This window comes from Esox lucius, chromosome 6 (assembly GCF_011004845.1).
Source record: "Esox lucius isolate fEsoLuc1 chromosome 6, fEsoLuc1.pri, whole genome shotgun sequence".
Taxonomy (NCBI): domain Eukaryota; kingdom Metazoa; phylum Chordata; class Actinopteri; order Esociformes; family Esocidae; genus Esox; species Esox lucius.
In genome coordinates, this window is record NC_047574.1 from 8,336,859 (window position 1) to 8,463,995 (window position 127,137).

Consider the following 127,137-nt stretch of genomic DNA (forward strand, 5'->3'; position numbering starts at 1 on the left):
CCCCACTACTTCTAGGACCAAAAATGTGGTGAAGCAATAGCCGGGATATCTGGGATTCTTGCTCCGTAAATGTTTCCTTCCAAAGGAAAATAAAACAAGGCAAAAATGTGGATTGTTGTATTTTTTCAAAGTGGTCACCACAAACCACAGTGATTAGTCAGTCTGAGACTATAAACCTGGGAACCCGGATCTGTGCATTTAACATAAACCATTACCATACATACCGCAGCTAGGCCAGGAAAAACATTAGACATACTGATTAAATCTTAGGCCTTTGTCTGCAATAATTACAGTCAGTAAAACGTTTTTGGGTCAAGCATCTTTCAGTTTGTTCCTATTGGAGTTGTATAAGCAGCTTGACGTCAGTCTTTTACTGTGGTGCTCCCAGAGTCCTTTCTGTTCCATACAGGCAATGGATGTCAGTCAGTCTGCTTCAGACACCTTGAAAGCAGCACTGAGATCACTGACATAGCTGGGACATTTAGTAGGGCATAGGCCCAGTTTAGCGGTCAGGAAAACACCACTGTAGGGAGTGGTCACCTTCAGGACTCATTAAACTAGCCTGGTTCTCCCAGTGCTACAATTCAGAGCAGCTCTCAGAGGTGTTTCCAGACGTCCTTGAATACAGGAAACTAAGTGCACAGAGATGTTATTAACATGGCAGAGGAAGCTAGTGATGAGTAAGAGGTGAATGTATTAATATATATAGAGAGGAATCTAGTGATAGTCATGGAGGAAACCAGTGATAGGGACATAAACAGTAATGGCGTGTAAATATGTGTATTCTTTTGTTCAGGTGGAGTTGGTGGTCTTTTGGCCATCTCACCATTGGGCAGGACAGCAGCCCAGTCAAAACAGTTCTCCGTCCGGGCAGCTCAATGTTGGAACCAGCTTCCCCTTAACGTCAAATCAAATCGAAATACAAATGCAAGGTTTGCAGAAAGGTTTATTATATTGAAACAAGGCCACAAACTGGTTAACACATTTTAGGTATCCCAACTGATATTCCAGCTAAAAAACCCTGACCAAAAAACCCCAGAGAACTGCAGTCTAACAATAGCTATAAAAACATCTGCATCTCTTACAAATGGACATACACAAGGTCAATCAACATTCTTTCCGTTCCATTTGTTCAGTCAAACATTTGTTGATATTGAGAAAGGCATTAAAAATATTCAAGAAAGAAATGTTTACAAAATAATAACATCTGATTTCTAAATGAATACTGACTTGTAGAACAAACTGCTGGCGAAGACAACCTCACAAACTTTTATACTGTGGTCTTCAGTCCGTCCTTTGAAATGTACTAAAGTGACTACGGTCTTTGCATAGTTTATTACTGCATCTATACAATCACAGGTTGGATTGGTCCCTTCAGAAAGCACAGGACGTTGTTTGCATCAACACCCACCTTCCCTTTATCAGACAATGAATGATAATATGACTGAACTCACAATGACAAAATCTGCAGTATTTTCATTTGCGTTATGAATACAACAGAATTCCTCTACCACCGTACCTAAGACAATACACAACAATTCAACATAATTTGTCAATACAAACTGGAGTATATACGAGACATGTAAACGTACCGGTAACAGTAAATAAGTGGTTTGCATATAAACGTAAGGCTTGTTCCGCCGGGCAATCATTTTCCACTAATATTTGGCAAACATAAGCTTCCGTTTGTGGAAGAAACTCTCGTTTGTGGTAAGCACTAGCTACCATTTGTGGTGATCAATAACATTGGGTTCTCCTCCAGAGACAACTATGATCATTCACAGTCTTAACAGCTACAACATGTCCATGTTTATAACAGATAGTTAGATGCTTCGTTATCTCATCACAAGGGATATCAATGAATGGAAGAAAAAAACTGTATCACCCAGGTTTGGTAAGGAAGTTCCAGACCATTCAAACAGGCATGAACCCTTCTTTGGAAGACTCTGTTAGTGTATGCCTTGACACCAGACCGACAGACAAGGCCTTTTCACGGGTCCCTTTAGGAAACAGGGGATTTACATCCCTCCCAACATTGATCTGACGGAGTCTCCATACACGTGTCTACAAAGAAACATAAACTTGTGTTCCTAAACTGAAATAAAACCAATGCTTACAGTTGATCTGATCAAACATGATGAAACATACATGTTAACTATAAATAAAGAATAATACATAAAGGAATCATGTAAAATATAGAATGCTGCAGAAATGCTAGGTGATCCAGCATTCAATCTAAACGATACATTTCTACCAGGCTTCGAACCCCCCGCTAAGTGCTATACAAGACCTGTATATTAGAGTTGGCCTCACAAGGAAGTAATCATCCACAGGCAGATCTACTATTCTTAAAAGTGCAAATAAAGTTTACATCAAAACGAATATTGCATTTAAATAGTGCTAAACATCTCTGTCTCTTGTACGAAGCATGCTACCTGTTTCGGTCAAAACCACCAACAAAAGCTCCTGTGCCGTCAAAATGATACCTCTGTGTCCTTCAGCGTCACTGGTGCATCACCGGTGAAGTAATATCACATTGGATTATCACATAGGGCTTAAACATCTCTTGCTGGCAGGCATTTGGTCCAGTTAGTACAGCTGGGAATGGGAGGGGCTTAGTCCTAATTTAATGGGAGGTGCTTTGTGCAGTAGAGGACTGGCTGTTTACAGAGAGGAAAACAGTGAAGTGGACCCATCCGCTCTGTCCTGGCCTCAGACAGACCAGTCTACCACCTGCCACTGACACTAGCAATGTCCCCGGTGAAACTGCGAGGCAGTCGCGTGCTGGTGATGTCCCCGGTAAATTGGCGAGGGAGGCGTCCGCTGGCGCCCCCATCCAGGAAGGAGGAGCGGATGCTGGGAGATTCAAACAGTTTCCTGCCGTTCTTATTAAGTTCTGAAAAAAAAACAGAGTCATCCTTATCCACTGAAATCTACAACATACAGGCGTTTTTGTATACAGAGTAGGACTAATGGAGACAGGAATGCAGCAGTCCAAAAACTCACTCTGAAGGAAATTATTTGAATGAGAAAATGGAAATAATGAAGACGGACATTTTAGAATGTTTACCTTGTTCCACAGAGTTCAGTTTTCCGAAAGAGTGAAACAAGCTCAGCACACTCAGAGCGAGACAATCTGACAGTTCTGTTAGCATGCTGCAATCATTTACACACAATGTTCCATTACGCCACACTGCCAGATAAATCCTTTCTCTGGCCAAAGAAAACATGGAATTAGACTCGCTCACTTTAAAATGGTTTCATGTGAGATGAGCCGTTCTATTTGTTCGGCTGCATTTTCTATGTCTAAGGAAGGAAAGAATTCTCATTAAGGTGGGTGCAGAGGGTTAAATAGGGTTAGAGTTGATGAGGTTTAGGGTTGACAAGGGTTAGTGTTGACGAGGAGTAGCGTTGATGAGAGTTAGTCTTGACAAGGGATTGGATCAAGGAGGTCTAGGGTTGGGGATGGTATGGGACAAAGAGGGACAGGGTTAATAATGTAAGAGTTAATGAGGTTTTGAGTCGAAAAAGGTTTGGGTTAATGGGTTGTAAGGTAAACTGAGGATAAACAGGGTTTTGTTTGATGAGGGTTAAGGTTACCACGGGGTGAATATGGTTTATAACAAATGTAGACTGAAAAAACAAAGCATCCAATCTCTTGATCAACTGTACAGCGACAGTTGACACCCCCTTTGGACTTTTTCATTTTGTTTTGTGTCACAACATGAAATAATTTGGTGGAGCCTCCATTTGCCACTATGGTACTGTCCCTTGGAACAGCTTGAGGGGAAGTAGAAACACTTGACAAATGGATCTTAAGAATCACATTTATAGCCTTGCTTTTTAATTATGGCACTTTATTTTATACATTTTATTTTTGCAATATTATTTTGTTATCTATTTTCCATTCTTTCTATTATAAAAAACATAATATTATTTGTTATGTAACAAATGTGCCGCATTTCCATAAAGAACTGTGCCACATAAATATTGTTTTATTGATTGACTGAATCAAAAAGTATTCAATAAGGAGTTTTTTCTGCTGATCAAAACGAAAAAATCCATAAGATAAAGTAAAAAAAAAAAAATCTGCAAATAATTCTGAATAAATAACAAATTAAAAACCAAAGATAATTGATCCTATAGGTTCTACCACCTCTAAAGACAAACTCTAAATCTCTGTTACAGTGATCACTATGTAACAATGCCTGTGATGACAGCTCCATCCAATAGAACCCTTTACGAAGTAAAGAGACAACATTCTCTTTACTTGCCCGGTTACTTAGTTTGACCGGTTGGCCAGCTCTAGACAAGAGTCTTGCAGGAACTGCACTCCTGGGAAGTTTAAATGTTGTATATACATTTTTATAACATTCCCAAGATCTCTGCCTTGACACAATTATATCTCGGATGTTTTTGGAGATTCCTTGGAGGTCATGGCTTTTACTGTGACACATACTGTGTGTGGGACATTATAGACAGCTGTGTGACCTTCTAAACCATTTGCAATCAATAAAATGTGCCACAAGTGGACTCAATCTACTTCTAGAGAAATCTCAATGATGATCAATGAACACCAGATGTATCGGAGCTCAATCTGGAGTGTCACGGGAAAGGGCTGGAATACAAGTAAATTAGATATTTCCATTTTTCCTTTTCAATGAATTTGCAAAATTTTCTATAAATATATTTTTGCATTGTTGCTTTGGGGTATTAATACTTTCCGAATGTTTTACATTATATATACCACCAGTACAATTCCCATGTATAAAACCCCTTCATCTTACCCAAAACAACATTTGCGTGCAATACAATTCTTCCACCACCAAAGTGTTCCCTATTGAAAGGAAATGGATAAGCCAGCCACATTGCAAAAGTAACCAGCCAGGCCACCCCTTTGTTGGAGGTGTATTTCTTTCTCAAACAAGCTCTATTTCCCCTGTAACCTGGACTGAGTTCCCAACGCAGGTGAGGTGTGTCATCGTCCCGGTCCATAGACGTCCCCTGTCTGCCGGAGTACATGGTACACTCTAATGCCTTGAATCAATTCAAAGTTCACATTGGATCAATCCAGAGATCACCTCCAATTCTGATTAAATTAGCTGGTTTTGTGTAGATAGACATAATCTTTTAACTAAAATGACTGAAAAATTTATGAATTCATTGTTTTGTCATTTGATTTGGGATATATTGTGTAGGCCTGCCGAGCCCAATATGATCAGGGTAATTAAGTAGGGAGCGAGATTACATTCTTATTTACAGTGTTACTGCCATTTACAGTGGGGAGAACAAGTACTTGATACACGCCCATTTTGCAGGTTTTTCCACTTACAAAGCATGTAGAGGTCTTTAATTTTTATCATAGGTACTCTTCAACTGTGAGTGACGTAATATAAAACAAAAACCCAGAAAATCACATTGTATGATTTTTAAGTAATTCATTTGCATTTTATTGCATGACATAAGTATTTGATACATCAGAAAAGCAGAACTTAATATTTGGTATAGAAACTTTTGTTTGCAATTACAGAGATCATACGTTTCCTGTTGTTCGTGATCATGTTTGCACACACTGCAGCAGGGATTTTGGCCCACTCCTCCATACAAACCTTCTCCAGATCCTTCAGGTTTTGGGGCTGTCGCTGGGCAATACGGACTTTCAGCTCCCTCCAAAGATTTTCTATTGGGTTCAGGTCTGGAGACTGGCTAGGCCACTCCAGGACCTTGAGATGTTTCTTACGGAGCCACTCCTTAGTTGCCCTGGCTGTGTGTTTCGGGTCGTTATCATGCTGGAAGACCCAGCCACGACCCATCTTCAATGCTCTTACTGAGGGAAGGATGTTTTTGGCCAAGATCTCGCGATACATGGCCCCATCCTCCCCTCCATACGCTGCAGTCGTCCTGTCCCATTTGCAGAAAAGCATCCCCAAAGAATAATGTTTCCACCTACATGCTTCACAGTTGGGATGGTGTTCTTGGTGTAGTACTCATCCTTCTTCTTCCTCCAAACACGGCGAGTGGAGTTTAGACCAAAAAGCTCTATTTCTGTCTCATCAGACCACATGACCTTCTCCCATTCCTCCTCTGGATCATCCAGATGGTCATTGGCAAACTTCAGACGGGCCTGGACATGCGCTGGCTTGAGCAGGGGGACCTTGCGTGCGCTGCAGGATTTTAATCCATTACGGCGTAGTGTGTTACTGATGGTTTTCTTTGAGACTGTGGTCCAAGCTCCCTTCAGGTCATTGACCAGGTCCTGCAGTGTAGTTCTGGGCTGATCCCTCACCTTCCTCATGATCATTGATGCCCCACGAGGTGAGATCTTGCATGGAGCCCCAGACCGAGGGAGACTGACCGTCATCTTGAACTTCTTCCATTTTCTAATAATGGCGCCTTCTCACCAAGCTGCTGGCCTATTGTCCTGTAGCCAATCCCAGCCTTGTGCAGGTCTACAATTTCATCTCTGATGTCCTTACACAGCTCTCTGGTCTTGGCCATTGTGGAGAGGTTGGAGTCAGTTTGACTGAGTGTGTGGACAGGTGTCTTTTATACAGGTAACGAGTTCAAACAGGTGCAGTTAATACAGGGAATGAGTGGAGAACAGGAGGGCTTCTTAGAGAAAAACTAACAGGTCTGTGAGAGCCGGAATTCTTACTGGTTGGTAGGTGATCAAATACTTATGTCATGCAATAAAATGCAAATTAATTATTTAAAAATCATACAATGTGATTTTCTGGATTTTGGTTTTAGATTCCGGTCTCTCACAGTTGAAGTGTGCCTATGATAAAAATTACAGACCTCTACATGCTTTGTAAGTAGGAAAACCTGCTTGTTCTCCCCACTGTATTGATTGGCACAATTGCCACATAGACAAAATGTAGTGGTCGCTTACTTCCATCGCTTACTCACTGCTGACTCTGTGAAAATGGGTATTGTTTATTTTAGCCGGAAAAAGGTACTGCTTCCGAGAAATACTGAACCAATGGAGTTTGTGCGCACACATGGCACAAGGTTTGCATGGATACACTCACAGTTTCCCCTCAAGTTAAAAAATAATGGAAAAATACCAACCTTGGTAAGAAGTGACACACGCAAGGTTCAGAGTATTTTTTGTGTTCACACCCATTCATAATAACAATGAGCGGGATTATTATATCTGGCTGTGGCCTCCAGGTGGAGTAGAACATAACATCTGCTGCGGCCTCGAAGTGAAGTAGAATTTTGTAATAGAGATGGACATTCTGCGTGTATTTGGTGAGCCGTCTTTTAAGGCTCCTTTGTTCACCTTAAGAGACGTCCCATTTGGCTCACAATATGTTCTCTGTTTAAACTGCTTACAAAATTGGACCAGGACAACATTTCCAATGTAAAACACCAATATCTAACATTAAGTGGGATGGTGTCTAATTATCAAGGGTGACGTTTGGGCCAAACAAACATTATAAACACACATCTCCAATCTGAGAAACCTACCAATTTAAACCATAACACACATAAAATGACACTAGACAACAAAGCAGATGTCTTCCTGTGGCCTTCTGACTGCGATCATGCCTATATTCGCGTTATTTTAGATTTAAGCCCTGCGTTTGATGCTATTGATCATGCTATGATGATCAATAGCATGATCAGGAGATTAGAAAGCTTGGTCAGCGTACTAGGATTGGTTCTGAAATGTCTCTAAGCACATCTTTCGGAAGAGGTATCAATTTGTTCAACTGGGCGATGACTGATTGTTATATCCCAAGGAGAATTTAGTGATCCTCGAGGTTCTGTGCTTGGATATCATCCATGGTCTCATTGCCACGCTGATGACACCCAGTTGTAAACAGTCAGGCCGCCTTGAGAAATGCATCACAGATGTTAAATATTGGATGACAACCAACACTTTGCTTTTAAATGTTCACAGGACAGAAATAATGCCACAAGAAAACATACACATTATCGGAAAGCTGTGGTGACACCGGCGGTTTCCTTCTCAAACCAAACACAGTTGTTAAAACCTTGGTGTTACCATCAAAGCCTGCTCAAATTTTACAGTACTTTAACTTTTAATGCCTGTGAATTATTGCACTGCTATTGCGCAAGAAATTAATATCCTGTAAGAAAAATATCTGTGCTTTGGGTCTTTCTCTTAAGCCTTTTAATGGAACTAGAATTACATAGAATTTAATCTTTCCCACTTCCACTTCCCACAACATTTCTTCTGATAACGATATTTCAAAGACTTCAAATCTAGTAACAATATGTACTTTGTTTAAAGGTGAACATTTGAACAAAGGCTTTCCCTTGCCACCAAACAAATATCAAAAAGCTTTGTAACTGTGGCCCAGAACGGTACTGGAAGAGGAAATACTTCAGTGAAACATATAATTCCTACAAATGGAAGTTCCATAACTGATGCCACCAGCATAGCACCATGCAACCAAGTGGGGATCGATTCTGAAGCTAAGCAGAGCCCCGGCCCTGGCCAGTCACTAGATGATTCTGAAGCTAAGCAGGAACTGCTGGAACTGGTGTTGGAGGGCCAGTAGGGGGCACTCTCCCCCATGGACTAAAGATAAAAATCTGTCCCTGAGCAAGACAGTTAATAACCCTGCAGTTCCCCAGAGGTGTTCAAATGGGGGTTAAATAGTAAGGGGGTTAAACCTACTGTCCTGACAACATTTCCAACTAAGTAAACGGGCAACAAATTATTATTATTATTATTTTTAATCAGAATAAAAAATGGGACCTACCTGAGATAGCAAGCAACATTTTCCTCCGTGCTCCAAACGTGGAGATGCCGAGTTCCTTCAGGTCCTGGTCTGTTAACGTCAGGAATGTCTGAAGGTCAATCTAAAAATACATGGAACTGGTCACTGCAGTGTAATGATAAAAAAGATATTGTATATTTTACTTCTGTATTAATACTAGATCAGTTACTGCAGTATAAATATTATGACTGTTACTACTGTATCTATACTGAGGCTGTTACTGCAGTATTAATAATAAGATTATTAATGCATTAATAACATGAAGGCTGTCAATGTAGTAGACTAGTTCCCATTACATGACCTCCTGGGTTAGTACCACTACATTACCTCCTGGGTTAGTACCACTACATTACCTCCTGGGTTAGTACCACTACATTACCTCCTGTGTTAGTAACACCACCTCCTGGGGATCTACAACTATATTACCTCTTGGAGTAGAACTGGTATACTACACACCTCTTGCTGCTGGAAGACATCTGTGTATTTCCCCAAGCCCATGGTGCTGAACAGTTCTGGCAGATCAGAAACTTTGAAGGAGGAGTTGAGGTTGAGTCCGTTACTTCCCGTCACCGACGAGAAACAGTCCATGTAGTTACTGCTGCTCAGGTAGTTTTCTGGGTAAACCGCCCAGCACAGATATCAGAACCACAGAGGATCCAGCTCACCAGTCTAGTTCTGATACTATATCAGGTCAGGGTTACGGATGCTCACCAGTTTTGTTCTGCTTCCTCTTTGGACTGATGGCTGATTGGTACTCTGTCTGTCCAGGTAGCCTGCCCCCATTCCTGTCCCTCCAGTTTTCAGATTCGCTGCCACTCCCGAGGGCTTCCCGACAGTTGGACAGCGACAGTGGGGAGTCCTGGACCACACCAAAAGAAGGCTTACATGACCGGACTCAGACCGGCTCAACCGAAACCTAACTTGCAGGTTGACAATGCGTGTCAGCAGAGCAGCAGGTGCCTGACTGCTGGTCAGTTGGTGCCACTTCTGGTCATGCCAGTGACAACAATGCCAGTGACAACAATGCCAGTGACAACAATGCCAGTGCAGTGTGATACCTCGTAAGTGGTGGACATGGAGGGTTTGTAGGGTACGTGGTTGGCTCGACGCAGCTCCTTGATGGTCTCTGCCGGCATGGACTTGGAGAACCCCAGCCCGCTCCATGTGTTGGTGGGGGTCCGCACCTCTGTCTCCACTGGCTTCTTCAACATGGCTGACGAGACGCCACATCAGAGACAGCAGGGAGGAGTATTAGCTCGCCAGTTCATTGGTGGCACGGCAATGACGTGATTACATGAAGATACTGATTTTGATTCTCAATGCTAGTCTTCTTATAACCATCATAAAATCACCCGTTAACCACTACAAGAAACATGCAGCGGCATTGGGGTTAAACTTTACTTTGAGAGTCCCAATGTCCACCTGTATATCTTGTGTACATAGTAACACTATCAATAAACGTTCAAACAAACTATCTGTTGATAAGCAAGTGCTTGCTAAGATTAGGGTTTGATTTAGATATGGGGTTAAGATAAAGGTTATGGTTAACGATCTACAATCCCAAATGTTACTGATGTTACTGATAGGTCATCTACTGGCAATCGTTGCCAGCCTGGTGAAGTGGCCCTGTTAATTTGTTAGACCTCTGATTATCACTGAAAATCATCTTTACCAATGAACCATTTTCGATTATCCTCATCCTAACTGTACATCAGATATAAAGAAAATCACACAATAAAACTTGTTAGTAACTGCGATGTTTGTGACAGCATTGCAGCTCGTGAGAACGAGATGTCACACCCAGCATATGCACATGTGGACCATGTACACTGTCCCGTAGTAGCTACGGGACAAAAACACAGACCAAGTTGCGTGGAAACAAGCTCACTACTCTGTTAACTTTCTGCACCTAAGTAATTTAGCTGAGTCAACCTTAAATGCAGCTGGATAGACTGCAATACATATGCCTCTTACCTTTGGTTGCCAGCAGCTTTTTCTGCTCGTAGTCAAAAACCTGTTGTGGAGACAGATGTTGGCCTTTCAGCAAATATCTGAATGTGCTGACATATGCAGCATTTACCATGAATGCTAATCTCCCTGAACATTTCCATTAAAAGCTGTAATGCTTATAACCTGCTCTCAGATTGAATCCAGGCCTTACAGTATGTATATTTTGGACAGTAGGTCAATGTTTACATTGTTGCAGAGCAGGTCAAAGAGTCCCTATAGTCTTCTTGTGAACTCTCACCAAGGACAAGCGAGGAATGAAAACGTGTCAACATTCCCTGATTCTGCCAGAAGCACTTGGGTTACACTAAAGCCTCATTCTAATCTCATGTTGCTAATCTCGTGTTGGTACGGCACCTGCATGCTGTCAAAAGCTTCCTCGGGGTCCATGTCCAGTCTGTTCTGCTGTGCAGCTATCTCAGCCCTCTCCCTCTCTGCTGCCCGCTCAGCCCTCTCACTGCCGGGGGCTCTCTTATCAGCCACAGGACCCTCCGACGCACTGGAGTCTGAGTCAGACAGCAGGCATTCAGAACTACAGGGGATAGGGAGGCAGAGACATACAGAGTCAGAACTACAGGGGATAGGGAGGCAGAGACATACAGAGTCAGAACTACAGGGGATAGGGAGGCAGAGACATACAGAGTCAGAACTACAGGGGATAGGGAGGCAGAGACATACAGAGTCAGAACTACAGGGGATAGGGAGGCAGAGACATACAGAGTCAGAACTACAGGGGATAGGGAGGCAGAGACATACAGAGTCAGAACTACAGGGGATAGAGAGGCAGAGACATACAGAGTCAGAACTACAAGGGATTGAGAGTCAGAGACAGACAGTCAGAACAACATTGGATAGAGAGTCGGAGACATACAGAGAGTCAGAACTACAGGGGATAGGGAGTCAGACACAGACAGAGTCAGAACTGTAGTGGATTGGGAGTCAGAGACAGACAGAGAGAGACAGAATGACTGGAGACAGATATTTAGAATGACAGGAAAGAGTCTGAGAGAGACCAAGTTAGAGAGAGACAGTGAGTCAGAAAAACAGGGTAGAGTGTCAGAGAGAAACACAAAGCATCAGAATGACAGAGAAAGTCAGAGAATCAAGTGAGACATCTACCGGTTTAAAAACTAGAAAAGCCTTGGGCAGACTAACTTTAGTTATACCTGCACTGTAATTAGTTATGTACACCTGTACTGTCAGGTATCCTATTTCGTTTTGTTAGTATATTAATACTTTAACGTAACTGTAGCATTAGCTACATACTAGTTTGTTCAGTTAGTAGGGGTGGGTATCGCCACAGATTTCCTGAATTGATTCGATTCTAATTCACAAGCTCCCGATTTGATTACATTTCCGATTCGATTCAATATCAATTAGGATAGGGATATTGCAGTTACAGTACCAATTTTGCTAGGATATAAGAGGTTCTCAGAGAACGTATGCTATAAATTATACAAGAAGCCACCCTAAAATATTTTTTTATAATGCACCAGGTTAATGTTTACATTAAGAAATGACCCCAGAAAAGTTACAATAAAACATGTTTTACTTAACATGACAGTCAAATGACGAATTGACAAATGACTTCGGATCAGACATTTTTGCAGACTGCATAGGCCTATCTGGGTGATATCTTGTAAAATGGTTATGTATATTTGTGGTATTTCCACAATATTTCATCCCCATTTTGCATATCTTACATGTGTAGGGCCTAACAAAATCTGTTTTGTTTTTTGGTCAACTTTTTTTTTTTTTTTCTGTGATTCTGTTTTATACACAAACAACAAAAAACAAATAAAAGAAAGACATTCTGAAGTTTATTTTAGTAAGTGCTTTCAGAAAAGGTACTAGTAAAATACAGTAAAACCTAAAATTCGTCAACTTTAAATTATTTTTAGGAGGAGATTTTAGGAGGAGGAGCAGGCAGAGCGAGCTCTTATTTTCAAATTTTTCAAACTGTTCTGAGTATTTCATACAATATATTCACTGCGGTACTGAATAGTTTTTAAGAATCACTTGTATATTACAGTGGGACAATATAATGTGCCTGGATTTATAACACAATCCCTTACCAAAGGTAATGCGCAGAAGATTAACAATAATCACATCAAAATATTATTTTTTAAATTGGTAATGTCCTCTACATTAACTTACTTAAGCTCCAACCATTTCTCAGTGTGCTCCACCTTATATTCTTTACCTGATTTAAAGTATTATTGAAAAGGTAATTTTGTTTAGTAAATATTTTTTATTTACTGAATCCACACTGTATATACACCGCAATATTTTTTATGAAGGCACAACAAGATAACAACGTCCTATTGTTGCTGCCGAATGTATAACGTTTCACCACCAACTTTAATCCAGAAGGCAAAATACGAAAATCGGAGGTCTGATTGTTGCTGCCGAACTGCAACCAATGTTGCCTGCATGACGCTAATCAAATGTAGCCGATTGTAGCAATTGAGTTGTGACTATTCTCAGCCTAGCATAGCATGTTCAACAAGATCTCGTTAACGGGGTTTAAGGTTCACGCATCCACTTGAAAAGGCATTTATTAAAAGATTGATTTTGAGAATTTTTGAATCGATATCAGATCACTCAAACAAATTTTTATTGGATTTTAACCCAGCCCTATCTGTTAGTATACCATACATTCATGTTAAAGCTAATAACACAGTACTGTATTCCACTACATCCACAGCAATAAATCAAGCTGTTGCCTACATACAGACTGACTTACAAGCATTAAAGATGTCCCTATTAAATCTTAAATTGATATATTGCAATATTCTCTAGAGCGCATAACTCGGATCTAAACCACTTTCAAATAACTGGTCAGGATAGTTCACAAATTGAACAAGTTCCCCATTATAAATATCTTGGCATTTGGATTGATGTTTCAAAAACACTCTAGTATTAAAAACACTTCACTGAGCAGAAAACACTTCTGTGGAGAAATAGAGCACTTTGATAGTAGAAAAAATAATAAAATCTAAGCTACTATTATGTCTGTGTTGGACTATGGGGATATAACCTCATAGGTTATATTCAAGTGTCCAAGCAACAGCTTGGACACTTGAACCATTAGATGCTGTTTTCAACAGTGCCCTTTCGATTTGTTATCTGGAGATAGTTATAGGATTCATCATTGCACCTTGCATGAAGAGATGGGATGGGCCTCTCGGTACGTAAGACAAGAGAAGCATTCTATTTCATTTATTAACCGGGCGATCCTGAGGAAACGTCCAGCATATCCTGAAGCTCTTATTAAGGTTAAGACACTTAATTATAGCACAAGGACACAGGACTGGTTAGTACGCAAAGGACAGCCTCTGAAACAGATTTCCAGGAGTGGAAAAAGATGCAACATGAGGTCAGGCTTAAATTCCTTGTACCCATGGATGAATTCAAAGCCTTGCAGGAAGAAATTATTATAATATTTTTTATGGCTTTTTTAGGTATATGATCATCCTGTGTATTGTGAATAAATTGTTATTGTACGGGAGAACATGTTCTTAATGGCTTGCCTGTTTATAAACAGTAAATTAAATTAGAAAATATATATTAGTATATTATAACACTTTTGTGTAACTGAAGCATTAGCTATGTAATACAGTTATGTTGTATGCTACAGTACATACTAGTTAGTATATTATAACTGTTGTATTATCTACACACTAGGCATGTTAATTAATATATTATTATATTAACTTTAGTGTATATGTAGTAATAACCACACATAGGTAAATATGTTACTATATACAACTCTTGTGTTACTGAAGTATTAGCTAAATACAAGTGTAACAGTATTTAGCTAATACTGTTACACAATTAGCTAATACTACATTTATACTAATAAATAGCTAATATTACTGGGTAACAGAAGTATTAGCTATATACAAGCTACTTTAGTGTGACTGTAGTTTTAGCTACATACTGTAGGTGTGAGTTCTTGGTGCCCTGCAGCAGCTCCAGGGCCTGCCTTTTCCCTGAGGCCGTCTTACAAGATGCTAACATCTGTTTCAGTTCAACACTGTTTCCTGACTGGGAGGGACTGCGCGGCATCCCCACCTCCACAAATGCATCAGAGCCTGAAACATAAACGCATGTGAAACACCAGCACAACATTCCAAACTGAATCACCACATCCAATCCTAAAAGAGAACATCAGAGCCTGAGATGGATCAGAGCTTGAAACACAAATCAGAGTTTTAAACACATTGTCAGAGTACTGATACAGGGATAACTTCAACACTAGGCTCTGGTACGCTAGGATCAATGTTAAGCTGACTCAGTGGCACTCAGATCTGCACTTATCCGAATTCAGCTTGAGCTTTGTTCGAATCCCCAGAACTGTAGCTAAATGTTACTATTGTAAGGCTGCGACTACTACCCCGGACAGGCCCGGAAATTACTCTACCTTGGTCAGGGCTGGTCTTGCTAGCAAGAGGGTCAGCAGGGCACTGTCCTCCAGCTTCCTGGACAGAGTCTCCATGTTTTGGATTCAGGACCTGGTCAGCCAGACAGCCTGCCGATGACATACTTCGGTAAACCGCCCCGCCGTGCTGGATAAAGAAATACAAACGCACATAAACACACACGCAACATAAACACAAATGAAAACCATCCGAAAGGATGTTGAAGTTCCCATTTAAATAACATATAGGCTGTATGGAGAGGTTGTTACCTTGAGGTGACCACTGAGAGCAGACACCTTACTGCAATCAGGAACACTGTTGAGTTTCCCCTTGGGGTCAATAGGAGCCAGACCAGGGGGTGGAGATGGCGTGTGGTGGGTGTAGAGGCCTGGTGGGGAGGGAGTGTGATTGGGGTACAGGCCAGGGGGAGAGGGTGTGTGATGGGGGCACATGCCTGGGGGAGAGGATGTGTGTTGGGGGTACAGGCCTGGGGGAGAGGGTGTGTGTTGGGGGTACAGGCCTGGGGGAGAAGGGGTGTGATGACGATACAGTCCAGGGGGAGAGGGGTTGTGTTGGGGGTACAGGCCTGGAACAGAGTGGGTGTGATGGTTGTAGCCCTGGACACCAGACAGAATGTTGGTCAAGGTGGCCTGGTCAGCTGGGTGGAGCATCCGCGTTGACAAGAACCCTGGGGAAAGAAAAAAGTTTGCGTCACATCAAGAAATAATCACATCAAGAGATAATTTGAACAAATGCATCTGGCACAAAATTCACTTTGAAACATTCCATAAAATGTCAGTGTAGGTTCCATAAGCAGTACTGGGAAAAAGAGCAAACTAAGGCTTCAATACATTTTTCCCCTTCTAATTACGTTTACAATATTACACTTAATACAAGCCTACTAATGGGTATATTTGCCTGTACTGGGTAGAGGAGAGGACCAGAGGGGAGTGCTGGGGTTTCCTGGGCGTAAGGGGCTGGAGGCTGGGTGTAGGGGGCTTGAGCCTGGGTGTAGGGGGCTTGAGCCTGGGTGTAGGGGGCTGTCCATGGCATTGTTGGAGTTGCTGAGAGCGTCGAGAAGAGAGCTGTGGGCTGAAGAACTGTTCATAGAATCAGCCGTTGGACCCAGGAGACCTAACGATGACAACAACATACTGTAATTTAAAATGCACACACACAATGTCAGTAATCAATAACTCACACAGACTGGGCTTTTCAGTAACAGTGATGCTCCTAAAAACTACTAAAAGCCCCACATACAATGTAAGTCAACCGGAATTTTAAAAACAAAAAGTATATATATATACATATACAGCTCCGGAAAATATTGAGAGACTACTGCACCTTTTTCGTTCCTTTCCAAAAAAGTTGAAAAGGAAGTGAGGAAAAGAAGCGTTCAATTTGCAGTGGTCTCTTAATTTCAACCCTTTGGTTTCTCACTCAAAACCTTCCTTTTCAACTTTTCTGGAAAGAAAAACATGCAGTGGTCTCTTAATTTTTTCTGGAGCTATATATATATATATATATACACTCACCTAAAGGATTAGTAGGAACATCATACTAATACTGTGTTTGACCCCCTTTCGCCTTCAGAACTGCCTTAATTCTACGGGGCATTGATTCAACAAGGTGCTGAAAGCATTCTTTAGAAATGTTGGCCCATATTGATAGGACAGCATCTTGCAGTTGATGGAGATTTGTGGGATGCACATCCAGGGCACAAAGCTCCTGTTCCACCACATCCCAAAGATGCTCTATTGGGTTGAGATCTGGTGACTGTGGGGGCCATTTCAGTACAGTGAACTCATTGTCATGTTCAAGAAACCAATTTGAAATAATTCGAGCTTTGTGACATGGTGCATTATCCTGCTGGAAGTAGCCATCAAAGGATGGGTACATGGTGGTCATAAAGGGATGGACATGGTCAGAAACAATGCTCAGGTAGGCCGTGGCATTTAAACGATGCCCAATTGGCACTAAGGGGCCTAAAGTGTGCCAAGAAAACATCCCCCACACCATTACACCACCACCACCAGCCTACACAGTGGTAACAAGGCATGATGGATCCATGTTCTCATTCTGTTTACGCCAAATTCTGACTCTACCATCTGAATGTCTCAACAGAAATCGAGACTCATCAGACCAGGCAACATTCTTCCAGTCTTCAACTGTCCAATTTTGGTGAGCTTGTGCAAATTGTAGCCTCTTTTTCCTATTTGTAGTGGAGATGAGTGCTACCTGGTGGGGTCTTCTGCTGTTGTAGCCCATCCGCCTCAAGGTTGTGCGTGTTGTGGCTTCACAAATGCTTTGCTGCATACCTCGGTTGCAACGAGTGGTTATTTCAGTCAAATTTGCTCTTCTATTAGCTTGAATCAGTCGGCCCATTCTCCTCTGACCTCTAGCATCAACAAGGCATTTTCGCCCACAGGACTGCCGCATACTGGATGTTTGTCACTTTTCACACCATTCTTTGTAAACCCTAGAAATGGTGGTGCGTGAAAATCCCAGTAACTGAGCAGATTGTGAAATACTCAGATCGGCCCGTCTGGCACCAACAACCATGCCACGCTCAAAATTGCTTAAGTCACCTTTCTTTCCCATTCTGACATTCAGTTTGGAGTTCAGGAGATTGTCTTGACCAGGACCACACCCCTAAATGCATTGAAGCAACTGCCATGTGATTGGTTGATTAGATAATTGCATTAATGAGAAATTGAACAGGTGTTCCTAATAATCCTTTAGGTGAGTGTATATATATACACACACACACACACACACTAGTTATTAACACTTGTTTTTATAAATTAGTTTTAATTAAACATTACTTAACATGGTAATGTCTTTGTTTCTAATTCAACGTTTTTTATTAACAAGGGAGTGAAATAAGAACCAATTGAATTTGTTAATGAAGACATGGCACAAGGCATACAATTATAATACCACAGTACCACATAATGTAAAAACAATGTCACACGAAATACAGAAAGAAATGGTGGAAACTGATCATCAAATGAAACTACACACAGTAAGGCAGAGAGATTTCCTGCCCAGTAGGCACACTGATCAGATGGAAGGTTGTTAATTAGAATGTTTTTAGCACCACAGCTCTTACCTAGACTGTTTAGACCCAACCCGGCTGATGCCATCATTTGGAAGCCCAGAGGGGGGCGGTGTGTGGCGGGGGGGCTGCTGCTACAAGAGGAGGGGGGTGACGATGGCACCCCACTGGTTTGCAGTCCCAACAGACACCTCCTGGCCTCGTACATGTTCCCAGCATTCCTCTCCACGCTCTTCACTATCACGGACTAGCAGGTTTGAGATGGATAGGCAGGGAGAGAGATAGTGAGGGAGACATAGAGAAGGGGGACAGAAAGGGAGAGATCGAAATATATATAGGGGAGAGAAGGAGACAGATATTACAACCCGGTATCCAGAAAATTTGGGACGCTGCGTAAAATGCAAAGAAACCAGAATGCAATGATGTGCAAATCATTTATCCACATATTTAATTGAAAATAATACAAAGACAACATCTCAAATGTTGAAACTGAGAAATGTATTGTTTTTGGGAAAATATATTTTGGATTTGATGCCTGCAACACGTTTAAAAATAGTTGGGACAGGGGCGTGTTTACCACTTGTCAGGTCCTGGCCATGAAGATGCCCCTAGCCATCTCTGTGCTGGTCTTAGGGCCATAGCCAGGACCTAGCAGAATCAATGCCCCTAGCCATATCTGTGCTGGTCTGGGGGCCAAAGTCAGGACCTGGCAGAATGGATGCCCCTAGCCATCTTTGTGCTGGTCTGGGGGCCATAGTCAGGACCTGGCAAAATGGATGCCTCTAGGAATGTCTGCGCTGCCGCTTACATTCTCGCCAATTAGAGGCAGCTGCAAAGCATTGGAAGACACAGCGTCATCCATGATTCCCAAAAATAATTTCACATTTTGACTCCTTAGACCACAGGACAGTGTTCCAATTTGCCTCAGTCCATCATAAATGAGCTCAGGCCCAGAGAAGGTGGTGGCATTTCTGGATATTGTTTATATCTGGTTTCTTCACTGCATGGTAGAGTTTTAACTTGCATTTGTGGATGCAGCTACACACTGTGTTCAAAGACAATGGTTTTCAGAAGTGTTCCTGAGGCCATGCAGTGATTTCCACTACAGAATTGTGTCTGTTTTTAATTCTGTGCTGCCTGAGGGCCTGAAATTCATGGCCATCTAATATTGGTTTTCGGCATGGTCCCTGGCGTACAGAGATTTCTCCAGATTCTATTAATCTTTTAATGATATTATGTGCTGTAGATGATGGGATCCCCAAACTCTTTGCAATTTTACACTGAGAAACGTTATTATTGTTGCACTTTTGCCTGCGCTTTCACAGAGTATCTTTATTTATGAAAGAAATCCTCTCTGGGATGTTCTTTTTAATACCCAATAATGTTTCTGACCTGTTACCAATCAACCTAATTAGTTGTGAGATGTTCCACCAGATTTTTTAGTTAGCATTACACAACTTTTTTGAAACGTGTTGCTGACATCCAATTCAAAGTGGGCATGTATTCTTCAAAACATAATAACATTTCTCAGTTTCAACATTTGATATGTTGTCTTTGTACTATTTTCTATTTAATATAGGGTTTAAATAATTTACATATCATTGCATTCTGTTTTCCTTTACATTTTACATAGCATCCCAACGTTTTTGGAAACGGGATTATAGTAGAAAGAATAATTGACACTATTGACAGTTTTGAAAACCATAGTGAGAGAGGATTCAACAAGATAGAGGGAGAACACACAGTGACCTAGTGGAGGGGAGACAGTGGCATAATGGGATAAATAGTGACATAGTGTCAGGGGATACAGTGACATAGTAGGAGAGGACACAGTGACATACTGGGAGAGGACACAGGGACATACTGGGAGAGGACACAGTGACATAGTGGGAGAGGACACAGGGACATACTGGGAGAGGACACAGTGACATAGTGGGAGAGGACACAGTGACATAGTGGGAGAGGACACAGGGACATACTGGGAAAGGACACAGTGACATACTGGGAAAGGACACAGGGACATAGTGGGAGAGGACACAGTGACATAGTGGGAGTGGACACAGTGACATAGTGGGAGAGGACACAATGACATACTGGGAGAGGACACAGTGACATAGTGGGAGTGGACACAGTGACATAGTGGGAGGGGACACAGTGACATACTGGGAGAGGACACAGTGACATAGTGGGAGAGGACACAGTGACATAGTAGGAGAGGACACAGTGACATAGTGGGAGAGGACACAATGACATACTGGGAGAGGACACAGGGACATAGTGGGAGAGGACACAATGACATACTGGGAGAGGACACAGGGACATAGTGGGAGAGGACACAGTGACATAGTGGGAGAGGACACAATGACATACTGGGAGAGGACACAGTGACATAGTGGGAGAGGACACAGGGACATACTGGGAGAGGACACTGGGACATAGTGGGAGAGGACACAGGGACATAGTGGGAGAGGACACAGGGACATACTGGGAGAGGACACAGGGACATACTGGGAGAGGACACAGGGACAAATTACGGCCAATAAGATATTGTTTTTATTCCTCTGCTTTTTTCTATCATTGGCATTAATATACCACCTAAAGGTAGAACCCGGGTTTGCAGGCCCAACAAGCGTGACAGTTCCATTATATTCCAGAAGAATCAGCAAAGAGAGAGGCCAACTCCAACAGAGGGATCAGGTGTCTGACTAGAGATTTATTACCAGATCCTGCTATTACATTAGAAAGGCAGTCATTCAGTAAATCACAGACTACTTTTAGGCTTATTAACATCCATTTAAAGGATGTGGAAAAGAAAACTGGATATGTTTCCACATCTTAACAGAGGCCACAGAGCCGATAGGAGTTCCATGATGGTCTTTAAAATTCCTTGGGGCACGCAACACAGGAAGGGTTAGTTTATACTGTGTGTGTGTGTGTGTTTGTGTGTGTGTGTGTGTGTGTGTGTACCTTGCTGGGCTGCCGAGGTTTGGGTTTGATGCTGATGAAAACATCAAGTTGATCCATCAGAGTGGTGATGTCATCAGGCTCCACCTCCACAGTCTCTGGGATGTCAAACATCAGGACCAGCGGGAGACAGCCCTGGTCACACACATTAAACCACATTAGACACACACACACACATTAAACCACATTAGACACATACACACACATTAAACCACATTAGACACACACACACATTAAACCACATTAGACACACATACACACAAACACACACACATTAAAACGTTCCCTTTTTTCTGTCACAACGCAGTGGACTGACTTTTTCTAAATCGGCAATTGCTCAACAGATCTTCGACAACCCTGTCATATGCTCTACCAACCATGCTCTACCAACCAATACTCTAACCAACCATGCTCTATCAACCATGCTCTACCAACCATGCTCTACCAATCAATGCTACACCAACCAATCCTCTACCAACCAATACTCTAACCAACCATGCTCTACCAACTAATACTCTACCAACCAATACTCTAACCAACCATGCTCTATCAACCAATGCTCTACCAACCAATACTCTACCAACCAATACTCAAACCAACCATGCTCTACCAACCAATGCTCTACCAACCAATGCTCTAACCAACCATGCTCTACCAACCAATGCTCTACCAACCATGCTCTACTGAACTGAACGGCACACTATCCCACATTACTCTAACCCTCTCTCACTCATCTGTCATTAAATCACTCTCGCCATCACTCTCTCCCCCTTTTGTTTTGTAACCATTATGTTAGGTTTAGGTTAGGGTGACAACCTTGATGTCGGGGTTAGTTTAGGGTTATTACCATGAGGTAGTGTCGAGCCAGGCAGACAGAGTCAACTGTTCCCTGGATGTAGACAGTGGTTTTCCTTAGAGGGTTGTTGGGTTCAGGGAAGTGGACCTGAGCTCCGGTCGTCTGCATAATCTGTTTGATGTTGCTGCCATTCCGGCCCATCATGAAGAGGTGGTGTTGGGGTGCAATGTCCAGCTGAGTGCTTACTGGGACGGCACTGGACAGGCTTCCCGTTAGGTGATCTAATAACACGGCTGTACCCCTCTGAAATACACACACACACACGCGTTAGCTTACCAATTACAGAGCATGACATAGGGGTCGAGTGGATTGGACCCAGCCCGACACGTGACCCACCCAGCCCGACACGTGACCCACCCAGCCCGACACGTGACCCACCCAGCCCGACACGTGACCCACCCAGCCCGACACGTGACCCACACGTGACCCACCCAGCCCGACACGTGACCCACCCAGCCCGACACGTGACCCACACGTGACCCACCCAGCCCGACACGTGACCCACCCAGCCCGACACGTGACCCACCCAGCCCGACAGGTGACCCACCCAGCCCGACACGTGACCCACCCAGCCCGACAGGTGACCCACCCAGCCCGACACGTGACCCACCCAGCCCGGGTGGCTTTCAGAAGGTCTTTCTGACTCTCAGCTCCAAGAGGAGGGGGCTCTCTGTTAGTGCAGTGGTTTGAGGATTTTTCTCCCCACCAACTTGGCTCTCACATACCAGGCATTCTGCTCAGCCCATGACCCCCCCCCCCCACCTCTGGCAGCTACTGGCAGGCAAGGTCCAAGGCCAATGGACTTGGGGGATCCAATCCGCTACAGGAGCAGGCTGCCGGGTTCAGGCACCAGGCCTGATTATCAGGCCCTAATCCCAGGCTGCCCAAAACCAACAGGCTTTTATCAACATGCAGGGCAAGGCTTTCTAAGGCCAGGGAGAATCCTGAGCCAGAAGGAGGTTACAGTAACTTTCAGGAAGTGATCTGATCAGGAAGTGTCAGAAGGCTTCTTAAATGGAAAGTTAAGAGAAGGCTTTTTAAATGGTGGATTGAGAGAAGGCTTCTTAAAGGCAGTTTCCAGAGAGGTTTCCTTAAAAGAAGGGGTTAAGAGAAGGCTTCGTAAAGGAAGCTTCCAGAGAAGTTTTCTTAAAGGGAGGGTTAGGAGAAGGCTTATTGAAGAGAGGGTTAGGATAAGGCTTCTTAAAGGGAGGGTTAAGAGAAGGGTTCTGAAAAGGAGTGCCTGAAAAAGGCTTCTCAAATGGAGGTTCTGGAGAAGGACCCAATGACAGACCAGGAAGTCAGTGACATTAGGTGACCTGTGAGCTGACCTTGACAGCAGCAATGTTGTTCTGGGAGCCTCTGACAACACCGGTGGCTCCGCCCCTGATTACCCCAGTGGCTGGGTATGGTCTGGAGCGTGGAGTCTGTTTGAAGGAAACAGAGATGTTGTAGGTCTGCGAGATGAGCTGAATGGCTGCAGAGCTGGGGTCAGGGGTCACCTGGAGCATCACTGGCAGATCAAACATCAGGACCAGTGGGAGAAGCTCCTGCAGAGAGATGGTAAAAGAGAGAGAAAGAAGAGAAAGAGACAGCTAAAGAGCAACAATGTAAGACAGAGAAACAGACACACTAAATAACATTACATTTCCATCCTTGCTGAACAGTACATGACCACAACCTTCTCTAGGACAAGAGGGTTTCTGAGGTTTATGGTGTTTATGAGCTCTGGAAGACTCCTTCTCTAAAGGAAGGTGCCAAACAACATAGATCAGCGTTTACGCTGACTTTGCTTCCATTAACACATGAAATACATTCTGAGCTCTTGTGGTGAGCATCTAGGCTTCCTGCCAGACAGACAGCTAACAGACACAAGCTAACAAACAGACAGACACACAGACTGACGGACAGGGACAGCTTAAGACAGCTTACAGTTAACACCCAAACGACAGACAGCTAGAAAGACAGGCAGAGAGACAGTTGAGACTATAAACCCCAGATGATTTAACATGGCTTATATAGTAAGTTTAAGGATAAGATATAAACAATACGCTGAACTCATAGCAGGAGGAAGGAATTAAATGTTTTCCATTAAGAATGCATGGCTAATTTTTAAACATGCTAATCGCAGTGTGTAATCTGGCATACCAAGCAGAGCAAAACAGGACAGAGCAGAACAGTGCTGAGCCCAACAGAACAGAATGGAACAGAGCACTGCAGAACAGAGCAGAGCCCAATAGAACAGAAAGGAACAGAGCACTGCAGAACAGAGCAGAGCCCAATAGAACAGAAAGGAACAGAGCACTGCAGAACAGAGCAGAGCCCAACAGAACAGAATGGAACAGAGCACTGCAGAACAGAGCAGAGCCCAATAGAACAGAAAGGAACAGAGCACTTAAGAACAGAGCACTGCAGAACAGAGCAGAGCCCAACAGAACAGAACACAATGCACCTAGAAGGTGTCTCCTCAATGGACCCATCCACAACATTTCCAGGTAACTGTGAATTAAGCTCATAGCACCCTCAAACTCAACTCTGGATTTTGAAGCCAGTTCCACCATGTTTTTTCAATGCAACCCTCCAGTCATCGGCCTATTAAATGCTGGGACACAAGGTGCATGCAATTAACTGGACCTTGTAGGGTAAGATCTGATCTGAACCAGAAAATGTCCATACCTTTATTGTCCATAACCCTTAACAGGGTAGTGTAAACAAAAAACAGGCCTCTTTGTGTATAACAGCTGTGGTACATGTATTGTTGAATCTGGAGTAAACCAACAGAACCAGAGTGTGCACTACATCAGATTAGAAGCCATTACCCTCTCAGTTCTCCTTCATTTGTCCAGCAGGGGGTAATATTATAGACACAAGACTAGGCTGGCTGACTGGAGGCTGGCTGGCTGGTTGGCTAGCTGATTGACCGAACAGCTGGCAGACTGGATGCTGATTGGATGGCTGACCGACCAACAGGCATTATAACTGACCGACTGGCTGACTGGCTTATTGACTAGTTGGAAGCAGACTGGCTGGCTGGAGGCTGACTGACTGGATGAACCTCTAGTTGGCATGAGAGTGGGAGAATAGAGAAAGGAAGAGGAAGGTAGAGGGGAGAGAGAGAGAGAAGAAGAGGAAGGTAGACGGGAGAGAGAGAGAGAGAGAGAGAAGAAGAGGAAGGTAGAGGGAGAGAGAGAGAGAGAGAGAGAAGAAGAGGAAGGTAGAGGGAGAGAGGAAGAGGAAGGTAGAGGGGAGAGAGAGAGAGAAGAAGAGGAAGGTAGAGGGGAGAGAGGAAGAGGAAGGTAGAGGGGAGAGAGGAAGAGGAAGGTAGAGGGGAGAGAGGGATGTTCATCCTCACTATGCTGGCTTACTGCATTTCATGAGGCCTCACAGACAGAGGAAATGGCTTTTCAAAGGTGCTCATTTCTTACTAATTGCTGCTAAAACAACTGTGAAACCCTGTGATTTCTGGTTTCTCCGGTAAAACAACATGAAAATTCCCACCCAGAGCACAGAGTGGAAGAAAGAGGTGAAGGGAGAGAGGGAGAGAGGCAAGGAGGGGAGGGAGGGGTGGGGAGGAGAGTGGGAGGGAGAGGATGGTGGAGGGGAGGGGGAGGAGAGGGAGGAGGATGGATAGCAAAGGGAGCCTGACAGGGTTAGATGGCGGAGGAGTCGGCCCAGCTGAGATGTTATTCTTGGTGTATAGGGCTCACATGCTCTTTCCATGACTATGGTTCAGGAAGTCAAACAGCAAAGTTTTGTCATATATACTGTATTTCAATGACCTTGCTGGTTATAGTGCTTCCAAACATAAATCTCTGTGGTGAAACATTATTTTCCAAAAATTTCCCACCTTATAAAAAATATTTTCATTTTTATTTTGCAGTAACGTTCTCTCCGTACATTAAAAACCTAACAAAAATATCCTCTATTTATGGCTCAGACATTTTGTTACCGATGCCCAAATACTGGGCTACTTGTGGGCCTCAGGCAATGAGTCTGTTTTTACTGTTACACACTGGTTTCTCAAGGAAAAGTCCAGAGGCTTCCCAATTAAACTCTGCCTTGATTAAGGAATGACCGCTGATACACATACCCATTAGCGTTTTATATAGTAGTTGCTGTGAGGACAAGCCCAGGGTCACCAAGGTTGCCAGAGCAACTAGAGTTCAGATGAGTTGATAAGAACTCTGGGGGATGAAACTGTGAGAAACCATCAGCAGGGATCCACAGCTGGGTTTAACACACACACACACAAACACAGAAGAAAGGGAGAAAAAGAAAGATAGAGAAAAAGAGACCAGTGGAGCACATAAAACTTTGACACAACCAAAATGTATCTCTTTAATATATACCCCTTGTCAATCATACTTTTTTTTCACATTGTTAAAAAAAAAAAATGTATGTGCTCTGGCAATGTTACAAAATGCATCCCATCCCAATAAAGAAACCGAATAGAGAGGACAGCGTGTGGAGAGTGGATGGGAAGGGAGGAGAGAGAGCTGTGATTGGACTAGCCCAGAGAGGGGGACAGAGAGTGCGGGAGGGACCTAGGGCAAGGCTCAGGGAGCAGGAGAAAAGGGGAGAAAAACAGAATGGAGTGCTAAAGCACATTTGTTTTGTTTTTGGGGAGAATCCCTGAGCCCATATTATTATGACTAATAATAATGTTCACTAAAAACTCCTGTTCAATATAAACTCATGTTCAATACAAACTCATGTTCAATACAAACTCATGTTCAATACAAACTCATGTTCACTATAAACTCATGTTCACTATAAACTCATGTTCACCATAAACTCATGTTCACTATAAACTAGGGGTGTAACGGAACGCACAAGCCATTGTACTCTATGTCTGGTTGCGGATTGAGGTTCATGATTCGGCACGCTTTCAGTACAGCGCAAAAATGCATTGTCAAAAGTTACTGGAAATATTGTTTTTTGTTTATTTGTCAAAAGACACCAGTTCAGGAAGGATATATACAATCATATGGTCAGGGGCACTGGGTAGAAAAATTCAACAATAAATGATTATCCTATTTTCTTTTTGTTTTGTTAATTTAGATCATATAATATGGTTGGTTAATATAGATCATGATGTGTCTGGTTAATATAGATCATGATATGTCTGGTTAATATAGATCATGATGTGTCTGGTTAATATAGATCATGATATGGCTGGTTATTTTAGATCATGATATGGCTGTTTAACATAGATCATTTTATAGAGGTGGTTAATAAAAGACAGTGCTTACCCTGATCTTTGCTCTGGATGACTCAACTCCTCCTGGCTGGCCAGCTATTGAAACCTGACAGCGAGATCACAAGAGAGATGAGGAGACAAAGCGAGAGCAGACAGAAACAGAGAAGGAAGACAAAGATTTATATTAGAGACTTACTATATTCATAATAAATAAAAAGACATTAGATCATGTAGTCAGAACATCCTCTCAGCAGATCTTAAACTTATAAGATAAATTAGCTACCACTACTATATATATTACTACAATTAATTATACTATTACTATGACTGCTTCTGTTACTGCTACTGTTACTACTAGTACTACAACTATTATTACTACTACAACTACTACAACTAGTTTAGTTACTACAGTTACTATTAATCTTGTTAATATTACTACTACTAACACACAGCCCTGCCCTTCTAATACTACTGCGACAACTTTTATATTAATACTACTACTGCTATCACTATTATATTGACTAATGACTAATGACTAAAACTACTGCTACTACAATTACTACTAATGTTACCGCTTCTACTTTGTGAATACTAAAAGTCACTACTTCAACTACTAGAACTACAACTATTACTACTGTTCCCCCTTCTACACTACAACTAATGTTACCAGTATTACTACAGTTACTACTACATCCATTCTATTAAAAATAATAATACTACTATCACTGGTACCACAAACACCATTCAATTAAAAATTATACTACTAGTACTGGTACCACAAACAAGCTACTATAAGTACTACAAACACACTACTACCGGTACTACTACTAAAATACTATATTGATATTACAAATACTACATTTATTACAATGGCAGTACCACCCTGTGGTACTAATATTTCAATGATATTTCAATGAATTCTAATTATAGACCAAGGAAAATATATAATTACTGCTCTGGGCAGGTCTACAGAATGCATTTTTGAGGAGATTAGAGTTGCCTGGTACCAGACGTTTCTTCACACTGTCTGGTGTACCTTTCAACAACTTACCCACGGCAAACAGTACAAGGTGTCTGGTAATAATGTGGGGTTATGGCAACCATGGTTGCTCAATTCAACATTCCTCCATTTCATCAAGTCATGAAACAGGAAACATATCTCATAACCAATTAGATCCTTCTCCCTCCTGCTTTACCACCTCTCCTCTCTCTCTGCCTTTCTCTCTCTCCTTCTTTCCTCATCCTCTCTCTTCTCTCCGCCTTCCTCTCCCTCCTCCTTTCTCTCCTTTTCCTACTCCTGCCTGCGTCTCCTGAAGATAAGATGTCTCTCTCCCCTTGATTTTTACTGACATTGCGTCACCGGTATTTTAACCCGAATAATTCGCAAACTGCACATAACACTCCCTCACATAGCTCTGCCATTGCTTCGGTCACATTGATTTGCAGCTGCTTTTGGGGCTCTTCTGCCTGCCAGTTGTAATGTGTCAGTCATAAGCAACCAGCTTCACGTGCTCGGTGGGGGAATACTTTGTTGATGTGTTGCTTGATCGGGCAGTTTTCTTTCCCCCGGTAACAGTGGTAAAAATGGTAAAATCCGGGCAGATTATTACGACAAGTTTTGTGATTGGTCAAAACCGAGCACTCTTAGGGGCCACTGAGTGGCGCAGGTATCAACTGGACGTTTGAAAAGTCGTCAGAGGAAATAAAAAGTCTGAGTAAAATAAAACCAATAGCAATGATACAGGGAGCTCTGGCATGATATGCCCTGGTTGACCCGACAGACCTGACAGACAGACAGACAGACAGACAGACCTGGTTGCTCTTCTCGGAGTGATTGGTGCGGTTGGAGTCGGGGAAGTGGATGTGACAGCCTGTCTCCTCCATCACCCGCTTGATGTTGTTGCCCCCCTTCCCAATGACGTGGGAGTGCTCTGTGTGGGACACGTCCATCTTCAGGGTGACTCGGTTACTCTGAGAGGGGGGGAGAGGGAGGAGAGGAAGGACAGAGAAGAGCGGAGAGAGAAAGGAGACAGGGGAAAAGAGGAAAGGGGAGAGAGCAGTGACACAGACCAGTGACAGAAGGAACAGCTTTGTGACAGTAGTAATATCTGAGTAACCATAAGGAACAGCAAAGTGACTGAAGTAACAGCCCATTGACTATAAGGAACAGCACAGTAACTCAAGTAACAGCCCATTGACTATAAGGAACAGTGCAGTGGTTTTAAGGGATAGCCCAGTGACTGAAGTAACAGCTCAGTGTCTATAAGGAACAGCACAGCGAGTCTCCTAAATATACACACTTATTGTTTGTCTAACTGGTTAGTCCTAAATGAAACAGTTGTAGGTTACTACAAAAATCTAATTTCTGACATACACCGATGAGCAAAAACATTACAACCACCTGCCTAATACGCTGTCAGTCCTCGGCGTGCCTCCAAAACGTTGTCGACCCACCGAGGCATGAACTCTGCGAGACCCCTGAAGGTGTCCTGTGGTATCTGACACCAAGACATTAGCAGCAGATCCTCCAAGTCCTGTAAGTTGCGAGGTGGAGCCGCCGAGGATCAGACTTGTTGGTCCAGCACATTGGGTGTCTGAGATCAAGGGAATTTGGAGGCCAGGGCAACACCTTGAACTCTTCATGATGTTCCTCAAACTATTCCCGAACAATGTGTACATTGCGGCAGGACGCAATATCTTTCTGAAAGTGGCCACTGCCATCAGGGAATACCATCGCCATGTAGGGGTGAACCAGGTGTGCAACAATGTTTAGGTAGGTGGCACATGTCAATTTGACATCCACAAGAATGTCCGGACCCAGGGTTTCCCAGCAGAACATTGCCCAGAGCATCACACTCCCTCCACCGGCTTGTCGTCTTCCCACAGTGCATCCTGGTAAACTGTGCGCACGTACATGGCCGTCCACTTGACATAAAAGAAAGCAGAACTTTTCGGACCAGATGGGATAGACTTTGCCCTCAACTCGCACAGCGATGAGCCTTGGGCACCCAACACCCTGTTGCCCCGTTTGTCGTTCATCCCTCCTCGGACCACTGTTGATAGGTACGCAGCACTGTTGACCGGGAGCACCCCATAAGCCTTGCCATTTCAGAGATGCTCCGACCCAGACGTCTGGCCATAAAAATTTGGCCCTTTGCCAAAGTCACTCAGGTTCTTTGCTCCTGCCTGTTTCTCCTGCATCCAACACATTGACTACTGTGGGAACTCTTATTTAGCCTAATGGTTAAAAATAACACTACGAGAACTGATTTTTCGCCTACCATCTAATCTCCCCAGACCTTGACGTGCCCTTGTTGGGAGATGATCAACGTTATTCGCTTCACCTGTGAGTGGTCATAATGTTTTTTTCTCATCAGCGTATATGAATTTATTGTGCATTCTGAAGTAATATCATTACCAATCAGTGTTGCACTCACTTTAGTGTCCAGGACAGACATTATCCTCTCTTTGGCCTCTTTCACATTGTCTCTCTTCCCACACACCTTGATGTGAGGATCTGGAGAAGAAAGAGAGGGAGAGAGGAAAAGAGAAATGAGGGAGAAGAATTAGGGAGAGGTCACCTTCGACCTTGAACCTGAAAAAATAGAACTCTTCTGATAAAACAGATGTATCCTAATACATCAGGAATCTCCAGATGCATCAGAACTACCGTCTCCCGATACATCAGACAACAGAACCATCCTGACACATCATACAACAGAACCATCCTGATACATCCGACATCTCCTGATACAGCAGAACCATCCTGATACATCAGACATCTCCTGATACAACAGAACCATCCTGATACATCAGACATCTCCTGATACAACAGAACCATCCTGATACATCAGACATCTCCTGATACAGCAGAACCATCCTGATACATCAGACATCTCCTGATACAACAGAACCATCCTGATACATCAGACATCTCCTGATACAACAGAACCATCCTGATACATCAGACATCTCCTGATACAACAGAACCATCCTGATACATCCGACATCTCCTGATACAGCAGAACCATCCTGATACATCAGACATCTCCTGATACAACAGAACCATCCTGATACATCAGACATCTCCTGATACAACAGAACCATCCTGATACATCAGACATCTCCTGATACAACAGAACCATCCTGATACATCCGACATCTCCTGATACAGCAGAACCATCCTGATACATCAGACATCTCCTGATACAACAGAACCATCCTGATACATCAGACATCTCCTGATACAACAGAACCATCCTGATACATCAGACATCTCCTGATACAACAGAACCATCCTGATACATCAGACATCTCCTGATACAACAGAACCATCCTGATACATCCGACATCTCCTGATACAGCAGAACCATCCTGATACATCAGACATCTCCTGATACAACAGAACCATCCTGATACATCAGACATCTCCTGATACAACAGAACCATCCTGATACATCAGACATCTCCTGATACAACAGAACCACCCTGATACATCAGACATCTCCTGATACAACAGAACCACCCTGATACATCAGACATCTCCTGATACAACAGAACCATCCTGATACATCAGACATCTCCTGATACAACAGAACCATCCTGATACATCAGACATCTCCTGATACAACAGAACCATCCTGATACATCAGACATCTCCTGATACAACAGAACCACCCTGATACATCAGACATCTCCTGATACAACAGAACCACCCTGATACATCAGACATCTCCTGATACAACAGAACCATCCTGATACATCAGACATCTCCTGATACAACAGAACCACCCTGATACATCAGACATTTCCTGATACAACAGCCCCATTTGTGTTATCTCCAATGCTCTTAAGGCTTGGGGGACATTATAATGACGGTTCTAGGTGCCAGGAGAGCGGGGAAAGGGGCAACACGGCCCAATGCTATAGGGAATATCTCTACCACATTGAGCTGTTCAACCAACAGCTTTGCAAAAGGAAGTTTCTCCTTGTGGCTTCTAGTGAACATTTTTCATCTGCCAGTTGCCAGAGCTGTCCACTTGGCCCCGACAGGGAGAGTAGCATTATTTAAATTACATGTAATGTGAGCATTCTTTGCGGTGTAACTCAGGCACTCCAGAGGTTTGTCTGTTTAAACTTTGGCGTCATGTGGGACTCTGCAGAAAAACAGAAATATCATAAAATGGAGGCCAAACCCATAACAGAGCCAGGCCACAGTGAGTATAATGGTGAAGGCCAAACCCATAACAGGGTTATGTTACCGCATAACAGGGCCAGTCCACAGCGGTAGGGAGGAAGCGTGATTACATCGAGATTAGGATTTCTCCATTTCCAGCTAGCACTTAATCCATCCTGTGCTCCTGACGGCCTCTCTTATTGGTGGCAAGTCACATGGCCAGCCTGGGTCAAGAGCTAGTAGCCCCTCTCATTGGTGAAGAGTCACAGCGCCATGCTGCAACAGAGCAAGGAGCCTCTCTGATTGGTGGAAATTCACAGGGCCATGCTGGAACAGAGCAAGGAGCCTCTCTGACTGGTGGAAATTCACAGGTCCATGCTGGAACAGATCAATAAGCTTCTTTGGAAGATGGTGGCTCTGGGAAGGTACCTACCTACTTTGCCAAAACATGTATATAATTGAAATATGTTTTCACATTTACTATTACTATTATTTTTGGAATATTTCTTTTTTTTTTTCTTTTTTTTTTTCTTCATTTTTGTGAGTGGAGTGAAAGTGTACCATTTTGCTGTTCAAGTGCAATTTCGATTGTTCTTAATGGCCGTATAGCTCCTTGAGTACATGACTCATTGTCGTAGCCTAATTAGAATTGACAATCCCAGAGATGAGGGCCTCATGTTGAATGAGGTCCATGTGTGGGTATGAGGGCCTGGCATGGGATGAGGCCCTCGTGTGCATTGTGTCATGATCCAAGGAGGTGGCAGGACACAGGCACAGAGGTGGTGGAACAAACAGGTACTTATTTCCAAAAAAGGCTTGACAACTGTAACGTGCAACAGTGACGGACAAAACAAACTAGGGCAGGAGGAACTTAGGGACATAATGACAAGTGCAGGCTGCGTACAAGAAGAACGGGAAAAAATGAACAGGAGAGGCTACATTCAGGAAGAAAGGCAAAAACCAAAACAGAACAAAAACAGAACACGAGGTTCAGGGCCTCATGTGGGATAACGGCCTTGTGTGGAGAAAGCAGAAACTCTCTGCATCCGCCAACATGTCAAATTAGTGTTATAATTTATAATGAGCTGCGTGATAGCTGTTCAGATTCCTTCAATACTTCCTGGTTACTGGAAATGATGCCGAAAACATTATTCACAAAGAAATTAAGGAACAGTATTTTATGCTAATGGTCACAGCATGGGTCTGGGGTTATGGATCCAGGATTAGGCTCTCATACTAACTGATTCAGCATGCAGGTGCTGGATATTATACTAAATCAGTGTAGTTAAGTATATCAATTCATTGGGTTTCAACACAATAGTGCCCAATTTGCCCCAAATTGACATGGTATAATCACTCCAGCATTTTTATTTTATTTAACTAGATGCATTCCATTGTCCTGGCATTCGATGAAAGTATCATAGGACAGAGCGTCTTGCACAATGAACAGAAGAAGGAACTTAGTGAATTGGTAACAGCCAAGCACATATTCTACACATTATGCTGTCACGAAACACTTGCAAAATGTATGCGCAGCAATCAAAACATGTGCTGAGCAACAACAATCACAGGAGAGAGAACCAGTTGTGGTGTTAATGGTAATGTAGATATTGATGAATCTGAGCTCAGTAATCCTAGTCGTGAGGAGATGCTGGGCTGCACTCTGGCTGCCCTCAACAAAAACAGGAAACTAAGATGTTTTTCTACGACATAGTTTGAATTGTTGCACAGCCATAAGCTGACGCACTGCAAACACTTTGGAACCACACACACCAGTGATTTTAGTATAATAACATTATATTACATTTAGGACCAATGAACAGGATTTATTAACTAAAAGCTTTTAAGTGTTATTGTTAGGACATTAAAGGGGCAGTTAGTGTCTTAAATGGGACGCTGTGTTTAGGGCTTTAAAGAGGAAGTTAGGTTTAGCTGGGACGGTCCAGCAGTATAAGTGCTGCAGAATGGTTCCAATTTCGGACCACTGTATTTCCCACACAGCCACTATCATTAAAGCTTTTACAGTATATATACACCAAACACCAAAATACATTTCATATTGTAGATTCTTCAAAGTAGCCACCCTCTGCCTTGATGACAGCTTTGCACACTCTTGGCATTCTCTCAACCAGCTTCATGAGTTAATCACCTGGAATGCTTTTCCAGCAGTCTAGAAGGAGTTCCCACATTGCTGAGCACTTTTTGGGTGCTTATATCCGAGAGCGTCTCATGCCTTACAGTACTGATGGACTGTCATTTCTCTTTGCTTATTTGAGCTGTTCTTGCCATAATAATAGATTAGATTCAACATTATTGTCATTGAACAGTACAAGTACAGTACAACGAAATGCAGTAAGCTTCTAACCAGAAGTACAAATACAGGTCAGCAAATGTACAAGTATTTACAATATAATACTTTACAAGTATTAAGTATATGTATTTTACAAGTGGAATGTGTGCACCCGTTCACTGCACCTGTTTGAACTTGTTACCTGTATAAAAAGACACCTGTCCACAGACTCAATCCAACAGACTCCAACCTCTCCACAATGGCCAAGACCAGAGAGCTGTGTAAGGATATCAGGGATAAAATTGTAGACCTGCAAAAGGCTGGGAATGGCTACAGGACAATAGGCAAGCAGCTTGGTGAGAAGGCAACAACTGTTGGCGCCATTATTAGAAAATGGAAAAAGTTCAAGATGATGGTCAATTTCCCTTGGCCTGGGGCTCCATGCAAGATCTCACCTCGTGGGGCATCAATGATCATGAGGAAGGTTAGGGATCAGCCCAGAACTACACGGCAGGACCTGGTCAATGACCTGAGGAGAGCTTGGACCACAGTCTCAAAGAAAACCATTAGTAACACACTACGCCGTCATGGATTTAAATCCTGCGGCGCACGCAAGGTCCCCCTGCTCAAGCCAGCGCATGTCCAGGCCCGTCTGTAGTTTGCCAATGACCATCTGGATGATCCAGAGGAGGAGTGGGAGAAGGTCATGGGGTCTGATGAGACAAAAATAGAGCTTTTTGGTTCTAAAGAAGAAGGATGAGTACAACCCCAAGAACACCATCCCAACCGTGAAGCATGTTTAGACCAAAAAGCGGTGGAAACATCATTCTTTGGGGATGCTTTTCTGCAAAGGGGACAGGACGACTGCACCGTATTGAGGGGAGGACGGATGGGGCCGTGTATCGTGAGATCTTGTCCAACAATCTCCTTCCCTCAGTAAGAGCGTTGAAGATGGGTCGTGGCTGGGTCTTCCAGCATGACAACGACCCGAAACACACAGCCAGGGCAACTAAGGAGTGGCTCCGTAAGAAGCATCTCAAGGTCCTGGAGTGGCCTAGCCAGGGGCCTAGCCTGAACCCAATAGAAAATCTTTGGAGGGAGCTGAAAGTCCGTGTTGCCCAGCGACAGCCCGAAACCTGAAAGATCTGAAGAAGGTCTGTATGGAGGAGTGGGCCAAAATCCCTGCTGCAGTGTGTGCAAGCCTGGTCAAGAACTACAGGAAACGTATGATCTCTGTAATTGCAAACAAAGGTTTCTGTACCAAATATTAAGTTCTGCTTTTCTGATGTATCAAATACTTATGTCATGCAATAAAATGCAAATTAATTACTTAAAAATCATACAATGTGATTTTTCTGGGATTTTGTTTTATATTCCGTCACTCACAGTTGAAGAGTACCTATGATAAAAATTACAGACCTCTACATGCTTTGTAAGTGGGAAAACCTGCAAAATCGGCCGTGTATCAAGTACTTGTTCTCCCCACTGTACCTGTAACCATTGAACACTTCCGTTATCAGGCTTTGCAAGGCAATGTCAGAGTATCAGAGTAGTACAAGGGTGTAGTGCACAGGTGTCAAACCGGTTCCACAAAGGGCCGAGTGTCTGCAGGTTTTTGGTTTTTCCTATAAATTGGTTCCTAGTTCATACCTACACAACCAGGTGGGGGTAGAAACTAACCAATCAGTAACCTAATTAACCAATCAAGTACAAGGAGAGAGCAAAAACCTGCAGACACTCGGCCCTCCGTGGAACCAGTTTGACACCTCTGGTGTAGTGCAACAAGGCCCCTGAGATGTGGGGGGTATGGTGATGGGTCACAGAGTTCACAGGGTTTTCTGGGTCACAGAGAATATGGAATAGACTAATACAGTACAGTCATAATGATGGTCTTCAGTATAAACACCTGGCCTTGCCACCCTCTGTATACCCACCCTAACACATTAAGAAGGGGGGAAGAATTACACAAATCAACTTTTAACAAGACACACTTGTCAAGACTGTTGGAAATGCATTCCAGGTGACTCGTGAAGCTGGTTGGGAGAATTTGAAGACTATACAATATGAATTACATGATTTTGAGTAACATTAGTCTGCCTTTAACTGGAGACATAAATAATGAAGTGGAGAAAAATGTGCATAAGGAAAGAAATGGCCAAGATAAATATTGGAACTCTTCTGAAGAATTCTATATAATTAGGTTAGAGGCAGGTTATCCCCGTTTACTGGGTTTATTTATCTCATCGGTGGTAAGTTACAGATCCCCATTGGGTATAAACAGCTACTGAAGGGCACGAGAAAATGAAAACAGAACATTCTGCTCACTGCACCACTGACTAGTTACTGAAAACCATCTGAGGATGTCAGACACAAAATAACCCTGAAACATAGACATTCCCAAGGTTACAAGCCCATCTCCCGGGACCTTGGAATTCCAGTCAGCACAGTCTGCAGTATTGTCCAGAAGTTTGCGGCCCACAGAACTGTGGTCAACCGCCCAGGACGTGGCCGAAAGAAGATACTCAACCTCAGATCTCGTCGAAAGATGGTTGGAACAGTTGACACAGCACCTCGCAAAAAAGCTTAAGATGTACAAGCTAACCTAAAATAACATTCCCACTCCACATCATCTGCTGCACACTCAACCAAGAAGGTAAAACGGTAAGAAACCCAGGAAGACCCTGATGCTAAAAGAGAGACCCAAGGAAGATAGATTGAACTTCCTGTGGACCAATTGGAACTGTCTGGCAAAGTTGCCACTGACTGTTTCAATGGTAATTGCTCAGAGTTTGAGTCTCGTCTCCATCGTACGCGTATGTACATAAATATTGCACTCGCTACATGTGACTATGATCCACTGTCATGCAGATGACAGTATCTGGTGAACACCTGGCCCCTCGTTGAACTCTGCGCTGACCACCCTTCAAAACAGCTTCAATAACATCCAACATGCCTCATACAACAAGTACTACACAATAACAGTTAAAAAAAAAAAACACATGCTCTTCAAATCGAATATTACCCCTACATGCCTGCTTCAGAAACAGGCAGGGTGTTGTGTAAATCTGCTAATGTAAAAAGGTCTTTATAAATACATTTGATTGACTGATTGAAACATTGTCATCTTAAAGTGATCTGAGTTAGAATACATCTTTAACTGTAAGTACACGGGTATTTTGGTTAGACCGTTCCCTCTCGTTTCAGCCCCTTCCAGTCCAAACTAATCCAAAATATTTTCCTGTTTCGCAAAAAGTAATATTTTACCCATGCTGTAAAATATGTTACAGAAAAATGGCCCATCCTACCTGTCCTTGACTTTGACCATTTAATTTACATGCTAGTTGCTAATTGCTCCCTCAATAAATTAGATATAGTTTACAACGATGCCATTCGCTATTGCACCTGTGCCTTCTACAACACTTGTTTTTGTGATCATCACAGTTTGGTAAAATAACCATTGTTGACACCTGACTCGTTGGTACCAGCTTATCCACAAGTTCCTCTAAGGCAAATGCCACCTATGTCTCGGCTCGTACTGCTAACATCTGCCAACCAAATCCAACATCTGCCAACCAAGCACTCTGTTAAATACTAGTATACAATAGCCATGCAACACATCCTATGGTGGACATTTTCGGCATGATCTTTTTCTGATTGTATTTATGTGTAACTAAGTTTTGTCTTGAAATCGTTTGGCTTTTGGCCAGGTTGTAATTGTAAATGACAATTGGTTCTAAAGGAAAGATTGTGGCTACAGTTTTAAACGGGTGTTGTAGGATTTTCAATTTAATGCAATGTTTTTAAAGGGAGGTTACAGTTAGAGTTTAAAATGAGTGGTTATATGGTAAGGCCTAAAGGGAAGGTTGGGGTTTTATAGGATAGATTAAGGTATCAGAAGACATACTGCACACAGGTCCAAAACCCCTAGACCTAGATATCAAACTATAGAAGTCTTGTGCATTTTATTTGAGAGGGAACCTGAGAAACCACATCTGACAAAAGAGTAAAAGTCTCCATAAAAGTAGAAAGACACACATTGTGCCTGGCGGTTGACCTGTAAGCATGGCAGCCAGCCCATTCAGCAGCCTAGCAGGTCTCTATGGTGACAGCAACAAGCCTGTCTGTCACGCAGGGAGTAGCGAAAGATAAGAGCAGGCTAGAGGGCCACGTTACATGACTGGCTGGTGAGGACTGTTGGTACAGCTGCTGCCCAACAGAGGCTTCAGCAGCATAGCTCTGTGGGTTAAGGGGGCTAGTAAAGCCACAGATTTATTTGTGAATAAATGGCACTGGCTGGTCGAAGCGAGGGAGGAAAGAGGAGGGAAAATGTCAGCCAGGATCTGCGGAGGTTTATAGGACCTATGGGTTAAGAATGTTTTCCCGTCAAGACTGGCTTTCAGTCTTGATGGGAAACAAAAAACTATGCAATGGAGCAAGGTAACACACAATGCCTTCTCTAATTTGTTTTATAGAATACAACTCCCTGAACAATGGCAGTGAATGGCTTAATTACCTGTGTAGATTTATTTAGGTCTTTAATCCTTTACATTGAGGACACAAGCTTTTGGCATCATCACTCCAAGCGATTAAATATAATAGAAATAGTGAAATTGAAATTGTGAAATGATCAGAAATAACACAATAACTGATCAGAAATGTTCCCCATAGTGTTCAATTACAACCCATCAGTCAAAGGAGTGATGGCTGCTTCTCTCCACTCACAAGATGAGACGGTCAGCAATTAAGGTCCATTACTGACCTCTATTGGCTGAGGTCCTAGATGATTTAGTTTTGGCTGAGGTTCATAGCAAATAACTATTGGCTAATGTTCTAGAAGATTTCTGGTGGCTAACATTCATAGCAGAATCCTATCAATGGAGGTTCATAACTGTTCTCTGTTGACAGATCTCTACTGGCTGAGGTTCATAGCTGATCTCTATTGGCTGATCTCTACTGGCTGAGGTTCATAGCTGATCTCTGTTGGCTGATCTCTACTGGCTGAGGTTCATAGATGATCTCTATTGGCTGATCTCTACTGGCTGAGGTTCATAGATAATCTTTATTGGCTGATCTCTACTGGCTGAGGTTTATAGCTGATCTCTATTGGCTGATCTCTACTGGCTGAGGTTCATAGCTGATCTCTATTGGCTGATCTCTACTGGCTGAGGGCCATAGCTGATCTCTATTGGCTAATGTTCTACAACGAGTTAGAGCAGGCGGAGCAGCCACCATTGATGCAGCCTGCTGTGTATGAGGAGCAGGTCCAGTCAATGTGAGTCACTAGTTAGGGGCACTGCCTCAACCTGTAGTTTCATCTTACACATCCACTAGAGAAGTGTTTCCCAACTCTGGTCCTCCAGTACCCATTGTGTTTTTCCCTGCCCAAACATACCCAATTCAACTCAATGAGGCCCTGATAATTAGTTAACAGGGTGAATCAGCTGTGCTAAGGGGTACTCAAGGACTGCAGTTGGGAATCACTGCACTACAGGCCACCCCCCTATCAAACATATCCATTATATGCCACACCCCTTCATATACCTACATATGCCCCCCATCATACACATCCACTAAGGCACATCCCCCACCTTACACATGCACTTGAGGTTATTCCCTCATAATACACATTCACTAGAGGACATCCCCCCCATTATGCACATCCACTAGAAATCTTCCCCCCTTCACACACATCCACTAGAGGTAATCTCCACATCATAAACATCTACTAGAAGTCAATCCCCCATTCATAATCAATCCTTCACATGTGCTAGAGGCCTCCCCAATCATACACATCCACTATAGACCTCCACCTGTCAGACAAATATAGGCTACTTACCCTTCTTAGACTTGGCACCAATCTTCAGTTTGGAGGGCCAAGCTATCTGAGTCTTAGTTTCCTTCATAACCTGCAGGACACATCCACATACAGACCACCGTTAGAGATGATCCAGATGCAGAACAGCAGCAGAGATAACGGGCACTCATTCAGATTCACATAAACAAATGACCATGTCAAGTCACTCGCATCAACAACTCGGGAGAGATAACTTCAGATCATTCACAAAGCAAGCAGAAAAAAATGACAACTCGTTCACATCATATCTGTAGCCTACCTTAGAGTGTATATAGTTATCACGTTATTTAGATAATGTTGGGGGTATAAAGAATTGAAATAATCTAGATAGAAGACAATTGTTATAAACAGCGACTGGAGCACTATTAAACAATCCAAAAATAACTTCCCCAATAGGATTACAGTATCATAGAATAACTACTCAAATTCAGCACCACAATTATTTAAATACAGACACATTTTCTCTCTTAAGAAAAGACCATAAGATGAAAACAAGGACCAAGAGAACATTTATAATACAACTGTGCTATCAAGTCTGTCAGTTCTACAATTCAAAAACGCCTTCTACCATCTGCCCAACGTGCTCCCAAAAGAAAGGAAACCCTAGGTGTTACACAGTTCCTGTATTTTAGCAGGGGATTTGTTAAAAGCACAGTCAGCCAATGAACCGAATGTGAAGAAATGTTAGTATATTAGGAGTGAATTTCTACATCTGGTAGCGGCGTGACAGTGTCGGGGGCCTGGTAACTCAGAACCTAACCCAAAACCTAACCCAGCTGTATATCTGAGTGGCCTGATAACCCAAATTCCCTCAAAACAACAGAGTTGGTAGGTAAGCACCATTGGTAGATAACATGCCACATCTCTGACATTATAATCAATTTATTGAAGTTACTGCAACTCAGTCTACATGCTACACTTCAAGAGTTCATTATCTGTAGGTCTGGGAACACTCCTGTCGGCTTCATGCTTGATGACTTTGGCTGCAATCGTATGCTTTCAGCCCTAACCTTAACCCATTCTCCCACCCCATGTGAACACTGTTCCATTCAGAAGTGATTGCTGTTCTTGGCCAGGGCCATGCCAGGGAGGAGGACATTTTAAAACAGACCACAGTCCCTCTAGGGGCTCAGGCAGACAGCGTGCTTTATGACAGGTCATCCAACACTTTGGTTGTATTTTCACAAATTAACTAGTGCACTATTATCACCTGTCTGCAACTCATACCTGATCTCCGTCACCTACTAAAGCAGCAGAAGCAGTGTGAACCAAATACAGCAAGTCCACACAGTAATTTAAAACGCAGCTTCAGGCAGAAATCAGAACAAATCATGGTAGAACTTTAAAAAAACTTTAATAAGATCTTGTAATCAATATTTAAGTGAAAACAAAATTAATAATTTATCTGAAAAATTATAATAAAAAAAAAACGGTTGATGCTTTGCTGGCATACCTGAGCACACCGTTTATACTGGGGTGTGCAACCGTTGAGATTTAATCAAATCATATTCCAAATCACGTACACGGGTAATTTGCTGTCGCCTGACACTGAACTGATTAGCCCTAAATAAAATCAGATGTTCCTGGAAAGTTTGTGTGAAGGTTTCTTGGTTGCATTCTCCAAAGATGGCCATGGTAACACAAAGAGCTAATATAGCTGGATCTGGAAATATTTGGACACTGACATAATTTTGGCTCTGTACACCACCACAATGGATTTTAAATGAAACAACCGAGATGCAATTTAAGTAATAATAATGATTATAATAACATTAGATTTCATTTGGCGCCTTTCTGCACACTCAAGGACATCTTACATTGTAAAGACAGCATTTACCCATTCAGGACAAAAGACTACAACCTGGTATCAGTAGTACAGTGGGGTGTAACAATAAAAAATATATATATATAATAATTGAGACTTTCTAAATGTACGAACATTTTGGGAACTGCAAACATTTTCATACACAGCCCCCTTATTTCAGGGGCTCAAATATAATTGAACAAATTAACACCATCATAAAGAAAATGTACATTTTCAAGACTTTGTCGAGAATCCTTCGCAGGCAATGTCTGGTACGCGTGGACATCACCAAGCGGGTTTCCTCCTTTGTGACGCCTCAACCAGGAGGTAGTAGTCTACTTCCTATGCAGAACCTTAATAGGACTGGGTGAACTTTGTCTACGGTGATGCTTCCTCCAGAGATACAGCAACAACAAGAATCCTTCTTTCGATTCATGGCTAGGCAGGACATCTCGGCAAAACCTCTGTATTTACACAAATGTGCCTATACGAAAACCTCGAAAATCACAATTCCAAGCAGGAAGGATTGTGGTTGGTTTCATGTTAAATAAAAAAAATCTCATAAAAGGATGTCAACACAGAATGTTAGTTCATCCTCCCCAAAAAACAAACACCCATAGCTGATATGCCCATTAGCGGTCATCTGAGGCAAGACGGCACGTTTGCAGGTGAATTTGAACCAGAACAGTGGACTTGCACTGTAAAAACAAATATTCTCTCAGCTCCAAAATGCCAGTGGCGAGTGCTAGTGAGACAGCGAGAAGCAAATCTGAAGAAGCACCGCCGTCTTTCAAATCCGGGGTGTGGGAAAATTTGGGATTCAGCGTTCAATACAGTGTTAATTTCATCAACAAAAATAATTATGAAAATATTGGTTAAATACTTATTTTTCAGTGGCAGCTGATGAAATGATAAATGAATAGAAACAGAAAAAACTAAAACTAAAGGAAAAATACTCTTCACAACGAGACTAGACGAAATTATTTTGTGACAGTAGTCAAATATAACAACCATAGTTGGATAGGATTTTGGAAAGAGTGGTTCTCAGTGTTTTCTTCCCATGATGTGCTTTCAGATGTCATCAAAAGACATCTCTGAAAGCGCATCATCCCAATATACAGTGGATATAAAAAGTCTACACACCCCTGTAAAATGCCAGGCTCTTGTGATGTAAAAGAATGAGACAAAGATAAATCATGTCAGAACTTTTTCCACCTTTAATGTGACCTATAACTTGAATAATTCAATTGAAAAACAAACTGAAATGTTTGCACAGGTAGATTCTTATGCACAGGCAAAGACCGTGGTGTGGTGCCTGGAGACGTGGGTACACCCTAATTTAACTATCAAAACGTTGCTGAATCCTCTGTTCTTCCCTCGTTCTTACATGTCAAACTGATGTTTCCATCCAATTAAACTGCTCAAACAATAAAGCTTGTGCACAAGGCTGCACTTAACATTGGAATAAATAGGCCTAATAATAGGCAATACCAACATTGTAAGTGAAACATAAGCATATGATATGTTCCATTGGCTTTATTTAAAACTGTGATATGTTTAGACTACTATAGTTGAATGAGACAATAATTGTGATTGGACTAAAATGTGACTAAAACATTAGGGCATTTTGCTGACTAAAATGGCTCACTGTTTTCGTCATTTTGACAATAACTAGACAAATTCATTATTGAAATGATATAAATGTGCTTTGCCACTTTTGGCTACCTGTGGAAACACTTCTAACATGACATGTCATTCATACCGAAACCGTGCCGTTACTGTGACCCACAAACAGCGATACATACCGAACCGTGGGCCCACTGTACCGTTGCATCTCAAATATTCACTGAGGATGTGTCAATTTTTTATATCCAGTACATCTAACTAATGTAGTGTTTTGAAGCAGGCTGAAATAAACATAAGGAAAAGACCAGCTGAATAAACTCACAGTTTTAGGATATTAGGACGGCAATATGGAAGGTTACATTTTTTGAAATGTATTATTTTCGTTTTATTCATCCAACATTTGTTACATGATTTTTTAAATTATATTTGTGTATTTACATAGTGAGGAGCAATTCAGTTTATAGAGTTAGGTTGAGAAGAATTTTTATGTATTACACAATACGAGTCTTCATCATGTAATTAAGAGGTGCGGTAACTTAAGTAGCTAAAAAGTAGCAAAAGTCCATAAACTGCATTATTCGTTAGATCGAGTTATTCACTTGCACTATTCAGAGAACATCTGTTTCACCTGTGCTGGTTGCCTTGTTAACAAAGATGTCAGTTAGCTGTGCAGGTCCTGCTTATATTTACAAACTGCAAGCACGGGTATCAACTGGAACTGAGAGACCTACACCTTCAGTTGGGCTTAAGAGACCAGAGAGAGCAGGACCTTCAGTTGGAATGAGAGATCTGAGAAAGCAACACCATCAGTTGGATTGAGAGCCCTGGGAGAGCAACATTTTTAGTTGGACTGAGAAACCAGCAAGAGCAACACCTTTAGATGTACTGAGAGACCAGAGAACAAGACCTTGTTCAATTAGGCATAGACACCAAAGAGAGCAAAACCTTCATTTGGAATGAGACCTAAGAGCAACACATTCAGCCAGAATGAAAGGCATCAGAGAACTATTTGTCATTGCTTGTAGTTGTCTGATATTTCTTTGTCAGTTCCGTTTGTTTGACCAATGTTTGGGTTGTTTTGTAGGGAACAACACAATGTTAAAACAACAGAAGCACACTGAGCTCTCAGAGCATGGTGATTAACATCTGTTGTTGGGCCTTGCAATTCTTCAGCTGCTTTCCACAGAGATATACAACGACCTCCAAAATAACTGGCAACTTTAATAAAGGTGAGCAAAATATACTATATAAATTACTGCGCTATTTTTGCTCAACGTGTGTATACATAAACACACACACAATTACAGTGATGGAGAGGTTGTTGAACAATTTCTACTTTATTTTGTAGGTAAGATGCACACAATAACTAGATCCTTCTAATAGCTGGTTTTAGTTGTTTCAAGTTGTTTTGGTTTTGGGTCATTGTTACATTTCTGAGTCACTTTGAATGTTTCAAAACACTTCCAGATGAATGTGGATGATACCAAGAATACGTAAAACCCTCACTTGAATCATGAATAGTTGTCAGTGGGAAAGTTATACAGGGCCAAACATTATAAGCCCAAGATATGCTAACCTGTCATCAGTGAGAACAACAGTGTTAGGCAGCATGTCACAGGCTGTTAAAGGCAAGGAGAACAGAAAGAAGACGGAGGGGGAAGGATCTGCTTGATTCAGAGGGAAATCACTAGACTGGAGCATATTGACAGTGTGGGTCTAGCCCAGCACAACACTTCATAGCACTACAGTTCAGAACGTGAATCAGGACAGATAATGGTTCCTGGCTTGGTGGGAAACCCCTTTATAATATTTTTATGGGAACCATTAATAGCCGGAGAGCAAGAACACTTCATTATCCTCACAGATCCAAACATATCCTGACTGCCACCCACTCTACTTCGGCCTGAAACGGAAAACAGACAGACAGTGAGTAAGCAATCAGTCATCTATTAGGGTGCGTAGGAGTTGGGCCGAGCATCTAAAGTCATATGATCCTGATCACTGGAGATGTTCTGTAGTTTCAGGGAATCTCCCAACACGTCTCTCATAACCATGGCAATAAGGGCCCATTCAAACTACATCAAGTGTTGAGAAACCACAAAATGAAATGGCCGATTGACACTTGCCACAACACATGCTCTTCGCCCAGTCCATTGACCTGGAAGACATTGTTTTAGGGCCCTGCGAGACGTTTTTAGTTGCTTCCCAATGACTAAATGCTTTCTTTCTGTTCAAGGAGCTGGAAAGACTCTCGAACCAGACTCACTCCTACTGCACCACTCATTCCATGCCAAGACACATTAAGCGAATTGTTGCCTTTAAACCTCGGAAGGTGCAGGGAGTATCTGTTGAAAAAGCGTCCCAGGTTACCTCAGAAGGTGATGGGCGACAACTGCCATTTCCACCCGTTTAACACAATAAGCAAATGCATCTCCCACGCAAATCTGGCATCAAGTCTCATTCATCTAAATAAAACGATTGTGGTGTAAAAACACCCCAAGTCATTCTCAACCACGTCAACAAGTCCCTCATCACCACAACATAAATGTTCGCACAGCCGAAGCAATATGACCTTGGGTTAGCCACAACAAGCAGATGGTTATGGTCAGGGGTCTCCCCAGACTTGCAGAAGACTCAGGGCTGTGTCATGGGCGACGGAGGGGGTGGGTTGGTAATGCAAACAGCCCTGCGTTGTCATTGCAACTCTACGCAATTGAAACAAAGCGTTTAGTGTATCCATTCCAGCTGCTTTAATGTAAGCACTCAGAACTTGCACACAACATTGAGTAAGTTGAGCGCGCGGCTATGCAAACTCATTCAGACCAAAACAATTTTAAAATCAATTTCTGGATTTGGATCAAAATACCCAGGGCTATGCCATAAAAGACCTGGGGGTGAAGCACCAGAAGCCCAGGCCCAACAATGCCACTGGTTACAGTAGTTTTCTATATTTGGTTCACACAATAAATAGACAGCAATTGGCAGTTAGCTGCCGATCAGGAGTGTGGAAACTAACTAGTTGATCAGCAAGTGAAAGTTTTGGTTACTAACTGGTAAATACTCCATCAGCAAGTGATTGGTTAACATCTCTGCGGGTAAGTGTTCTGGTAACTAACTAGTTAATGTCTCAGCAGGTTACTGTTGTGGTAAATAACTGGTTAATATCTCAGAAAGCGATTGTTGTTATAACTAACGCGTTAATATCTCAGCAGGTAAGTGTTGTTATAACTAACGGGTTAATATCTCGGCAGGTAAGTGTTGTTATAACTAACAGGTTAATATCTCAGCAGGTAAGTGTTGTTATAACTAACTGGTTTGTAGATGGAGATTGTGTTAACCCCATTCAGCTATTTGAGTTCATAGTGTTAACCCCATTCAGCTCTTTGTGTTCATAGTGTTAACCCCATTCAGCTCTTTGTGTTCATAGTGTTAACCCCATTCAGCTCTTTGTGTTCATAGTGTTAACCCTATTCAGCTCTTTGTGTTCATAGTGTTAACCACGTTCAGCTCTTTGTGTTCGTAGTGTTAACCCCATTCAGCTCTTTGTGTTCGTAGTCTTAACCCGATTCCGCTCTTAAGTGTTCATAGTCTCAACCCAATTCTGCTCTTTGTGTTCATAGTCTTAACCACATTCCTCTTTTTGTGTTTATGGTGTTAGCCCCATTCAGATCTCTGTGTTCATAGTATTTACCACATGCTGCTCTTTGTGCTCATAGTGTTTACCCCATTGAGCTCTCTGGTTTCATAGTGATAACACTACAGTTAGGTCCGGAAATAATTGGACACTGACACAAGTTTTTTTATTTTGTCTGTTAACCAAAATATATTCATGTTACAGTTAAATAATGGATATGGCCTTAAAGGGCAGTCTCTCAGCTTTAGTTTGAAGGTATTCACATCCAAATTAAAAGAAGGGTTTAAGGATTACAGCTCTTTAACATGTAGCCCCCTCGTTTTCAAGAGACCAAAAGCTGTTTCATGGACAGGTGTGGGCTATTCCATTTCTTCATCAATTAATCAGGTAACAGGTCTGGAGTTGATTGCAGGTGTGGTATTTGCATTTGGAAGCTGTTGCTGTGAACCCATAACATGCAGTCAAAGGAGCTCTTAATGCGAGTAAAACAGGCGAATCTTAGGCTGTAAAAAAAATCCTTCAGAGAGATAGCAGGAACATTAGGAGTGGCCAAATCAACAGTTTGGTAAATTCTGAGAAAAAAAATTACACACTGGTGAGTTCTGCAACACAAAAAGGCCGTCCATGGAAGACAAGTGGTGGATGATCGTAGGATCCTTTCCAAGGTAAAGAAAACCCCTTTCACAACATTCAGCCAAGTGACAAACACTCTCCAGGAGGTAGGCATATCATTATCCAAGTCTACCATAAAGAGAAGACTTCACAAGAGCAAATACAGAGGGTTCACCACAAAGTGCAAACCTTTCATAAGCCTCAAGAATAGAAAGGCCAGGTAAGACTTTGCCAAAAACCTCTAAAAAAGCCAGCCCAGTTCTGGAACAGCATTCTTTGGACAGATGAAACTAAGTTCAACCTGTACCAGAATGATGGGAAGAAAAAAGTATGGAGAAGGCCTGGAATAGCTCATGATCCGAAGCATACCACAAAACAGATGGTGGAGGCAGTGTGATGGCATGGGCATGCATGGCTTCCAATGGCACTGGGTCACTAGTGTTTATTGATGTGACAGAAGACAGCAGCAGCCAGATGATTTCTGAAGTGTATAGGGATATATTGTCTGCTCAGATCCAGCCAAATTCTGCAAAGTTGATTAGACTGCGCTTCCTTTTACAGATGAAAAAATACTGCGAACAGCAAGGAGTTTTTTAAGGCAAAGAAGTTGAATATTCTGCAACGGTCGTGTCAATCACCTGATCTCAACCCGATAGAGCATGGATTTCACTTGCTGAAGATAAAACTTAAGGCAGAAAGACCCACGAACAAACAGCAACTGAAGACAGTTGTAAAGGCCTGGCAAAGCATCACAAAGAAGGGAACCCAGCGTTTGGTGATGTCCAAACACTGGGTTTCATGGCCTGCAAAAGTATATAAAATACATGGCCTGCAAAGTATTAAAAATGATACATAACATTTTTTATTTAGGACTGTGTTAAAACATTTCATTTATGATTGTGTTAATTTGTCCAATTACATTTGAGCCCCTGAAATAAGGGGACTGTGTATAAAAATGGTTGCAATTCCTAAACGTTTTATACGATATTGTTGTTCAACCCCTTAAATTACAGCAGAAAGTCTGCACTTCAATTGCATCTCAGTTGTTTCATTTCAAATCCATTGTGGTGGCGTACAGAGCCCAAATAATTAATTGAATTGTGTCATTGTGCAAATATTTCCAGACCTAACTCAATTTACCTCCTGGGTTTATGGTGTTAACACCATTCACTTCTCTGGCTTCAGAGCATTAACACTTTTCAACTCTTACATACCTAAGGCCCATTTTGGACCCAATGTAGAAGAAACCAAGCCCAAATCCTTACCATTATCCTCAGTTTAATCTGAGGTGGTTGTGAATTACATTATTGTTTATCCTTTAGCTGTTGTTCATTGTGTTTCTGAAACACAGAGACCTTGAGATACAAAAAGTTATAACTTACTTTCACGTTACATTCAGATTTTATTTAAGATAGCAATGATTCAATTGCCGTGTGATCTCAATGTATTTGTATGCTGGTTTAATTTCACATTCTTCAGCAGTGAATGTACTAAAGAAAGACTCTGATCATCTGTATGCTCAGAACAGTACTTTGAAATCCGTTCTGTACTATGCAACCATTATGGTTCTATGTAATCCAGCACATCACTATGTAATCCAGTACAACACTATGTAACAGAGAAAATTACTATGTCACACAGTATATCACAATGTAACCCAGTATAGTACTATGTAATATAGCACAGTACTGGGTAATCCAGAATATTACTATATAATGAAATACAGTACTACGCAACCCAGTCTATCACTGTTTAACCCTGTATAGTACAGCATAACCCAGTGCAGTACTGTGTAATCCAGTATAGTATTCGGCCACATATTCATGCACATCACACCGCAGCAACCAGATCATTTTAAACTCAGCTTTAAAATTATTTGTAATCAATCAAAGCCTCGGAACATTCTAGCTAAAAACAATTGATTAATACATTTTTTAGTTTAAGTTTAGTTAAGAAATGTAGTTAAGTAAATGTAAACTTTGAATGAATGCCATTGCCTTCTGGAAGGTGTTTTCATTCTTACTCAGAGAAGAGGAACATACCTTCTGAAAGAAGTCTTCTCCTCTGTTCATCCTCCCATCCTCTTCTCCGTTCATCATCCCCTCTGTGGCAGCTGCAGGGAATTTCAGAGCAAATAAGAAAACTCTCCAACAATATACTGTTTAGATCATCTATATCACTGGTGTTAATATCAGACCACATCTACATCACTGGTGTTAATATCAGACCACATCTATATCACTGGTGTTAATATCAGTCCACATCTATATCACTGGTGTTATTATCAGACCATGTCTATATCACTGGTGTTATTATCAGACCATGTCTATATCACTGGTGTTAATATCAGACCACATCTATATCACTGGTGTTAATATCAGACCACATCTACATCACTGGTGTTAATATCAGACTACATCTATATCACTGGTGTTAATATCAGACCACATCTACATCACTGGTGTTAATATCAGACCACATCTACATCACTGGTGTTAATATCAGACCACATCTATATCACTGGTGTTAATATCAGACCACATCTACATCACTGGTGTTAATATCAGACCACATATACATCACTGGTGTTAATATCAGACCACGTCTATATCTCTGGTGTTAATATCAGACCACGTCTATATCACTGGTGTTAATATCAGACCACATCTATATCACTGGTGTTATTATCAGACCATGTCTATATCACTGGTGTTAATATCAGACCACAGCTATATCACTGGTGTTAATATCAGACCACATCTACATCACTGGTGTTAATATCAGACCACATCTATATCACTGGTGTTAATATCAGACCACATCTATATCACTGGTGTTAATATCAGACCACATCTATATCACTGGTGTTATTATCAGACCATGTCTATATCACTGGTGTTAATATCAGACCACATCTATATCACTGGTGTTAATATCAGACCACATCTATATCACTGGTGTTAATATCAGACCACATCTATATCACTGGTGTTAATATCAGACAACATCTATATCACTGGTGTTAATATCAGACCACATCTATATCACTGGTGTTAATATCAGACCACATCTACATCACTGGTGTTATTATCAGACCATGTCTATATCACTGGTGTTAATATCAGACCACATCTATATCACTGGTGTTAATATCAGACCACAGCTATATCACTGGTGTTAATATCAGACCACATCTATATCACTGGTGTTAATATCAGACCACATCTACATCACTGGTGTTATTATCAGACCATGTCTATATCACTGGTGTTAATATTAGACCACATCTATATCACTGGTGTTAATATCAGACCATAGCTATATCACTGGTGTTAATATCAGACCACATCTACATCACTGGTGTTAATATCAGACCACATATACATCACTGGTGTTAATATCAGACCACGTCTATATCTCTGGTGTTAATATCAGACCACGTCTATATCACTGGTGTTAATATCAGACCATGTCTATATCACTGGTGTTATTATCAGACCATGTCTATATCACTGGTGTTAATATCAGACTACATCTATATCACTGGTGTTAATATCAGACCACATCTATATCACTGGTGTTTAATATCAGTCTACACTACAGTTCAAAAGTCTGGGGTCACATTCGAAAGAAAAGCACATTTTGTGTCTATTAAAATAACATAAAATAGATATTTTTAATATTGTAAATCACTATTATAGTTCCAAACTGATTATTTTAATGGAATATCTATTTACAGTGGATTTAAAAAGTCTACTCACCCCTGTGAAAATGCCAGGTTCTTGTGATGTAAAAGAATGAGACAAAGATAAATCATGTCAGAACTTTATCCACTTTTAATGTGACCTATAATGTGAACAATTCAGTCGAACCTGGCATTTTAACAGGGGTGTGTAGACTTTTTATATCCACTGTAGGCGTACAGAGGCCCATTATCAGCTACCATCAGTCCTGTCTTCCAATGTCTTAAAAGGCTATGTGATCATTAGAAAACAATTTTGCAATTATGTTAGCACAGATGAAAACTGTTGTGTTGATTAAAGAATCAATAAAACTGTCTTTCGTTAGACTAGTAGAGTATCTGAAGCATCAGCAACTGTGGGTTTAATTACAGGATCAAAATGGCCTGGAAAAAAAAGAACTTTCTTCGGAAACTTGTCAGCCTATTCTTGTTCTAAGAAATGAAGGCTATTCATTTTTTGCCAAGAAACTCCCTTCAATGAACAGCATAAACTGGCTCTAACCAGAACAGAAAGAGGAGCGGGAGGCCCCGGTGCACAACTGAGCAAGAGGACCAATACATTAGATTGTCTAGTTAGAGAAACAGACGCCTCACAGGTCCTCAACTGGCAGCTTCATTAAATAGTACCCGCAAAACACCAGCCTCAACGTCAACAGCGAAGAGGCACCTCCTGGATGGAGTTGTAAATACAATTATCATATAAATACAATAGGAGGCAATATCACCATTTTAGTCCAATGGGTGACAATACCATAATACCACCAGCTTTTAGACTCTGGCAAGGGGCTGAGAATAACTTGTAGAGAGCAGTTAGCATCTAGGGTCACTCCGCCAGAGACAGTGGGAATTAAAGCTGTGTTAGACCAACAGTAAATAAAAACTTTGACATGGATTTGATTTGCAGCACAATGAAAATGAGCTAAGCATTCAAAACCTCTGGGTATAACAGTTGGGTCCGATAGTTGCAGATTTAGGTGTACAGGACAGAAGACAGGGAACGGAATTGATCAAAGGGGAGAAACAAATAAACAGCGGTACATCCAGATGTTTGATTGATTCACAGAGAACTCTCTGGGAATCCGCTGTTGCCTGGTAACAGGGAAACAAAGTGCAGCTGTGAAGCAATCTCTCCAGCAGCGCCTGTGCAGGTCAGGCTGCTAGCTTCACCAGGCCGTAATGGAAAGGTCAGATAATGCACGGCACGCTGCATGCTCCAATAGCTTTTAAACACACAAACACTCGCCAGTTAAATACATCACACATTACCAACTACAAGCTCTCTTCTCAAAACCAGCCAGTGACTGGAAAATCCTTAGTGTGCTTTCCTCTAGACAATATTATCAGTTTACAAGATCAGGCTGACAAGCTGTGATATTTTTGCTTCTGAAATGAAGACCGGTATACATTCCAAATGGTGTTCAACCCTTCAAGCAGAATAGCCTTAATATTGTATTACCAGTAATTGTATACAAATCTATAATCACTCATATACAACCTTTATAATATGAAGAACAACCTAACTCTAAACTTTAGTTAGACCATGATTTATATAAACGGGGACATCAGGCCAGGGACATTATAACAAGGACATTGGAACAGGAACATTATAACAGGAACAATGTAACAGGGACATTGGAACAGGAACAATGTAACAGGAACAATGTAACAGGAACAATGTAACAGGAACAATGTAACAGGGACATTATAACAGGAACAATGTAACAGGGTCATTGGAACAGGGACATTATAACAGGAACAATGTAACAGGAACAATGTAACAGGGACATTATAACAGGAACAATGTAACAGGGTCATTGGAACAGGGACAGAATGGCTCAAAAAGAAGAAGGGTTATGGAATGGCAGAGTCAAAGCCCAGATCTCAATCCTATCGAAATGCTGTGGGGGGACTTGAAGCTGTTGGTTCATGAAAGAAAGCCCCCAACATGACATAGTTGAAGCAGGACTGTAAGAAGACCTCCCAGCCAGTGTAAGAGCCTGATCGGTAGTTACATGAAATGGCGAAAAAGAGGAAAAAACAGCTATTGGAAGTAGATGTGTAATTGTTTTTTCGTCACCATGAAATTGCATTTCTGTTGTTTTTATAAATATAATCTCCAGTGTTATTTGTTAATGTGGTTAGTGTTATCTGTCAAAAGCGTTGAATTGAAAATTACTTATCCGTATGTCCAAATATGTTAAAAACTATAACTTTCCAGTGTGTGTACTCTTTCACATGACTGTATGTGAAACTCCTGATGGGAAAAGGAGACACAGCAACTGGAAACTGAACCAGTACTTGACTTGGGATGAGATGGGTGCAGGAGCTGTCATTTCTCCTAGTCGTAACTAAGGCATGATTATCTATAAATGTAGAATATTTTTAATGTTGTCTCAATCAATGTTTAATACAGTTTCCATGTAATTCCTAAATGCGGCAGATGCACTTCTTTTCACTACAGTGCCAGTGGAAAGATGATTGCCGATGACATTAACACACAGTAAGGCTAGCTAAATAATTAACCAACAACACAACTACTCACGCCACAGGCAAACATTTTTGAATTGGCAATCAATTGAAATCTTGCAGAATAGTATTTATCCTAACGTCGGCTGGACAAAAAGAGTTGTCTGTACGGATTCTTCGGGTTTCACTATCTTTGCAAGGACATCGGGTCCACACATGTTCACACGGACCTGGATCTCTCACACAACACTGAGTATGTTGGATAAATGGCGCCTCAAATCTTGTCTCCTTTTTGGGAGAAGGTAAGCGGGAAGGTACCACTGGCCTTCTCGTTCTTTGGTTTTTGGGAGGGACTCCGAGGGTTATGTGATGGGATATTCCCAAACTCCCGTAACATGGAAAATTTGATCCTAATCTCAAAGTCTACGACCCCATGGATTGCCTGGAATAACAGACCACTGACAGGTAAACTATTAACTGCAGGTCTTGCCTTCAATCTGCTTAAATGGAAGGGCTTTTGAAATGGGTAGGGGCAACGCTACTTCAACACTACTGTTGATTGCTCCTTGGGGTTTAAGGCCGGGTGTCTCTGACAACTGCTGTTGTAAAAAGGGCTTTATAAATAGATTTGATTGACTGATTGATTGTTTTAAAAGCCCGTAACCTACACATTTCCTCAAAAGAGCTGCGTGCACAGCTAAGGGGAAAATCTCGCAGTAAAAAAGGAACTGGCATATTTCTGTTGGTATGTGTTGGAATGGTGCTTTAGATAGCTCTTGCCCAATAAATCACTGATCTGATCATTGGCCTTTCAAGGGAAAGAAAACTGTGGGTAAAGAGAAAGTTGGCATAAGAAAATGACAGACAGTAATAATTTAGGAGAACCAACTACAACAAGGAAATGTCTTTATCATGTTGACTTGGCAGTTATTTTAGCAAACTGGAATGTGATTTGTAAGTGAGATTGACTAGTTAGTCCCAATGGAGATCCACCCACTCGATGAGGACACATTTAGGAATGCAGCTTCACTCAGACAGCAGCTTCCTTTAGCCAGGACCTCTTTACAGACCATGGGCAGGACATTACAGGCAGAGAGGCAGACAGAGAGGGAGAGAAAGACGGAGAGAAAAACTCCATACTGTCCTGAATGGTCCCAACCGTATATATTCAACTTATCATTTGAATAAACAAACTGTAGAATATAGAATATGTTATACACATTCCTATCCTTCACAGTCCAGCAGAAGACAAGCATATGATTATAGGGTAAGAATGAAAAGATCTGCATGAGCCTCCAAGACTATTCAGAAACAAACCTCTGGTAGCACGTGCAGAATAGCAGGCCAGCAGATATTAGTCACATTGAGGCCACGGTCAACATGTTTAGTAAAATACACATTGACCTTTAGACTAATGAGATCAACACGTGATATGTAAATATTCTAAACAATTATTATTGATATAAGATTACGTCTAAAAAACGTATTATGCTGGTGTAAAACAAATCACTTTTTTTTTTCTCACAAATAATAGGTAAAGCATCTGGCCTTTTAACCAAGCGTTACATTGAAATGCTAGAAATAATTTACCAAGCAGCATGAGCTCCAGTTTTTTCCGGTCTACTCGGAATCTCTCCTCTGTCCATTCAGGGTCAAACGGGGCCGGGGGTCCGCTGGAGTCATCCTCAGATATCGGCAGGGGGGAGTCGCTGCTGCGTTCGCTGTTGGAGCCCGGGTCTGACTGATGCAGGTATCCGCTCAATGAGTCGGTCTGAGCGGCCATGGCTTCCAAATAACACCGTTCACTTGCCACAGCCTTGCTCACTGAGTTAAAACACTTCCAAACTTAACTTCTACTTACGGCCATTCCTCCCCGTTGCTCTGAGAATTAATGTAGTAGTATGGAGGAGACTCTTTGGAGACCTCTTGAAATGAAGTAAACTTTTCTCCAGCGTAGTCTTTGTTACTCCCCACTCTGTACAGAGCGCCGCCCTTCACATCTGCTTGAGCCTAAATGCGTGTTCTTCCGAAAATGACTTCATGTATACTGCAGCTAATTTACGTGCGATCATAAAGATCAGTTTCTATTGGCCAGTGAAAATTACATTCAGCGTTCTGACTTCATAATCGCCTACTCGAACACCACTGTTACTGGGAAACGCAGCAGGATAGACTGATGTAATAAATAAGTAACAATAATAATTTACTACAGTTCCAAGTTTCATTTTGTATTTTGCTATATTAAAGAATAAAACACACGCGCCTAAACCGTGTAGGCATATCTTAAAATATTTGTGCATTTGTTTATTAGATCTTATTAAATCGGTTGGGACATGGCTTTTGCAAATACAGAATTTTTGACACGGATCTTGCATATCGTTTCAATGTGGAAATGCAAGCAATGATATAATAACAAACATGACCGACGTATCCGTTTTTAGAAACCTTCATTAAAGACGCTTAATAAAATATTGGATATATTCTTAGTTTGGGACTGCGAGACCGAATAAACACTGCCACCTAGTGTTCAGAGCACGTAAACATTTGAAGAATATCAACAATAACACAAAGCCGAGTAAACCGCGAGGATGTGATCAACTAAACTACACCAGTCACCGGATAAGAGATTACTGTCGATCTATCGAATAAGCCTCAAGTATCCTAATTGGCATGTATTGGGGGTACAACGCATGGAAGGCATTCTGTGCACGCAGGTTGTATTTACTCCAGACTTATTTACTCAATAATGTAACCTGCGACTTTTGACAATGCCAGCTTGGATGCAACACCCTGCTTTCCGTTACCAGTGCCTGTTTGCCAGCAAGACTTGAAGTTACCAGGGTTATTCTTTGGAGGGTAACATTTTGTATTGTATAGGCGGTCGTTCGTTTATGTTGTTAGTCAGATGCGCACTGGTGTTATGAACAAAATGGAGTCTCGGGCTAACCCTACGCCCTGTATCAACACAGTAGTAATGTGTTAATACCGACATGCGTGTTTAAAGTGGGGTCTGCTACAACTGCACAGTAGGCTGGGTCTGTTCCGAATACCTATATACTTATTACACCGTCACGTACAAGTAACTGGAAATCGACCGACTTCACTGCGGTTCCGATGTATTTCCGGAGTTACGCTAATTTCACTGTCCTGTTTGTACCACAGGTTTATAGCATTCAAGAGCCTTAATCTCCGTAATACTGTTTGGTCACAAAGCCGCAGTGCTCATGATTTGCAGAATGACAGATCCTAGTAGCGACGCGGACTCAATGGCCGGCTCCTCTAGTATCAGACCGATTGTTGCAGGCAGAGTGGTAGCAGGTCGGACAGTGCTCAGCTCTACTCCACCGCCTGGCAGACTAACGTCCTTACGCTCACGCGACCTGACTCTAGGGGGGTTTAAAAAGGTAAAATGCTGATGGTAATGGCTTTATGAATTCAGTTTAATTTCAAATGAGCTTTATTGGCATGACAAACAGGTGTTTACATTTCCAGAGCTTTATCTTAGATAATGCCCTTTACGCCTTTTTAGTCATTAACGTACAGTGTGAATATGTTGGGTGATGAAATAAATGCTGAACCTCTGTCCAGTGTCAGAGGTCATAAGCATTTAAGTCATCCTACTTAGAAAGGAACTATGTGGTAAAAATAACGTATGCATATTTTCTTTCTATTACAGAAATCGTTCATACCGAATGTGCATTCGGTGAGGAAGAGTAAAGATGAGTGAGTGTCTGTCTTGAAGAGAAGTTCTAGAAAGCTACATAGCATCCAGGATGTATTAGAATAAAGGATCCCGTTTCAGATTGAATCCTTTCCCCAGGTTAAAGGAAGAGGCCCATGTTGCCCCAAAAGAGAGAAAAGAGAGGGAGGAAAGGCACAGGGAGAGCCGAGGGAAGAGGAGAGAGCGCCCTCAGACTATTCAGTCTCACTCCATCTTTGAACAGGGACCTGCAGACACAATAAGGAAACCAGGTGAAATGAAAGCTCTCTGCCAGATATCTTCGGTATAGTAATATAGTTTATATGCTGTTACGATCATTATAAAGCATTGAATCCACTGTGTCCTGTTGTCTGTAGGTGGATGGAGAGGGACAGATCTGAGTGACTCTGGCTCCTCTCCTTTGGCTAAATGTGTTAAGAAGGAGAGGCATGCTTCAGAGGAAGACGAGGACGAGATTTTACAAAAGCTTCAACGAGATGATGCAAGTATTGCGGCAGCCTTAATGACCAGTAAATCTAAGTATAACAGTCACAACTCTAATGACCACTCAACCCCATTTTTATTTAATCACAACCCTAATGACCAGGAAATCTAATGTTATAACAGTTACAACCTTAATGACCACTCAACCTCATTTTGATTTAATCACAACCCTAATGACCAGTAAATCTAACATCATAACAGTCACAACCTTAATGACCAGTCAACCTAAAATCATGAAAATCACAATCATGGGCTGTGTGGTTGAAACTAATGAATATGTCTTAACCTCACATCCTTTTTTCTTGTAGTTTTTGGATGATCCCGGTTTGAAAAACGATGCCAAGAACAGGCCCACTCAACTGCCACTGTATCAGTCTGGCAACTTTCTGAGAACAGAGGCAACAACCTCACGTACGCACATAAACGTGACTGAAAGAAATTCACGTGTTACATTTCTGCCAATACAAACTGGTTTCTGGACTTCTGATATTGCTGCATTTGTTGCTACACAGAGAGAGACGAGCCCTCCTGTGACCCAAATGCGTTTAGAGTCCCTGCTTCTGCTAGCCCTCAGCACCAGACCCATGCTGGACCACAGGGACCAGGTCTTCAGTGTGGACCAGGCCAGGGGCCACTGAGCCCACGACAGCCCACTGTGGCCGAGCTTTTCCAGCAGCTGACGGTCTCAGAGGCAGAGGAGTTGCTGTTCATCCAGTTGCCTGATACTATGCCCGGTCAGCCAACCGGTGCCCTCGTCCCTGGCCAGCCAGCCACGGCCCCAGAGAATACTAAGAAAGACTCCAAGTCCGACGACAAGCGCTCCTCTAACATAAAAGCACAAGTACGCCCATGCTCACATGTTCTGTCCTAATGTATTTCCTCACATCCTACTAACTGGATGAGAGTGAGTAGTGATACCATCATGTTAGCCCTCTCGATCCTGCTAGATAGCATTTCTGTCCCATCAGTGTTTGGGTTCCCTTGCCTTGTCTCCTTTTCAAAACCAACTGGCTTAGAAAGTTGACAAGGAGAGAGGATGCGAATGTTATGGAACAGGTAATTTCTCCTAACCCTGATCCTAACTGCCACGTTGCTCCTCAGGACCCTGCTGGTAAAGTCGTTCCCATCCTGTCACAGTTCTCAGAGGGCTTTCTGGGTAAACTGCAGATCAGGAAGTCCGGCAAGGTGCAGCTGCTGCTGGGTGACATCACTATGGACGTGTCAGGGGGTGCAGCCTTCTCTTTTCTCCAGGTACCTAGTAGTCAACTGGTCTCCAGGTCAGTGCTAAAGAACAACCTAATGGTCAAGGTCTCCTGATTAGTTCCAAGAACTACATAGGCCTGTAACACTGCTGGGGCTAAAGGGTTATACATCACACGGTCAATTCATGTGGGCTGAAACTAACAGACAATTTCTTCTTCAGCAACTGGTGTCTGTGCGTCTGTCTGAGGGCCTGACTGGAGACATGACCGTCCTGGGGAATGTCAAGCACAAGCTGGTCTGCTCTCCCGACTTCCAGGCTCTGCTTCAGGGGTTGCAGCCTTCATCTGACAAATCAGGAACCTCAAGTGCTGGAGCAATCACTTGATCGACAGAACATTACTCTTTATAGACAAAGGTTAAGTCCTGCCGCGTTGAAGCGCTTAGAACGTTTCGGATAGAAACAGTGCTATGTTATAAGGATGGTTTGTGGACTTTACTGAGATGCACGAGTGCTAGCCAGGAGATATAGTATGCATGGGCACGACCGTCCCAACAAAAACAACGTGTCTCATGAGTCACATAAACCAAATCACAGAGACCAATTTGTCTGAAGACCAAAACAGGCTTGTGCCTGCTCTTCGCCTGGTAGAGTTGAGGGTTATGACTGTATATAAAACTAGCCAATTCACATGGTTCATATGCAAATTAGTGCTGGCTAGAATGATATGCAAATGTTCACCGGTTAGCTAACGTTAACTAGCTAAGTTCAGGTCTCTTGGCATTTGTGTTTCAGCACGACCCCCAGATGGAATTTGACTTGTACTGCTGATCAATAGCTACTTAGCCCTTGTGTCATATTAACATTTTGGTTACACTCATTATGTTAGCGGGTCAAATAGACCCGGGGTTTAAATCACTACCCAGTACTCACTGTTGATATTTTAGCCCTGAAATGAGATTGTTGCTTTGCTACACAGTTCTATGCAGTTGTTTGTTTGGCTCCGACTCATATATGGAAACATTACAGTAATATTATTATTTTCATTGTGGTGAAAACCAGGACAATTTAGTAGTGAATGTCAGAATCCAGGACATTTTAGTGTTTTACAGATATTTGTCGGGACCTGGGACACCCAGCTTGAAATCGGGTAATGAAATCAGGACAATCTCCTGGAAACCGGGATGTCTGGGCACCCTAAATGAGCCAATACTTATTAATGTTCTGGTTAACTGGCCGAGCAGCTGTACGCAAGCCTCACATCAACATGCGCAATGCCAAGTGTCGGCTGGAGTGATGTAAAGCAAGCCAGGACTGGACTCTGGAGAAGTGGAAACGTGTTCTCTGGAGTAATGAATCACATGACTGTGCCCCTTCGCACATAAAGATATGGTTTGGCAAGGTTGGTGTGCAGGAACTCGAGTGGCCTGCAAAGAGCCCTAACCTCAACACCACTGAACACCTTTGAGATGAATTGGAAAAGCGACTGGATGCCTAACCTCACAAATGCCCTTTTGGCTAAACTCCTAGACACTCCAACATTTTTGGAAAGCTTTCCCAGAAGAGTGGTGGCTGTTATAGCTGCAAAGGGGAGGCCAAATCCATATTAATGCCCAATGTTTTGGAATGGGATGTCCAACAAGCTCATATCTCATATAGGTGTGATGGTTGGTGTCCGCATACTTTTGGCCATACAGTATATCAGGGATTGGAAATGCAAAACCTCAATGTCCAGGTTATTGCCTAATTGTAGCACATACTCATTTCAATTAATCCCAGGAAAAATCTGTAATGTCCCGCAATGACAGGTTTAGCTAGCCAGCTAATTTTCTTTGGATATGGTGGCAGACTGCTTCCCAGAAGCATTGCTCAGACCCTATTGACTACAACAAGGCCAATGAGGGGAGGCGTGGGTGACTCAACTCTCCAAAGTGCAACTCAATTCTCAGATGCGCAACATACACCATAGTTTCGCAGGCCAGGTGTATGCATATAGGCTTGTCTATTCTACCATGGACATCCTCCATTTTAATGTAGTCAACTGGGTTTAACTTTAAACTTTATTGGATTACAGTGAAATGTACTAATGTCACATGTGGATGAACATTAATGCCCATTCTGGACCAGATGTTATAATGGTTCACAAACAAAAGCTCTTTCCATCTCTGTGGTATGTATCTCACAGTGAGTACACCCTCACATTCTTGTAAATATTTGAGTATATCTTTTCATGTGACAACACTGAAGAAATGACACTTTGCTACAATGTAAAGTAGTGACTGTACAACTTGTATAACAGTGTAAATGTGCTGTCCCATCAAAATAACACAAGACAGCCATTAATGTCAAAACCGCTGGCAACAAACATGAGTACACCCCTAAGTGAAAATGTCCAAATTGGGCCCAATTAGCCATTTTCCCTCGCTGGTGTCATGTGACTAAGTGGTACAAGGTCTCAGGTGTGAAAGGGGAGCAGGTATGTTAAATATGGTGTCTTCGCTCTCACTCTGGTCACTGGAAGTTCAACATGGCACCTCAGGCAAAGAACTCTGAGGATCAGAAAAAAAAGAATTGTTGCTCTGCATAAAGACGGCCTAGGCTATAAGAAGTTTGCCAAGACCCTGATACTGAGCTGCAGCCCGGTGGCCAAGACCATACAGCGGTTTAACAGGACAGGTAGACAAGTAGATGGATTGATAGATAGTACATTTGTCAACTGAACCAATCACTTTTTTTACCGTGAGCATTCATGTCTAAATATTGTACATAGTTTTAATCAAAGTGTTAATGTAAAATGTCCCTTTTCCCCTTTTTTTTATTAAAGGTTTATTGAGTAAAAATCTTACAAATCATGAGCCAGCTGTTACAGATGTAGAGAAAAAAATACATCCTACAAGCAAAGTTATCAGTATGTCAACACTAGTTATGTTCTTCAGACAAAAGGTCTCTGTTAACAAAGACGATATAGTATTTAATGGATAAATACTAAAAGTGAGGGCCTGCCGATCAAGCTGTACTCAAGACTTTTAGAGAATATGCATTTCTCTCACTAAAGATCCAGAACCTCCTGTCCGTGTGCAGAACACATTGTGTGCACATACATATTCTCTATACAATGTTTACTTAGTTGCTTCTCACATCCACCCTCTTGTTAGATGGAGAGTTACATGCATAAAGAGTCCAACCGTTACTTCAAGCAATTTATGAGTTTAGACAAATCTTTGATATTTGTCCTTATTCACCTTTAAGGCTGTTTTTTTTTACTGCCCATCAAACATACTGGAGATAGACCACTGCTATAGTTGACTTTCTGCCTCCTTTGGCCATACAAGGTTATATGTTTATTTTTGGAACGTTTGTCCAAATTGCAGCATAATGTTTATTTTGTCTGTTTCAACTAATATGTTGAGAAATATTAAGTGGAGACCTGGATTACAAATCAGAGCAGGGCGGAGGGAGATATTTGGCATGAAAACTAGGGCTGAACAAACTGCAGCTAGTACTGTACATAAAAAACAAATAAAGACACACGCAGAAACTGGATCTTTAAGACAATGGATTCTTATTCTATAAAGGACAGAAAATCCAGATGACCAGCCATGGCCTAGCTTTAATCAATGGGGACAGTATGTACAGCATGTGGCAGGAACTTAACTTCAACTTAACTCTTCTAGTTAAAAAGATTAATCTTTTTATACTAGAACCAATACTGATTCATGACATGGTTTACAATAAATACTGGTGAAAAATCTCATAATTATGGAATAAATTGTCTGTTTCCTGTTCTTTCCCCAAACTAATGCCACAAAGTTGTATTCACAGTTTTGAAGCGATTCAAGCGCTGATACTACACTAGGAGTATGCACAATGGATAACAGAAACAAATACAAAAGTAATTTTATTTGGGTCGGTGACTCGCCTTGAAAAAAAAATACATTCCTTTCAGTCCTGCTCAGGCCTTGCCGCTCCTCACAACCGTACTTTTCTTTCGGCCTTTTACAGGGGCCTTCTTAGTCGGAGCGGTTTTCTTGCGGGTCTCTTTCCGTCTGATCAGGTCTTCCCGTCCCATCTCTACCATGTGTTCCTCCCAGGACTGTATCTCGTTCTTGTAGCGCACCTTATCATCCTGGGACAAATGGATGAACACCTAAAAGACCAACAAGACGTCTGTTAGCGTATACACCCGGAACAACAACCAGAAATGTCTGTTAGCGTATACACCCGGAACAACAACCAGAAATGTCTGTTAGCGTATACACCCGGAACAACAACCAGAAATGTCTGTTAGCGTATACAACCGGAACAACAACCAGAAATGTCTGTTAGCGTATACACCCGGAACAACAACCAGAAATGTCTGTTAGCGTATACACCCGGAACAACAACCAGAAATGTCTGTTAGCGTATACACCCGGAATAACAACCAGAAATGTCTGTTCGCCCATACACCTGAAACAGTTCCACTGGTCATGTAGCCGGCTTTTGGACAATAAAAAATATTTTCTGAAATGTCTAAACTGCTTGCAATGTCCTAACAAGGGGACTTCACTGAAGTGTACTGTAACAACGAACAAAGATTCAGGGAAACAAGAAACCAGGCACGCCTAGTTCAGCCATGAGAGCAATGAAAAGTTTTACCCCTCTGGAGATTTAAACTCGGGTCACAGAGGTGAAAGACAGTGTTGTTAACCACTACACCATGGAGCCAGCTGACAGTACAGTCTCTTGTGTTTATCTTGAACAAATCCTCTTTTGCCACTGGCCGTTTTAACAGTTAATTGGCCATCTGTGAATGACACTGATACAGTTAAACTGACTAACGTTTCTTACTAAGTTAACCTCCGCCATTTTAACAGCTTATTAGCCAGTAATAGGCTTTACCGGTATCTACTAACTTACTGAAATAGTCATAGGAATTGAGCAATTGCTAGCAAATCTGCCAAAGCTATTTCATGGCATAAGAACAATTGTTTTTTCTTTCACGTTCGTCAGTTTACCTCCACCATAGCGTCTATGGACTGTATTACTACTGGCCGTTTTAACAGCTTATTAGCCAATAATAGGCTTACTTAATAAGTATCTACTAACTTCCAAGGAATAATCATAATTGAGCAACTGAAGCTTATCCATGCCAAAAACAGTTGCTTCAGTTATGGCTAACGTAACTACTGTATGTTGTAGGCACCAAATGTTTGTCTATCCTGACCCAAAACGCATGCACGGACGCGTATTTCGAAGATCCACCAGAAACAGTCGTAGTAGAACCATAAACTGCCAGCAAAGTTTTCGTCTATACAGAACAATTCATAATGCATATTTCGCTTCGCCTGCGAGTAGAAACGAACTCGGGACCTATAGTTCACAGGTCCACTTCTCTAACCACTACTCTATTTAACAAGGGTAGTCAGTCAGTAAGAGACATCAATCAAATGTATTTATAAAGCCCCTTTTACATCAGCAGTTGTCACAAAGTGCTTTACAGAGACACCCGGCCTTAAACCCCAAGGAGCAAACAACAGTAGTGTTGGACTTCAGTGGCTAGGAAAAACTCCCTAAGAAGTTCGATATTTAGGAAGAAACCTAGAGAGGACCCAGGCTCAGAGGGGTGACCAGTCCTCTTCTGGCTGTGCCGGGTGAAACATTCGTTCTTCTTGGCCCGGCTCAGCTTACGTGGTGCGGCAATAATATGCTGCGGGTCGCATTGTCCAGCAACAAATTGTCCTGCCATTGAAGCATACAACTAAAACCTGTTATTAAGCATTTAAGGTTGTCATTTAGCATGTACACATGAAACATCAATGTGTGTATGCCTGAAACATGTCAGTTATTACAGACAGTTATTACCTGAAACAAAGGCAGTCTGCTAGTTTGTAAGAATCATAACCTATCATACAGACTTGTCAGTTTGCAGATGGAAGACTCACTGTATATCACAAAACAGCACCCTTTTGATCAGACCTACTTGTTTCTCTGAAGCGGCCAGTTTGTACCAGTCTTCCCGTAACATCTTCAGCTTCCCCTGATGATAAACAGGGAACAGTGGTAAAACAGAATTATGGAGGAAATATCTGTCCAGGTCATTTTACATTGGATTAATTTAGCAGACGCCCTTATCGAGAGCCAATTACAGACAGGAGCAATCAGAGTTAAGTGCCCTGCTCACCAGCTAGTGGTTCCTGGCCTTGGTACTGATTGCTAAGCTACTTGCCACCCATAAGTAGCGTTACTTCAGAGAACACAATATTTTAATCTATTGCCTCAAAAACCTAAATGCCTTTTGATCTCTATGCAGTCAATCCTAACCCACCGTGTGATGTCTACGGGGTCAATCCCAACCCGCCTGGTGATGTCTACGGGGTCAATCCCAACCCACCTGGTGATGTCTACGGGGTCAATCCCAACCCGCCTGGTGATGTCTACGGGGTCAATCCCAACCCGCCTGGTGATGTCTACGGGGTCAATCCCAACCCGCCTGGTGAGGTCTACGGGGTCAATCCCAACCCGCCTGGTGAGGTCTACGGGGTCAATCCCAACCCGCCTGGTGAGGTCTACGGGGTCAATCCCAACCCGCCTGGTGATGTCTACGGGGTCAATCCCAACCCGCCTGGTGATGTCTACGGGGTCAATACTAATCTACCTGGTGATGTCAACGGGGTCAATACTAACCGTTGTTGTGGTCCCTTTGGACTCCTCAAAGTGTTCTGCCATGTAGATATTGAATGGAGACCGGGGCCGCTTGGGTTTGCCCAGATTGTTCAGCTCCTGCAGTTGATAGACACAAGTCAGGAAGACAGGTGAGTGAGCAGCACGTACATATAGGAAAACATTTCATGTAATATTTATAATATTAATGTGGAATGTAGAGAATTAATGTAGAAAATAATAAGATTTAACGAGGGCAACTTCTTTTAAACTGCTGCTACAATCACTACAGTGACAACAATTACTGCGATCATAAACTGTTGCATTAACATTATATATTTGTCCCACTTTAAATTACATTGAGCTCATGAATGCATCATAAAGCCTTTATACTTTCAACATGGGCATCATTTACTGCATGTCATGCTCCTTAAAGAGTTAATACATGGGTATTAACTCTTTAAAACCCATGTATTACCCATGTATTACTCACCCTCTTCCTGCGGATGGCTTTCCTCTTGGCCAGCCGCTGTCGCCTCTCCTCTTTCAGGGCAGCAGTCTGCGCTGGGGTTAGCTGGGCCTTGAATGTCTGCAGATCCACCTTGAACTGGGCTCTGGCCACCACTGACTCCTGTTCAAAGGGCTGAAGGGGAAAGTGAACATGCTCTGAGTTCGTTGACCAGAAGTACACCATTTCTCAGAACTCCCCATAGTTGGGGATCAATATGGGTGATGTATGTAGATATGAAGTATGCTAATGCTAGCTGGCTATGTTATTTTTCTGAGGTATAAGAAGGCACCTGGATATCTTGTGCTACAACTTAGGAAGCACAATTCTGATATGATTTTTCTAATAATCAGATCTTTGTGTTAAAATCTTTGTGTAAGCCTTACTTGGAACTGATTGCATTTTGAACACTTTACAGATATGAAAAATAGGAATTCAATATATCAGTTGAGTTTTACAATATCATGCAACAAAACAGATTTACATGAGGTTTAAAAATAGGTTATTGCAAGGGCAATGATGATCATAAATAAGTTACAATGTGACGAGCTGGCTAGTTCCAACATAAATCAGCTAGTTGTGTTAATACTAGTTTAATTGTTAACCTTCCCAGCATCATTTCTTCTTTGTCTAAAATATTTCTATGTAGCAAGAGTGAGGATGTCATTTGGACGGTTTTTTTCAGCGGCTACAGCAATGCTGGAGCATTTACCTCATGAGATACTTGGTACATAGAAGCTAGGCAAACAGCAAGGGAATGACTATGTCTGTGTGATCCTTGGTCAGAAAATGTGCTTTGTATTATTCTGTTTACTATAATGTCTGAAGAATTGCTATTGAATATCTAGTATGTCTCATGTATTTATTGTGATGAATCGGGGACACTACCTGTTTCTGTTCCGGCGAAAGTGCTCTCCACTGCTGTGCAATCTTCCTGACCACATCGACAGCACTCACATCTGAAGCACATTTTAAAAATCAACCCCGTTAGGAATTAAGATAATGCACAACAGCCATCATCGTGCAGTGAAACGGCTAATCACCAGTCACCTGGATACTGCTTGACAATGAGAGGTTGTTGCTGTTTCAGGAATCTCATGTATCCGTTTAGGGGCCTCTTTGGGGGTGCCCCAGCAGTGGAGCTGAAAGTCTTTACAGCAGGGAGCACACTGACACACCTGCAACACAGAACCGTAATCAAGCATCCAACTCATGTCACCCCAAAAAAGTCAGATGACATGCAATTGGAAAAAATATATAAACATTATCAATATTTCATATATTGTCTATCAGAAGTATACAGAGTTGGTCTGTTGTAGGGGTGCGGGCATCTTTTTGAATTTAGATAAGCTAATTAAAAGTATTTTGCTATGATTTGCATGCAGCCCTACATTCAAAAGGTAAATAAAAAAAACTCCAAACAATGCAACTAACTGGCCCAAGTTTCCCAGAAACCACACAGGACTGCAGTAGAAGTTAAGCAAATTACTACACTACCGTAGCACTTGCTAACTCACGCTTGGACAAAAATACCCGCGTGATGTTCTAGAAATATGGAATAAAAAGAAAGACAAAGAAACGGTGCAGGGTAGCTGATGATAACTGACTACATTGCACAGCCATCTGCCTGGCTACATAGCTAACAAGCTATGTTGACAATAAGAATGTTTTGCTACCCTACCGTGCCAGACTGGATACGTTGGAGAAGAGACCAAAGGACTTGGCCAAAAAACTAGCGCCAGCAGACATAAGACCAAAGGGCGCCATGTCTGGAAGAGTAAACTAGACTGCTACAGTATACTTAAAAAAACAACAACCTTGAGCTAACTAAAGTACGGTCCGGGGTTGACTTATCTGCCCCTCTGCCATGCAGCGCAATGGACGGATAAGGCGCCTTCAACATCCAGCTGCATTCTGGGAGAAGGTTATGGTAGTGGTGTTTACATAGTTTAGAATTCATTGCAGCATTTTCATTAGACATTAGAATATAAACATACAACTACATTTAATTCAAAATTACTCCTGTAAAATGCTATCTTGTTGATCCCATTGTTTTCCTTTATAATAATAAAACCATATTATGATTTAAAGGCATTTGAATTGTAAAAAAATTAATAAATGTTCACCAGAATCTTCACGAGAGGCGGGGCACGTTCGGATTTTATTCTTTTGAAGACGTCGACCAATGTTGGTCACTTCCTTTCAATAAGTGTTGCAATCAGGTGGGTGAAGTGTCTGGTTTGCACATACTCAGGTCGCATTACACAGGATACAAATGGGAATATGCACATATACTGAGGCAGATTGATCTACAAATAATATGGTGATTTGTAGTAGGCAGTCGTTTTGATGGTGACGAAAAAAGATCTTAAACCATGAAAACATATATGTTACCCTTCAGCTGCCTACAGCACTCCCATTTCAGATTACTGTTACCTATGACAAGTAGAGACCTTCATGGATCAATTGGGTAGCACTGGCCATGCATTTGAATGTCACTGTCGCTGCATGCATTGCTTTTTCTCTGTAGGTTCTCCCCAGGTTGGGCTGTAGGGTTAAAATTAAGAGACCACTGCAAATTGAACGCTTCTGTTCTTCACTCAAACATTACCTTTTCAACTTTTTTGGAAAGGAAAGAAAAAGATGCAGTGGTCTCTTAATTTTTTCTGGAGGTGTATTTTTATTATTAATGTGCAAATCAAATCAAATGTATTTGATTTAGCCCATTTCACACAGTTGTCACAAAGTGCTTTTACGAAACACCCAGCCAGAAACCCCAAAGAGCAGTCCAACAACAAGGTTGTTGAAACCTCCTCAACAACAAGGTTGTTTAAACCTCGTTGTTAAAACCTGGGAAGAATCCTCGAGAGGAACCAGGGTCTGAGGGGTGGCCTCTTCTGGCTGTGTTGGGTAAACATTTTAAGAGTACACATTTTAACAATTAATAAATGCATGTGGGCTGTGTCCAGAGTCAATAAAGCAATCCAAGTCAGAGGCATGGCCAGAGTAGCAATGGAGTGGCAGCAGAAATCGTCAGGTATCGTGAGCTACTTGATCTGCAACACAACAAGGAGGATTTTGGACAAGCCATTCGGGCCTGGTAGTCCTGAGGTCCTACATTTAAAAGGAGCAGAATAATTATTCAATGTGGAGTGTTGGCGTCAACCGCCTCCATTCAATGGAGAGATGCTCTGCTGGCATTGTGAATATGCTTACAGGCATAACAAATCCCCACTCCACTATACGATGTATATTGTTAAAGTTGTTCTGTCATGTGCAACCTTGCATCAACATACTTAAAAACCTAAATGTTAGAAAGATTCCCATAAATTAATATAAAATATTTAAGGAAATAACCTTCTTGACTAAATTTGATACTATTACTGAGTCTCACACAAAAACTCCAAACTTGTAGGGACTGAACGGGTTTGTCATGTACAAAATGTTGTTTCCGGTGTACAGCAGACCATCTCCAGAGGGAGACGCACGACTCTGTCTGTTTCAATGGGATAGAATCGGTTGTCAGTCCTGTTGTGACGTTTTGCCTTGGAGGAGATTTCAGGTGGATGATCATGTGAGCAGCACAGCTCTTTAAACCCTATCGCTTTACCCCTTGGTTGACGACACAAAAATAGTAGAGGCCTGTCCCCGCCAATACACAAACATCTTGAACAAGTGGTGTTTATCTGAATGTCCCCCTACAGCAAACTGTTGTCTTCCGCCTTGGAGTGTCACTCTGGAATTACCCGTTAGAACCAGAGGAAAAGCAAAGCAATCAGCAGATGAATTATTTCAACTCACTGCGATCATCATTCTATCATTCCACTGAGCATGTTGAGTTCACCTAAAGTGACATTAAATTTGCAACAGAGTTCATGCTTTCCTCAGGACCATTTCCATGTGTCTATTATTAGCTCTTTAATTATACATGTATTTTTCGTAATTCAAGACCCAAAATCAGTTATTTGCAGAGAATGTACATAAATATTTTAATGATAGTTTTACATGTTCTGATGACTTAATGCAAAAACAATAAAAGTAGCTCCAGAATTGTTGACACTTAAAAAAAAATAATCAACAAAAAATATCAACATAGAAAATCAACATTAGAATGAACAAAAATACAGTAAAATTTTTTGATTCCTAAGTGTCCCTCTATGACAGACAGCCAGCCAGAACTGCCATTTAAAGGGTCAGACTAACATAGCTACAGTATTCTGATGACTTCAGCACAGTCACCGTGGGCTACAGTATTATGATTACTTCATCTTCTACACAGGAGACAAGAAATAAAAGTGCCAAAACCTAGGTTCAACAAAACATGGTTAAGACAACAGGGATTCTAATAACTCATTAATTATTTGCGCTAAAATGTAACAAGGGACCAGAATCCACGGTCAGTATGACTGAAAATGAATTGAGGGCAGTGCCACGTAAAGTATGCCATCAAGGTGAAAAATAATCTATTCAGCAAGGACATAGGGTAATTGCTTTACTGTCATTCTATTAATTTTGATTTGTTTCAATTAATTATTTACAGCCAATCAATAGGTTTTTATTCCTGACCACAGGTCTAATTTCCAATGCAAATTCTGTTCAACCCAGCAACAGCGCTGATCCCATTCATGTTTCTTAGAAAGCATCCACAGGGAATTATGCAGTCTTTATGTTGTCTTGTTGAACCTAGCCCAAACCAGGGAATGTGGTAACAACAATGTACAGTTATTGTCACCCCAATATCAGTCCCCCCAATAACCCTTAATGTACATTTGTGTAGTGTCTACCCTGTCAAAACACTACACAAACTATAATACATGGAATCAGATGATACAATGTTTTCCATATTACCTACATTTACTTTCGTTTTTCTAGAATGTACAGTGCTTCATGACTTAAAAAAAAAAAAAAAAAATCTCCAGACGGGCCTTTACATTGCATACTTCTGGGTCCAGTCTCTTGCTAGCCTGTTATATCTGTTGAGCACAGAATCACAAAGAGAAACAATGAGAACTATCTGCCAGTTGCTATGGAATGTACAATGCACTAGTGCTCCATTATTCCATTTTTTTTTTTTGAAGAAACAGATCCACACTTTACACCAGGGCTTCTAACTTTCCCCTCTACATTTTTGGGAAAAACCTCTTTAACCCAGTAACAACAATACTCCCTGCTTCATACAACAACAAATAATCCCTGCATTACACTGTAACAATATACTCCCAGCTTCATACAATATACTCACTTCTCCTTGTCTAGTTTGTAGATCTGTGCTATGTCCGGAACCAGCGGGTCGTCCGGGTTTGGGTCACAAAGCAACGAGCATATGGACAACAGAACTGGGACAAAAAAAATTCATTACAGACGAAATGAGACAATTTCCATCCATGTTCCACTGCTTTCAGAAAGTTTGATCGTGTTGTTAAGCACAAACGCATTGACCTCACCCTTTGATACAGTCAGGGCCGGGGACCACTGGGATCGCAGGATGTCCAGGCAGATGCTCCCATTACTGTTGATGTTTGGATGATAGATCTTTGTTGTGAAAGCTACCTGTAGAAAGATTGTCATGTGCTGTTTATCCATGAGAATCACTCTTAATTGTGAACGTTACCTGTAAAAAAAAAAAATTGTAACTTGCTGTTTATCCACAGAATGTTTATTTCGTGCAGACCATGTAATGATTTCCACTAATCAACTGCTACGCCTTCCACTTGAAGCTGACAACTAAGATGGCACCTCCCTAGATGCAGCCTATGCTACAACCCTAAATCCAAACCAAATTTCTTCATCCGGTCAGTTCTAGTCTCTTGGTTGTCCCACCCTTATGAGAGGGCAGCTCTCACTAAGGCCAGTTGAAGTTCTATTGTGTCCTGGCACCCCAATTGTGGAACCAGCTTTCAAATAAAGGTAGGACAGCAGTCCCTGACCAACTTACTATGACTGTAATAAATGGTTGTCTCACCTGCCTATATTAAGACACCAAGTCATTTAGGACAAGAGTGACTGGGCCTAAAGAAATATTTTAATGTTACCTTTGGAGGCTTGAATGGATAGTCAGTGGGGAAGTGGATTGTGAGAAAGAAGACCCCACTTTGGTATGGGCTGTCACCCTAGGAGGAACAGGAAGATATACATCTACATCCAGTCTCATTATTCATCTGACCAGTGTTACATTCATTAAACCACACGGATCCCTTCTCATACTTACAGGCCCCATTATTGTTGCTTGCCAATGGAACACTGAAAGAAAAGGACAAAACATTAAAGTACATCACCATAGTCCCCATAGAATGAGCCCTCCCATTCACCAGGTAAACAACCAGCCCTCCCATTCACCAGGTAAACAACCAGCCCTCCCATTCACCAGATAAACAACCAGCCCTCCCATTCACCAGATAAACAAACAGCCATCCCATTCACCAGATAAACAAACAGCCATCCCATTCACCAGATAAACAACCAGCCCTCCCATTCACCAGGTAAACAAACAGCCATCCCATTCACCAGATAAACAACCAGCCCATGCCCCTCTCCCAGTTTAACAACTCTTCAAGGTGTAAAACCAGCCCCAGGTATACAAGTAGTTTACATAACGCCCCACTGTCCTCTGTCTAAACTTACAGTCCTCTCCCACAGGCCCAGCAGAACACTGTGCAGGTGGATCTCTCTGCAGGTCGTGAAGCTCCTAAGTGACAAAACAAGATTGAAAAGTAGTAGCGGTAAGGACTACAGGTGAAACTGAAAGTCATCCTTTGTTATTGTCAACTAGGTCAGATGCACTGTAAATATGTTTACAGTACACCAGCAGATCCAACTTTGCACTTGCTATAAGTACATCTGCCTTGAGGTTAGACAGTACAAGCCTTCCGTTTAGGACTGCATAAAATACAGCTTGGAAAATGTACCTCAATCCAGTCACACTCAAATGTATACAATTTCTTATTGAACGGGCTCAGTGCTGCCACCAATGGTCCGGAATTATCTGAACGCATTTGAGGGGTTGCTACCTGGGGGAAAATAGTTTTTAACAGGTTTGTTGACACTAGGGGTAACATTAAATTCATCAGCTGATAAACAGAGTCTAGAAATAGTATAAACCTTCTTATGTTGACGGGGTACTTGTTTTTGTGAGTCGGGCCACCTTTCTTAAGTTCCCTTATTTCTGTCTCCACCTACAAAACGATTCACAAATAATGATGACGATGAGAAAATATGCGATTATTGATATGGAGAAAATCCTATGGACTATTCTTATTATGAGGTACATTTTCTAAACCATGTCGGTTTGCCGTAAACAAAAGGTTAGCACTATCCGGCCTTGATGCAGATGTACTACAGCATTGAGTGCAAGGTCGGATCTGCTGCTGGCTAGGTATGTAGTGAGCTCCATCGACTGAAATGGCTAACTAGCTAGCGTTACCGGTCTTTGATTAATAAACAGCTATTTAATCGCCAGCACTCCAATATCAACCTACCACCAAACGATCAATTAACTAAATAATGTTAGCAAAACAGGTCTGATAAGTGATGTTCGTTTTGGCAAAGTTAACGTTGGTTTACCAGGTAACGAAGTTACCCAAAGATAGCCATGCTATGTAGCTACCACCCTACACACCACTTCTAGTTCTTCCTACCAGAACTAGTAATCTTACCTTCTGTATTCTTTTCAGTGCCATGGTGACCAACTCAGTCAAATGCCCTGTAGTACTCGTCAACGTGGTTTTTCCTAAGATGTCGATTTTAATGGTATTGCTCAAGGTATTTTAGTTCCCTGAGTAGATCGCCTAGGGTGTGTATTTGTAGCTTGTGGCTCTCTTTTGTTTCCGCTATCTGTTTACGGTTAGCTTTAAACAGAGAATTCTGGGAATTGTTGTTCTTCATTAAAAAAAATGTTTTCTCCTTACAGTTAGGTCATGTAGATGTATACAATTCAACTATTATTTGCCATGTCCGGGGGGATAAGAATAACTGCATGCAAATGCCGACTGACTGCTCTACCAATGCATTATAAATAAAGACTATTTGCGCTCATACTCATTTGAGTAGTAAGCCGAAAGTAGCCGACTGGTGGAAGTCGGCGGAAGCTGACGAGTGAAGTTGGGGGAGGTGACGCGACGCACGGAAGGTCGAACACAAATGTTTTTCGTTAAAGCGAGGCTCAAATAAACATGTCAGTGTTGTTAAACGTTTTATGTATGATGTCGAAAAGAACATATATAACACCCACATAACACACGAAACCGTTAGAATGTCAGAATCAGTCAACTTCATTGAATAGCCCTGCTGAAGAATGGGCTCAGTTAATGCTAAATCTGCCTTGTTTCCTCTGGAGGCATCTATCCTATTCTATGCTGTAGACAGAACTGAAGTAGCAAGTCACGTGACAAGTCCTTGAGCTTCCTTGGTGAATTTAGTACCAACTGTTATTTACAGAAAATATGGTTGAAGACCATACTGTTAAAATACAGAAGTCGGGCGGCACCATCTGAGTTAAAAACCGTACCCAGTCAGACAAATTTGGCCAGTCAAGTGGAAAAGCAGGTATGTGGGTGTTCGGCTATGGCTCTCTGATCTGGAAGGTCGATTTTCCATATGAGGAAAAGCGGGTTGGCTACATCACAGGCTTCAGCCGAAGATTCTGGCAAGGAAGCACCGACCACAGGGGAGTACCAGGCAAGGTGAGAGGTGTTTATCTTTCTGCGTGCATGCGCGCTCGTGGTCGTTAGTAGTAATTGTCTGTTTATGTAATTATTTGGTATGTATTTGGTATGTGTTGGCTAGTGGCGGTATCGACACCATAGATCTAGAACGATCCAGACCATCTACAGTAATTGCAAGGCTTATCTACTTTTAGTAGATACTTTAGTAGACAAATTATTATCTTCTGGACTACTGGAGGCTAAACATTGTTCATCTCTTTACATGTTCCAACGTCCTATTAGATTTTAAAAAGGCCTAACCCCTCTCAAGCTCATTCTCTCTATCATTACCATTACTCTCTGTCTTTTTTCTTTTTCCAGCCTGGTCGAGTCGTGACTCTGGTTGAAGACCCAGAGGTGAGCTGTGATGTAATTACACCTGTGTGTGTGTCCCTTGTAATGTCTCTTTGCATATCCCTACAATGACAATGATTGGTCTCCCTTTATTCTCCTTCTCTGTCTTCATCAGGGTTGTGTCTGGGGTGTGGCTTACAAGCTGCCAACTGGCCGAGAGAAGGAAGTGAAGTGCTACCTTGACTACCGAGAGAAGGGTGGTTACCGCGTCATCACTGTGAACTTTCACCCCCGAACCTCTGTGTCCCCCACAACAAACCCTGACACATCCCAGGACCCCAGCCAGGCTCTGCTATACATCGGCTCTAATGACAACCCTAACTACCTGGGGCCTGCCCCCCTGGAGCTGATAGCCAATCAGATTGTAGATGCCGTTGGACCAAGCGGAAGGAATACTGAATATCTTTTCTCTTTGGCCGAAGCTCTGAGGACCCTCCTTCCCGAAGACTCAGACACACACCTCTTCTCTTTGGAGGCCCTGGTTAAAGATAGATTAAAATGCACACACAACAGAAACTCTAACACACTTTACTAAATATGTATTAATAAACTATTTCAGGGATGCTTGTAATGTCTTCAGGAGAGGTGAAACTGTGTCAGAGTGAGTAGAATTTCTACCAAACTTGGCAGGCCAGTGATACTTTGTCTTAGTGCAAAGGACTGGTTTACTTGAATTGATCCTTTGCAGTCTCAAATGATGTGCTATAAGATCTGGTATGATTAAATAGTAATTTGTCTCTTGTGTTATTTTGTGTGTACAAAGCCTTGGGGTTATGGTGTGACATACAGAACCACCATACATTCCACCTACCCTATTTCACACTTCACCGAACACTTCATAAAGAACAATGTATCAATAAGCATCACTCTATTCCAAATTAACTTGGCTACTTTTGTTGTTTAGTACTCATTAGTTTTGTTTATATGCTTTGCATGACCTGTGTTATTTGACATATCAATTATTAACCAATAAGAACAGAATGCTGAAGGACATTTATACAACTGAAGAGTTAACGAGAGGTAAATAATGAAGAAAGTTCAGGTTGGCTGTCAGAATATGAGGTGCCTTATTGACAAAGACAAGAGCAAACACAACATATGCCAAAGCAAGCTGACAGAACTGACATCTAGGAAGGTGGAAAAACAAGTAGAGTTCCAGAAATGTCTAGAAGTCCCTTTTTGAGTTTCTTCACAACAATGGCCAGGAAGTTTTGGATTGCATAACATGATTGCAATAACATCAGCCCTCTAAACTTACATTCATCTGGATTTAAGGTATACATATATATTCCCCCCTAGTTTTTACTTCAGAAATCTAGTCACCTTTTCTTTCTGTATTGTCAATAAGTAGGTGTGGGTTCTGTGTTACTTCAGAACATATGGAAATAAATTGTAATGTCAAAAGGGCTTTAGTTCCCAGCCAAGTACTTTTTGATCAGTGTCCTAAATACTCCAGAATTAGCCAAACTGCACAGGGATATGTTCATGTCCCCTAAGTGACAGTACAAAACTGAGAACAGTCACTGATCCACCCTGCCTCTGAGTGGCACAGACACCAACCAACTGCCTGCGGACTCCATCAGTGATGGTGTTCCATTGATACCAAGAGAAAATGTTCTTGTTTCAATTCTCCAGAACTATTGACTATTTGTTCTTATTTTCAGGTGTGAATCCACCTAGGAAGATCACAGTGAGCCGCAGATGGCTGTAACCGCTAGGCACTTAGCGGGTGGCATCACTCTGCGCCTGTGTGGAATCGATTCTTTCTCCTTATAGGCCGAGAAATCCATACTAATGACAGTGCCAATTTCACACACTTCATCTTAGCTTCTTACATGGCCAGGTGAATCAGGAGAGGTGCTTCAGTGTGCAGGAAACAAGGCTGTGGCATTCACAGGTCGTGTTGCATAGGCATTATAATTGGAACTAGGAAAGCTTTAAAGCTGGTGAAGGTAAACATTCATTAAATTACTGGGTGAAATCCCATTCAGCAGCAGTTACTGTAATTAAATGCACAAACATACATAGAAACACAGAATTTTATCTGAAATGCACTATTTTACTTTCCACTGGGTTCAAGGTCCCTGTCTTCACCAGAGCACCACAGTCTATCAGAGCAAAACCACCAGAAAACACATACATAGGGTTTTGAAGACAGATTTTTTATTGAGATCAAAAATCTCTTTTACAAGAGAGACCTGGCCAAGGTAGCAGCCGTATAAAAGATACACCAACAGTACACAATTCCAGTACATGTCCATGAACTGAAGCACTAAGTGTTAAAACTCTGCAGAGACAAAACACAGCCCTCTCTACCTGACACAAGATGGCTCCAACAGCAACCATTCTGTCTATGTGTGTACATGGATTACTATACTAATGAGAACCAGATGTCCTTAAAATTTAAGTAACCTATGGAAAATCAATAAAATTTAGGATATATTGCCTGTCTTGTCCGTCCATGTAAACATTTCTATTTTAGCCTTGGGGCTAAGGTATGGGTTAGGTTCATGATTATAATTAGGTGTTTTAGGATTAGGGGCTAGGGAAAACTATTTTTAATTAAAATACCTTTTGGTCTCAAAACACCCTAACAGGGTACTGTGTGTGTGTAGTGTAGTAGTAGCAGCAGTACTACAGCGTGTGTGTAGTAGTAGCAGCAGTACTACAGCATGTGTGTAGTGTAGTAGTAGCAGCAGTACTACAGCGTGTGTGTAGTGTAGTAGTAGCAGCAGTACTACAGCGTGTGTGTAGTGTAGTAGTAGCAGCAGTACAACAGTGTGTGTGTAGTGTAGTAGTAGCAGCTGTACTACAGTGTGTGAGTAGTGTAGTAGTAGCAGCAGCAGCACTACAGCATGTGTGTAGTGTAGTAGTAGCAGCAGCATTACAGCATGTGTGTAGTGTAGTAGTAGCAGCAGTACAACCGCATGTGTGTAGTGTAGTAGTTGCAGCAGTACTACAGCGTGTGAGTAGTGTAGTACTGGCAGCAGTACTATAGCGTGTGTGTAGTGTAGTAGTAGCAGAAGTACAACAGTGTATGTGTAGTGTAGTAGTAGCAGCGGTACTGCAGGGTATGTGTGGTGTAGTAGTAGCAGCGGTACTACAGCGTGTATGTAGTGTAGTAGTATCAGCAATACTACAGCATGTGTGTAGTGTAGTAGTAGCAGCAGTACTACCTGTAAAACCTTAACATGGCCGGCAGAGGAGCTCCTCTGATCCCCAATGTAAAGTCCTGCTGTTCTTCGTCTGTGGGTTTCTGAGATGCTGGAGCGGCTGTGATCCAGCAGAGGACAGTATAACACTCACAATAACCAGAAAACACCAGGCTGGCTGTACCCAACTGAGTGACAGCCAACTGGGAGGTTCAGTCTGTGTAGGATCACACATGCGCAGTTGCTAGCATGGGTGTTGTGGAAAAAGATTGGTGATCTATGAAATCTGGTGGTTGATTGGAATAAGACTTACACCGTGGCTCATAACCAAGATATATTACAACACTCAAGAAATTGTTAAATGTAATTTCTTTGCAGGCCTATAGGGAAGGCCAAATGTAATTTTGTGTGGTAAAAAATGCACACACAGGAGCGACCCACTGCAGGGATGTATGGTCTTTAGTCCATGTAGCTGATGTTGACCTTTTGGGGATTGATCTTGAATCGCAAACAGTTATTGTTTCCAGTTTGTGAGATTTGCATGTGTAAGTAGTAGTGCCTAATCATCTGCAAAATCTAGATCCTCTAGCAGCTCTGTCAGGCTCCACAGAATGCAAGTTTGATTAATGTTAGCTGTTAGTTTCATCATTCAAGGAGGAGGAAGGGCAAGAGAAAATAGGGCTGCCACGCTACGATAAGAACTTCAAACACTTCAGATGTACCTCTCTCACAAAATACTTTATGCCGCATTCCTCAGTAGTAGTTCATGAGACATTTGTATTGGAATGTCACGGTGTGCCATATACATCTCCGGAAAAAATTAAGAGACCACTGCACCTTTTTGAGTGAGGAACTGAAGCGTTCAATTTGCAGTGGTTTCTTAATTCTAACCCTTCTGTTCCTCACTCAAAACCTTCCTTTCCAACTTTTTTTTGGAAAGGAAAGAAAAAGGTGCAGTGGTCTAAATTTTTTCCAGAGCTGTAAATACCTTTTATTGACTCAAGGTTTTTATATTCATGTTTTGATATTACATAATTAATAAATTGTGGAACACCTGCGAAAGCCTAAATATCTACAATAAATAACACATGGACATCACAAGTCTGAAACACACATCACATTTGAAAGTATTCTAGCCATACTATGGTATTCTACCATACTAACGAACCATGTTATGCTTCGTTTAAGGGTAGGATTAGGGAACATGGATTTATGGTGTTCTGGTCTCTACAAGGACAGACGAAAATGTGGCGTGTGTGTCAAGTCAAGAGGTTTATGTTACACTTTTGATATATTAACAGGTTTTTAATAGCTTTTAACTGGATCGTTAAACTTCCCCCCTCTTCTGCTGACCCCCAGCCCTGTCACGCATAAACAGCAGCATCCTAAGGGCTTGTGAAATGAAAGCCCTGAGAACCTACAGGGACCTAGACAAAAGTTCACATAGAGAACCCTGATAGGCCATGAAATGGATTTGCGTTTGGCACAAACCCAACCCAAATAATCCCACTTAACGTTCAGAATGATAGTGAAAACATGTCATTATGCGGATGTGTTTCCTCGTCATGGGCTGGGCAGTTTGTCGGGATGGGAGGAAGTATTAATAGAACACTGTCCAGAAATATTATTGAGGAAAACCTGCAGCCCACAGCAAGAAAGCGGACCCTGGGAGGAAGCTCACTTTTCAACAAGACAACTACTCAAAACGGCAGTTGTTAACTTTCTATGCGAACTGTATGCTGCAAGGCAATTCACTTAGTACTAGGTCATTCAGGGACCCTATACGAACGGTCATTCAGGGACCCTATACGAACTGTCATTCAGGGACCCTATGCAAGCATTTACTGTTTCAGATGGTTTTCTTTACCACAAAATTCTGAGTATTAGCATCATTATCTTGGTATATACTGCTGTATTGCCATCATTTTTTGGTAAAACAGGACCCACTACAGATGTTTTTAAGGTTATGATGACTGTATGTGTGCTTGTACGTGTGTGAATGTGTGTATATGAGTGTTTATGTGTAGACGTCAGTGTGTGTGAGTGTGTGTCTGTGTGGGACGATGTGTGTGTGTGGGTGTACAACATCTGTAGGACTCGTTAAGAAAATACTGGTGCAAAATTGTCTGGAGGGGGGCCGTAATATAAAGATAAATAAATCCATATATATATATAATCATAATATGTACACACAAGATGTGTGTGGGTGTTTCTGAGTCTATGTTGCTGTATTTATCGTATCTACGTGTTCACTTTTGTGTGTGATCATGCCAAGTGAGGACATTTAGCTGGTCCTCAATTTGACCAGAAGACTTTCCTGACTTGGGGATAAGATTAGGGTAAAGTTTATGGAATGTTTTTTTAGAGGTACTAAATAATCAACCCTCTCCCTGCTGACAATAAAATCAACCTGTGTGTGCACAAGTGTGAGTGTGTGTATGTTTATGTGTGTATGTGCAACATCTGTAGGATTCATTACCAGCCACGCTAGTACTGAAACCAGATGGAGAAGTGATTAAAGAGATTCCTCAGAGACTCTGTAGATTAGATCACCACCCAGAAACAGATAGAGAGGGGAGACTGGTCACAGAAACCAATGTAATTTGCTTTCCTTTGATGCTTGTAAGTGGAGCAAATAGCATTGCGGCAACATTAATAAAATGTGTTCAAATGCCATCCCCTGGCCTGAATATTACAACCTTATTAAACAAGGCATCACAAATATATGGACATTTGGAACTTTTTAAATATGGAATATTTGAATGAGGCACTTTGAAACATTCTGACGGCTGTGCATTTTCAATTTGCCACTGCAGGATGAAAATAAGGAAAAGTGTCAGTTTTGTACAGGCCTTGACTCTGAACATCGATGCATCAGGCCAATCAGATCTACCATGGGCCAGATCTAACATGGGTCTGATCTGCCATGGGTAAGATCTACCGTGGTCCAGATCTACCTTGGGCTAGATCTACCTTGGGCTAGATATGCTGTAGGCAAGATCATCATCATCTGAGCATGCCTAAACCAGAAAGCATTTCCAATTCTAACACCATGCTCAATTGTCTGTTTTTCCCTATACCTAATCCCTAAGCTGAAAACCACATTTTCCCTAATGGGGGAGAGGCCAACAAACCCATTTTTCAGGTTTCTCTGTACTTCCAGGGACATCTGGCCCCCACAACATACCCGATATAATTAAATGTGTGTGTAGTTGGGGAAATCTCTTTGTGACTTGGGCAATAGAGAGCATAATTAAATGTAGTCCTTTTTCACACCAACACGTATAATTTGGAACTTTAATTTTCCATATAAAACGCTGATGGGTACTCTTTTTTTTCTGCTACAGAGCTAGTAATGATTTCGTTAAAGTTGATGCTCCGACTTCGTCGTAATGGAGCGCTCCATGACTTTGAGGTCCTGCAGCAGGATGATAACTGAGGTGAACCAACCACAAAATTTCTCAGAGGTGGTTTGTTCACATTCACCTCTGTTGTTGACATTCCTGGATGGGGAAACTTGAAAAGCCAAGCTATTAGCTGTACGTACAGGCCCTTAACTGGAAGAGCTCATTGTTCCTGGTTCTTGATTTGTGTAATCATACATGGTTCATCTAAAAGTACTATATATATTTCGTAGTTATATTTCGTAGTACTATATAGTCCGCCTGGACTACTACAAGTCACTGTTGGTAGTTTGTGGCATCGAAACTCTGCCACTTATCCAGAATGCCACATCCCATCTAGTGTTCAACCTTTCCAAGATCTCCCATGTTGCCCTGCTCCACACCTTAATCCAATGTTCAAACCCTACTTTCCTATCCAAGCTCTTTGCTTTTCCTGTTAAGGGCGAAGAGTAGGGTTGTTACCAAGGTCACTGCAATATGTTACAAGTGATTCTCATTCTAACCATAACCCAAATCTTAACCCTAACCTTAACCCCAGTGGTGGGATACCTAATCTTAACCCTAACCTTTAACCCCAGTGTTGTGATATGTAACCTTAACCCAAACCTTTAACCCCAGTGCTGTGATACCTAATGTTAACTGTAATGTTAAAATGCATTCATTACATTTTGTAGGTCCCTTGGTAAGGCCATTATTTGTCTCTCTAAATCTGTTATCCGTGTATGGGGCAATGGGTAATACACCTGCAGAGCTGAACTGTAACAAGGACGCGCGTGGAGGACGCGCGCCATCCCCCCCGACGTGGTATTCGGCGCGCGTCGTCGCCGGTCCTCTAGCCACGCCGCTCCTCCTCCCACGGCACTGTCATGTCTTGTTATTGCACACACCTGGTGTCCATTCCCTCATTAGGTTGCCTATATTAGTTCCTGTGTTTCTGGGTGTCTTTGTGTGGTATTGTTCTAGGTCTTTATATTGTGGAGAGAGGCACGTTCGTTTGAGCGTTTTATCGCCGTGTATAGCGTGCCTTTGTTGTATTATTATATTTTTGAGATACAGTTTTGTTTATCGCCTCCCTGCGTTTGGCTCCAAGTTCTTTGACACACTCCACTACACCCAGCCGTGACATGAACGTCACCGTTTCTAAACACAGCTTGGGTGTTTTGTTTAAATTCACAATATATTATATGTTTGAGTAGCTTTCGTAACATACGTTTTCATACTGTTCGTAACATGTTACATTCTAGCCAATTTGTAATGTATTATACGTTTTGGTAGTGCATTGTAATGTAACCTAAAGTATCATACCATACGAAATCATATGCCATAGATACAGTGGGGAGAACAAATATTTGATACACTGCCGATTTTCCCACTTACAAAGCATGTAGAAGTCTGTAATTTTTATCATAGGGTACTCTTCAACTGTGAGTGATGGAATCTAAAACAAAAATCCAGAAAATCACATTGTGTGATTTTTAAGTAATTAATTTGCATTTCATTGCATGACATAAGTATTTGATACATCAAAAAAGCAGAACCTTTGTTTGCAATTACAGAGATCATATGTTTCCTGTTGTTCTTGATCATGTTTGCACACACTGCAGCAGGGATTTTGGCCCACTCCTCCATACAATCCTTCTCCAGATCCTTCAGGTTTTGGGGCTGTCGCTGGGCAATACGGACTTTCAGCTCCTTCCAAAAATTTATGTTCTTGGGGTTGTACTCATCCTTCTTCTTCCTCCAAACACGGCGAGTGGAGTTTAGACCAAAAAGCTCTATTTTTGTCTCATCAGACCACATGACCCTCTCCCATTCCTCCTCTGGATCATCCAGATGGTCATTGGCAAACTTCAGACAGGCCTGGACATGCGCTGGCTTGAGCAGGGGGACCTTGCGTGCGCTGCAGGATTTTAATCCATGACGGCGTAGTGTGTTACTAATGGTCTTCTTTGAGACTGTGGTCCCAGCTCTCTTCAGGTCATTGACCAGGTCCTGCCATGTAGTTCTGGGCTGATCCCTCACCTTCCTCATGATCATTAATGCCCCACGAGGTGAGATCTTGCATGGAGCCCAAGACCAAGGGAGATTGACCGTCATCTTGAACTTCTTCTATTTTCTAATAATTGCACCAACAGTTGTTGCCTTCTCACCAAGCTGCTTGCCTATTCTCCTGTAGCCCATCCCAGCCTTGTGCAGGTCTACAATTTTATCCCTGATATCCTTACACAGCTCTCTGGTCTTGGCCATTGTGGAGAGGTTGGAGTCTTTTGGATTGGGTGTGTGGACAGGTGTCTTTTATACAGGTAACAAGTTCAAACACGTGCAGTTAATACAGGTAATGAATGGAAAACAGGAGGGCTTCTTAAAGACCTCTACATGCTTTGTAAGTAGGAAAACCTGCAAAATCAGCAGTGTATCAAATACTTGTTCTCCCCACTGTATATGTAAAATAGTGTACGTATTCCAATGAGATCAGGCTGCAACGTCTGGTAAATGTGCATCAATACATTTTCCAACAACGCACATACGGACACACACTCACACACATTTTTTCCTTGTCTCCAGATGTGTTTTTCAGTGGGAATATGCAGCTCTGCCCATAGCCAGCCAGACAGGTAAAATATGGTCCTCCTTCCTGTCTGTCTAAAGATGCCTTCAAGACAACTGAGAGAAATAACAAGATCAAATCATGATGACCGTGATCTTCAGAAATTGAAAGATCTAGAATAATTCACAAGCTTTCCACTTGGAATTCAGAAATGAAAAAAATACCTGTTAACCGTCCTAAAATGCTCCCAGAAAGTGCCTTAACGCTCGCAACAAGTCAAAGATTTCAGAAAGGAGAATTCCCTGTTGTTTTGAACACATCTTTACACACATACCCACCCACAGACACACACTGGAACATTGGACCACTGTGGAGATGTTGGAACATTCAGGAATTGGAACGTTGGACCGCTGAGGAGATGTTGGGACAATAGAACACTCAGGAGTTGCGGAGGATAGAATACTGTGGAGGAGTTGGGACATTCGGGAAGTTTGATGCAGGTAGGTCCAAAGCTTGTAAGTCATTTAGTCAGTCAGTCAGTTGGGTAGTTAGTTGATTCATTGATTAGTTATTCTCTAAGTTTGTTGGTTGGTCGATTAGTTCAATTGTTGAATGGTTAAATTCATTTGTTACACTGCCGATCAGATAGATGGTTTGCTTTACGGAGGTACAGTAAGGGTCACTTCACTAATCCATCCTGCTGTCTTTCACTAGTTTATTAAAACAATCAGTAAGTTTGTGTTAGTTAGTTTTTTGTCTTCTGCATCAATCATGATTTGTATTTTGTGTGTGTGTGTGTGTGTGTGGATACATTTGTATTCCCATGCGTGTGTAGGGATGACACCACTGATTGCCTGGTTGCTGGTGAATCTCTGTGATCTGACAGCAGGTACTATAATTCTGCACTCCAAGTGAACCAAGTTGTGCGGTGTGGTGAGGCTCAGGTCCCTTTTATACTTTCCACCCCACTTCGTTTACTTTTCTGGACAATTGCTTGATGTTGCTGTGAAGGCACTGATGGATGTTTTTCATTCTGAGATGTGGTAATCTGGCCAAGTTGGTAAAGTAATTAAGTTAACATTTCATTCTGTAATACAACAATTGATGCCTCTAAATCACCTGAACATTTGATACATTCTGCCATCACAGGACACCATGTCCGAGGAACAAGAATAACGCAGCACAGAACGGAGAGAGTAGACACTAGAAAGAGTCATGTTTGCTCACATCTTTTTAATGTCGAAGAAGAACTCTTAACTTGCAAAAAAAATTTATGATGGAATTTTGCGCGCGTGTATATGTTTAACTGGATAAGAGTGCCTGCTAAATGTATGTGTGGGTGTATGTGTGGATGTGTGTGTGTGTGTGTGTGTGTGTGTGCAGGGGCAGAGCGAGCTCAGCTAATGTGTCAGCGCTCCTGTGAGGAGTTGAATGTTCTGTTGTCGGAGCTCCATGACCTCCGCATGGTCACCACAAGCTTGCTGATCGACCTGGAGAGAGCTGTACGACAAACGCTGACACACAACGTCGCACAACACCGCAGTATTCAGTTTACCTTTATTAAGTCTCGTAGAAACCAGTGTTTGTTTCGCAAGCCCTGCATCTTACAATTACATATTGAATAATACAAATACAAAAATAAGCTAATCCCTCCTGCTGTCTTTCATCTTTGTGTGTGTGTGTGTGTTCAGACTGAGGAGCATGAGGCACTGCGTGTAGCCCTCTCTGAGCTGGGCAGTAATGTGGACAGAGAGGGAAAAGGAGGTGAAGAAGAAGGAGGAAGAGGAGAGGAGAGAGTGTGTATGCAGGATGGGCATGTGTATCAGCCAGAGGAGAGCTGGGTTTCGGACAGCTGCACATCCTGTACCTGCCAGGTGATTTTAAATAAACACACAGAGGTCATTATTCATTTTATTCCGTCAAGATAAATGTTAGACATTTGGCTTCACTACATTGTACATTATCCAGCTGAATGAAATGAAATAATCTCAAACGGGAGTTTGGATGAGTGAATCTGGCCAATATGTTGTTGAATGGGCTGCAACTAATTACCCCAAAGTACTCAAAAGTTCCCAAAACATATATGCTAAAAACCCATCAGTTCCATCAGAACCCAAAATAACTTTAACAGGGAATTTCAAGTCCACAGCATCTCTGCGCATGACATATATTATTAACATGATTTGTCATTTAAATTTTAATTCTCCTATAGTCAAATACAGGCATTTCTCTTTTTTTCTTCTATATTTCTTTAGGGATAACCAACAGAGGCCGAGGTTTTGTTTACGTGGTGTCCTAATAAACAATAAAAACAGTTACTTAAAAGGAGGACAGGAAAGATAGCGGGGATTGCATCTATTTTAAGTGCTTTCACTTTATTTAGAAAATAATTACTAAAATGATTTGCCACAGTTGCTCAAACACTCGTATTAGCATCGTCTACCATAGTCTTTTATTAACAATTTGGCATCATCTGTACATCACATTTGAAGTTGTACTGATCCTTGTACTGTGTGTGTGAACGCGTGTGTGTGCGTTTTTCTATGTAGGAGGGGAAGGCAGTGTGCCAGCAGGTCATCTGTCCTCCAGTAGCATGTTCCAGCCCTGCTTTCAAAGACAGCGAATGCTGCCCAGAGTGTCCAGGTAAGACACACAGGTAGACAGACAGGTAAAACGCACAGGAAGACACACAGGTAGACAGACAGGTAGACAGACAGGAAGACACACAGGTAGACAGACAGGTAAGACACACAGGTAGACAGACAGGAAGACAGACATGTAGACACACAGGTAGACAGACAGGAAGACACACAGGTAGACAGACAGGTAAGACACACAGGTTGACAGACAAGCAGAAACACTCACGCACACAATCATATTTGCAAATATGTATTTATCTGTATTTATGTTCATATGTGTGTATGTATATGTGTGTGTGCGTATGTGTGTATGTATGTGGGGGTGGGTGGGTGTGTGTGTGTGTGTGTGTGTGTGTGTGTGTGTATGTGTGTGTGTGTAGCATTAGGCAGTGAGGAAGGATGGTCCCCATGGTCGGAGTGGACAGAATGTTCGGTCACCTGTGGCAATGGCACCCAGCAGAGGGGGCGGTCTTGTGATGATGTCATCACATCTTGTCTTGGCTCCTCCCTCCAAACACGTGAATGCACTCTGGGAAATTGTGCCAACCGAGGTGAGGTCCCCTAATGCTCCTGTATTAGACATGCCAACTAACAACGCCAGAGAAAACAGCACAAGGCGCATGCTTGACGTGTGCTGTTTTGAGTAAAAAAAACTAGCCCCAATAAAGACTGCTTTATGGGAAATTGTTGTGTCCTGTTTTGAGTGTTTTGATTCATTATGCCTTTATGACTAAATGCTAAACCATAAACAGCAGCAACATCTGCTCAGTGAGAAAGCTCAATTGGTGGAGCATGGCAAATGCAATGCCAGGGCTGTGGGGGCTTTTCCCACAGGGGTTCAGTGCAAAAAACACAAGGCTCAGTGAACATTTGGGTAAGTATCAACAATCAAAGTCAACCCTGTGTGTTTTGCCTTAATGTCCTGAGCACAATGGTTTTGTGTGTGTGTGTGTGTGTGTGTGTGTGTGTGTGTGTGTGTGTGTGTGTGTGTGTGTGTGTGTGTGTGTGTGTGTGTGTGTGTGTGTAGTCCGTGTGGAAAGGGGCTGGGGTCTCTGGTCTCCGTGGTCGGCGTGCTCTGTGTCATGTGGCGCAGGTGTCATGTCGCGTGTTCGCCTCTGCGACAACCCCCACCCCCAGTACGGGGGCCTCGGCTGCCATGGCAACACCACAGAGACACATCCCTGTGATTCCTCTCCCTGCCCAAGTGAGTAAACAAGACAAAAGTACAAACAAACCAACCAACCACATGGGCGGACTGACTGACACACTGTACATGGGATTGTAGTTGCTGGGGCTTGGGGGCCGTGGTCCCCTTGGTTACCATGCAGCTTTTCATGTGGTGGTGGACTGACGAGTCGTCAGAGGGAGTGTTCTAATCCCGCCCCCCAGCACGGAGGCAGGAAGTGTCTTGGGGAGACGGCCGACTATGCAGCCTGCAATACACAACCCTGTCCAATAGGTAATGCACACACACACACACACACACACACACACTTTTCATGTTCATCAATTTAAGAAAAACCCATTACACACATTTTTATGAGGTCATTCACTAGTTGCATGTTTAGAAGGGGTGGGTGTGGCAGCTCTATCAACTTAATGTCAGTTCACTTGACAACTTACTTGATGCACAGTGGAGTTTTTCCTAGCTACTGTGAATTCATTCTTGTTGTTGCTTGCTCTTCTGGCTGGGTATCTGTTAGTCACTTCAACAATCAGCTTATACCATGAAACAAAATGGAAATTCAAAAATCAGAAAATGTCAAATTTGTATTTGATCAACCTTTCATCATCTGTCATCACGCCTCAAATGTTTTCTCTTCAACACTAACTAATTATTTTATAAATTTCATTACTGATGTTATCATTACTTGTTACAGGCTTATTTTTTATCAACTTGATGTGGGTATGTGTGTGTGTGTGTGTGTGTGTGTGTGTGTGTAGACATGTGTCTGTCTAGGCCCTGCTTCTCAGGGGTCTCCTGCCGCTCGTGGTCTGACGGTTCATGGGAATGTGGTCCATGTCCACTGGGTTACCATGGAAACGGCTCTGTCTGTGAAGATGAGGACGAAGTAAACACATACACACACACACACACACTTGTTATACTAGTGTGTACAGTATGAACACAAAGATAAAATCCAATTTAAAATCTTACTTTCGCTAACCCTTAAACCTAAAGCTGACCCTTACCCCTACCCAAACCCTACCCAAACCCTATCCAAACCCTACCCAAACCCTACCCAAACCCTACCCAAACCCTAATTCTTACCATGAAAAAAAAATTACTTTAACTCAAAACTGTGTGTCTGCTGAAGTGTCTGCTGAATTATTTAAAATGTGTGAGTGTGTAACAGTATGTGTTGCAGGATGTGAGTGTCCTTAATGGAGTGTGTGTTGCAGTGTGTGTTGCAGGGCGTGTCTCTCTGTAACTGAGTGTGTATTGCAGTGTGTGTTGCAGGGCGTGTGTGTGACAGAGTGTGTGAACACAGACCCCGGGTTCCACTGTCTCCCTTGCCCTCCCCGATACCGCGGCAACCAACCTTACGGCCTTGGACTGAAGTATGCCAACAACATGAAACAGGTGCTATGAGTGTTCTGGGATTGTAAATGTGTGTGTGAGCGTTGTGATTACAGTTTCTGTTTAGGATTGCTTCGGTGTTCAGATTGCAAGTGTGTTTTTGCGTGTTTTAATTATCACTCTGTGTGTGTTTGTTTAGGTGTGTGAGCCCCACAACCCCTGTAAGGATAACACACACCATTGCAGTCAGCATGCAGAATGTGTGTACCTGGGCTTGGCGTCGGAGAGTGGGTATCTGTGTGTGTGCGCCGTTGGTTATGCTGGGGACGGCTTCCTGTGTGCTGAGGATTCTGACCTGGATGGCTGGCCCAATCACAACATTCCCTGCCTTCGCAATGCTAGCTATCACTGTCGACAGGTACACATTTGTTTGTTCAAATTCAAAACACAGCAGTACGCCTCAACTAGCTAACTATTGTAGTACCAGACAAAACACAACAGATCTCAGGAAGGAGACTGACCGAACACCAGGTAACAATGTTTCAATTAGGAAATGCCTATTCTGGGAAAGCTCTGTGTGCAGTGGCTAAATTCAACCTGCAATCCCAAACAATGCAATGTCTTGAGGTTCTGGGACACGGCAAGGTCAAAAAATCTCCATCTATTACACGTTCGTAACATTTTTCGACTTTCTTTATCAGATTTTTTTCCCTGTATTGAATTCAGATGTTTCGTTCACGACCAAATTGTCTGCATTCGGGCGCAGGTCCATGTGGCTCCATAGGCTTCCAATGTCCGGCCACTGGACTTCCTCATGCTGTGGTTCGTGGAAATAGAGACCTAATGTCCCAGATTTATACTTCTGGTGGGCTATTTGGCTTCCGTGTCCATCTGTGGTTTCACTGTGCCTCTGTCTTCTGCTAGAGGATTCCTGCACTCTCCAGGAGGACTAACAGCAGCTGAACGCATCAGGCTTGTCAAGCAGCTACACTGTTGGCCAAACACTGCTCGGCTAAGTTGTTCTACAGAGTTGTTCAAGGGAGAATTGGATCCACGCCACCCTCACTTTTTTATATATTATTTAGCGCTTTTGTAGTTTTGTCAACTACAGGGTGTGGACACAATAATGGAGAATCCTGACATAGATCAGTTTGGGGTTGGATATGGAAGGACATGGAAGGTGTTTGAAGTCATCCCATTGTTCGTAGCACCCCTCCTGACTTCATTCAGTGCGGCATTATCAGCCTAGAATACAGAAAAACCACACAGGAACCATGTTTGCACCATAGGGGGCCCCTGGTCTGGGAAAATTGCCTTATGTTTCTTGGCCAATATTCAACCATGCTGGGCAATCATCAGACCCAATGACCCCCTCAACATGGCTGGCCATACCATTACCGATTCCCTTCCTTGTTTAACAGTTGGCAGCACACAATGTAGGCCAAGGACATCCTTTGGATTTCTCCAAATGTAAACCTGGATGTAGGAAATAGGGTGAACGATATCTCATCAGACTATATTACTTTTTTACACAGGGGTCCAGGTTTAGTGCTCCTAATACCAGGTTCTGTGTGCTTGTGCACTGAGCTCATCATCCTCTCCCTCTGGTCTCCGGGTGGCATGCATTCCTGCAAGGATGGCTGCTCCTGCGCTTTCCAGTACTAAGCCCTTCTCTGGTCCGATGACCGAATGGTGAAACCAACTCCCCCTTGAAGCGTGGATAGCATTCATTGACTGTTTCTGAAACCCTTCTGAAACCCTACTTTCAGATAGGTTACCTTGAATCCCACAGTGTTATCTTCTCAGGGCAGTCAGAGAAAACATTAGGGTCAAAAAGCAGTGCTGTCACTTTTTTTGTTTGTTTATTTGGCTAATAAACAAACAACACAGTGCTGTTTTTGTTTATTTAGCTGTCACACATTGCATCCAAATTCATAGACTTGCCAACCAAGGGTTCTTAGAGGGTTGTCTAGCCTGGTTTGAAAAATGTACCGTACATGTACACTGTTTAAATATCGAGGGTCTGCTGTCTATCCCTACTGGTCGTATCTAAGGGTAATCCTCAAGGTTTGTAACTTGCTCTGGACCAATTCTCTGTGTATATTAAATTATGTTGCTGTCCACCTCTCATCTAACTCTATGCCAATGGCTATCCAACATGGAACTCCCCCACCTGCCCCCGTCCACTTAAACTCACCCCCGTCCCTGTCAACCCGCCCCCGTCCACTTCAACCCGCCCCCGTCCACTTCCACCCGCCCCCGTCCACTTCAACCCGCCCCCGTCCACTTCAACCCGCCCCCCGTCCACTTCAACCCGCCCCGTCCACTTCAACCCGCCCCCGTCCACTTCAATCCGCCCCCCGTCCACTTCAACCCGCCCCCCGTCCACTTCAACCCGCCCCGTCCACTTCAACCCGCCCCCGTCCACTTCAATCCGCCCCCCGTCCACTTCAACCCGCCCCCGTCCACTTCAACCCGCCCCCCGTCCACTTCAACCCGCCCCCCGTCCACTTCAACCCGCCCCCCGTCCACTTCAACCCGCCCCCCCGTCCACTTCAACCCGCCCCCCGTCCACTTCAACCCGCCCCCCGTCCACTTCAACCCGTCCCCCGTCAACTTCAACCCACCCCCCGTCAACTTCAACCCTCCCCCCGTCCACTTCAACCCGCCCCCCGTCCACTTCAACCCGCCCCCGTCCACTTCAACTCGCCCCCCGTCCACTTCAACCCGTCCCCCGTCAACTTCAACCCGCCCCCCGTCAACTTCAACCCTCCCCCCGTCCACTTCAACCCGCCCCCCGTCCACTTCAACCCTCCCCCCATCCACTTCAACCCGCCTGCACCCTAAACATCCTCGCTCAGAGAGCGTCTGAGATTAATCATGTTGACACCTACACAACTGTTGATATCTGGTTTACCGCTCATTCTCAATCAATAATTTCCATTACTTAGTTTGCCTCTTTTGAAAAAAACATCCTGTTTTTAAGCCCTTCGAATGCACTTTGCACTGATGGTTTGTCAATGGCCATTAGGAATGCATTAGAAGGGTAGGAACATTAAATTTGGCGTCAGTCCTAAAGAGAGGTTTTTTAAGACAACACTGTCCCAAAATGTGGAATCCATGGTTATTATAACGGAGCGTGTGTTTGTGGTGACTGGCTGACAGGATAACTGCCCAACCCTGCCAAACTCCGGACAGGAAGACATTGACAACGATCGACTTGGAGATGCCTGTGATCCTGACGACGATAATGATGGCATCTTAGATATGAGGGTGAGGGGTGTTTCCTCAGTTTCTTTTGCCGGGTTTGTGTTTTTCCCACTGCACATGCTTGTGTGTTCCATTGTGTGTGTGTGTGTGTGTGTGTGTGAGTTTTTCCCATTTCCCATGTTTCTGTGTTTATTCCATTGTGTGTGTGGGTTTGCATGTGTTTATTTCATTGTGTGTATTCTTATGTACTTTTCCTATTTCATGACCAAAACTAAACATGGCTGGGGGGAGGGGTCCCTTTTTAGGTCAAGCCCCAGTACCTCTAAACCCAAGATATAAAAGCTTAGACATACCAGGAAGTCATAAAATAAAAGTTGGCTAGTGCACAAACATGATTTCTTGAAGTAATTTTCAAAGCTGACATTCTACATCTGTCCAATAGCACAAAGCCAAAGGGACCTGCAGCCAAGCACTTTCCTTCATCTGAGCTACAACGATGTCTAAGCTGATGTACCCGAACATAGACTTGTTAGACCGGCGGAATCTCTGGTCAGGCCTTCTCAACATGGTTTTCAATGTGGTGTCATCCTGCTCCCCAGGATAACTGCCCTCTCCGCTACAACCCTCGTCAGTTTGACTCAGACACAGACGGAGTTGGGGACTACTGCGACAACTGCCCCTTCACGTACAATCCGACACAGATCGACACGGACGCCAACGGGGAGGGGGACGCCTGCAGTGTCGACATGGATGGGGACGGTGGGTGTCCTTCTGTGAGTGTGTGTGTTTGTGTGTACGTGCATGTGCATTTGTGCACGCCTGTGTGTTTTTATGGATGCTCTTGGTGTCGGTATAGGTTTAATTATACTGGAAACTGTAGCTCACCAACCAAGGTCATCAGTAATATTCAACTGACAAGGCATCTTCCCAGAAATGTACTGAAAGATGATTACCTGCTCTTCCCACCTGTGCACATTTTCATTTCAACTTCATAGAGGTAAAACATGCTATATAAAATAAATAATCACTTAAATTTAGCCATAGAAATATCCAAATATGCACTGGATGTATCAAATCTTTAAAATGACCTGATTACATGCTTCTCACACCTGTTCCCATATCTACTACAAGTCCACATAATTAAGTCATTCTTTACATTTATCAGAAAATCCACAATAATCAAGTCATTATCACTGGTTTGTCACAGTCTTGATCAGAGCTTTAGGAAGTGTAAATGCTCAGTGGGCCAAACAAACAAGGAGCAAAAGAAAAAACAGTGCCATATGGTGGCCTTACACAGAAGGCCTACTGGCCAGTCTCCAGCTCACTGTTGGTGTTGCTGTTCACAAAGGCCTATAGGTCAGGCATCTATGTATGTCTTTCCTGCTGTAGAGCCCTTTTCCTGACAGAGGACAAAAATTTGGCCTCACTTAATGGATGAATGTCGGGATGCAATCTTCCTGCCGTAACAAAATAAGACATACAGTCAGTATTCTTTGACTTACATAGAGAAAATATCAACACTGAATTATTCTATGCTTGTGTGTGTGTGTGTGTGTGTGTGTGTGTGTGTGTGTGTGTGTGTGTGTGTGTAGAGCTGCTGAATGAGTACGATAATTGCCCCCTGCTGTACAATACCGATCAGAAAGACACAGACCTGGATGGAGTTGGAGACCTTTGTGATAACTGTCCTCTACTGCACAACCCCACACAGGTGCACGCACACACACTCACACACGCACACGCACACACACTTCAAATATGGTGACTGTATTTGAGGACATCTAGGGGCAGAGATAACACCTTCATTACACCTCTGACACAGCGCAGTACTGTAAGGCTAGACCCCTAAATACTATCTGAACCACAAGTTTGCATTGATAACCAAGGCTGTTCAGGCACAACGTCACACACACCCAAACACACACCATCACAGTTAAAACACATGCACACAATGGACAAAACATATTTAATCAAACACTGAAAAGCAGACAACACTTTCTATTGTTAAGATTTGTCAGCACGTTCTGTTCTTAAAAACAGTCAACACAGTTCCAAAAAAAAAAATAACAGCACGGACCTCATGAAAATAAAATCACAGGAAGCTGTTTGGATTGATGTATTTTAACCAGGTGTTTGTGTGTGTGTGTGTCTATGTAGACCGATTCAGACAGTGATCTGGTGGGTGATCAGTGCGATGACAATCAGGATGTTGATGAAGATGGTCATCAGAACTCTTTAGACAATTGTCGCTACGTTGCCAATAGCAACCAGGTTGACCATGACAATGATGGCCTCGGCGATGCCTGCGACCAGGATGATGACAACGACGGTATCCCTGACGACCGTGACAACTGCCGCCTTGTGCCAAACACAGACCAGATAGATGCAGACAGTCAGTACACACACCCGCGCACACACACACACACACACTCCCTTTTCTCTTTCTTTTCCATTTCCATCTCTTTCTCTCTCTCCCTGTCTCTCTCCCTCCCTGTCTCTCCTTTTACCCATCTCTCTCTCCCTTTACCCGTCTCTCTCACCGCATCTCCATCTGTCAAATCAAATAGGGAAGTCGTTTTATGGGGAGGTTCGAGTAGTTCAGCGGTAATTTCTCCACCGCAACTATGCTGTTGATTATTGACTCTCCTCAATCTTTCATCACGTTCCTGTCCAATACAGCATACAAATATAAAATATATCTTCAGGAAAAAGTTGTGTTTGCATGACATGAGAATGTACATGACAATTTATCACATCTGCATTTTGTCACATGCTCCCTTCATAGAGAAAATGTTTATCCCATTCTTGTCAGCAATCACATTTTATTAAGCCATTGCTTTAGAGGGGGGGGGGTGTACCACAGCTGATCATTAGAAGGGGGGGGTGTACCACAGCTGATCGTTAGAAGGGGGGGGTGTACCACAGCTGATCATTGGGGTGGGGGTGTACCACAGCTGATCATTAGAAGGGGGGGGGGTGTACCACAGCTGATCGTTTGGGGGGGGTGTACCACAGCTGATCGTTGGGGTGGGGGTGTACCACAGCTGATCATTGGGGGGGGGGGGGGTGTACCACAGCTGATCGTTGGGGGGGGGGGGGGTGTACCACAGCTGATCGTTGGGGGGGGGGGTGTACCACAGCTGATCATTAGAAGGGGGGGGGTGTACCACAGCTGATCATTAGAAGGGGGGGGTGTACCACAGCTGATCATTAGAAGGGGGGGGGTGTACCACAGCTGATCGTTTGGGGGGGGTGTACCACAGCTGATCGTTTGGGGGGGGGTGTACCACAGCTGATCGTTAGGGGGGGGGTGTACCACAGCTGATCGTTGGGGTGGGGGTGTACCACAGCTGATCGTTGGGGGGGGGGGGGGGTGTACCACAGCTGATCGTTGGGGGGGGGGGTGTACCACAGCTGATCATTAGAAGGGGGGGGGTGTACCACAGCTGATCATTAGAAGGGGGGGGGTGTACCACAGCTGATCATTAGAAGGGGGGGGTGTACCACAGCTGATCATTAGAAGGGGGGGGGTGTACCACAGCTGATCGTTTGGGGGGGGTGTACCACAGCTGATCGTTTGGGGGGGGGTGTACCACAGCTGATCGTTAGGGGGGGGGTTGTACCACAACTGATCATTAGAAGGGGGGGGGTGTACCACAGCTGATCGTTAGAAGGGGGGGGGTGTACCACAGCTGATCATTAGAAGGGGGGGGTGTACCACAGCTGATCGTTGGGGGGGGGGGGGTGTACCACAGCTGATCGTTATGGGGGGGTTGTACCACAGCTGATCATTAGAAGGGGGGGGGTGTACCACAGCTGATCGTTAGAAGGGGGGGGTGTACCACAGCTGATCATTAGAAGGGGGGGGTGTACCACAGCTGATCGTTGGGGGGGGGGGTGTACCACAGCTGATCGTTGGTTGGGTCTCAAGTGACGCATGTTATGTGGGATTGCGTTGGGACACTTAGATCCACTGTTAACACAGGCAGAAAAACGAATAATGTCCGTAAATAATATAAATAATGATGACATTCTTCGGTCTTAAGCACATTTAATGTTCACTGTACATCTAGCGAGGTTGTTTACACAGCTACTTCATGTAAAATTATAGATATGCTGCTAATCAAGTGCAAGACACACAGAGATCAACATTTTCCTCCAAAAACCTGCAGCTACGGTTAGTACCTACTAACACAACAGTAGACTCCAGTGTCAGTTGCTGCTGCTGTGCACAGACGGAGCGGAGAAACATGCTGGTCCACTAACTACACTCAACGTGGCAAAATGGATATCAACAACAAAGGACAGTCATGTCTGCTTCTAAGGTGACACGTTTTACTGACAAATATAAGAGTGGACATAAGAGACGCCAAAGCAAGGACACAAGACAGATATCTGGGTGAAAAAGAATGGAGTGGTTCCATCGTTTTGCCACAAACCTATTTCCTTGGGAACCTACAATTCGATCTAATTTGGTGCCAGAATTGTGCCTTGCAATAACTGGTGACAGGAATCAAACATTACACAGCCTGAGACTGAGCATATTTGAGCTGAACATCCAGATGCTGACCTCAACCATAACCTCAGTGTTGACCGGAACGTAGAATCCTGAACTCGCTTTGACTAATTGACCGTTACTCTCTCTGGCAATTGCCTGGCTTGCATTCAGCCCCCCCCCCCCCCTTTCAAGTCTCTTTCCTCCTCTGTGGCCAAGACTCGGTCTCACCGCGGTGAAAGTTATCAGTCATCCCCCCTCCCTGATGGAAGCAGCCCGTACATTCTGGAAACATCTGACACCTAAATCACAGAATGGACGCAATGACGCAGAGACAAATGTAATAGGAGCATGAATGGAGCCAAACTGAGCTCAAATGTATTGACTGGAAGAGAAGAAAAACATAACTGAAATATTTCATAGTATGAAAAAAATTAATTCAATCATGTGAAAAAAATTTATTCAAGCGTGGGAAAAAGTGTATGCTAAAATCATTAAATGGATTTTCACGTCCGATCTTAAAATGCCTTCGTTCAAACGCGTTTTTTTTTCCATGTTCGCTCCTTTTTTACGATTACAATTTCTTAACCACCTTCATTCGAATCAAGTTTTCTCAAAACCAAGTTTTGAGCCTCTATTGGCGTGGAGGCGGGGCTTTAACTGGGCATGGAATTCTCGCACCTGATTAGCCATGAATCACACCATTATGAGGTGAAAATCATAGCCTTTCCCTGCACTGCTTTCCCAATGCAACCTGTGGAGAGAATTTTAGGAATTGTATAAACTAGGCTAAATGTGTACATTTAAACATTATAATCAACTGTTATTCACAGGCTGCATCGATGTCACTGTTGCCATGGTCACAGACACAGAAATTGAGGAAAGTTTAATTTATTCAAGTGACTGAAGTTAGACGGGGGATAATTACCATTTGTTCTGAGCCTAATGGTTTGGAAACATCACAGCAAACAAAATCCAGCTAATGAGTTAAGTATAAACTTTTACTGCATTTGAATGTAGTTCTTTTTTGCCGCCCCAATAACGGAATTAATTTTACATTAAGAACAACTATTAAATGAACATCGGTAGTTATTAATGAGGTTAAATAAACCATAGCACACACTATATATTGTGTACTGATAGGCCTGATGAGCCTTGAGTTTGCTGTTTTTTATATGCTCCTGTTACTCTAGTTCACCCTTAATCTGGGGGGAGATTATGTTGGGGTACATAGTTCCTCCGGAACACGTTCAACTTTCATCAATATCTGTGTCTGAGACCATGGCAACAGTGACATCGATGCAGCCTGTGAATAACAGTTTATTATAATGTATAAATGTACACATTTAGCCTAGTTTATACAATTCTTAAAATTCTCTCCACAGGTTGCATTGGGAAAGCAGTGCATGGAAAGGCTATGATTTTCAACTCATAAGGGTTTGATTCCTGGCTAATCGGGTGCGAGAATTCAATGCCCAGGTAAATCCCAATAGAGGCTCAAAACTTGGTTTTGATAAAAAGTGATTCGAATGACGGTGGGAAGAAATTGTAATCGTAAGAAGGAGCGAAAGTGGAAAAAACATGTTTGAACAAAGACATTTTAAGATCGGATGCGAAAATCCATTTAATAATTTAAGCATATACTTTTTCCACGCTTTAATAAAAAATTTTCATACAATTTAATGTAGTTTTTTCATACTATTAAATATTTCAATTACGTTTTTCTTTTCTAACAGTCAATACATTTGAGCTCAATTTGACTCCATAGGGCACGTGGTGGTAGTTTTGCACCCTGTCATCTTCTATTAGGCATTAAAAACAGATTTTCTTGGTGTAACTCAATGTTCACTTTGAAGAATTTTCCAAAGAATCAATGCCAAAGCAAGCGTACATATCTAAGGACAAATTCGAGCGTGGTTCCATCGTTTTCTAACACACCTACATCCCTGTGATTTATCTAGTTTATATCTAGTTTTGCAATTCTAATGTTCCTCACAAAAAAAAAAATCAGGACATTCATTTTTATCAGCTCAAGAATAGCGCCACAATAGACAAACTTCTCTGTCTATATTTGGCAAAGCTTTCAAACGATGAGCTAAACAATCATCTCAATGTTGTTGACAAAATAAACAGAATAGGCCAATCTTTCTTTCTTCTTGGCCTTAAGAGAACTGCTCCCTTGATTATACTCATTGGTTTCTCACAAACACTGTAATGTCATTCATGCAACTGTACAAAAGCGGGCTCAGCTATCAGTGTAGCCGTGGTCACAGCACAGCCATGAAACATTTTTGTTCATCATGCCCAAAATGTTTTATTTTGACGTTCTTTTATGTGATTTCATCCTTCCACAAAGAAATTGTCATGCTTTGCTTTGTACCTCTCTTTCTCTCTCACTCTCTCTCTCTCTCTCTATCTCTCTCTATCTCTATCTCTCTATCTCTCGCTCTCTCTTTAGGTTACTTTCTTTTTCTCTCCGTTGCCCTCGGTCTCTTGCCCTCTTCAACTCTGCCTCCCTATGTTTCCTTCTGTAGGAGACGGTCGCGGCGATGCTTGTAAGGATGACTTTGACAATGACAGTATCCCCGATGCCCTGGACGTGTGTCCCGAGCACAGTGGCATTGGAGTTACAGACTTCAGGAAATTTCAAACGGTCCTGTTGGACCCTCGGGGCACCACCCAATCGGACCCTCTTTGGTTGATCCGAGGAGACGGCACTGAACTGCTGCAGGCTGCCAACTCTGACCCCGGAATCGCCTTGGGTACGACCCCTGATTTCTGACCTGTAACCTTAAAATACCAATGCTGACCTGGGTGTGTGTGTTTTGACCCTTCCAGCGGGCTGTCAGGTTTTGATGAGTTCAGTGGGACGTTCTACGTTCTACTGTGTTCTACTGTTCTGACTGTGTTTGTGTGTGGTCAGGTTTTGATGAGTTCAGTGGGACGTTCTACGTTCTACTGTGTTCTACTGTTCTGACTGTGTTTGTGTGTGGCCAGGTTTTGATGAGTTCAGTGCGGTGGACTTCAGTGGGACGTTCTACGTTCTACTGTGTTCTACTGTGTTCTACTCTTCTGACTGTGCTTGTGCGTGGTCAGGTTTTGATGAGTTCAGTGCGGTGGACTTCAGTGGGACGTTCTACGTTCTACTGTGTTCTACTGTGTTCTACTCTTCTGACTGTGCTTGTGCGTGGTCAGGTTTTGATGAGTTCAGTGCGGTGGACTTCAGTGGGACGTTCTACGTGAACACAGACCGTGACGATGACTACGCAGGTTTTGTGTTCTCCTTCCAGTCCAGTAGACGGTTCTATGTTGTCATGTGGAAACAGGTCAGTCAGATACACACACACTTGTTGGTACCATACTGTTAGGTTTTTACCATCTTGGTGGGCCCTCGCCATGTATAGTGAAAACAGGATTACACACAGGGTCTCACACGCTCCTACCTGTGCTTCTCAACCCTGCCAGGTCAGCCAAGCGTACTGGGAGAAGAGCCCCTCCAGGGCGTACGGGAATGCTGGCATTGCTATTAAAGTGATCAACTCAATCTCAGGACCAGGAGAGGCCCTTCGCAATGCACTGTGGCACACTGGTGACACCCTGCAGCAGGTACAAATACACACACACACAAACACACAAACTCACGCACGCACAGACGCACCTTCACACACATCTAATCGCAATTGTCACCTCCACGTGTGGGCTCTAAGGTTCGCACTCTGTGGCACGACCCAAAGAATGTAGGCTGGAAGGACTACACTGCCTACCGCTGGCACCTCATCCACCGTCCCAAGACTGGCTTCATAAGGTGCTAATAACCTCCCTAACCGTTAACTGCTAACGCAGGATTATGGCAGGCACCGCACAATCAGCGAAATGCAAGTACCCCTTCCCAAAATGTCAGTAAATATATGCTTTTGCCCTGAGGAATCCGATCGCCTCCAGATTTTTTGCATGCTCGATAAAGAGGAGCAAAAAAACTACATTAGTAAAGAACTACTGTATATTGCAATTTTCCAACATTGAATAAATTATACTTCATTAATGATGCAAGAGAACCAACTGAAATTACAGGTTTCTCACATTACAAAGGTGTTCCCCAAAAATTAAGTGAGAAATTCTTGTCACCCTTATTTTAAACACTTTGCCCACGCTTCCCTTATTAGTCTATAGTCTTAGTTAGAAGTCCTAGTTAGTAGCCCCAGTTTATGGTCCTAGTTAATAGTCCTATTTAGTAGTCCCAGTTTATAGTCCTAGTTAGTAGTCCTAGTTAGTAGCCCCAGTCTATAGTCCTTGTTAATAGTCCTAGTTAGTAGTCCTAGTTAGTAGTCCTAGTTAATAGTCTCATGCTGAAGGTCCTGGTTTGAAGGGGCCATCACAACAACATAATCCGCAAAGAGCAGAGATGAAATTGTGTGGTCCCCAAACCTGACACCCTCCGGCCCCTGGCTGCGCCTAGAAATTCTGTCCATAAAAATTACGAACAGAACCAGTGACAAAGGGCAGCCCTGCCGGAGTCCAACATGCACTGGGAAGAAGTCTGACTTACTGCCGGCAATGCGGACCAAGCTCCTGCTTCGGTCGTACAGGGACCTGACAGCCCTTAGCAAAGGACCCAGGACCCCATATTCCCGAAGCACCCTCCACAGGATGCCGCGAGGGACACAGTTGAATGCCTTCTCCAAATCTACAAAACACATGTGGATTGGTTGGGCAAACTCCCATGAACCCAGTGTTCCACGGCCCGGACGAAAACCACACTGTTCCTCCTGAATCCGAGGTTCTACTATCGGCCATATTCTCCTCTCCAGTACCCTGGCATAGACTTTCCCGGGGAGGCTGAGAAGTGTGATCCCCCTGTAGTTGAAACACACCCTCCGGTCCCCCTTCTTAAAAAGAGGGACCACCACCCTGGTCTGCCATCCCAGAGGCACTGTCCCCGACCGCCACGCGATGTTGCACAGGCATGTCAACCAAGACAGCCCCACAACATCCAGAGACTTGAGGTACTCAGGGCGGATCTCATCCACCCCCGGTGCCTTGCCACCGAGGAGTTTCTTGACTACCTCTGTGACTTCAGCCCGGGTGATGGACGAGTCCACCTCTGAGCCCTCATCCTCTGCTTCCTCAATGGAAGATGCGACGGCGGGATTGAGGAGATCCTCGAAGTACTCCTTCCACCGCCCGACGACATCCCCAGTGGAGGTCAACAGCTGCCCACCTCTACTGTAAACAGCGTTGGTAGGGCACTGTTTCCCTCTCCTGAGGCGCCGGACGGTTTGCCAGAATCTCATCGAGGCCAGCCGATAGTCCTTCTCCATGGCCTCACCGAACTCCTCCCAGGCCCGAGTTTTTGCCTCCACAACCACCTTTCACTCCAGGAAGGTCGGGTACTCTGCACTGCCATTTGGCCCGTAGGCACAAACAACAGTGAGAGACCTATCCCCGACCCGTAGGCGCAGGGAAACGACCCTCTCGTTCACCGGGGTAAACTCCAACACATGGCGGCAGAGCTGGGGAGCTATAAGCAAACCCACACCAGCCCGCCGCCTCTCACCATGGGCAACTCCAGAGTGGTGAAGAGTCCATCCTCTCTCAAGGAGTGTGGTTCCAGAGCCCAAGCCGTACGTAGAGGTGATCCCGACTATCTCTAGTCGGAACCTCTCAACGTCACGCACTAGCTCAGGCTCCTTCCCCGCCAGCGAGGTGACGTTCCACGTCCCTAGAGCTAGTTTCCGTGTCCAGGGATCGGGTTGTCTAGGCCCCCGCCTTCGACTGCTGCCCGATCCTCTCCGCACCGACCCCTTATGGTCCCTCCTGTGGGTGGTGAGCCCACGGGAAGGCGGCCCCACGTCGCTCCTTCGGGCTGAGCCCGGCCGGGCCCCATGGGGAAAGGCCCAGCCACCAGGCGCTCGTATACGAGCCCCAACCCCGGGCCTGGCTCCAGGGTGGGGCCCCGGCTGCGCCATACTGGGCGACGTCGCGGTGGTCGAAATGTAACTCATCATTAAAGGGTTTTTCAACCGCTCTTAGTCTGACCCGTCGCCTAGGACCTGTTTGCCTTGGGAGACCCTACCAGGGGCATATAGCCCCAGACAACATAGCTCCTAGGGTCACTCGGGTACTCAAACCCCTCCACCACGTTAATGTGGCAGTTCATGGAAGGGCCAGTTGATAGTCCTAGTTAGTAATCCCAGTTGATAGTCCTAGTTAGTTGTCCCAGTTGATAGTCCTAGTAACATGTAGTAGTCCCAGTTAGTAGTTCCAGTAGAATCAGTTAACGAGCCCAGTTTACAGTGCTGCCAAGCTGGTGCAAACTAACCTCTGTTGTTAAGACTTGTCTCTTCCGCCTAACTTATTTTTGTGTGTGTATATATGTGTAGGGTAGTGGTGTATGAGGGAAGGTCCATCCTGTCTGACTCAGGGGCGGTGTATGACACCACCTTATCTGGTGGAAGACTGGGACTGTTTGTGTTCTCGCAGGAACATGTACTCTTCTCAGACCTCAGATACACCTGCAGAGGTGAGGCAATGATGGCCAAAAATCGCACACACAAACACACACAAATGAACACACGCACACGAACACACACAAATGAACACACACACACGAACACACACAGATGAACACACACAAATGAACACACGCACACGAACACACACAAATGAACACACGCACACGAACACACACAAATGAACACACAAACACACACAAATTAACACACACACATGAACACACACAAATGAACACACAAACACACACAAATTAACACACACACATGAACACACACAAATGAACACACGCACACGAACACAAACAAATGAACACACAAACACACACAAATGAACACACACAAATGAACACACACACAAACACACACAAATGAACACACAAACACACATACATGAACACACACAAATGAACAAACGCACACGAACACACACAAATGAACACACAAACACACACAAATTAACACACACACATGAACACACAAATGAACACAAAAACACATCATACATCTATCATCAGCAGTAAAATTTCTTCTTTATGTTTTTTTTGCCTTCCAGATAACTGAGTCATGTCCTTATCGAGAAATTGCTTTCCACATCTCCCCATCTTCACCTTCCATCATTCCAACTCTCATCACCCCATCACCACCCTCTATCATTCCAGCCCTCCCATCCTCCCCTCATACTCTCCATCCCTCCATCATTCCAGCCCTCCCATCCTCCCCTCGTAGTCTCCACCCCTCCATCCCTCTATCTTTCCAGCCCTCCCCTCTTCCTAGAAGATGAAGGGAAAAGACACCACCCAAAAAACAGGATGATGCTGTTATTATTTCAATAGATAAGGCCAGAATCAGGGAGTTGAGGGAAAATGTGTGTCTGTGTGCACGTTTGTCTGTGGTAGCTGCAGTCCCACTGGAAGAAAATTGACTGGGTGTCTTTTCCTTTCTGGCTCTTACCAGAGCCGAATTCCAAAAGGAACCACATCAAGCCCTTACCACTAAACACAACCTCAAACCTTTGAAATCTGTCTAAACAATTCATTGGTGCTAATAGTGTGAGTGTGGATAACACATAACCTGTTAAAACCCTGTTATAAACTGGTTATAAACTTGACTATATAGTCAATAAGAATCCTGTTCGACATCTTGTAACTGATGATAGTCACATCCAGTCCTTTAATAAATCTGATCATTTATCAAATACAAACATCTTGTAAACCTGACAATGTAGTCACTACCACCCTGTTAGAAACCTTTATAAACCAGTTATAAACCTCTTCTAATCCTTTTGTTAACCAGTTATAAACCTGTTCATTAAGTCATTACAAACCTCTTCTACACATTTTGTTAACCTGTTATAAATCTGGTCATATGGTAATTACAAGAAATTACAACATATTAAACAGTAATGCATATTTATTAACACAGCGTAGTAACTATAAACAGGTTACAAACCTTGTTTTACTGTTGTTTTACCTGGTAAGTTTGACCTGGAATACATTCTTATTTTCAGCAACAACCTGACAGCAAAAACCTGTTCAGACAATGAGAATAATGTGTTGTAAACCTGTTTGTATAGTCACCACTAATGAACATAAAGCTGTTCATATAAAACCATGTCACAAACCATTTGGATTTTAAACCAGTTTGTATTTTTGGGGACTGGATATAGTAGAGTCACTGTCGCGCCAAAGTGGGTCTCCTATGTTTACCATGTTATTTATGTGCCGATATGTGTTCCACGTTTTCAAAACCCCCCACTTTCATACATTAATTTAATGGCAAACTGAGTTATGAAAGTAATTCAATTTATGGACTATGCATTTATGAACAAAATATTTCCAAACCAGCCCAAAACGGGAGGTTTAAGAAAATGTCTGGGACTGTATCTTAAACATTATTTAAGTATAACTGGGGAATATTTCTGATAATATGTCAAGTGATGATGTAAGTAAAATATCAGCTGAATATTTCAATGTCTGTTCAGTGTGAGGTGAATAGGTGTAGTGAATGTAATGTCAGATGAATGTCGTTGAAAATGTTTTTGTAAGACTCAATAATTGACAGTCAAAATTCTCTGTTGTTTTTATAAATGTGAACTTTATAGCAGAATAAGATATATATTACAGACAACATAAGAAAAAGTGTATAAACATTCACGTAAATAAACACACGATCAATGTCTTCAAATGATCTGTCTCTGAGAGGTGCAGCGTACCCACAGTGATCTGAGACTACAGAGCAAGATGAGGAAGAGTAGGAGAGAAGTGAAGAGGAGGAGGGTGACATATCCGGCGTGAGGAAGAGGCGGAGTGTCTGGAGCCTCAGCAGGAATCATGTTGGTTAGATTTAACATGTAGCCCAGTGTCCAACCGGCATCACTACCTGAAATCTACACACACACACACACACACACACACACAAATAAATAAAAACAACTAATCTAGTGTTATCCCAGTAATATTCTGTATTTCATAAAATTCAGAGAATGTTTTTCAAGTCAGGATTTAGCAGTGTTGTTCTTGTCAAAATCTAAAATGTTATTAGTGTCAGGGACTAGAATTGAAATACTCTGTAGTAATTAGAAAAGAAAGTAGGGAAACTGAAACATAAACAGGATGTAGGCCTGCCCCAAACCTGTCACTCTTGAAAACATTTGGTGCATTATGGAACAAAAAATACGATAAAGGAGACCCCAAACTGAAATCCTATCTCAAAGCAAGAATATAAAATGTCTCTGGTTCAACATTAGATTTGTTGTCATTGTATTATTTTCAATTAAATGAAGGGATTAAATGATTTGCACATCATTGCATTCTGTTTTTATTTGAATGTCATGCAGCGTCCCAACTCTTTTGGAAACGGGGTTGTATAATACTTTTATTTTGTGGCTTTACTGATATTAAGTGATGCAGTTTGTGTGTGTGTGTGTGTCAGACCTTCTTAATGAACTTGATGTTTGACCAGGTGTCTGAGGTGAAGTTGTATCCATGGGTCAGTAGAAAGAGAATGTAGGTCCCAGAGAAGCAATACTCTGCCAGGTACTTTTCCTTCACATTAGGAAACTGCTGCTTGATCTGCGTACAGAAATATACACATTGACTGAGTGAGCAAATACACATCTCGACTGAGTGAGGAAATACACACCGACTGAGTGAGGAAATACACACCGACTGAGTGAGGAAATACACACCGCGACTGAGTGATGAAGCGTGCCAGTCAGATGGAATGAAGCCAACAGAATTGAGTCATCCCCACAGAGAGGGCTGATGTGCTTGATACCATTCCACTGACATTTAAACAGTCATCGAGAGACATCCTCCCCCTCAGCAGCCTCCACTGATGAGTGTGCGTAATGATGCATGCGACCAGCCTAGAGTGGAACTCAGACTGAGTACAATCCGGCACTCTGGTAACATGCTATCTGAACAGCCCTTACAGCCTGAGTTGAATGTACTCTGTTGCACATATTGATGGTTGCTGCCTGTATAAATGTAAGTCATTCAGCAGACGCTCTCATCCAACCTGATGGAACACTAGACATCACCACCTTTTCAACCTGGTAGCCACTGAGATGAAACAGGTGGTCTCAATAACAAATGCTATTAACGGAGCCGGTGTGACATTGAATGGTAATGTCTTTTATAGCATGCTGAATAAGGCAGGAGGAAAGTGATTACTTTGGAATGATGCTCCTTTGATTGATACCTAGTTTTACAGAAAAACTGCTCGACACTCTTGGATGCCTGGGGGTGCTGATATTTGGCCACATATAAAAGCTTGCAGTGTATGGATTTTGACAGACTTTTTGACTTGAATTTTTGAGGAGCTTTTCTGTGTTAGAGTGTAGGTGTACCTGTGTCCAGGGTGTTGAACAGTATCGTGCCATCTTCTCCATGTTGTTCTCCAGAGTGTCTGACGTCAAGTTAAGAAAGTTCATCACAAAGTAGTACGCTGAAAACGCCTGAGAGATAGATGAGAATGAATGTAGCAAGAAAGAGGGCAAGAAAAAGACAGAGCGAAACGAAGTGATGAAAGGTAAAGAATAGACAGATAATGACATATTGGCATTGTTTACAAAGTGACAACATGGCCCTGTATATAAACTGACAGCTAAGTCCAGATTTATAAAGTGAATGGTAGGTCCTCATTTATATAGTGGCAGCTTTGCCCCATTTATTAAGTAACAACTAGTTCCCATTTACTGAGTGACAGCTAGCCCAGTTTAATGAAGCCAAAGCTAGGCCACATTCATAGTTACAGCTAGACCTTCTTTATGAAGTGAAAGCTAGGCCATATTTATAAACTGACAACATGCCCCTTTTTGTAAAGTAAAAGCTAGGCCACATTTATAATCTGACAACTGGACCCTGTTTGTAAAGTAAAAGCTAGGCCACATTTATAAACTGACAGCTAGACTAGTTTGTAAAGTAAAAGCTAGGCCACATTTATAATCTGACAACGGGACCCTGTTTGTAAAGTAAAAGCTACGCCACATTTATAGTGTTGCTATATTGATCTCATTCCAAATGTTGGGCTTGTTAATCACATTCCTGCATTTCTTTTATTGTTTTATTTTACAGCTCTGGATATTGCTGCACAAAATGAATGATCCTTCCTGTAGTCGATATTGTCTTGTTAAAACAACAGTCTGTTATGGCAGACTGCAATTTTTTTCTTTGCAAACTGTGACATCCTGTTTGCCATCTACTGTATGCTTCCTATGATGTAAAAGCAACAAAAGGCGGGAAAGCTCACCCCAAACTGGCCCTGCAGCGGTGGCTGATAGACCCCATTGAACGAACAGTGGCTGAAGGTGCAGCCACTGAAGTTGAAAATGCGTCTAACAACTTCCTGGCATTGTAACGCATTTCCAGTTCCTCTGTGGGTAAAACCTTCACCGGCAGCAAGAGGTTTCTGAGTCGTGATGCAGGGGCTGGAATACACGCTGGAGTAGCTTAAATTAGTACTGTAACCTTGGTTGAAACAAGGGTCGAGCAATGTGCTGGCCCCTGCCTGACAGACAGAAACACAGGGAGGCAGACAGAGTAACGGGCCAGAGAAAATGTTAGATATTAAGTGTTGAATGTCATTGGCTAGTTTTATGGTTTCGTGGTCAGGGGTTACAGGTCAGATGTTAAAGTTCAGGAGTAAGACTGGTCAGGGGTACCTGAGTCTGCTGAGCCAGTGCCAGTTTCAGCACCTGGTCTTTCCCGTAGCACAGGAAGCTGTGTGTATATAGGAAGTAGTCGTTTCCATAGAGACGGAAGGTTACAGTATTCTCTGCCGACTCCCCCGTCTCGTCCTGATTGGTTGCAAAGGTAATCTGTGTGGAGGCTCCGCCCAGGTCAAGAGCTCCGGTGGTCCCTGAACCCTGCAGCATACGCAGACGCACACAGAGACCCGCACATACCCCTATTCAGTCAGTCTCTCAGCCAGTCAGTTGCCTCTTATAGAGAGAACACTCATGTAGTTTCCATCACTCATCAGGACTGTGCGGGACAAGCAGAAACATGGTCACTAGCGAGGAGGGGGCCCCAAATCGTCCGGACTCAGTTGCAGTTGGGCTTCTTGGTTAAAGTTCCACAGGGGAACAGTGTGAAAAAAATTACGCATTCACTACTGTAAACTAATATGGATAAGAGTTTCTGCTAAATTGTAAAAATGTTAAACACAGACTTGGCAGATTATGTTTTGAGAGGTTGTATGTCCCATTTAAACCTGATTAAAAAAACAATAATTGTATGGATGGATTGATCACTACTCTGTGAGTTGTGTTCCATCGTAAAAGACTTAGTGCATTTTGTAATCAAAGCCCAAGGTCCGTAGCCCAAAACCCACATTACCTTCGGAACCATCAGGCACTTAAGAAGTTACCTGTTTTAATCTGTCACTCAGGTAGTTGACGGTGACCCAGCCAAAGGCCCCCTCCTCCTGGCCAGAGATGATGCGAGCACCCTGATAGTCGAATGGAGTAGACTGCAATACCTTCTCTACAGACCCCAGAACCTGATCACACAGACTTTGGTTCTCCATCCTAAACACACATATACATAAACACACACAAAAGCACACGTTATTCTTGTGACTGCTGGCTGAAAGGTCCCCCATTTTCCTTTTGGTATCTGTATGGGGATTATTTTCTTTCTTCGATCAAACCCAACACAAACAAACACACTTCATCGTTGACACACCCAATTCCTATATCAAATAAAGGTTGTGTGCGGAGCTAAAGAACACCAAGAATCAATGGAATCTCGTGGGTTACATATATTCCCCCATTCAAGACTATGCTCAGGTCATGATGTATGTAATTGTTGTCAGATGGGGCTAAGTAAAGCTACGGCATATTTGACCGGCCCTCTGAAAAACCTTGACTGGGCCTTTGCGCTTAGAACCTAGTTTGGTCGTGTAATCAGCTTCAGACAGTGGGTGGGTTCTGATCCACACCAGATCATAACACTCCAATGTGAATTCTTTACCATCTGGGCTTGTGGTAATCTCGCTAGGCCATACCTCTAAAACCTGTTTGAATGGACCGCTGAAATTACTATTGTGATGTTACATTTCAAGAACCTTCCTTCCACCTGCAGCTGAAGTGTTCTGTTTGCTAATCACTACTGTATATTAGGATAGGAATCACTTTGTCAGGACTTTTCCATGTTCAATTTTGCACCATTGCAGGAAATGTGTTAAACTAGAACCCGGGTAGAAGGGGGTTCGGTTTCAGGTTAGGGGTACCTAAGTAGCCTCATCCCGGCGGTGGCCCCGAGGTACAGGGGGGTCTCATGGTGCCTGCGTCGGGGGACATTGAGCACTGCTTCTTGAATACATAACCTGAGAGAATGCCCTGCCTGTTCTGGAGACAGTGAGTAGCTGGAGATTCCCGGACCTGGACGGGAAAGACACATGGCTTTGCTAGGTTAAAATATTTAGATTTCATTAACATAGGTAGGTGTAATTACTAAGAAAGTATGAAGAATTATTCGTTTGATTAGCTAGATAGCATTAGCATTGCTAGTTTGAGATAGTTATGTAACGTTAACATTCCTTAGTTTCAGTGCCTTCCTGAATTCAAATGGCAATATAATGTTATCATTTCTAAATGTTGTTAATTAGACAAGTTTGTTTATCGAGATTAATATTGGCATTGCTAGATAGAATTTGCCAAATCATACAAACTCCTAGGTTTGTAACTACGTAATGTTAGAAATCCAAGGTTAAATCAGCAGGAATAGTGTTAACATTTCTAGATTTAGTTATATAGTAGTGATACATTTTATAAGCTAAATAACGTTTGCATTGCAAGGTATTGTTATCATAGGCATGTAGTGCTTGGGGCACCTTTGACTTGACAGAAATGTTTCTGCTTCACTCTCCCGGTGTCATTCTCCTTCTCTGCCGGCCACTCGTAGATATACACTGCTGTATGAGAAGAGCCGGCATCCAGGACAATTCCATACTGAGGGTGAGATAAAGAGATATACAGAGAGAGAGATACAGAAAGATACAATGGTTAATGATAATAACTTTAGAAAACCTTGAGGAAGTTAATAGCTCAGTAAGCACAAAATTTCCATCGACAAGTGTAGATACAGGAAAACCTGTCTCCTTGTAGATTAATTAGGCTGTGCAACTTTTGCAACACAGCAGAACTTGTGACGGATCTGCCTTTCCTTCATGAGTATAATTTCTCAAAAATGTTGACAATTACTCATGGTCAAATAGGTTAGTCTGCTTTTTCGTCTTCATTATTTAAAAAAACTAAACTATACTTATTAGGGTGATAGGCAAATATGAAAAAAGGTTTTTAAGGAAATCTGAAAATGTGTTTAATGAAAAAATGTCAAGACAAGAGATTGTGTGAAAATGGCCTATGTGCGACTGCTATGCTTTTACAACTTTCTCTGCATTTCTCATGAAATATAAATTGGTAATTCAGTTGCATACATATTAAAAAATGCAAATTGATAATATTTTTCAAGCAGCCATGTTGATTTTTTGGGAACTGTCCAAGTTGACATTTCTTTAAGAATATTATAAACAATAACTTTCCCAAACAATGTGTCCTACTGTAGATTAACAGCTGGAGTATGAGCTGCAGTTGGAGGAATGTAACCACTCTCAAATTCATAGAGTTATTAATGCTGTAATTGATTATCCATTAATGACATCATGTTTTTACCAATACCGGATTGCCAGTTTAATTCCAATGGGAAGTCTTTTAATTCTATATTGAAGTCACAAAACAGATCTCAACTGTCATACAACCACATGCTAAATATTTTATTGGAGGGACATTTCTAAAGATCTTTATATCTTGCAAATGTAGACTGCAAGATAAAATAACTCATATAAAGCTTTTTAATAACTAGCTAGAAAATATTAAGTAATTACGAAGCACACAGCTAATAGGCAAGACAGCTATAGTGAATATGCCTGATCATAAAACTCTAGCTAGCTGAAGAGTAGTCTAGTCTTATTGTGTCTTGAGGAATAACATTTGACTTTCACATAGTTATATTTTTCCATCCCAGAAAATGAAAAAGTTAAGCATTTAATGTGTTGTAACTTATTGCCATAACAACCACATGTGGTACCTTGAACTTCTGTTGGAGAGGTTTGTTCTGCAGTACTGCTGTTGTTACCAGGGCAACTATTGCTATGATACCAAGCACAGCGATGAAGATTACCACCGCCTTATGCCAGGGGTTCTTTTCTTTCATTTCTGGGAATGAGAGAGAGAGATAGTAAGACAGGGGTTGTGAGTCGGATTTTGTGGGATTTTGCGTTTTCCAGCCATCCACTCTGGATGTCACATCTGTATTATGTTGGGGAGGATTCTGAGTACTCATTGTTGCATTTTTACACAATGACTATCTAAAAAAAAAAAAAAAAAGTTCTAACAAAAATGTAACCAATGGTGCATTCATCAAGGGAAATGGTCCATGCTTGTCAGCAGGGGGCAACTTCCTATTTTGTCTTCTGTTAAAAAAGTGAGCATTAAAACAGTTTTCCTGCACAGGAACAGATAATGTCAGGAATAGATAGAGCAGAAAAAACATTTGTTCACTAAACATTTATTCAGGTATAATGGCACAGTACTGAAGTCATTAGATAAATTTTATCATGGCGCATTATGGCCTGTAGGTGCAGGACACCTCACAGCATTTTGTATCATGAAGTAGGCTGGTCCTCTCGGAAGTCCTTTAGGTCATTGCGCCCTAACTTTGTTTATAAATCCCCCTAACAGAAACTACTGGGACACCTTCCAAAAGTTTTGACATACTCGTTTCTGGACTCAATTTGTCTAATGTCCCTTCAAACTCTTCTTCATCTGCCTTTGGTTTTTCTTTATGTTGAACAATCTCCTAAAACACCATAGCATTTGAGCAGATTTAGGGGTTTTCAAGTTCTAAGTTTCATTTTGGCATGTATGGCTGTTTTGATTCTGTGATCACATTTTTATTTTTTCTGCAACTGTTATGTAATGTTTGCTATATCAATTTTGGTTCATGCAGTGTGACTTCCTTTTTTAATACGTTTAAATAGAATGATCGCAAATTTTGTTTTGTTTGTTGGATAACTCACGCACAATAGCTAATCTTTGCAAACATGCTTCATTTTGTTGTTGCTTTAGCTTTCACGATTCACTAACATTACGCTAACGTTACGCAACTAATATTTGCAGGGAATGTGTCTACACTGCCACTAGAAATGATCCTGAAGGGTGTTAGATGTAGTAGGAATAACCAATAAATAACTTGTTTCTATCACATGTAAAATAAATAAAAAAGTAATTTGTGGTTGGACTGTTATAGTAAGAATGCTGCAGTAATGCTTACAAGCAGTTACTGTTTGAGGTTTAACAGGAGGATTTTGGATTACAAAGTAACATGCTCTTTAATTACAAAGTGACATGCTCTTTAACTACAAAGTAACATGCTCACAGCAGGAAAAAACGTGTAGGGGCTCTGAATTTAAGGCAATTAACTGTTTATGGGGGGGGGGGGGGTTGTTCACTCCTCTTTCTTGGGGAAGTATCAACACATTTTTCCCTTAAGGACTTCAAATTGAAAAATGAATTGAGAGACTGGTTGAATGGTGTGTTAGGGTGAGGAAAAGAAAATGGGGGAGGAGGATTGTTAGGGAGTAACAGAGAGTGAGAGGAGGGGGTAGAGAGGGAGTTTGAGGGAAGGAGGCAGGGAGGAAGAAGGAGGTTGATGGACTTGGGCCAGCTTAACATCATGACATCATCAGCAGATGAATTGACTACATATGTGTTGCTTGCTCGAGTAAACTCAAAGTGTGTGTGTGTGTGTGTATTCAGGCTTTTCTTTTGATTCGAGCATTCAGCAAGAGCTCTATGAGTTTCCATTGTTTACAGAATATAGGTGATCCAAGAGGGCAACTGGCTGATTCAAGAGGACAACTGGCTGTTTTGGGGCTGTTTACACAGGGGCAGTGGAACAAGAGGAGCCCGTTGCACATCTGGCTCCTGACACTTGTAATGTATAGCCCTGTTTATACCTGGTTTCAAATGTATCAACAAGAGATCACTGTATGTTTTGTAATTGTCTACACTCCTCTGAACATGCGGTCACAATGAGAATGTGTACAAGATTAGGACAAAAGACACTTGTCAGTGCCAGGTATTAATAGGGCTTGGTAGATTAACAGACATTCAGCCAGACAGTAATTACTATGCAACTCACTGCACAGAACTGTGATGCAGTAGATAGCACCAACAACACAGCCACCACACATATCACACACTAAAGCCAATGTGCTTCCAGTTATCATAGACGTCACCCAAACACGAACCGTAACGCACCCAAACAGAAACCACAGCAAAATAAAAGGTGGACAGAGAAATAACGGGAGAAGAAGGAAGAGGGATTGAGAGGGAAATCAATTGAAAAGGAGACAGAGGACACAAATTAAAGAGATGGTAAGGAAACAAGCTAAACAGTTTAACACTACTGAATATTCTTAGTTTACTGATTAACAGACTACATACACTGAAAAGTCTAAACACTCTACTGAACAGTCTTTCAACGGACTACTAAACAGTCAAAATTTACTGACTATTAAACAGTCTAACTGCTGAACAGTCTAACGTCCTTGACTACTGAACAGTCTAACTACTGAACAGTCTAAGTTCCTTGACTACTGAACAGTCTAACTACTGAACAGTCTAAGTTCTTTGACTACTGAACAGTCTAACTACTGAACAGTCTAAGTTCCTTGACTACTGAACAGTCTAACTCCACTGAACCGAGGAGAAACACAAAAGCTGAAAGTGACTTACCTCCTAACCCTCACCCTCCGCGGGTTATCCAGGAAGGTAAAGATAAGAAAAAAAGAGAGCAACCGAGAGAAGAGAGACCGAGAAGGGTGTAAAAAGACAGAGGAAGAACGAGTTTAGTAGACAGGGAGAATGAGAGGATGAGAAAAAGGGGGGAGGGAGAGAGAGAGAGAGAAGTTGATGGTGAGCGATAACGGTAACTATGTGACACAACTAGTCTGTTAGATAACCAGGAGGATTTTCCCTCTCTAATGACCACGGCAGCGACACAATGTGTGTTATGTGTTTCAGAAGAACAGGCGCTTAGAAACCGAGCCTGGCATTTCCTCTCCCAGCCTCGGTAGTACAGCCTGTCGGCATGGAAACAGAGCTGAAGTGTGTACGTGTGTGTGTGTGTGTGTATATGACAGAGAGAGACTGTGTGTGTTTGTGTGTGTGGAAAAAAAACCTTGAAAGGGGCTCATTATGGGGAGCCAGTGTTTGACTCTATACTCCATGTGTGTGGGGCGGAAGTGGGGACCCCCTTCTTTGGGTGTTTGTGTTAGAGTGCGATTGGTCCGGCAGTTTGTGACATAGCTGTGACGGATTGGAATTCCCTGTGTGTTGCATGTGAGTGGGTTAGTGTGTGTGCTTGCGCTCGGGCATGTGTCACGTTCCGTAATAACCGACCAAACATTGTCGCTCGAACGAAAGGACAACATAACTACAACCAAAGCAGAATACAAAAGATTTTAAAAGGGGATTTCATTCACACTCATTGGGTGTCCACTGAAAAACAAATTGAAGCCCAACATGAAAAACAACTTCTAAAAGACACCCACCATGAATGCCCACTAAGTTACCACAAAGAAGGCAAACCAAATGAACCCACACCAACTAGAATAGGGAGTGAAAATCTAAAATGGAGCAATATATGCGGACCTGCCAGTATACATGTTGTCCAGCACTGTGCCGGCAAATACAGCACTGGAAAAAATTAAGAGACCACTGCACCTTATTCTTTCCTTTCCAAAAAAGTTGAAAAGGAAAGTTTTAAGTGAGGAACAGAAGCGTTCATTTGGCAGGCGTCTCGTAATTTTAACCCTCATGTTCCTCACTCAAAACCTTCCTTTTTGACTTATTTGGAAAGAAAAAGGTGCAGTGGTCTCTTAATTTTTTCCAGAGCTGTAGTCCAGCACTGTGATAAACTGAAAAACTTTAAAGATCTGTTTGTATATAAATTATAATAGTATATTATAGTAGTTTGCTTTAGAATGGGTGCTTTTCTGTCCAATTGTTATCTCACTATGAATGTGATAAATATCTTGCATTTATTTAGATTAGTTGGCTTTGGCTCATGAATGGATATTCTGATCAAAGTTACAGCCTCAGTCCTGATGACCTCTTGAACTTTCATGGCTTTTGAGGAGACACGGTTCCCAGCAAAAATAATGGGTCTGGAGAGTGTCACTTTTAAGTGAGGGAGGGTGTCTTTGGTGAAAGAGGAAAATGGGAAACCATATTGTAAACATTGAGCTAACACACCTCATATATTAAACATATTACATTTTGAAACCTGACTTTTGCTCTCTTTTATATAATAATATTTTGGTTGCATGATAAGATATGTATTTTTTAATCCAAACAAGACCAGAATACTGGCTACCTGGGTAACAAACAGGATTTCCCGGGGACAGGACAGAGTATTCCTGTTTGGGCCCCCACTCATGTTCGTCTGCAGGATGCTATTTTGTGCTGGTCTTTTCCCAGTGATGTAACTGAGGCTACTCCAGTAAAGAAGTGGAATGTGTTTAATATCAGCATTTGAGGCAATCGAATTGGCTTGTGGCTATCAAAACTCTGCTCTCACACAGGTTTGTATGTAAAAATGTTTAGCCTTCTAAGAATACTATTTCAAACAACGCATCAACCAGCTGTAACTTTTTATTTCATGACAGTGTTAGTTGAAACGTATACTGTCCAGCACGTTACCTAGCACTTCGTTTGAGAAGTCAGTACTAGCCATTACATAAAGAACTAAGTGAAATGTGTTCAGGAATATGATTCGAGGTGCACATTTCACAGACAACCCCTCTCTTGGGACGCTCCATAAAGGAATGAAGCAGAAATAAAAGAGATGGTGGTGAGAAAAAAAAGTCTAACCACCCATTGTTATCATGGGTGCATTGAGTGTTGGAACCAGGCAAACACAAAGCGGAAGAGAACTTTCCTGCGCTTGCTTGTTATTACTACAGACACCACATTTGCACAATCAACATTGGTGTTTCAAAATTAAATTCTGCCTTAAAATGTCTTTTGTTGTCTTCTAAAATTATTATTGTATTCTCAGATCACCATTTTGTCAGGCAAACAGTATCTTTGTTTGCTGTGAATTCTGGAAATTTGTGATATTTTTTAAACAGACCAATACGTACATCCTATGGAAACGTTAATTTGCACGTTCTAGATTGTGCTGAGGAGATCATGTGTCATTATGACACAAATGTACCTCACTGATGTGATTAGTACAATAAGTAGATGTGTTACTGTCAAACACATTAAAAGAGTACACTTGGTACCAATTAAGCCTAGTCCAGACTTTATATAGAATAAGTAAATTCAATTAATCTAAAATTTTATGTCCAATATAGATTTATTTTTTAAACACATATCATACATTTCAAAGTGTTAATTTTGGTGGGCTTAATAAGTGTGCTTGCCCTAGCAAAGTGTTTGTGAATTAATAAGCACTGCAAAATGACTGTCCATTTTTGTCTTTTTTGGCCTTGAAAGAAAATCCATGACTGAGACCATGTTTTGTAACTCTGTCTGAACCCATTTCTAACACTCTCCGGCAGAGTGACTCACTAAGGAGACAGACTGGTAGTACAAATAGTGAACAATACAAAGCTAAAAGTGACTTTCAGAATTCTGTGGAGCTGAGGTCACAATGTTGAAAGGCTGCAACACCTCTGGCAAATCGCCTTCCTTCCAATAGTTCTAACTATCCCTTAAAGTGCTCGTTTCAACTAACAGTAACCCTTCCTGCTGTTCATTCTGCCGCACGGAAACCCACAAACACATCAATCACCCCCATTAGCAGCACACTGAAGGTTTCCTGCCATTGTTCCACTGTTTGTTTGTTCATGTGTGTGTGCGTGCGCGTGTGTGTGTGTTACAGTATGTCTTTGTATATACCGTATGTGCATGTACATTAGATGTATGCAACAAGAGTTGGGCTCTATAGTTGCCATGGCACCTTGAGGTAGTCTGTGCAGAGAGCTCCTGTACATTTTTGAATATCTAAAGGAGTATACTGTAGATCGTGTCTGAGTTACTATTTATTTCCTTCCTTCCATTCTGATGGCAAATTAGCTCTTTTGACATAGCTAACAATGCTAGCAAGTTAAAACTGTTAGGGCCAGTTTCGGAGACACGGGTTACGCCTAGTCTAGGACTAAATAATCAAGTTCAATAGAAAACTTGAAAGAGCTTGTTTTTTTTGGCCTAGACTAGGCTTAATCTGTGTCTGGGAAACTGGCCCTTAGTGATTTGAATTTAACAGCATAGCTACACCACCATATACATTTAGTTGTTTAACTTACGTTCTACCCCGTGAGAAACAGCAATGCGTGGTGAGCTGGCGGAAGTGACTGACTCATCATTCAGTCTGAGGACTAAGACTTTGTGGACTGTTATCACAGACTGGGAACATTTCAATGTGCTGTTGGGAACGGCGATATGCCGGTGAGACGCCTTAAATGGTGAGGTAACTGAGCTTCCTGTCAGCCTGCCAGCCAACAACCTGCTCATCTCCCCCCGATTCTGGATTACAACAATACGTTCCACTCTAGCTGAACATTGTTGTACACTGGTGCAGACCTACTGTTAAATGTGCAGTAAACGTTCAGCAGAAAAATATAATAATGGGGAACCTTTTCCTGTCCTCCTTTTGAAAAGGAAAATGTGGGCTCAGGCGTTGGTGTTAGGGCAGAAATTACAACTGGGGTTGAGGTTAGAATTAGGCATTATTGTTTTTAGGTTTAGGCACTGGAGCTAGAATAAGTTTACGCATCAGTGTTAGGCTAATGAGGTTACAGTTAGGTTGGGGTTATGTTTACGGTTCAGGTTTAGCTTTCAATGGTAGGATTAGTGAATTTGATTTTTTTAAGGGCAATCAACTTTGGTATTCCCATTTACATAAATGTATGTGTGTATTTGTGTGTGTGAGATAGAGAGTAAGGATGCACCCTTAAATTTGTGAGCAACACATTGTCACACTGGGACTAATGATACAGAGGCAATGAGAGGTCATGCTGACCCTGCAATGGGGAGAGTTACATTTCATGCAAAGCTGAAAATTGCCCAGATATGAAAATCACCAAAACTTCCCGCTTGTCTTTCCACATTATTTAGAGCATCAACATTGAGCTGTCCAGAGGATGTGCTCTCATGGCCAGTGTCCCTACATGGCGTACCACATGATATTCATCCCCACACCAAGGTACACCACCAGGCCCAACCCAGAGAGACCAACACTACCATACACCACCAGGCCCAACCCAGAGAGACCAACACTACCATACACCACCAGGCCTAACCCTGAGAGACCAACACTACCATACACCACCAGGCCCAACCCAGAGAGACCAACACTACCATACACCACCAGGCCCAACCCAGAGAGACCAACACTACCATACACCACCAGGCCCAACCCAGAGAGACCAACACTACCATACACCACCAGGCCCCACTCAGAGAGACCAACACCAACAGATCCCTTCCAGAGAGACCACCACCCCCTTACACCACCAGGCCCAACCCAGAGAGATCAACACTACCATACACCACCAGGCCCAACCCAGAGAGACCAACACTACCATACACCACCAGGCCCAACCCAGAGAGACCAACACTACCATACACCACCAGGCCCAACCCAGAGAGACCAACACTACCATACACCACCAGGCCCAACCCAGAGAGACCAACACTACCATACACCACCAGGCCCCACTCAGAGAGACCAACACCACCTTACACCACCAGTCCCCATCCAGAGAGAACATCACCACCTTTTACCACCAGGCCCCATCCAGAGAGACCATCACCACCCTACACCACCAGGCCCCAAGAGGATTCATAACACAAATATTGTGCACTTCATAAAATGCTCACTATGTCACAGCATTTATGTATGGGAAACCAGGCATATGGTTTTGACCCACCTAAAAAAATAAAACACATTAACTATAGTTTTATAAATGACCAAAATTAGACCACAGTACCTTCTAAGCATAACATAAACCAGTATTTTAAAGCTTGCAACAAAAACAAAAAAACATCTGTCATAATCCATCCATATTTCTGCCCTCTACCTGAAGCTTCCAGTGAGTGATCCTTTGAAAAGTACAGATCCGTGCAGAAGAATTATACATTAAATATATGCAGCATTGGTCTTCTGACTGAACACCCTTCAAAGAATCTTAAACCTAATCAAAAACCTCATAGGGTCTCTCAGCTGGCCACTTCCTGTTAAAAGAGAAAACCTTAAGAAACACTTCCTGACAGATGAAGAAACTCAACAGTTAAATGACTCAGCAACAGGAATGTGTCTTTATTTCTTTGAAAAAAGCAGAGCACGGTAGGGGCTTGGAGGACAGCATCATCAACATCTACATGTCCCTTTTAGAGATTTTTCCTAACCCTCGCTGTATAAGCTGTTGCCGCTTGCTCTTTGGGGTTTCAGTCTTGGTGTCTGTAAAAGCACTTTGTGAAAGCTGCGGATGTAGAAGGGGTTTTATAAAAAATATATATATATTGATTGATCTAAACCAGCATACTAAATAGCAGTAACTGAAACAACTTGACGATCTCAGCAAATGCATTGTTGTTGGTTGGCTATGTACTAAAGTGCAGATGCAGCACATCTCCACACACCTTATCGCACACTTTCACTGAATGAATTATTACAGACAGTAGCGTAATTGTTTCACTCTTACCACACGCAGGATTCCGACCAGCAAACCCAGAACACAAAGGTGTGGTGTCACCCACGAAGCATTGTTACTGCGAAACTGTCAGCACAAAGGAAACAGCTACTTCACGGTCTCAGTGCAAGTGATGGCACTGACTGACTAGCCCTTCCACACCAGTGACAGTAGCATATGGTGCCGACATATTATTTTGATCAAACATCTTGCAAACTAAATGTTGCGTGCTGGGATCAGTCATTCATTAATTTCAATTGGAAATAAGCCTATGAAGACAATCTTTCAATGCCACCATCTCGGTTTTAATGCAAATCATAGTTTTTTTTCTTCAACTGTTTATTTCAATTGCATATACATGCTTTGACAACTTAGTATTGTTGGTGGGCAATGAGAGATAGAAACAGATGGCTTACCAAAACATCTTGATTCTGTTTTAAAAAGGGGTCTTCTGTCAGTAAAGTGACATGAATGAGTGGTCTTAGGCAAGGAAATGACTTGCCTAAAGATGCTCCTTATGATTAATGGTACTATGGTTTTTTTAAACTATGTTCTGACACCTCAACACTAACTTCTGGGGCCTCCAGAATGCCGTATCCTCTAGGGCCCCCTGAATGGCGTACCCTCTGGGGCTCCCTGAATGGCGTACCCTCTGGGGCCCGCTGAATGGCATACCCTCTGGGCCCCCCTGAATGGCTTAGCGGGAAAGTAATTGCCTCATAGTCAGTTGCGTCACTGTGAGACTGGGGTTCAGTCTTGCCATCAGGTTAGCCCAGACATTAGCCCAGACATTAGCCCAGACATTAGCCCAGACATTAGCCCAGACATTCCAGACATTTTTTGCCCTTGCCTCATCGGGCTCTAGTGACATCTTGCCCTGGATTGGGTTCAGTCCAGATATAAGAGTGGACAATGCATTTCCTCTGGCTTATCTAGACTTCCTATTTGAGCTGGCAGCATGATAGAGGCCAGAACTGAATTCAGCATGCCTAGCCCTGGACTAAAAATGTAAGTTCAAAATAGATTTCAGCAAGACTTTTTAGTACAGGATTAGGATAAATCTGTTTCCATGAAAACTGCCCTGAACACAAATGTAAAGACATTCAGACACTGTTATGAACTTCCAGACACTATTTAAAATATTAGAATTTTGAACGTTCAGACAACAGATGGAAAACTGTGGACCATGTTTTAAACACTTGAACACTATTTAGAATCATACACATTTAATTTGACAACCATTACCATGTTAATAAAAAAAATGGTTGCTCATATGATGCTAACTGATGAGGCTTATGTAATGTAAATGCCTTTTTTTAAATGGGTGTCACAAATTGCAGCACAGATTGATCTGTACACTTCCTGCTTTTACGTCCTGCTTTGCTCCCTGGGTACACTTGCAATGGCTGCCAGCCCCCCCCCCGCCCAATTATGGCATCACTGACTTAAAAGGGGATGCACATTCTATTCACAATTTCTATGTTTAGAACACTGAGACTATATACAATCAGATATTGTAATGAGGTTGCAGAAATGTACCAATGGTGTTTGTCTGTGTGTCTGTGTTTGTGTCTCCATCTTTGTGTGTGTGTGTGTGTGTGTGTGTGTGTGTGTGTCAGGCAGTGCTATAATCTTACCTCTCTGTTCAGCCATGGTCCGTATCTTTCAGTAGTCACACAATGGCCTTTCTATTCACGCTCCCCTCTCCCGCTCTGTTTCCTCCCTTCCTCCCTCTGTCCTCGCTCCTCGGTCTCACTTACACACAAGCTGCTCTCTATCTACACACTCTCTTCTCTGCCTCCTTCCCTACCTACACATCTCTCTCCCCGTACACACTGCTCTCCTTCACCCTAAGCCTGCATCTCTTTCTGCCTCCAGACTGTTTATTAGAACAAGCTGACAGCCTCCCTCTCTCCACCCCTCCCACTCTCTACTCTCCCTCTCTCTCCCTTTGACTCTCTCTCACCCCAACGCTGTTCCTCTCTCCCTTTGACTCTCTCTCTCACCCCAACGCTGTTCCTCTCTCCCTTTCTGTTCTGTCTTGCCTTGTCTCACTTTAACTGGTTGTTCCTCTCTTCCAGTCTGTCCTCTTTCTGAAAGTGTTTGATCAGCTCTTTTAATTCCTCAAACAGACTGGTTGAATTGTACGCTCTTAGAGTTGTTGTGGAAACAATGGAGATCCTCAACGTGCCATTGCAATTCACATTTGCAATTGTTTTTGGTAAAAGGGTTATTGGAGAAGTTGACGGGTTGTCCATCTTGTATTGTTGCAATACGTTGTTGCATTGTTTTCACACGTGGCAGATACCATATCCTCCAGAGACATTGACACCCAAGGTAAAGATTACCAGAAAAGTCTATGAAAGTCATTGTTGCTCATTAGCTTGATTTTCCAAAAAATATGAGAGGAATGTAACTGTTAATGGATGAGAAATAGTTGGAGGAAAAACTAATTCTTAATCAAGCAGTAAATATTCTTCTTTTCAAAAACTTGCCAGCATTATTGCTTCAGAATGTAAGGTTTTTGCATTTTTCTTCTAGATCTTTTCTTTAGAAAGTACAATCACTCCAAAAAAGTTATGGGATAGCTACAGCTTCTGATAAAGATGAAAATGTTGTCTCTTACCTCTGCTGTCTGCTTCACTGAATCATGGCAATATTACTTTAGTCCTCCTTCAACATATAGAGTAGTAGTGTGTTATTTTGGAACTTATTACTAAAACTCTTGTCAATAATTTTAGCTAACTAGCTAGCTGTTTGAGGAGTGCAAGGTCCAGTAGCCTCTTTGTAGTGTTGATAGCAAACCCTAAGATTCACGTCTGATCAAACCTTGAGAAAAGAATACAGAGGGACAGAGAAGATTGTAAGAGATAAAGAGATTGTGTGAGTGGAAATGGGAGGTGCATCTTGTGTTGATACAAATCAATTTGATCATAGCCATTCCATATGCAATTATTATATCACCAAGCCTGACGAAAAGAGAGAGTGCGGTGTGCAGTGTGTCTGTGTGTCTGTGTGTATGTGTGTCATGGTACGGTGAGCAGCAGCGCCACCATTCCGTGCATCTTCAGTTTCCCATATCTTACGAACACATCCCGGACTTGTTTTGTCACATGTCTTCAATCATTCACGCCAGGCACCAATTCATATCGGTTGTAAGTGTTTAAATGTTTCCCCTCTGCTCCCCACAGTGTGGATCATTTTCATGGTCATGTTTGCTGTTAATTGTAAGTACGTTATACCTGTTGCCTACCTACGTTTTGCTGCTTTAGTCAGCCCTTTTCTTTTGTTGTTTTGTTTGCTCTGTGTTTATTCATTCAATTAAAATATCCACACCAACTACCTCTGCCTGCACCTGGTTCCTTGCTCCCGCAACACTACACCCATTCATTACACTGTGTACATGTTTTAATATACTGTTAAGGACCAATCCCCACAACAATGGTAAAACAAGAAACAAAAGAAAGGGATATTTCTTTATTGGGAAATGGGTTATTTTTGGTGTTGGCTTTAGGGTTAGCATTAGCGGGACAAAATGTTTGTTTGAGAGTCCACACAGCAACAAAAAGATGTAGGACGTACAGGCAAAGTACTTGGGAGTCTACCTGACAGAGAAGGAGGAGCCCTGGCATCTTGCAGTGAAGCCGGTGCTAGGCGATTTGTCCAAAACACTCACCTCTGGGGAGGAAAAAAAGAATACCTCTGAGGGAATACTCGCCTACTCCTCAGAGTCTGTGTTTCTGAAGCAGTGCAATCTTTGGATGGTTTCCATGGAAGGGGTCAAATGTGTACAACACTTTCATATATGCACGGATGTAAACTGGAGCACAAAATAACTTCCTCACTGCAAAACTTAAGTAGAAAAAAAGCAGCTGTCTCCCAATCTATGTCCAACAATCTGAAACCCGTGGTTCTCAGCAGTGAAGCACCACTGAGTGTTAGTCTGGCGTCTACATGCATTTAATAGAGATGTGATTGGTATCTAAGCAGCCTACGTTCTACAATTGCATACAAAGTCCTTTTCAGTCATTCTCATTTGTTCTCGTCTCAATGTCATCATATCATATCATCCATATGAATTACTCCTGCAGAGTTGTTTGGGGTACATGAAGAGTGAGGCTTGTAGGTTGTAGTTGGAGAGTGTCTACGTCTGGACAACATAAGTGTGTGTAGATACTTTTGCATTGTTCTGCAACATCTGAGTTTGGGACTCCATCCCGAAAGATGTTCAAATATCACACCCCACTAACTGAGGCTTTCAAGGCTGCTTGTCCTACATTGATTCAGTAGGCATCCAGTTAATCTCTTGATACCTTGCTAAAACCTGTAATGTCCCTTGTAGTTTGACAGTCAAGGCCACAAACACTGAATCTGCAGGGGAATGAAGCAGCTCTTTCTGTCATAGCATATAATTTTGCTTTTCCACAGACTGTATGGCACTTTAGCTTGAGTAGCTAGTGAATTGTTCATAGCTACTGAACCAGTCCGCTGTCACCTCGAGTACGTGTGTTGCAGAGTTTGTGTGAACGTTAAATCTAGGCTTAGAACTCACCCATGATTCCAGGTATATGTCGCCATTTGACCCTGGCTGGACCCCAAGTTTTGGTGGGCCCTCTAGGCGATCAGAACTAATGTTATTTGTGGGCTCACCTAGGGTGGTTCTAGTCATTATCAGACTGTGGGATACACCCATTTTGGAGAAACATTCTCAGTACCACTGCATCATTTTCCTGCTTCATCCTGTATTTTATAGAGGAAGTGGGCCGGCACTGGGCCTAGCGGGAGCTGTATCTTCCCATAGGGGAAGTGCAGCGCCGTAGGGTTTAGAAAAGAATGCAATTTCGGTCATTATAGATTCACACTTTGAAATAAGTGAAAACTGGAGCGTAAGCGGCTGTTCTGTTGCATTATTTATAACTCTTTCCTGTGTTAATATATTATGTAATATTTTGGATCAACAACTTAGGACACGGCACATAGGTTTGTCTGGTTGTGGGGCTCCGCCAACACCCCAAAACAGTCAGAGCGCCACCATTGGGGGGTACCACATGACGTCTGTAAAGGGGTCATTTACCTTTATGTCTCACAATCAATCTGTCAGCAGTCCTCATTTTCTATCAACAATGGGGCTGCATTGTAGTTAGTAACTCACACCCATTATCTCACATCGTTCTTCAATCAGCAGGTGCGTCAGAGGTTTGGATCCTTTCTTCAATGTACACTGCTCAAAGAAATTAAGGAAACACGTAATCATCACAGTATAACACCAAGTCAATTGAACTTAGGAAGCGTAAGTGATTGTGAA

The 127,137-nt window shown here is 42.5% G+C and overlaps 7 protein-coding genes across 15 annotated transcripts; 3 read left to right on the plus strand and 4 right to left on the minus strand.

Moving 5' to 3' along the window:
* Positions 1 to 928: 928 nt before the first annotated feature.
* LOC105026296 (protein bicaudal C homolog 1) lies at positions 929 to 56,528 on the minus strand. Of its 5 annotated transcripts, none has more exons than XM_034292926.1 (21): positions 56,057 to 56,525; positions 50,301 to 50,371; positions 40,565 to 40,634; positions 30,700 to 30,779; positions 29,075 to 29,233; positions 27,315 to 27,368; positions 23,394 to 23,612; positions 22,057 to 22,308; positions 21,213 to 21,344; positions 18,300 to 18,492; positions 16,112 to 16,321; positions 15,457 to 15,875; positions 15,190 to 15,334; positions 14,707 to 14,860; positions 11,121 to 11,295; positions 10,731 to 10,770; positions 9,815 to 9,969; positions 9,468 to 9,615; positions 9,213 to 9,370; positions 8,739 to 8,838; positions 929 to 2,896 (listed from the first exon to the last, which is right to left on the minus strand). In XM_034292926.1, the coding sequence occupies exons 1-21, from the start codon at positions 56,247 to 56,249 to the stop codon at positions 2,727 to 2,729; spliced, it is 3,297 nt and encodes a 1,098-aa protein (XP_034148817.1). In that variant the 5' UTR covers positions 56,250 to 56,525; the 3' UTR covers positions 929 to 2,726. The 5 variants fall into 5 exon arrangements, with proteins under 5 accessions (XP_034148817.1, XP_034148816.1, XP_034148818.1 ...); XM_034292925.1 differs by having other exon boundaries at positions 16,106 to 16,321; positions 56,057 to 56,524; XM_034292927.1 differs by lacking the exon at positions 40,565 to 40,634 and having other exon boundaries at positions 16,106 to 16,321; positions 56,057 to 56,208.
* A 482-nt stretch (positions 56,529 to 57,010) lies between these two features.
* On the plus strand, positions 57,011 to 62,151 carry zgc:171971 (RNA_pol_Rpc4 domain-containing protein). 2 transcript variants are annotated; one of them, XM_020047024.3, is made up of 9 exons: positions 57,011 to 57,501; positions 57,629 to 57,870; positions 58,143 to 58,189; positions 58,287 to 58,438; positions 58,544 to 58,668; positions 58,979 to 59,081; positions 59,183 to 59,511; positions 59,772 to 59,921; positions 60,094 to 62,151. In XM_020047024.3, exons 2-9 carry the CDS (start codon positions 57,691 to 57,693, stop codon positions 60,256 to 60,258), a joined length of 1,251 nt encoding a protein of 416 aa, XP_019902583.1. In that variant the 5' UTR covers positions 57,011 to 57,501; positions 57,629 to 57,690; the 3' UTR covers positions 60,259 to 62,151. The 2 variants fall into 2 exon arrangements, with proteins under 2 accessions (XP_019902583.1, XP_019902584.1); XM_020047025.3 differs by having other exon boundaries at positions 57,011 to 57,180.
* A 1,603-nt stretch (positions 62,152 to 63,754) lies between these two features.
* On the minus strand, positions 63,755 to 68,916 carry tfam (transcription factor A, mitochondrial). Its single transcript, NM_001311052.1, is given in 7 exon segments — positions 63,755 to 64,018; positions 65,834 to 65,890; positions 66,538 to 66,633; positions 67,007 to 67,156; positions 67,910 to 67,980; positions 68,072 to 68,199; positions 68,703 to 68,916. Coding segments are annotated over 7 exon segments (783 nt in total). The 5' UTR covers positions 68,789 to 68,916; the 3' UTR covers positions 63,755 to 63,823.
* Positions 68,917 to 70,996: 2,080 nt separating this feature from the next.
* Positions 70,997 to 74,905, minus strand: ube2d1b (ubiquitin-conjugating enzyme E2D 1b). Its single transcript, XM_010897652.5, has 7 exons — positions 74,674 to 74,905; positions 73,643 to 73,706; positions 73,230 to 73,261; positions 73,054 to 73,131; positions 72,466 to 72,571; positions 72,264 to 72,357; positions 70,997 to 71,994 (listed from the first exon to the last, which is right to left on the minus strand). Exons 1-7 carry the CDS (start codon positions 74,695 to 74,697, stop codon positions 71,949 to 71,951), a joined length of 444 nt encoding a protein of 147 aa, XP_010895954.1. The 5' UTR covers positions 74,698 to 74,905; the 3' UTR covers positions 70,997 to 71,948.
* Positions 74,906 to 75,057: 152 nt separating this feature from the next.
* chac2 (ChaC, cation transport regulator homolog 2 (E. coli)) lies at positions 75,058 to 76,811 on the plus strand. Its single transcript, XM_010897651.5, has 3 exons — positions 75,058 to 75,699; positions 76,042 to 76,077; positions 76,190 to 76,811. The coding sequence occupies exons 1-3, from the start codon at positions 75,565 to 75,567 to the stop codon at positions 76,607 to 76,609; spliced, it is 591 nt and encodes a 196-aa protein (XP_010895953.1). The 5' UTR covers positions 75,058 to 75,564; the 3' UTR covers positions 76,610 to 76,811.
* A 9,208-nt stretch (positions 76,812 to 86,019) lies between these two features.
* Positions 86,020 to 105,119, plus strand: LOC105026310 (thrombospondin-2-like). The gene is made up of 21 exons (XM_029120506.2): positions 86,020 to 86,067; positions 86,562 to 86,680; positions 86,870 to 86,915; positions 86,958 to 87,052; positions 87,728 to 87,821; positions 88,198 to 88,368; positions 88,845 to 89,021; positions 89,103 to 89,276; positions 89,762 to 89,889; positions 90,267 to 90,401; positions 90,538 to 90,756; positions 93,504 to 93,611; positions 94,148 to 94,307; positions 95,144 to 95,262; positions 95,709 to 95,943; positions 100,581 to 100,808; positions 101,242 to 101,372; positions 101,512 to 101,652; positions 101,754 to 101,851; positions 104,427 to 104,566; positions 105,112 to 105,119. The coding sequence occupies exons 2-21, from the start codon at positions 86,582 to 86,584 to the stop codon at positions 105,117 to 105,119; spliced, it is 2,706 nt and encodes a 901-aa protein (XP_028976339.2). The 5' UTR covers positions 86,020 to 86,067; positions 86,562 to 86,581.
* A 1,513-nt stretch (positions 105,120 to 106,632) lies between these two features.
* Positions 106,633 to 123,788, minus strand: entpd1 (ectonucleoside triphosphate diphosphohydrolase 1). 4 transcript variants are annotated; one of them, XM_010897649.5, is made up of 10 exons: positions 123,470 to 123,781; positions 113,153 to 113,280; positions 111,897 to 112,014; positions 111,294 to 111,444; positions 110,430 to 110,589; positions 109,723 to 109,926; positions 109,311 to 109,568; positions 108,409 to 108,516; positions 107,492 to 107,629; positions 106,633 to 106,944 (listed from the first exon to the last, which is right to left on the minus strand). In XM_010897649.5, exons 1-10 carry the CDS (start codon positions 123,483 to 123,485, stop codon positions 106,738 to 106,740), a joined length of 1,488 nt encoding a protein of 495 aa, XP_010895951.1. In that variant the 5' UTR covers positions 123,486 to 123,781; the 3' UTR covers positions 106,633 to 106,737. The 4 variants fall into 4 exon arrangements, 3 of the variants coding, with proteins under 3 accessions (XP_010895951.1, XP_010895952.1, XP_019903186.1); XM_010897650.5 differs by lacking the exon at positions 123,470 to 123,781 and adding an exon at positions 121,221 to 121,240; XM_020047627.3 differs by lacking the exon at positions 123,470 to 123,781 and adding an exon at positions 115,864 to 116,577.
* Positions 123,789 to 127,137: the final 3,349 nt, after the last annotated feature.

Bases quoted from the DNA above. Each gene is read 5' to 3' on its own strand.
- zgc:171971 (XM_020047024.3), top strand. From the start codon at position 57,691: ATGATTTGCAGAATGACAGATCCTAGTAGCGACGCGGACTCAATGGCC. The intron at 57,871-58,142 runs GTAAAATGCTGA...TTTCTATTACAG, and splicing joins CTCTAGGGGGGTTTAAAAAG to AAATCGTTCATACCGAATGT. The intron at 58,439-58,543 runs GTGAAATGAAAG...TGTTGTCTGTAG, and splicing joins AGACACAATAAGGAAACCAG to GTGGATGGAGAGGGACAGAT.
- LOC105026310 (XM_029120506.2), top strand. From the start codon at position 86,582: ATGTGTCAGCGCTCCTGTGAGGAGTTGAATGTTCTGTTGTCGGAGCTC. The intron at 87,053-87,727 runs GTGATTTTAAAT...TTTTCTATGTAG, and splicing joins GCACATCCTGTACCTGCCAG to GAGGGGAAGGCAGTGTGCCA. The intron at 101,373-101,511 runs GTCAGTCAGATA...CAACCCTGCCAG, and splicing joins ATGTTGTCATGTGGAAACAG to GTCAGCCAAGCGTACTGGGA.
- LOC105026296 (XM_034292925.1), bottom strand. From the start codon at position 56,249: ATGGCCGCTCAGACCGACTCATTGAGCGGATACCTGCATCAGTCAGAC. The intron at 22,309-23,393 runs GTCAGCTCACAG...TGTGTATTTCAG, and splicing joins ACAACATTGCTGCTGTCAAG to AGGGGTACAGCCGTGTTATT. The intron at 9,970-10,730 runs GTAAGAGGCATA...GCGTCTCGTCAG, and splicing joins AAAGCTGCTGGCAACCAAAG to CCATGTTGAAGAAGCCAGTG.
- ube2d1b (XM_010897652.5), bottom strand. From the start codon at position 74,697: ATGGCACTGAAAAGAATACAGAAG. The intron at 73,132-73,229 runs GTAAGTATGAGA...TGTTCCTCCTAG, and splicing joins AAGCAACAATAATGGGGCCT to GGTGACAGCCCATACCAAAG. The intron at 72,358-72,465 runs GTGAGGTCAATG...TTTTTGTCCCAG, and splicing joins GGCCCTGACTGTATCAAAGG to TTCTGTTGTCCATATGCTCG.
- chac2 (XM_010897651.5), top strand. From the start codon at position 75,565: ATGTGGGTGTTCGGCTATGGCTCTCTGATCTGGAAGGTCGATTTTCCA. The intron at 75,700-76,041 runs GTGAGAGGTGTT...TTCTTTTTCCAG, and splicing joins ACAGGGGAGTACCAGGCAAG to CCTGGTCGAGTCGTGACTCT. The intron at 76,078-76,189 runs GTGAGCTGTGAT...TGTCTTCATCAG, and splicing joins CTCTGGTTGAAGACCCAGAG to GGTTGTGTCTGGGGTGTGGC.
- entpd1 (XM_010897649.5), bottom strand. The intron at 112,015-113,152 runs GTACCACATGTG...TCTCACCCTCAG, and splicing joins CTCTCCAACAGAAGTTCAAG to TATGGAATTGTCCTGGATGC. The intron at 111,445-111,896 runs GTGCCCCAAGCA...TTTCCCGTCCAG, and splicing joins ACATTTCTGTCAAGTCAAAG to GTCCGGGAATCTCCAGCTAC.